At 37.5% G+C, this 144179-nt stretch overlaps 1 protein-coding gene across 2 annotated transcripts; it reads left to right on the top strand.

Annotated features, from left to right (window-relative positions):
* Positions 1-45254: 45254 nt before the first annotated feature.
* Positions 45255-141607, top strand: cdh8 (cadherin 8). Of its 2 annotated transcripts, none has more exons than XM_051899867.1 (12): positions 45255-45747; positions 47323-47808; positions 92088-92382; positions 117597-117716; positions 120935-121102; positions 121605-121792; positions 127762-128009; positions 131989-132125; positions 133745-133866; positions 134460-134571; positions 139001-139252; positions 139414-141607. In XM_051899867.1, exons 2-12 carry the CDS (start codon positions 47551-47553, stop codon positions 139905-139907), a joined length of 2394 nt encoding a protein of 797 aa, XP_051755827.1. In that variant the 5' UTR covers positions 45255-45747; positions 47323-47550; the 3' UTR covers positions 139908-141607. The 2 variants fall into 2 exon arrangements, with proteins under 2 accessions (XP_051755827.1, XP_051755828.1); XM_051899868.1 differs by lacking the exon at positions 45255-45747 and adding an exon at positions 53933-53972 and having other exon boundaries at positions 47716-47808.
* Positions 141608-144179: the final 2572 nt, after the last annotated feature.

Genomic DNA, 144179 nt, shown 5'->3' with positions numbered 1-144179 from the left:
TAGTGTGAGCCAGTTTTAAATGCGTAATCAGATATTAGTTTAATCATAGCTACATTATTCAAGAATAACAGTAATAAAGTGCATTTTATGTGGTTTATTCCTGTGCTCAAAGAATGAGTCAACAACATCAGCTGTTTAAGTTCCAATTTAAGTGAGACCTTATGAATGGCTCTTGCAACTGTACCCTGTTTTTAGCAGTTGCCATTTATCAGTTTTGAAGGGCCACACATCCAAATAATGGGCCTTAAAAGTGATTAATCATCTATTGAGTAAGAATGAGAGAGGATTTGAGATGTTAGCCCCATAGCAATAAATCACCCTCATAGTACTTAAAATATTTAAATAGTGACACCAATAAAACAATACATCTCTTCCTCTCTGACCTAGCATGACAAATGTATAATCATTATCAACTTCCATTTTGCTATGAAAGAAGGAAAGATTCAGCTGTCAGAAATTCTGAAGGATATCAGGATGTCAGTGATGCTGACTGATCAATTACTTCCTACTGTTTATAACACACAAAGGGGAATGACAGGGCAAGGTTAACCGTTTATCACATAATTTATCACAGTGCACATATTTAGGGTATTTCAAGAGCTCCTATATCCATTAAAACACTCTTTACGTGAACATTAGAAAAAGATTGGGAAAGCTTGGACTATTATTAAATACTTTTTAAGGATCCTTACTCTTATGATCAGTGCTGGTCCTCCCTATACACAAACTACACAAGGCGCTTAGGGCCCACGAAAGAATATTTGCTCTCAAAGAATATTTAAAGGCACAGTATGTAAGTTACGCCACTAGAGATAGCTTATTAAAAACAATAACAAAGGCGTAGCTTGATGAAATAGCCCATTAACGGTCATACCAATTACTTTGTGCGGAGCCCGAGCCTGCGCAGTAGTGATCCTGAGGCAGTCCAGACTCATTTGCAAGCACAGCTGTCAATCATGATGTTACATCCTGTTTTTTATGACATCAAAAATTAATTAAAACCAAACTTATTGTGAAAACAAACACTTGAACATAGGTCTGCGTGATAAGAACTACCTAAAATGACCATTTTTGGAAAAAAAAAATAAAAATAAAAAATTCTACTACCTCTGGAAGTGGTCGAAAGAGGACAAGCTCAAAATGTTTTAAACCCCGTTTACACCTGTATTCAGTGTCATCCACTTGTGATCGGATCGACCAAAACACATCTTATTACCAGGTCTAAACAGGGCCTTAGAAAACAATGCCCATTAGTCTAGAGTAATGCTGCCTTCATATGCTCTCGGAATTATCATAATATGAGTTTCTTAAATAAAAATTGCACATGAGAGCCCTCCCATTTCGAAAGTTGAATGTGATGAGCTCGTAATCACAACTTCAGAAGTGGGAATTGTCAAATATCCGATAGCACGTGAAGGCAGCATTAGTACTTTTGAGGATTATTGATTTATTTTCATATGTTTACTGAAACATTCTTGGGTGTATTTATCATGCTTTAGTTTTGCTAGTAAATCATGCATTTGAAAAAAATATTGCAGCTGTGTGTTATAGTTTTTCTGACAGCTAGATGGTGTCAGAGCGATACTTTCATAAAGCATTTTTTTTTAGCTGTCAAATTTTATTGCATTTAATTTTACTTGTTTTACTGGCAGTTTAATGTGCTTTTAAAGGGTTTATTTCTTGTGTAATAAACCCTAAAAGTGTCATTTCTTGCGCCTTGCATACAGAAGACCATTGTCATTAATACTAATGTTTATTGAAATTCAACTCACTGTATGTTGTTTGTTGACGGTGAAACTGCTCTGAAAGAACAGATTGGGGTTTCTTTTGTTGGTGCAGCTCTCTTTCATTCTGACTAAACACCTAATGTCTTTACTCATTATAAATGCATTTACTGTTAACCTGTCATTTGCCATATTCCACCCATATGTCTGATCTTGCTTTGCAAGGCACTACTACTCTAAGTGTAGTGCAAATCAAGGCTCACAGTAACTATCAGGAATCATTTTAAGGCATTCCAGTGTGGCTTTCTTACTGTGTAAACACTATAAACATTAACTGAGATGCGAACCTTATAATTACTTTTAAATACTTAAGCAAAACAGTTTGTTTTGATCTGATGGAGTTCAGTTTGCATTGGGAGAAAGCTAACTGCCTAATTTTTCTCAGAGGTTTTATATGAGGTTCCATCTTGTAAAGAGAACATCAATTGCTGAACTGCCAAGCAAGCTATCTCATCCATCACTCTCATCCATCAAGCGGTGGAGGCTTGAGTAGTTTATTAATATACCACATTATGCATATGAGATGTTTGCCTCTTTTTCTCTTTCTATCTTTCACACACTCTTTCTCTTTCACTTTTTTTAAATTTATTAATTAATTATTATTTATTTATTTATTATTTTACTTTTCTTACATCATTCTTACAGTTCATCTTACCTTCGACATTGAAGGGGTACTATCTCTGTGCTTTTTTATGACACAATGCTAGAACTGGCGCTAATCTTAATCGATGACACTGTTACTCATCTGCTAAAAGCTACCTAAATTTATCCACTAGCAGAGCATACTCAGACTAATAGCGATTGCTTTCTGACACTCGTCCTTGGGAGGATGCCGGGAATGCAGCGAGAGGGCAGGAAGTATCATCTTAATGCCTTAAAGCTGCACTATATATCTCTGTGAAGAGTACACACGCCCCATAGGCATTAGTGCAGCTGTATACATGCTCGCACACAAGCGAGACTCTTCACATCTGCATCAAACATAGACCGCAATGTTTAAAAAGAGCTCCTTGAGTTTTAAAGCAGGGTCTGCGTGAAGATGTACACTTTAATATAAATACATGATTTCTGTGTTTGAGACTTAAGTATGGAAATATGTTTTTTGTGGTACTTCACACACTGTAAGAATTGACAGATTTGCTTTTTATATTCCAAGCATTAAGTGCCAGAAATGGTTAGGCCTGAACTCCTGCTGAAAAGGCTAGCTTAGACTCGTTTATTAAAGACCAGGCTGGTTTATGCTAGTTTGGTGGTGTTAAAGTCTGAAACTTTCTTCCATATCATGACATCTTGATAGTAGAGATTATTAAGGGGGCTACTATTGAACGAGCGCCGATCGTTATCAACTGATAATAGCTTTATAAAGTTTGACTGGTGGTCTCTTTAAAGGTCAATCAGAAGAGCCAATCAATGACTCAAAACTCATGAGATATATTTTCTATGCACAGCTAAAATTGCTTCACTGCATTAACCGTCTGGCAGTTTTACCAGGTGTCTGAAAAGGACAATAAATTTGCAACGTCTTTGCGGAGACATTGCAACGACAGCAGCCCCCTACAGCAATGACAGCAAGAAACTAGGTCTGTGCTATTTTAGTGCATTTCTTTTCTTCACAGAGGTTCATTTTCGTTCCTCCCTAAAAGCCAAAACTTAACGCCCAAATCAGCTAGATCTGTGATTGTTGTAAAATATAGTTCACTGATGCTAAACTGCAGGACTTGCTCGATAATAATGAGTTATTAAAACTGCATTAAGCCGCGAAGAGATACTGTTACTCCAAGCGGCTTTCTGTGTGCATGGCTGCGCGCTCTGAGAGGAAGTTGGAATAAGCACTTTGGGATTCAGGTTTGCGCCTAAAGGTCCTTATATACTTCAAGTGAAATCGAAGAACAAACTGATGGGACGTCATTTCGAACAAAATCAGGTCGAAGCGAAGTTCGGTTGGAGTTCATTTTGGGAGTTCGGAACAGCTTGCAAAAGCGAACTTTCTAGAAAAAGTTTGCTACAGCTGGTAAACACCTTTGTACTACCATTGGTCCATGATCCGTACATTTGATTACTTTCTGTTGATGGATCTCTACCTGTCGCGATAATATAAAACTCCCCTAATATTAGAATAACCATTACAGAAGAATAAAATAAATCATTTTGAGCAGATGTTTAATGCCATCATCACTGTCCTCATCAGAACTCATTTCCCAGTACATTCAGCAAATGATAGTTTTGAGGATATGTTTGAGATCACGAATATGAGCCCATTCGTGATCTCAAACATTTTCTCAAAACTATCATTAACATCTTCAGAATCAATATTTTGATCGCTGATAGCTTCTCCAGATCATCCATCAAGTGACTGTGACACTCATATTTGATTGCATTCAGTACTTGCTTTGCAGTAAATTGCAGAGCCATTTCATGTTTTGCCTATTCTTTCATTTTCTGAATGAAATGTAACTTCATTGTGTATCAGACATTGCCACCTTGTGGAATAAAGGCGAATTGTGCTTATTCCGTCATCAAATTTCAATTATTGTTGTGCAGAAAAAAAATATACGTACACTGATACACACCTCGGGTCGTTAGCAACCCTATACAATTTTTACAAACAATGACTAGGAAAATAGGCATTCTTTTTATAATTTTCTGATTTTTTTTTTCCTGTTATATTCTTTATAATGAATTGATTGAGGAATGCTAAGAAGGTTGATGTCTAACTTTGAAAAAATAATTGAGAATGAGGGTAGCAAATGACGTCCCGGGTCGATAAAGACCCGAGGTATGCATTTAAAATACATTGTTGTTAAGAATAGCTAAATAGCCCCAGTGGTTCTATTTGAAGGCTTCTATTCATCATGTAGTATTATTTATTTCGGTGATCGGTATCGGCCAATACTGCTTCCAGTAATCATGAACAGCCCCAAAAATTTTGCTCGGAGCACCCTTACAGATTATTGAAAAATAATAAAATGTAGGCCTATAGGAATGTGGGTGTTGCACCCATGTGTGGGTCTGGGTGTTGCACCCAAAAAGGACTGTGACAAAGTCCCTTTAAGACAAGTCATTTCACTTGGCGGCCATCTTTGAAACGCCTCTCGGGCAACTATTTCAGTTATGCAAGTGCAGCTCTCTTTGAATGGGGAAACATCAAATTCTCCAAAGCTGTTCACCAAGCTTACGATGAAAAGTCAGACAACAGTTGTCTCATAATTTTTTTCTTGTTTCTTGTGTTCAAAAATAGCATTAAAAAGCTTATTTTTCAGGCTGGACAGCCAATGCGCATGTGCAATCCTAAGCACGTGTCTCAGAACAGTTTCTATAGTAAACTCTTTGATTCCTGGAATCAAATTATGAAGATCAAATTATGACATTCTGGTAAAAAACAACAAAAATAAAATAATTAAATACATGGATGAAACTTTCACAATAAGATAACATGCATTTACAAAATAGACTGAATTTTCACTTCAGGCTGACTGTAAATCTGATCGACAAGCATGGCTTTGTTAAACTTTGTCCATCTTTACGCTTTAATGATATTAAAGGTGAAATATCTAGCACATGTTCTTGCTAGCACAATAAAGATAATTAGAACAAACTCAGTTCCACCATGTGAGCGTCACAGTGATTGACAGCACTTGCCTCTGTGTACTCCTCCCACGCTGTAATTGACTTGGCTGGGGCAGCTGTGTGTCTGTGTGAGTGTCTTCCTTAAATGGCTATTAATTAGCATTAGAGAGCGCAGTCTGCTCGCACCTCGCCTCTCTTAATCCTTAGCGTGTGGCTTTTCGTGAATCCATTAGCCACAGCGTGGAAGTCGCTTCTGCGCCAGAGTCAATTACTTTATTCATGCCGCTTTGCTGTTTTGGAGACTCAGCTTTGACATTGTCAGCAGCCAGACTGAAACAAAAGCATAAAAACGAACCAGCCACTTTCACATTTCAGACCTCGTTTGATTGATTTCACATTTGCTTTTCATATTATTTGTCATTGGCCATTAGCCTCTTCATTCTCATTAGATATAGTGCTTTACACACACTATTTACAGTTTACAAACATTTTTTTTTTTTTTTTTTTTTGGTGCATTTAATACATTTTTTCCTGTCTTAAGTATCTGTAAATATGCTTTGCCTCGACTCATGGTAGAACGTTCATGTGGTGGATTTTCAAGCATTAATTTAAGAGTGAGCAGGTTACATTCTTTTGTCACATGTTTGGTGTTGCTACTAAAAGGCACGTCTTGCAGCTTTTGGCTGAGCTCCCAAATCCAAACCCCATTAAGAAGTACATCTGAAAGCTTTCAGATTGCCAGTGAGGGGAAGCCCATCCCCTCGGTATGAAATTAGATTGTACTGTGAGGAAACACGTGTTTCTTCATTCCCAGGAGGAGCTGTCACTTTCCGGACGCGATGCTTTGCCATGTGGGACCTGTGGCTGTTTATGTTGTCTGTAGCTGTTTGTAGGGCAATATTTCCTACTTTACCACCAACCTTCCATTTATTAGTGACAAAGCTCGCTGCAATAGTCTGTTCTGACCTATTCGTGACTGGCACTGGCATTTAAGAAATACCAACAAGAAGGCAGTGCAAACTGACAGGGTGGACTGGAGGAGTGGCGCGTAGCATTTTAAACGGCAAATGTTGGAGAGGACATGCTGTCACACTGTTCCTTCCCCTCAGGCCTTCAACCCAAAGGGTTAGCGGGGCTCATCGGTAGATGATGAGAGACACGGGAGGTCACCTGCACTGTTGATATCGCTCACCGGTAGGTTTTGGAATTTTCCTCTGGCCAGTCGTCTGGCTTCCTCGTGAGGACTAAAGGAAAATTGGAACTAGAGAAGGTTGGATGTTCGTGCTTGGAATAGCTCCATCTACATTAAAACTTATCAGTCACATATGAACTAATTAACACTACTGTGCATGGCTTTTACCATGGGGTTACCATGTTTGATAGCTTTAAAACTAATAGGTAGAAAGTGGCCTACAGGCGAGGCTCAGTTTTGGGTGGGGTGGGAGTTGACTGTGTGGTTTATATTGATGGAACTCAGTGGGTGAGGAGGGGGTAGAGCGGATTTAGGGGAAAAGGCTCTAGTGGCAGGCCGGAAGATGATGGAGGGGCTATAGGTGGCATGCTCATAATGCTGGCTGGATGCTCCATGTGCACTGATACCCCTATGAGAGGCATAAGATTCTCATTCTGGACTCTGGGCTTTAAGATCAATAGGATTATAGGACTTGAGCTAAAAGCTTGTCTTAGTTCTTAGTTGCGCTTTCATGTCAACTTCACTTCTTCACGAACATCATCTCTGACTCACCGCAGAGGATCATAGAGCATGTGGTCCATAAGTACTGTCACTATATTTGACTTCTCTAGCATATTGAGCATCACTTTTCTTGTATATGCCAATAAATAAGAAGTGTTAAAACTTTTGAACATACTGGGAAATGTTGAGGCAGTAAACAACTGAAGATCATAAAAATAAATGGTCAAATGAATACACCAAAATGAAATATTAATACAGTATTCATTATTATTATTATTATTATTATTATTATTAGAGTTTAAAGGTATGATAATAATAATAATAATAATAATAATAATAATAATCCTTTTTACCTAATCAAAATCTAGAACAATGATATTATTGATGCTGTTGTTCTGTAAAGTGCACACCACAAAGTAGGCATGCCATCTACAGAAACATGACTGATTGTTTGTTCAAGTGACTGTTTCTGTTTGAGATTTTTCTGTTTGGATTGTGGAGGGAAAAAAGGGGGAAAGGGTTAAAGTCAAATCTGCCAAGATCAGTCATTTTATCATGAGTGCTAAAACAAAACCCTATTTAAGTTTTATTAAATTTATTAAAAATAATATGCTAGGAAAATGATGATAATAAAACAAACAAAACTGCACTTTCTAACCTTTAAGGATGTTAATGAACATCTGGGTACTGGTCCACCTTGCAGTATTCTCTCAAAATTTTGTCCAAAATATTTATCCTAGTCTTAAAGGGATAGTTCACCCAAAAATTGTCATTAATTACTCACACTCATGTCGTTCCAAACCTGTAAGACTTCAGTTCATCTTCAGAACACAAATGAAGATCTTTTTTGATGAAATCTGAGAGCTTTCTGTCCCTCCATAGACAGCTATGTAACTACCACTTTGAAGCTACAAAAATTCATAAAGAGATCGCAAAACTAATCCATATGATTTGAACGATTTAGTCCAAATATTCTGAAGAGACACGATGGACGGACAGAAATCTCTCAGATTTCATAAAAAAGATTTAAATTTGCTTTCCGAAGATGAATGAAAGTCTTACATGTTTGGAACTAGGGTGAGTAATTAATGACAGAATTTTCATTTTGGGTGAACTAACCCTTTAAAATATTGGTATATCTCAGTAAGGCTGGGTTGGGTTTAATGGTATTACATATCATAAATCATGTTTCTTAAAGAATTTAGACCTACACCTATTTACCCACACAAAGACCTCTCCTAGTCCCAGTGGTCCCCTCCCAATGGGTTTACTACCATCCATTTCCTAAGGATTGCTACACTTTAAAGGCTGATATGTGGAACCCTTCGTTGTCACCTAGCCATAACAATGCTGGTCAAAACATCCAGCCAAATAATAAATAAATAAATAAATAAAAAAGAATACGTGAGGGAACAAAACTGTCTTGTAACAATGAAAAATGTTGGTAAAATTGTGTGTGTGTGTGTGTGTGTGTTTGTGTGTGTGTGTGTGTGTGTGTGTGTGTGGAGAGAGAGAGAGAGAGGAGGGACTCTTGTTGCATTGGTGAGATGTTTGAGGCCAGATTCAAAGAGAACTTGTGCATTATGATTCTGTGAATGTTGTGTGTTGTACACTTCAAAGATCTTATTACAACACAAATTAGTATTCATGTGCCATTTAAAATGCAAGTCCAACACCTGCATTGCTAACAGGGTGCTAGAAAATGACAAAACACACTGACAAAACGCACAAAATGAGAAACTGCAGCCAGAGTCAATGCTTTCTGCAGTCATTCAGTTTGACCGTCTTATTCAGTGTATAGCAGCAGTTGCAAACATAAGCGCACTGAAAGAAGGAAATAAGTCAGTGGTACCAGATTTAACAGTCTTGTGTTGTGTTGGACTTGCAAAATTATCAAGGTCTTGTGGAACATACAAGTTTGGGGTTGGTGAGTTTTTTTTTTTTTTTGGATGATTGCATGGTGATGCTCCAGAGCATTGTCTTTGAAAATCTGCTGAGAAATATAATTAATGAATAATAATATAAAATACTTATTATTATATTATAATAAATACATCTCTACTGTGAAGCATGGAGAAAAAGATGTCATTGTGTGGGGAGCCTTTTTAGCTGCTGGTATTGGTGAGCTATTCACTATGAAAAGTCATTTAATGCTTTTGAGTACAGGAGAATATTGCAGAATGACTTGCTTCACACAACTAAGAAGTTATTATCTAAAGAGGAATGATCAGATGTGATTATTTTTTCAACAAGACAATGCTCCTGTCCAAATTGCAAAGACAAGACACAAAAGTGGCTCGAGAATAAGTCCATCAGGCTCATGTTTTGGCTGTGGTCAGAGTCCATATTTAAACCCTATAGTGAATATTTGGTCTCATATTAAACGCAAACGAACTGGGAGGCATTTTTCAACTACTCATGAACTGTTTGAAGCCATGAACATTGAGTGAAACAACACTGACTCTTCTTCCTGATAAGCTGTTTGCAAGCTCAGGAAGGATGTTCTGTGCAAAGTTACTTTATCTACATTGTTTGTGCAATTCTTGCTAATTTTCTGACCACTAAAAGACCACTAAATAGTTTGCCAATTTTGGCTTGGCCCTTTATTTATTTATTTGTTTGTTTGTTTGTCTTGCCCAGGGGCCTTGTGTATAAAACTTTCCATAGATTTCATCCTAAAATTGTGCGTACGTACAAAAGCTAGATTTGCATACACACAAACGTTTTCAGATTTATAAAAAAACCGCCAGAACCTGCACAAAATTCCCTTTATAAAACCCAGTCAGCGGGAGATTGTGCGTACATGCATGACCACCCTGTCTCCTCTCCGAAATAACCATATATGGAGCTTACAATGCCTAGTTTTACTATGCATAACATCATTTGCGTATTATTTCCATGCATATTCTTATTCACCTGATACCATGTTTAACGGTACAAGACATTAGGAAAATATGAGATACGGACTATGTGCTGCCACATTACATTGCTAAAAATCATTCAGTATCCTTGCCTTGTTTTATAATAAATAAATCAAAATTGTATAAAATACATGGTAACGCTTTACAATAAGGTTCATTAGTTAACATTAGCAGACCTGCTAACATGTACGCATTTTGCGTAGCGGGTACGCATTTTGACCTCAAAGTACGCTAGTACGATTTGTCACTCTAAACTACGCAAAAACCTGGTGACTCCTCTGTGCACGCATAGTACTCAAATCAAGCAAAAGAAAAAGAGTTCGACCAATCATAGCGCTGGGTTCATTTCCCCAAATAGCAAGAGAGGATGATTGACAAATGCGTACGGCCTATCATTAAAAAGAGACTGCAAATAGACAGCAACACAAAATCCCGCTCGATCTCCCTTCCGCTCCCGCCGTCTCAGTGATTGAATTCTCAAGCGAGGACAGTACAGTAGTCACGCACTTTTAACTCCTTAAGGTAAACGGGTATAAAATGCACAAGTAATGTTGAACAACAAATCTAAATAAAATTGAAATCGCTATATGGCTTAGTGATTATGAAAGTGCTGTGATTTGTGGATGACTGACAAGCGCGAGTCTGGGGAAACAGGCGTTTATTTATTTATTCTCAGTGTTGAGAAACGTAGGCTAAAAGTGTTGCATTATTGTGTTAATAATAATTAAAGTACCTAATTATGTTACATTGCCTACTTACTTTGTATGAAAACTAGCACATTAGTTACTTATGCATTTAAAAGTACCATTGTCTCATTGCTGCGCGAGCTCTCTCATAAACACAAACGTGCATGCACAGAGAGAGGGAAGATCATTGTAATATGTAAATGTAGCCTACTTGAAATTTCAAACAAAATAATTTTAGTTCATATTAAATAATTGAATGCGATTCACTTGTGGTTGTCAGTTTGTATAAGCACACGTAATGCAATATTAATCATGAATTTAAAAAAATGTTTCTGAGCAGGTGTAGTGACATTTTTGAATTGGATCAAATTCAAAAATCTTTAACAGTCAAAATTAGATTTACGAAGATAGGTGTGTGTGTGTTTGTGTGTATTGCATTCTCAAAAAAAAAAAAAATGAATAAAAATATATGTTTTCTGTTCTGTGTGGGAGGATGGAGCTGGGCCGAAGTCAAGTTCATGGCCCCTTTAAAAAACGCTGATATTTCCCTTTACTTCTGTTTTCCTCCATGTCGCAAAAGCTATTTGATGTGCGTCAAGCATTGAGCTTGTAGTAAACGCTGTGGACATGTATAAGGTTGAAATTCTTCTCTAAATCTGGGCGTGGGCCTGAGGGTGGGAGACATATCAGAGCTCTATGGTATCCAGGGTAATGTCTGCATACCACTACGTAGGATGAACCACATCCAACAGGAGTAACTGTTGATGCAAGAAGAAACTGTCAGAAAGGGATATGTACTAACCCGGATTGTATCCAAAAAACATAAAACCACAGCTGCCCAACTCGCTGCTGAATTAAATGCGCACCTTGACTCTCCTGTTTCCACCAAAACTGTTTGTCGGGAGCTCCACAGAGTCTATATTTATGGTCGGACTGCTATAGCCAAACCTTTAGTCACTCGTGCCAATGCCAAATGTTGGTTTCATTGGTGCCAACAGTCCAAATCTTTGGCTGTGAACAATGTGAAACATGTATTGTTCGTCCACCTTCACTGTCTTTCCCACATCCATGGGAGAAGCCTCAAGAGGGCTCAACACCCAGACTGTTGGTTGGCCAGAGTGAAGCACAGGGGTGGATCAGTGATGGCTTGTGCTGCAATATCACGGCATTCCCTAATGTGCTTGATGGGCGCATCACTGCCAAGGACTACCGAAACATTCTGGAGGACCATGTGCACCTAATTGTTCAAACATTATACCCTGATGGGGGTGCCATGTATCAGAATGATAATACACCAATACACACAGCAAGACAGAATAACAGAATGGTTTGATAAACATGAATGTGAAGTTGAAAATCTTCCATGGCCTGAACATTCACCAGATCTGAATATTATTGAGCCTCTTTGGAGGAGCAAGTCAGAAAACATTTTCTTCCACCAGCATCACAGAGTGACATGGCCACTGTTCTGAAAGAGGAATGGCTCAAAATCCCTCTGGCCCCTGTGCAGGACTTGTATCTGTCATTCCCAAGACAAATTGATCCACAAAAGGAGGCCCTACACAATACTAATAAATTATTGTGGTCTAAAACCACGTGTTTCAGTTTCATTGTCCAACCCCTGTATGTATGTATGTATGTATGTATGTATGTGTGTGTGTATATGTATATATGTATATATATGTATATATGTATATATATATAATATTTACTGTAAAAATTTTTACTCTATTGTAAAGCTGTACTTGCAAAAGAAAAGGGGGGAAAAAAATCTGTCCAAAAATACACACTGTATGCACAAATGAGCTTGGCAGTCCATATAAATCTTGCTGGGTTGTCCCCAGTGTGGTGAAGTCTGGGTTGTTGGCCTGTTATCAGCTTGTTTACATTAAACTGCATTATAAGCCCTTTGGGATGTATAGTGACAAATACAATGGTGTCATGATCAGACACCTCATTTGTCTGCAGATCTTTCTCCTCATTTGGAGACTTTTGGGACTTTTCCCTCTGTGTCTTCATGAATTCTTAAACATAGGCATGATATTTTTAAAATAATGTTTTATTGTGGTGATACAGAAGTGCTGGTGTGTTTTCTCTTGCTAACTTTTATGGCATGATGCAAAAATATTCCAAATGTTGCATGTAAATCAAAGAGCCAAATGTGGCACTATGTACATCAGATGTACATAGTGCTTGGGTGAAAACTAAACAGAATATAGTTATTTCCCTGTTTCATTAGACTAAAAGTAGTATTTCCCTTAAATGTACTTTTTTTGTATTTTTTTTTTTTTTTTTTTTACTGATAAATCAACTGTGACAAAACTGACAGCTTAAGTTGTACTACATCTTGCTGATTCGATTCCTTGATTAATTGGTGAGAGACCAGAGAACTGTGTTAGGAAACAGTGAAGTTGCTTTTTGTTAGTGTTGCCTCTGAGTTTGCATTTCCTGTTGATCCTTTTTTTTCCATCCAGTTTATTAATACAATAATAAAGTGTTGTTTTGTATTACATGTTGATTGTCCAATTAGTGTATAAAAACTGATCATTTCAAATTAGTCTCAGTGTTCCTTCCAAGCTGTGTACTTCTGCAGTCATGCAGTTCTGATGTTGTTCCATCACAGACAGAACAACAATCAGCACAGAAGGCAAATTCAAAAAAATGTATGAAAAAAGAAGGGGTTAGATGTTGTCTTTTAGTCAGAATTTGTGTGCTAAGTGCTAAATTCTACCTGCAACCTTGTTTACCTGACTTTGTTTCTAGGAAACCTGTTAATTTTCCCTTTTTTTTTTTCATTCGTTACTTCATGCACAGTCTGTAGACCTTTCAATCTGGTTGGCACTTAAAATGTATAATTTCCTTCCTTTACTCACTTATAATGGTATTGTTGCTCATCTGCTGGAAAAACACATTGTCTCCTGTTGCTGCTACATTCGTTTTACGTTTTATATAGTGACACTAATGTTAACAATAAGCAAAATAAATGTAGAATGTCTAATGTTTTCAAATGGAGAAAATAAATTAAAGACAGGAGTCATATCAACTTTGCAGAAATGTAATACTTCATTTTAAACTACAGTTTTAGTAGCCTAGATTTATAAGCTGTTTAATAGGCTAAAGAGTGAAAAATAATTCGCTGTATAATGTTAATATTCTCTGGAATATTGGAATATAACAAACAAAACATCGTATTTTATTGCATTTCTCAACTGGTATGTTATATCAGAATTATTAATAATGTTTTTGTCGTTCTAGATTATGAAATATCTGCTGACAAAGCGCTGTTTATCTCTGCATTAACACAGAACTATACTCAAACTGCGATCGCTCGTGGAGATAATAAATAATTAATTTCAATAGAGTTGTGTTTACTTGGATGTTTATTAGCGAATTAATGGTTATATAGTAAATGTTTAAGTAAGTGTTTTAAACAAGTAAATCTTGTTAAAAGTGTCTCTTGTCTCTATTTCTTAGAGACAAGCTGCATAAACTAGCTACATTTCAGGCATTTAACAATCTAATTTGTGCATTAATGGCTGTTATGTTAAATAAAGTTTACTAATTACAGCAAAGCAGGTAAGTATACTTTACCTGAGCATGCCATTGTCTTGTCTCCCCTCAGATGCGCTGTAATTGCGATCCTGTGCGCAATTCTCAAAACACCCACAAGATGGCGGCGCTTATCTGTAAATCCGATATTACAAAACCGATATCCGATTATGGTAAAATGCTTAAATATCGGGGAAAATATCGGTAAATCGATATATCGGTCGATCTCTAGTTTTATATTCCTTTTAAATGCAACATTGACTGAATTGCACTAACTTGTACCGATCAGACCAGGGGACTTGTAGTTTAAGTTTCTTCATACCATAATTAACACTTTGAGTGTGTAGATTATGCAAACAGCTTAGGGCGGGTATGAATGGATGGGTATGAATGTGCAAGGGACATTTTAAGAATGTGAAAAAGAATTTGAAATCATGCGGGAATATGCTTAATTTCATTTCCAAAAGAACACAGCTGTTCGAAGATCTTATTGGTTGGTAAATGGCTGCGTCAGAGCGTGCAGCAAAAGTCAAAACTTTTGGTTGCTTGATGGGTCATCATTATTTTCAGACCCTTGGATTTTTCCTCTAGGCATTTTGAAATGGATTTGCATTGTTTTCTGACAGTGTGTAAATTTATGTGTAGTCCTTTATGTGGGGAAAAAAGAGAATTTTCCATTTTTCCATTCTCAAGACAGCAAGACAACATACTGTTTTGGAAGTTTGTGGACCCTATCATTCTATTCACTGTGCAACCTTGTGACACTACTACATTAGGGCTAATAGAAATATGCATACTTCATTTTACAAAAATGAAGGAAGGTAAAATACTGTGGAAAAATATATGTATAATTCATTTTTTATGTATTAGTTGTTTTATTGCTGGTTTTATGTTTTCTTATCCAGTTGATGCTTTATTCACATATCAATGTACATACATTTACAGACGTTTTAATACTCTTTTGCTCTTTATACGCTAATTAGTCAGTTCTTCATACAGCCTCTGATGCTCAAACTTGGACACATCATCAGATGCTAAGTGATCAGCTGTGTCCTGTTGTATTAATTGTTCAGACATTAAAAGCAGGGAATGTGTCGTATCCGTGATGTTCATTGTTTCTGCATTCTGAGTCTTGTTTGGTGACGATACACACAAGCCAGGATAAAGAAGAGGGAGGTGACTTTGAGAGAAAGCCAAACAATTTGGATGCTAAAAGAAAAGAATAACTCAATTAGAGCTATGGCTCAAACATTGGGCATAACCAAATCAGCAGTTTGGAATGTTCTGAAAAAGAAGGAAACCACTGGCGACTCCAGCAACCAACAACGACGAGGTCGGCAGATAAAAACAACAGCAGTTAATGACAGACAAATCATAAAAGCTGTGAAAAAGAACCTTGAAAAAAGTGTGAAATCACCAACAACCTCCAGAAAGCTGGGGTGATGGTCTCACAATCCACTGTTCGCAGGAGACAGCAGAATTACAGAGGCTACACAGCAAGATGCAAACCTCTGATCAGCATGAAAAATAGAAAAGTCAGATTAGAGTTTGCAAAAAAGCACAGAGATGAGCCAGTAGAGTTGTGGAACAGAGTTTTATGGAGAGATGAGACAAAGATTAACCTTTATCAAAGTGATGGGAAAGCAAAAGTGTGGAGAAAAAAAAAGAACTGCAGATGATTCTAAGCATTCAACCTCATCTGTATAGCATGGTGGAGGTAGTGTCATGGCATGGACATGCATGCCCAGGTGAAAAAAGTACACTTCCATAATGTACTTAAAGTGCTCTATTTTCACGCAATAATTTTGTACTTAATATACAAACAATTCTTCTTTAGTACTTCTTAAAATAATCTTAAGAACATCTAAGTGTACTCAACTGTGCTATTTTGAGACACCATAAATATGAACTAAAGTGTGCTTTTAACATACTATCTCTGTATTAAAAAAAATTTATTAAGTTACCACTTGAAGTACAAGAAAGATGGGTTCAAGTGTACTACAAGTTGTAACTAAATACATTTTTTTTTTTTTTTTAATATAGAGATAGTATGTTAAAAGCAGATTTTAGTTCATATTCATGGTGTCTCAAAATAGCACACTTGAGTACACTTAGATCTTCTTAAGATTATTTTAAGACATACTAAAGAAGAAATTTGTAGTATATTAAGTACAAAAATATTGTGTGAACATAGAGCACTTTAAGTACATTATGGAAGTGTACTTTTTTTTTCACCTGGGTACCTGCCTGTGAAACAAGCTTACTTATCTTTATTGATGACTTAATGTATGATGGTGGCAGCAGAATTAATTCTGAAGTGTACAAAACCATATTGGCTACCAATGTTGAAGAAAATGCCACCAGACTTATAGAGAAGTGCTTGATATTGCAGCAGGACAATGACCCATAACACACTGCCAACTCAATCAAAGAGTTTATCAGGGGAAAGAAATGGAAGGTCTTAGATTGGCCAAGTCTATCTCCATATTTAAATCCCATTGCACATGCATTTCACCCACTGAAGAGGAGACTAAAGGCAAAAAGCCCCCAAAACAAGCAACAATTGAAAATGGCTGCATTAAAGGCTTGGAAAAGCATTTCAAAAGATGAAATCAAGAGTCTGGTGATGTCCATGAGTCGCAGTCTCGCTGCAATGATTGCATGCAAATTGTCAGAATACTTATGCTCGCATTAGATAGAGGGATGAAACACTAAAAGTGCTGTTGTTGTTAGTTGGTAAAACATTTATATGTTGAAACAGCTAATGATAAAACAGTACTTTCTGTACTTTTGTCTCATATTCATCTTTTAATTATATTTCCAGATTTCTTGACTCCACAGCAAAGAGAGCAATTTTGTCTTTACTGCCCCATACATACATACATACTGTATTTTAACATAGCAAATCTGCACAGTTGAAAAAGACTGAAAGAGCAGATTGTCTTTTTACAGTCCCCAGATAAACGTTAGCGTAGCTGCCGCCTTCCCTTGGTATTTGCAATTAGGTTTCCATTCTAACACTGACTCTTGAAGTTGTGAAACATGGAAGTCACATTTGCCTTTTGTTCTTTTATAATTTTAGGATGACATTTTATATTAATTCATTTATGGTACTATGATTATATGATATGTTTAAATTTGTGTGCCACAGCAGAACTATAAAGTACAATAATCCAGACAAAATAGTCTTTTACGTGAAATGTTACGCATCAGGCATTTACATTAGTAAGTGGAAAAAAACAGTGTGAGTTTTAAGTATTTCAGCTCCCTATTTCACTTTTTTCTTATTTCAGGTTCTTTCTTCCTTATTTTTGGGCTTAAAATTAGGGATACAATTGGACTACATTGTAACATGCTTTTAAGAGAGAGTTGAAAGTCAGCGTGTGGTTAGTGTTCGCTCTGGGAATGCAGAAACAATAAAGGCTCCTCAAATCGTACACTGCTACAGCAACTAAAGGTTTGTGGTTTTCCGTTTCTTGATATGCAGTTTCACCACAGACTGCACATCTGACTTTGATGGGCTTATAAAAAAAGTATAAACTCAGGGCACGTCCTGGGGAACTCTGAGACATTTAATCTGTGGTGGAACTGATCGCAGTTGACCAAATAATCTGCCAATTCCCTTCACCGGACTGCAAAGGCAACAGAGGCTAAGTCCCTGGCCCTCTCATCCCAGAGAGCTTGCTCAGCACTATAAAGAAGTATTAAATCCCAAGAAGAGAAAATGAGAGGTTTCAAAGTAAGAAGATGATGAGTGGACATATAGGTTGAGGCAAGGTTTTCATACTATCTGTATGAATTATAGCTGTCACAACTTTTTCCCAATCTCTCTGGGAGGATATTTGGCAGTTTTAGGTTATGTATTTGACATTTGAGCTCTTCCGCCCACACTAGGCTAGTAAGATTGTGATGATGATGATAAGAAATACATTGGAGGTTGTATTGGGAAATGTACATACCATCTACAGCTGGTGCAGCTACAGTAAAACACTTGTTACATGCCAGACTGTTGCCAGGTCAGAGAGGAAGTTGTATATCCTACTGAATAATAGGCATGAGTACTGCTGCTCACATCATAATATGGATATTATCTCCCGGTTTCACAGACAAGGATTAAGCTAGTCCCAGGCTAAAATGTATGTTTGAGCAACTTGCACTGACATACCTTAAAATATGTCAGTGCCATTGTTTTGTCTCAAGATGCACACCGGTAATTTTTTCTTCTAAGGTACGTTTATAAAAGCTACCTAAATGCCCTAATTGAACCAAGGCCAAATCCCAGTTTAGTCTAAGCCCTGTCTGTGAAACCGGGCCTAAGTTTACTTTAATCAGTGACTTTTCTAATTAGAGTGAAAATGAAAGCATATCAACATCAGAAGTGAAATAGAACAGCATCTATAAATACTGTAGTTGTGGAGTTATTTCTCCTTCCTCTTCTTTCTCCTCTCTCTGCTCATTTTAATATGTACATATATATTTAAAATGCAAATATTCACAGGCAGCGCACACTCACAAGCCACATTTATAGTGAGACGTTCTTGCCAGAAGCAATGACAATAGGAGGGGGGGAGGGTCCATATGGAGTTATTTCACTCTGCTAAATAATGACCAATCTAAATGTGATATTTATTTTAATAGATTTATGAGTATTATGTTTGTTTAAAGGATCTATATCATGCATTATTTATATGAAGTATACGTAACTGCTTAGGATAAACAAGGGACTCGTGAAAAACTATCACAAAAAAGTTGTGTATGTAAACTTGAACAGGGTCATTTATATCAATGCAGCGATTATTTTGTTTTGTAGGCTATATGTAAAGATCTGTTGTGTGAAATAACTCAGTAATAAATAATTCAGGACAGTAGGAGATTTAAAAAAAAAAAAAAAAATATGATTCCTCTTATTTTGTTAAAATTATTAACATTCTGCCAATTCTGCAAGGAGTTTGTAAATTTATGACCGCAGCTGTGTGTGTGTGTGTGTGTTATAAATATAGTTGTAAGTTGTCTCTCAAGATCATATATACAGTATATTTACTTGACCTTCATGCGCTTAAAACTATACATAGCTTTGCTTTTTTGTCTCCTTCTCTGCCTGCTTCATTAATTGGTACTCAAATTGTGCAGCTACATGTATGAAATTGACAGAACAAAGACTACCCACTCAGCTGCCTACCGCAGTGTAAGTCATTCAATCCAAAACAGAGAAATTATGTTTCCTTCATTTTTGTTGTCATTACACACATGTTCTAGAGGTAGCTGTACCGGTTTCTCTGAGACTTTGTCACTTCTCCTCTCTTACCTGTGCTGGCAGTTTGAGTGGGACAGCAGGCACAAGCTGGGAATCATTCCAGGAACCTTTCTCAAGCTGAATATTCATCTTCATTAGGGCATCATCACCCCACCACACTCCAGTGCTGATTCCTTTTAACACTGAGCGAATGTGCAAAACGGGTGCTGGGGGAGGTGACATGACAGGGATGAGGTTTAGAAAAAGGTGGAATATTGAATGAGTGACAGAGCTGGGGAGGACATGGTGAGCTTGAACAAGATTATGAAGGACACGCTGATCTCATTGCTCTGCTTAAGCAATGTGCCCCTTGTAGTGATACTGCTGAACACAAAGTACTGAAAAAATCATTAGCAAAATAACTTTCTTTGATATGTTTTATCTTTTCTCAGTGTTCAGCTCCTAGATTAATGAATGAGCTGATCATTTATAGGATTTCTGGACACAGATTAATGTGCACCTCAAAGTGAGTTACTATAGAAAAAAACATCTTACAGTTTATTTATTTATTAATTTAAATGCAAAATCTTCTGTTTTGATGTTCATTTGGTCAGACTTTTTTTTTTTTTTTTTTGTCCTGCATTTTTTTTTCCCTGGCCTTCAAAGAAGTCAAGTAATCATTTATGAGAAACATGGCTTGAGGCAAAATGATTCAATATTGTAGCTCATGTGTTTTACATTAACTGATAAATATTAATAATACTAATGATGCTTTATCATCTACCTCATTCGTTCAAAGCTGATCGTGTTTACTCTATCGGTAATAAGGAGTTTCCTCACTGGTGAATTGGCGTGAATTTTCTAGATGTTTAAAATAAGATTCCATTTACAAACTGAGTGAAAGTGATCTCCTTTACTCAGAATTTGTGCTCTGCATTTCACCCATACAAGTGCACCCACACAGCAGTGAATATTGAACACACTCAGAGCAGTGGGCAGACGTTTTTTGCTGCGGTGCCCGGGGAGCGATTGGGGGGTCGGGTGCCTTGCTCAAAGGCACCTCAGTTGTGGGTAATGAGAGTGGAAGAGAACGCTGTTCATTCACTCCCCCCACATACATATCCTGCCAGTACTGAGACCTGTGACCTTCGAGTTACCACCTCTAGTGGAGCTTCAACCTCCATACACTGACCTCAAGATGTATGCTTCATACACATCAATGTTCCATTTTACGTAATTTCTAATTTATGCTTTCTGGGTTTCCACTTAAATTGATGTATAGGACAGAGCAAGATCTACACTAAACACACAGATTTATCTGTTGGTAATGCTGACCTAGGTGGAGGATGTAGATTTAACTTATTTCTTTCATGCTTCAGAGACATTCTATGGAGTTATTAGTGGAGCTTTTTGAGACAGAGCTCGAAGTGAATAAAAAACAAACAAACAAACAAACAAACAAAACAGATAATCTGGGACACTGGGTATTAAAAATCACTATTACCAGCCAGTTACAGCAGTACATTATGGCTTGTGGGTATTGGTATTCCATGCTGTAATCATTGATGCCTGTCAGATCCTGTCTTAATATGATAGAAAACCTTCCAGCAGGGTATTGAAATATACATTAAAGTTTGTTTATAGTTTGCTTCTCCTGCATTTGCTACTAAATATCCTGTATGTGTCCTGAGACATGTTGTATTAATATAACATGGAGACATTTAATATTCAGCAATATTATTCATCTGACTGTACTGACGCTGTTGTATAAGATCTGAACTGAGCTGGATGTTGACATCACTGTTTTCTGCAGAACTGCTTATAGATTAAATTAACTAATTTAATAATTGATTATCTTTACAATAGAACTGAATCAACACTGAACTGACGCATTCTGAACAACAGCTGAAATGCATCATTTTCTTGTTATCACTGTAAATCTGCTTTGAAACAATCTCTATTGTATAAAGCGCAATGTAAATAAAGGTGACTTGACTATTAATGTGGACAAAACTTAAGAGTATTTGGAGAGGAAAATGGGATAGTATGAATTACCCATAGATAATTTGATTCTGACATGAACAGTGGTACACCTCTACATTAATGCTTTTGCTGCCATGCATTTTCCATAACTACTACTCTTGGGTTATGTGGTCCAAATTTCAATTGCTATCCTGATATCCTATTGCTAGGTAGGCCATAACTGCCTGAGGTAGGCTGCAGAAATATTTGAGCAGAGCTCATGATCATGAAATAGGGGAGACTGAATGGTAGTATGTGTCTTTGAAAGAAGTCTCTTATGCTTACCAAGGCTGTATTTATTTGATTAAAAAAAAAAAAAAAAAAAAAAAAAGTTCTATTACAATTAAAAGTAATTTATTTATATTTAAATATATTTTAAATTGTAATTTATTCTTGTAATGGCAATGTCACATTTGGTTTTGGTTAAAGTTTATGTTTTCATGTCTTATTTTGAAGTTTTCATAGTCATGGTTCCTGTTTGTCATGTGATTCCCTCATCCCATCATGTGATCTTGCCACGTGCTTCCCTTGTCTATAGCTGTGTTCGACATCAGGGGCACGTTCAAGCTCAAACCGGTGCGCAACGTTTTGCTACGGTTTCTGGGTTGAACGACATGTTTCCTGGAAACGGTGTGCAACGGGTTTGAGATTCGTTTTCTCTTGTTTGGTGGGTGTGTCAAAAATGTCAGCCCAATCAGCATCAACATGCATATAAACCACGCGGTATTAAAGAAACAGCTCGTAAATGTAATTAACATCAAAATAAATTCACAAGAGCACCTGTCGATATGAAAAATAACATTGAACTTAAACACTATTATCACTTAATATTGTTTACACATGTTTATTTACATTAATGGCAAAATAACTTAAATAATATGAAGAGCACAAGTATCTGGAACTTCTTTATGTCTGTCTAAATATCATTTAGTAATTGCAATGTCTTCTGGTCCATATCCTTTCCTTAGGAAGGTGTGCTAGACACTGATTAATGTAACAAAAATACTATACTTATATATTTTGCTATTGTATTGTGGAGTGATACTTTCATAAACATTCATAAACATAAATGTTGGATTACAATAATTAGGAACCACAGTTTCCACAAATCCCTTCACTCGATTGGGATGTTCTCTTTTATTCCGGACGGCAAGGGCAGTGACTGTAACATCGAGCGTATTTTGCAGTATTAAACACGTATTTATACCGACTTCATCAGGCTCCGAAAATTCTTCAAAAAGAACACAAAGAATGGCCTTCTCAGCTGCCATAGTTGCAACTCTATGTTCAACGCACCACTGTTTCTGTTTAAAAAACGTTTTGCAACGTTTTGTCGACTGCGTTCAGCCCTGCCAAAACATTGCAAAGCGTGTGACAGGTGTAAAACATGGTTTTTGGTGCTATGATAATATCGGATTCAGTGCTATGATAAAATGGATAGCTACTTGAAGAAATCCAGCTCCAGAAATTCATGCCCTGATGAGAGGAACTGCTTATCACAGCTTCATGGCCTGACTGGACTGGTGATATATGCCCACAATGATGGAGTGATATTAAACACAAGGGAGGTAGACAAAGTGGCCCTCATGTTTCCATTGTCTCTTGTCTAGCTTTGTTCCCTGTACCACTGTTGGTGAGTTTATGTAGTCAAGCCAAGTCTTTGTTTATTGTTTATCTGTTCACTTTTGGTTTTAATAAAACTGCATTTGGGTTCAGTTTGCTTACTTTCAGTGGGCTGCCTTGTTACAGGCAAAGCTCTGTTTGAGGTTTTTGTCACATGTCACATGATCCTTCGGAAATATGCTTATTTGGTGCTCAAGAAACATTTGTTATTATGAAAGTTGAAAACAGTTGTGCAAATTAACATTTTTAGTGGAAACCATGAATGAAAATGAAATGTTATAACATTATAAATGCCTTTCTGATCAATGTAATGTGTCGTTGGTGAATAACAGTATTAATTTCTTTAAAAAAAAAAAAATAAAAAAAAAAATAGATATATCTTTTGAATGGTAGTGTATGATAGTAATTTCATCTGCATATAGCTCCTTTCTAATTGTTAAACTGATGGTGTTACAACCCTGCCTGCTCCTCCCTAGAGTTTCTAATGTTCAGCCTGCAAAAATCACTTATAGTTATCCACAATAAGCAGGGGAAGAAATAAGCATTTTAACATCGAAAAATAACATCACCTTTAACATTTATCGAGAGGAATGTGTATACAGAACTGAAACAAACTGATCCTGCAATGCATTTATTTTAAAAGCCAACACCATTATGAAGTCAGGAAGAGTTCAGGCAGCACCTTCTGTCACTCCCTCTGTTTGTCTACCTCCCTTGTGTTTAATATCACTCCATCACTGTGGGCATATATCACCAGTCCAGTCAGGCCATGAAGCTGTGATAAGCAGTTCCTCTCATCAGGGCATGAATTTCTGGAGCTGGATTTCTTCAAGTAGCTATCCATTTTATCATAGCACTGAATACGATATTATCATAGCACCAAAAGCCATGTTTTACACCTGTCACACGCCATCAATGTGATGTTGCCACTGGCTGAAGCAAATCCTATCCTGTTGAATTCAGTTCATGGTACACCTCTCGTATAGTGCAGTTTGAAATGAGGGTCATAATTTGAAATGATAAACATCAGTCAGAAGAAATATTCCAGTCAATCTTTGTCTATGACAGAGTCATGGGATTCTCATGAGCTCCAGTCAGGTGGTGTTTTATGGGTTGTGGGAACCCTCAGGGAATACTTAATAAACAGCCATAAAAATGACCAATAAACATGCTTGACTAGTCTCCCAATAGGCCAGTGTCATTCCTGTCATAAGGGGGGGATACTTGAGGGGATGATGTTGTAAAGCTTTTCTGATTTCAAAACAAGAGGAGAAAATAAAAAAACTGAAATAATGCTTTATGGCCATGCTTTCATTTTATGACGGATGGTTGGAGATATTATGCACTCAGCTGTAGGATAATATAAATTTTGTGCGTGTTACACAGACTGCTGGCTACAGTGTTTCATAAACCTCCCCTGAAATCATTTGCAAGTCAGTAATGTTTGGACACCATGCTCTCTTTCTCAATTTGTTGCTGTTGTGTCCAGTGTTTGTGGTTCTGCTTTAGCTGCCAGAATTCATTATCTGCCTTGCTAAAAATATTACAGATCTGTCCGGAGAACGGTGTCAGAGGGGCAGAGAATGGCCAAGGAAAAAAAAAAAACTGCCCAGGCAAAATTAATAACCCCATTCCCAGATTATCCCTATGTTTTAGTCAACTGAAAAGGAGTAAGGGCTTGATAAAGAACTCTCTGTCCACAGGCTCACTGCTTGCATTGATGTGATGCAAACTATCAGGTTTGTTTGAAGTTGCAACAAACTTCTCACTGTATGAAAATATGTAGGCTCACTAAAATGTGCCTCTACCTTAATTTTTGCAAAACTCACACTACATGGTAATACAACAACTTGAATTCTTTTTCACAGAGATTATGTTTACAGAGGCAGATTATCAATTAATACAGACTTATTTTCACATGGTTCTTTGCATAATATAGTATGCTATGACCTCAAAACACAGCATTGCGATACGGTGACGCAAGCTAGATTTGCGTCAGCAAATGCGTTTTTATCTTATGCTTGCTTTTGTTACCTATTGGTTAGGTTTAGAGTAGGTTTAGTGTGGGTGGTACATTATTTTCAAACATGATGAGAGCATTAACCTTTCATTTCTGAACCAACATAATAAAACAGATTCACGTTCATCTGTTGCGGATAAAACTGAAAGGGCTTTTACTGCCACTCACTGGATATTTCTCTTTTAAAGTTTCAGAAAACATGGAAGCAGCAAGATAATATTGTATAATGTTTCTTTACCTGTATGTATTGAGGTAAGAAATGCAAGTCATGCTGACCTGGATCTCAACAGGGATTTTAAAAAGGTAGGAGGTCATAATGAGGCATAAGTTGTGGTTGTTAGATATGTTATGCCCAATCAGAGAATATGGCCTCGAGAGCAAATCCTCCCCAGGCACTCTCCCCCACTTCTGACAGATCGCCACAGCCTCAGATACTCTTCTCATTTACAATTAAAGATTAATGGGAGAAAGGGATTTCAGATCACAGAGATTAATTGCATCCTTTTTTCTTTCGTTTTTTTTTTTTTTTTTTTCAACTCTCTCCCATCATTTCACACCACAACATAAAGCTAGTGGTGATTTTCGTCAACATGAACACTGAGAAATTAATAGACCATTTAGTTAGATTCCTGCGGGATCCTGCTACAGTATTCCGTGTAGTTGAAAGGAGACAAGGTTAGGCTGAGTTGGGCTACTTTATCATTCACACCTTTTTTCTTCTTACATTTGCCTGCTTTACTCTATTCTTTTCACTTCTTTTTAACTTTGTAGCCTGGCAAAAGTCTCTCGTCGACTAAATAGGTCGGTTCCTTGTACTGATGAGAGAATTATCTGGCCACTAAAGCTTGAAACATTGTGTACCTTCTTGTATAAATTAATCAATATATACACTATAGATCCTTCAGGAATCATTCTAATATATATACAGATGTGGTGCTCAATAAACATTTATTATCAAAGTTGAAAACTTGTGCTGCTTAATTTTTTATTTTATTTATTTATTTATTTTTTGATGATGGTACTTTTTTCAGGATTCTTTGATAAATAGAAAGTTTAAAAAAACAGCATTTATTTAGAACTTTTGTAACCTTATAGGTCTTTAGGCTTATTTTATTGTGTAAGATACAAACACCTGAGTACAGCTCATGCCCTTGATTTAATAGTTTCACAAATTAAATAATTCTAATATAATTCACTTCATGACCTCATATAGTACCAGTTTTACAGCAGCTTCATTAACCAAGTCTTGAAACGTCATTTATACTTTCAGGCCACTTTCTAATAATGTAAAGTGCAAGGCAATAGTAAGAGGCTTCAGTTCATCATCTCTTGCGCGGCAGTGTTTTTTTTTTCTTTTTTCTAACCATCAGCCACTGTAATCATTAAGTTGAAAAGGAAATAATATTTTGAATCGTGTTCTGCAAGAGTCTTGAATTCACAGTAGCATTTAAAGGGTTTTAAACCTTTCTGCTGTTTTTGATACCTTATGATATCAAGGACTTGCTCTGTGTGGCAAGCTGTTGTTTGAGTAAGGAGTTATACTGTAGGTTGTATAGGCTTTGTATTGCTTATTGTATAGGTATTATTATGTGTATTCAACTGTAAAAACTAGGTTGGCGCACATATATTAAAAAAATCCTCAATGGTGATGGAATAATCCAGCCTGATCTTTTTGAGGTTTGTAGGTATTTGCATGTGACATTTTGATAAATGCTGAGAGGTAAAATTTGAATATATTGACAAACTATGTAAAAATATTTATGAACTCCTTCAGAAAAGTACAAATCTTAATGAATCCAAGCTCAGGGCATCAAAACGGAAATGGAGCAATTCTAAAGATGCTGTTGAGTATGTATCAGTCTCTGCCAACTTTGCCTGCCAACGCTGCATCATGACAAGATCAACGTGACTTTGAACTCACGCTACCTGTTCAAGACACCCACTTCTCTGCTCTGCCCTCCCTCACTACCACCACCTTACTGACTGTTGAGAACTATCAAACAGCAGCCACATTTCACACATTCACAAATGTTATAAATGTCTCCAAACTCCTTTTCTTTAACTCCAAATCCACTTCTAAAAGGCGACTGTCCTCTTTGCAATCGCACAAAGCATCAACACATCACTTGTCACTGGCATCTTTCCCAGCACATTGAAGCAGGCTCGGCTAACCTTACTGCTCAAAAGCAGCCTTAACTCTCCACAAGTAAAACATTACAGATCAGCTTCTCTCGTTTTTGTCCAAAAAAAAAAAAAAAAAACTTTGAACGATATTTAGTCAGGTCTCTCCTTTTTTTTCTTAGAACAACCTGCTGGATGACAAAATTGCCCATTTCGTAGTAGGGGTGTTGAAATTCATCAACATTTATAACACTAAGTATTATATTATATACCTTTGCATCATATTACAAAAAATGCTGGTTAACGCTGCTGTCAGGGTGTTTCTAATAAAGCTGCTATGGGAGTGATGGTAAAAATGGGAGTGATGGTAAAAATGACACATTTCTCTCTTCTGATTGCCGTTATCAATCGCTCTCTATTTTTTCCTCTATATCTGAAAGTTGTTAAAACACTATTGTATTGAAAACATTACTGTAAATGTGAAAAGGGTCTATCATTTGTAGCCGTTATAGCCTACTGATGTTTCTCTGACGTCATTCATCACACATGCACTTGTCTCGCTACCGTAAAATGGAGGGAAAAAAAGAAAGGAAAAAAGTGTAGCGTGAAATGGCGGAGGGAGGCGAAACACACACAAAAAAAAAAGCGTACAACAATATAAAATGCACCCACTATTTTAACATTTACAGTAGGGCTCCATGATTTATCGCACGATATGAAAAATAACATTGAACTTAAACACTATTATCACTTAAACTTGATTCTTACTGCGATTATGAAATCACAAAGATTTTTTTTATTTTTTTATTTATTTATTTTTTTATGTGCAGCTTGTCAATAAAGTATGGCTCCAAATGCTAATCCATCTGAAAGCACTGCGAGTTTGAGTTACTTATAATGTACAATTGAAAAAGCAATTGTCAAACATCTTTCCAGACATGAGTAGCATTTATTAACATCTTGTCCATTTATTAACATCTTGTCCAACAAAAGACAACATTTAGTAACGTGTTTTTACTCCATAACGACAGTTGAGCATCCTTCTGTGAGATGATGTGGCTTCTTACACACAATAAGGTTATCTACTTACACACGTGTTATCTACTTCTGCGGCAAGACATATTTAGAGTTTCTGCGCTAGAGCACCCTCTGGCTTTCAGATGGAGAAGCATTTACTACTGATCACAGAGCCATACAGCTCTGACAAGCTGCGCATAAAATAATCGCAGCCTTTGCCAAATCGAGTGCGATTTAATCACGTTAAATCGTGCAGCCGTAATTTACAGTGTGTGTGTGTGTGTGTGTGTGTGTGTGTGCATGTTCGTGCATGTGTGCGAGCGTTATTGTAACTTAAGTACACTACTTGACAGTTTCATGCACTTTTAGTATTTACTAATGTTTATTAGGTCTAAGCTCCTGTCGTCTGCTGTGTTTAGACTAAAGTTTTGTTTGACTTCATTCAGGAAGTGTACCTTCTTGGAGCAGATAAAATAAATATATCTGACTGCTTGTATTCATTGATGAAAATGTAGCCATGTGCAGTAATATTTCAATGCATCGTGATGCATCATGATATCGAAACAAATTGTAATCGAATTAAATCATGAGACCAGTGACGATTCACACTCCTTTATTTTATAGAGACCAGCTCTTGGTTGCTGAAACCCTTTGAGTGATGAGAACTGCTCCCAAATCATCTGTCCACATTCAGCTGGACCTGTGTGCCACCTGAGCAGTATGCATCAAAATGACTCCATCTATTGTCTCTGCATTGGATATCACAGGAACTGCATTTGCTGGTTTGAGACCTATACCTCAGAGGTAGATCCTTCCAAGATAACTTGACCAAAGGGCTTTTGTTTCAGAGCCTGGTGCGTTTTCTCCCTTGGTTTGGTTCATTTAGGCATATATAAACGCAGCAATCGTGCTCGGATCTGCACCAAACCAATCGTCCTGAGATCGCCTGAACAAGGTGGTCTCGGCCCGATTGAAAATGAACTCTAAAGTGGTTCGGTTGAGGTGAGAAAGCCATCTGACCCTACGGACCAATCATACAAATGGTATTCATAACGGTAAATGTGTTCTATAAAATGTGTTATATGCAGCAGTGTCTGATTCTATGAGGGAGTACATTAGTTATTGCAGCCGATAACTAAAGAAGAGTGCCACTTCATCTGTTGTGTAATTGCTCATCTCTGTGCATTGCAAGAATGCTGTCCCGATGAAACCTTCATTCCTGCTCTAACTGCATATATATATAATTAAATATAGAGTGGAAATGACGGCTACATTCACATGAGTGTTTTTACTTGTGTCTTGGCAGTTACACTATAAGCTCACGGAGCAAACTTGTCAATCCATCTTGATGGATGACGCAGAGGAAACTCTGACCAATAAGAGGACAGTTTTACTCACATGTGACTTGCATAAACACATTTTGGGAACCTTTTAAATGTTGCCTTGTGAAAGCGAACCGAACCAAGAAGAAAATGCAACATTGTAACAAATAAAGTCTCTGTTTCGGAACAAAGCAAATGATCTACAGGTCTGAAAACATCATTAAGTCACATCTTCTAACCACTTTAGCATTTTGCCTCCTTCTCTCAATGCATTCAACCATTTAGACACACTGATTTTCCCTGCCACCTCTAGGCTGATGACATGTAGACCTACCTGTCATTTCAGTCTGACAACCACATTATACAAACTTAAGAGATGCAGAGTCACAGCTCTCTTTGTCTTGCTCCAATGGATTCCAGTAACTGCCTGCATCAGTTTCAGAACATTGTGCTTGTGTACAGCCACAGAATGTGTACACTACACTTGCTGAAGCTGATGGGAAGGAGAGTTTCCTCCAGTTCCCTTTCCTCTTCATTTTCTTACAGTGGTAGAACTTTCCTTTAAAAGTCCTTCATAATTTTCAAGAAATAACTGAAAACAGTTCTGTATGCGCTTGATCTGGAATCACTTTTTTTTTTTTTTTTTTTAACACTTTAGTGATGCTTTGTCACACAGTATATTCTGTACTTTTTTAAAAAAAAAAATAAAAAAAAAATTCTAGTTCTTCTAAGTTAGTCTCTTCAGGGTGAAATACTTGTGTTCTGCCTTTGTCAGCTGCTTTGGATAAAGGCATCTGCTAAAAGGATAAATTTAAAAGATTATAAGGGTTGCATAGGGTTAAAGGCTTATAAGGGTTGACAAAAAATGCAGTGACTCTTTTCACGATTTAGTATTTGCAACTTGATTAACAATGATGAAAATAATGCAGAAAATCTCCACCTTGAACCTCAGAAAATGATTTATATGTACTAAAAAGAGTTAAAGAGACTAAAGAAACTGATATTTTGGCATTTGAAACCCCACGATGAGATACATTATGTTTTTATTTATTTATTTATTTATTTTCATTTATAACTAGCAGAAAAAAAAGATTATATGTGAAACATTGACAAAAAAAACATTGTCAAACTATCAGCTAAACAAGAGTCATTGACACTTACAAAATTGATTAAAGGGTTAGTTCACCCAAAAATGAGATTTCTGTCATTAATTACACACCCTAATGTCATTCCACACCCGTAAGACCTTCATTCATCTTCGGAACACAAATTAAGATTTTACGTCAGAACGGAGTCTCAGTATTGGCCGACGCTGTTCACTTGAGCAGCAAGTCGCATGTGTGTGATAATGAATATGTAATGACCAATAATGAGTCGACGTTCTGATGTAGAACCTGGAAGTGCTGAATGTAAACAGCGTAGGAGAATGACTGTGGAGAGAAGATATTGTTAAATAAAGTCGTAATTTTTGTTTTGATTTTGCGCACAAAATTATTCTTGTCACTTCATAAAATTAAGGTTGAACCACTGCAGTTATGTCGACTTTTTTAACAATGTCTTTAGTAGCTTTCTGGACCTTGAAAGTGGTGGTTATATTGCTGTCTATGGACGAGTTGTTACATTCACGCCTTCCCGGACTCCAGTTCCCAGAATCCTCCTGTTCCGCACTCCTGTTTGCACTTCCCTCATCAGTCTTCCCGCCATCTCCCCGGATTCCCAGCACCTGTTGTCCTCGTCAGCACTCCCTTTAAGTTGGACTCACTCCCTGCACTCCTTGTCCGTTATCTTGTTTGTTATATGTGTTCATGATGTTTCTTAGTTCCTGGATTATTCAATAAAGCCCATATTATTGTGGATTTCCGTATTCGCCTCATCTATACAGCACAGCACGTAACACGAGTCAGATACCTCTCGGATTTCATCAAAAATATCTTAATTTGTGTTCCGAAGATGAGCGAAGGTCTTACGAGTGTGGAACGTAACAGAATAACGGACCGGAACAGCCTGGAAATCTACAAGGAAGATGGGTTTATTCTTCATTTCCGAGGTCCCCGCTTCTCCTGTGCCTCCCACGCCAGCTTCTGCCGCGGACCGCCTCATTGGGCTCCTGCAGGATGGTCGTTCGCTGGAGAGGTATGTGGAGGAGTTTGTCGAGTTGGCTTATCTGACGAATTGGTCAGATGCCTGTTTAAACGCCCTTTTTCTGGAGGGGCTGGACGAGAGCACGATCCGTTTTAAAGAACCTGCCGGTTATTTTTCCCTAGTCGATACAATTAATCTGATTTTGTTTCTAAATTGTTCTAAGTTTGTTGTCGCAGAGGTTCTTGATAAATCGTGTGATTCTCGTCCAGTTCCCCCAGAAACACGGGCGGCCTGGCCGGTTCATCAATCTCCATCTTCCTCCTCCTGCCTCTCCAGTGAGCTTTTCCCCGGTGTCCTGCTGGGCCCAAACGGCTAAAGAGGAAAAGGAAGAAGGCCGCCAAGCAACCTCAGTCTCCTGAGTTTTCTGCCTCTGTGCAGCCCCAGTCTCCTGAGTTTTCTGCCTCCGTGCAGCCCCAGTCTCCTGAGTTGTCTGCCTCCGTGCAACCCCAGATTCCTGAGTTTTCTGCTTCCAAGCAGCCCAAGTCTCCTGAGTTTTCTGCCTCTGCGCAGCCAGTTCCAGTGTCAGTGGGTCTTTTGGTGGAGTATGAGGGGATGGACTGGACCCCGTTTTCAGACCCCTCGCCAGCCCTCGCCGAGCACGCTCCAGCCCCGGCTGCCAACGAGTCCGCCCCGGCTGCCAACGAGTCCGCCCCGGCTTCCAACGAGTCCGCTCGACGTGTTCCCGAGTCCGCTCGAGCAGCCCTAGATGCCGCTCGAGCAGCCCCAGAGCCCGCTCCAGCAGCCCCAGATGCCGCTCGAGCAGCCCCAGAGCCCGCTCCAGCAGCCCCAGATGCCGCTCCAGCCTCCGCCGGTCCAGATCCAGCCTGTCACGAGCCCGCTCCAGCCGCCGCCGCCGAGCCCGCTCCAGCTCCAGCCGCCGCCGCCGAGCCCGCTCCAGCTTCAGCCGCCGCCACCGAGCCCGCTCCAAACGCCGCTGAACCCACTCCAGTAGCCCACGAGCCCTTCGAATCCCTGAGTCTCCCAAAGAATTTTTTTTGGGGGGGAAGGGTACCAGTGGGTGGGAAAGATGGGGGTGGGCTCAGAAACCCGCCATGGCCGCCTACGGCCCCTGACCCGCCATGGCCGTCCTCAGCTCCAGACCTGCCATGGCCGCTTACGGCACCTGACCCGCCATGGCCGCCCTCAGCTCCAGACCCGCCATGGCCGCCTACGGCCCCTGACCCGCCATGGCCGCCCTCAGCTCCAGACCCGCCATGGCCGCCTACGGCCCCTGACCCGCCATGGCCGCCCTCAGCTCCAGACCCGCCATGGCCGCCTATGGCCCCTGACCCGCCATGGCCGCCCTCAGCTCCAGACCCGCCGTGGCCATCCCTGGCTCCAGACCCGCCGTGGCGGCCGAGGACCTAGTACCGCCCTGGAGACCTCCGCACTCGCCTGCACCCCCCGCACCTGCCTGTAGGTCTCCAGGGCGCCCACCCCCCCTTCCTGCTGTTTCATCTGAGGCGTGAGGACACGCCTTCCGGGGAGGGGGAGGTAATGTTACATTCATGCCTTCCCGGACTCCAGTTCCCAGAATCCTCCTGTTCCGCACTCCTGTTTGTACTTCCCTCATCAGTCTTCCCGCCATCTCCCCGGATTCCCAGCACCTGTTGTCCTCGTCAGCACTCCCTTTAAGTTGGACTCACTCCCTGCACTCCTTGTCCGTTATCTTGTTTGATATATGTGTTCATGCTGTTTCTTAGTTCCTGGATTGTTCAATAAAGCCCATATTATTGTGGATTTCCGTATTCGCCTCATCTATACAGCACAGCACGTAACACGAGTCAGATACCTCTCGGATTTCATCAAAAATATCTTAATTTGTGTTCCGAAGATGAGCGAAGGTCTTACGAGTGTGGAACGACATGAGGGTGAGTAATTGACAGAATTTTAATTTTTGGGTGAACTAACCCTTTAAGTCTTTTTCAAGGACCTAAATGGAGGTATGAAGGGGGAAACTTTATGAACTATAAACAAATTTAGAAGGAATAACAGTGATGGGCATGCTATATAACTAATAACTGGGCTAATCTGACTAGTGGTGTTTCTCATGCCCTCTGACATAAATCAAACTTTCCCTTATTTTAGCATCAGCCTCTCATCTTGTTATGTGGCCTTTTACACAAATTGTTGCACTGTGTTTGAATGTCAAGGGTTGTTGCAGGCATTTTGAATCTGGACTGATGGATATTGGCAAACAGCTTGCTTTTGTGAGTAAGGATAACCTTCCATTTGATCAATCTTGCACCTGTCACAAAGACTATTCCCCCCAATAAATCAATAACTCACATTTGTTTGTCCTATGCTTTATATTCCTCTTTCACCCTTTTTCTGCTTATCTGTCTTTCTTTCTCTCTCCCTTATTCTCTTGCTCTCACTTTGTCTAGTGATAATTCACAGCATATACACTTTTATTATACATTTATACATTTTATTATGTAATTGGGGCTGTCACTGAGGCTGAGAGAAACAAGTCCATTTTGATGGTTAGCACACGGTAATTATTACTTCTTCATTATCCTTATAAAATGAAGGGGTGAATTAACACAATAACTGTTTTCATGCAGCCTAATAATCTAGACAGATTTTCTGATGACTTTCACAGATTTAGAAACACCTGGCATATTATGATGTGTTTCTTTGGAGAATAAATAAATGAATGCAAAGGCATATAAACCAAATGCCACATCCATTAGTAAGAGAAGCTCTTAATGTATTTGTTGTATTTTTCTTGGTTTTCTTACTTGAGATACTATTTTCTTGCATAAAACCTCAGGACACACAACCAAACGTGTGTCATTCTAAAACGTCCCTTTCCAAATCCATGAATTCCTGCAGGATTTTTTTGCCACAAACTCTGTGCTCATTCAGAGATGTTTAGTTATTGGAGGGGAAAGGTACAAGATATGCTGATTATAATTCTCACCTTTTTAAAGACAGTTTCTCTTATAGGCCAAACAAGACAGTTGCTAACATTTAATGTTGTTCTTTGCATGCACTGAAATTGTGTTCAGAATGTATGTGATGCACATATAAACTGTTTTCGTCTGATTGCGTAATTTAGGGAACACATAAATGGTGCTTTTAGAATCTGCAAATGGATTGAATTTATTCAGATGGAAGAAAATCTGTGTAAGAAATTGTACATCAAAAATAGAAATGTATCACACTTCTGAATGTTCATCCCACGTAGTGTATAAAGGAAATTGGTTGTCTCTGCAGAACGGCCTACACTGTCCTTAAGAGAGAAGGTTTATGAAATCTCCCTATGGATGGTGGCGCTGAATATATCTGGAGTATCTAGATGCGGTGAACTATGTCTGACAATGTAGACCAATGGGAGTTTTAATCACCAAACAATTGCAATGAACTTCAAAGCTGAGCAGGACTCCTTGCTTGACAATAATATTGTTCCATTAAGATTATCTCAGCTCATAGAAAAGTTCTTTCCTTTTAATTTCATGTTCAAACTGAGTCATTATGTTGTAATACTCACAGGAACAAGACTGTAGATTGTGCAATTAAATTTCTAGAACAAAACGCTTTTGGTGCAGTGGTGCATTCCCAGAGGCGTTCTGAGATCCTTGGTTGCAATGTTAGAAGGGGCTGTTCTAACGTCTTTTGTATCAATCTTATTGGGTGTATAGACCATATAAACCACTTATTAATTAGAAGATAGGAATCCCACTGTGGACTTTTCTCAGTGAACATGTGAGGAGCCTCAATCCCCATATGCATGGGAACGTCCTGCTTAAAGCTTTGTGTAAGCACAGCAAGTGATCTCCGCACATGGCTGAATCCTCAGTATGGGGGGTTCACAGGGTAATATTCTCAGGGTGACTGTCATAGAGGATTAGATGTTCAAAATGGTGGCACTGCAGTGTTTCCGAGGTAGTCGTTTGTTCTCTGCAAATCTGCAGTCCTACAGAGCGTCTCAATGTTTTTTCCGTTTTTTTTTTTTTCCCTTAGCTGGAATGCTTATAAATGCCTGTGCTGTCCAGCAGAGTTGATCTAAATATGTTAATATTCAGCACAGAGAAAGATTGATAGATCCACTTCAGTCTCCGTTTCAAAACAACAACTCATAGTCTGTGTCTGTCAAAAATAAAACTTCTTCCAAAAAAACAAAAACAAAGAGACACGAGCAGGAGGCGACAACACTGTTTACACTGTCAGATGAATAACTGTCTTTGAGCGTGTAAGCTTGACGTGTTTGTGGCTTCAGCCAAACAATGACATTTTATAAAAAAATGTGCTTGTGCTAAAATAAACTAAGTGCCAAGGCTTTTACACTTGCAATAGTAATTATTATCCAGGTCTCTATACTTAGGTATTATGAAATACTGTCAATCCACTGTATATACATAAAAATGCTAATACTTTAAGGTTCATTTTAACATTAGCTAATGCATTAGGTATTATGAACTAATAATGAGCAATATTTTAATTTTGTTTGTCTGTACATCTGGTAAAATGTTATTGTTAAAGTAATGTTCACTGAAGTCAATTAATAAATTCTTATATAATATACAAACCCGATTCCAAAAAAGTTGGGACACTGTACAAATTGTGAATGCAATGATGTGGAAGTTTCAAATTTCAATATTTTATTGATAATACAACATAGATGACATATCAAATGTTTAAACTGAGAAAATGTATCATTTTAAGGGAAAAATAAGTTGATTTTTAATTTCATGGCATCAACACATCTCAAAAAAGTTGGGACAAGGCCATGTTTACCACTGTGTGGCATCCCCTCTTCTTTTTATAACAGTCTGCAAACACCTGGGGACTGAGGAGAGAAGTTCCTAGTTTAGGAATAGGAATGTTGTCCCATTCTTGTCTAATACAGGCTTCTAGTTGCTCAACTGTCTTAGGTCTTCTTTGTCGCATCTTCCTCTTTATGATGCGCCAAATGTTTTTTATGGGTGAAAGATCTGGACTGCAGGCTGGCCATTTCAGTACCCGGATCCTTCTTCTATGCAGCCATGATGTTGTAATTGATGCAGTATGTGGTCTGGCATTGTCATGTTGGAAATGCAAGGTCTTCCCTGAAAGAGACGACGTCTGGATGGGAGCATATGTTGTTCTAGAACTTGGATATACCTTTCAGCAATGATGGTGCCTTTCCAGATGTGTAAGCTGCCCCGTGCCATTCACACCGTGTGTTCACCGACAATGTTTTCTGGAAGTATTTCTGAGCCCATGTTGTGATTTCCATTACATTAGCATTCCTGTATGTGATGCAGTGCCGTCTAAGGGCCCGAAGATCATGGGCATCCAGTATGGTTTTCTGGCCTTGACCCTTACGCACAGAGATTGTTCCAGATTCTCTGAATCTTTGGATGATATTATGCACTGTAAATGATGATAACTTCCAACTCTTTGCAATTTTTCTCTGAGAAACTCCATTCTGATATTGCTCCACTATTTTTCGCCGCAGCATTGGGGGAATTGGTGATTCTCTGCCCATCTTGACTTCTGAGAGACACTGCCACTCTGAGAGGCTCTTTTTATACCCAATCATGTTGCCAATTGACCTAATAAGTTGCATATTGGTCCTCCAGCTGTTCCTTATATGTACATTTAACTTTTCCGGCCTCTTATTGCTACCTGTCCCAACTTTTTTGGAATGTGTTAGCTCTCATGAAATCCAAAATGAGCCAATATTTGGCATGACATTTCAAAATGTCTCACTTTCAACATTTGATATGTTATCTATATTCTATTGTGAATAAAATATAAGTTTATGAGATTTGTAAATTATTGCATTCCTTTTTTATTCACAATTTGTACAGTGTCCCAACTTTTTTGGAATCGGGTTTGTATATAATGACAAAATCTACACTGTAAAACCTGGTAAGATCAGGATACTCAAAATTATTGTAGACTCAGATTACGCCCGGTTTCACAGACAGGGCTTAGCCTAAACCAGGATTAGGCCTTAGTTCAGTTAGGGCATTTAAGTAGCTTTTATAAATGTACATTAGAAAAATACATTGCTGGTGTGTATCTTGAGACAAAACAATGGCACTGACATATTTTAAGATATGTCAGTACAAGTTACTTTCAGTTAGATCAGCTCAAACATGCATATTAGTCTAGAACTAGAACCTTGTCTGTGAAACCAGGGGGCCACACAAAAATAAAACTAAACTCCTCATTCAGAAAATGTAATTGTTTTAAGTTGCATCAATGATTTAACAGACTTTAATTGCAGTGTACGCAATTTTTATAAGTTAGTAGTACTGTTTACAGTGTATTAATGGACTTTTTGGATCTAATTTCATCTAAGGAGAAGTGGATATTTCATAAAGCTTGCCATTTTTAATGACACACACACATCAATGAATGTCTGATCTAAAAATAATCTCTGCTAATGCCTATTGCTATAGGCATTGCATAAACCTAGGTCATAATTTCATGTTTATTCCTTCGTTTTAACAAATGCCACTGCAATTGTTTTGTTAGTTACGTCTTGCAATACTTGCCCAAACAAACACAAATGTGCACACACACACACACACACACACATACACACACACTTTATTCTGAGTTGTGCATGCGGAGCGATCATAATGAGCCTCCTCTCATCTCCTCCCAAATGGAGAAGGTGTCAGTCTTAATGAGCGCTATTAAAGGTAACTTGTGCCATTATCACGCCACCTCTGTTATTTATGGCAACCATCAGCGCCTACTTTTAGAAGCCCAGCTCAGATTGGATCATGTTAAACGGTTTTTCATGTCCAGTTGCTTCCTCTCGTGATGGGAGGTCTGCTACTGTATCCTGTTCTAATCAACTTGTACAACTTATTAAGACAGGTAGACGGAGCAGCTTTGCCCCGAGGAGCGCTTCATTCAGCCGCATGACAGTTTATGAATCTCGGTGCCAAAGAATGAGCACTTGGCTCATGGCTAAATGTGAGTGAGCCTTGTGGCCCAGCAGATGCTCATACTAATTCCGTTCACATCATACCTTCTTAGTGAAAAAAGTTCACTGCCAAGATATTATCATGTGCAAAATGCACATTTGTACCTGGTATTCCCAGCAACCTTTTTGACACAGCTGAATTTGTGTGCTTTTAATCCTTGGAATTATCGGAGAACAATAATTACTGCAATTGGGGAATACGCTCAGTACATTTAAGTGGATGTAAATAAATAAATAAGTTAAGTGTAATTAATATGGGGGGCAATATAAAACCCATGATAATCAAATCTGGTGTGTTTTTCAATTTGCATGATTAAGATCTTAGTTGTGTTGTTCATTTAGAATCCAGGTTGTTCATTCTCAAAATGTCAACATATCAAAATTCTGAACACTGCACTTAATTATCTGCAGAGCTTTAAAATCATCAACATAAAAACCAATTAACTTTAATTTGCTACCAATTAAAATTTGACTTTTAGGAGTGTTAATATGCTAATCATGGCACTAAACCTATGCTGGAAACTGTTTACACATCGCAGGCCCCTGAGGCCATAAATGGAAGCATGTGTGTGTTTGTGTGTATCAGCTCAGAAAGATGGGGAAACGATGGTGGGAAGTCTTGTCATAAATTTGTAAATCATTATTCATGCATTTGGTGTGAACTTTTTTTTTTTTTTAATTCCTTTGCTCCATTAATGAGCGACCTTTGGAATTCTGGCGAGCAGCTGTTATGAGTGCACACTTGATGGCTGTATGACTAGATTTTCCAAAATAACATGGAGATGTGAACAGTCAACATATTGTGGGACTTTTATAACAGTGAGTATGTAAATGATTACAGTTCTTGCAATGCATTGCAATGCACTTGCAGTGCAATATTTCTCTGATGTTGTGTTGAGCCCAAACCACTTAAAATATTGACTGCATTTAAACTCTTTTGTAGATAATGTCAACTTAGAGTGCTATCTATTTTATTATTTATTTTTTGTACACTTTATTTAAAAAAGAGGAAGGATTATAGAGTATGCTTGAAAACTACCTATTAACTTAGATTTTTAAAGCTGAACATGTTATAAATGTAAGGTATGGCCATACTTTGTCTTACATAGAGACAAAGTATAGACTGATGGCAGAAGGTCTGGACTCCAGAGCAGCTTTCATTGGCTAAGGACCGCCATGTAAAGCAACCAATCACAGTTTGGTTTGTTCAGCGTCATGTTTAGGGGCATGAACATGTAACATCAATATCCCTTGGATGTATTTTAAAGAGTCTATGCTGTGAACTTCACATACTTCACATTTATTTTGAAAACCAGCATTTAGTTGATCCTGATATGTGCTCATTGTCACAGTTGTAAACACAATAGCTATGTTTACATGGACACTTTTTGCGTCAGTCTGAATGAATTTGTTCCGATTGATGAATCCGAACGTAGTGTTTACATGAACGCTAAATAAAGTGATCGGGTTGATGTGCGCGTTTGTATGTCACAAGCTTCTGATCGGATTTAATCTTTTGACATGCGCACACTGCACAAATATACAGAGTTGCATACTAACCATTCTCCTTTTCTTTGTTTTAAAAAGCAGACTTAATATTTATCTGTTTCGGGTCCTAATTAGGCACATGAACTGTTGAGTCGTGCTGCTTGTATTTATCAAGCAGTAAAAGCGCCCCTTCCCAAGCCCAAAACGTTGTCCTGCTCCACTTCATAGACGATGAGTGGAAAAAGAATTTCAGAATGACAGGACACTTATTTATGACACTTTATTCGACGGGAAGAACAGCTCATTACGCGCATCATACGTCATTGCGCTATTTCTGCGTCACTGCACATGCGCAGTACTCTCCAGTTTCGTTTTTCAGTCCAATCAAGTGTTTGCATGTCAGATTACATAAGCAATAAGGTAGGAGAGGCTGTGCTGTATCGTGAATAAGTCATGGCTGAAGGACGTCGCCTGCAACCCCTTCAGCTGTGACTTATTGACAATACAGCACTAGCCTCGAGTAACTTATTACTTTTATAAAACAGTTACCACACAATACAAATATTAAAGCCAAAAATACATGTACAACAATCAATACGCCTATATAGGTCGTTTGTCACTTCCCCGAAATACGACCCATAGGAGCATTTACTAAAGTTGCGCCCCTATTGACAACAGGACACTTTCATTTTAATGCATTGTTCCCTTTTATCTGCATCATATTTCAGGTTTCACGTAGCTCAATTTGCAGAGCATTGCAATATATAACTATGCAATCATGTGATCATGCGATCGTGGGTTCGATCCCAGGGAACGCATGTGCTCATAAAGTGTATATGCACTATAAATAACTGAGGGTGGGGTGGGGTGGGGTAGGTGTAGTCATTAATAAAAAAATGAGTTTTGCTAAATGGAAATAGGACAAATGGTGTAAAAAGTCCACACATTGCATTTAAATGAACACGCATTTTGATTGGTAACGACAGTCATACGTCATTTCATGACGACAGACGTAACACGACACTGTCATTATTTTTACACCAGCTAGAAGGCGCATGACTTTAAAACATAAATATAGGTTGTAAAAAGGTGCTTGAAAAACGACCTATACAGTCGTTTTTTTTTTTGTTTTTGTTTTTGTTTTTTTGGAGGACAGTCTGCAAAAATATGTATCAATGCACATTTCATGAAGTAAACTTTCACTAAAAGCCTTCCTTCCGCCAGAAAAAAATAGTCCCTGATCGTGAACAGCAACATAATTACGTTATTACATCTTTATGAGTGTGTCAGTCAGTAGCGAAGACTTTTACATTGAAAAGACTGAATTGTTGTGAACACGGAACAAGACGCAACTGACAAATGCTTTGACTAGCGCTGTCAGTCACGGGAAAACCCCTTAACTGTTAAAAGGACAAGATAATACATTGGACATTTAAAGAGATTTTTTATTATGAACATAGGACTGACCTGAAGGAAAATGCTAAATCTGAATGCAGGTAATAAACTCGTTCAATCGATCTCTTTCTCACAATACTCTTCTACATAATACAGTAAGTTTCAGTGAACAATATCAATTGAGAACAAACAGTTTACCTTGCTAAGAGTGGTTGCTAAGGGTGTTGTGTAGTAATACACAGAACCATTGGGTGAAGCTGTCATAGCCGTGTTTTATTGTGAATAAAATGCAGCTATTGACCAATCAGAATCAAGGACAGGAACTAACCGTTTTATTAATAAGGAATAAACCAACCTTTACAATCCGAATTAAATTTTAATCAGATTTGGCCAATTCATTCCGATTGACGTGGTTACATGTGACGTTTTTATTCTGATTGTTTATATCCTTTGTTTCCAGGTGGACCGTTAAAGAACGAGACACTTTTGGAAATCCTGTAGAATTCAATAAATCAGATGACGACTTGGAAACTCCTGAAATGTTTCCAATTTTGTGTGCCATATTCATCAGACAATCAGCCAACAGTCTGTTGGTGTGATGTCTGAGGCTGAGACTAGGTCATACTTGACTTTTTTCCCATTGATTTGAACGAAACATAAGCACATATGAAGAAGTTCTGTTTCGGTGTGAACTGACCTACAAATTTGCATAGCTAAAGGACACTTGACCAATAGAGATTTTAAACATCACAGATGACGTAATGAGCAATTTTGCATGTTCTAAAGCCTAATTAGCTGTACCTTCACTGACAGTGATGACATCACTGTAAAATTTGCATATGCTTATGGTTAACTATTTAAACCTGCCATTACGAGGCACAGTTAAAGAGTAGATTCTTGTGCACAGCTGATTGAAAAAAAAGATCTTTGCTTAGTGCCATGACAACGAAAAAACAAGCTCTGATGTGGCATTTCATTTACATAAAATCGTTTACACAGAGCCAAAGCCAATGAAATCTAATCTTACCTAAAACTTGAACACTAATCTTTTGCTGCTTTGCAAGCTCTTGCATTTCTTTCAGGAAATTGAAATCTAGTTTTACTCATCCCCTTACAGAAGTTAGGATAGAGATGGAAAGAAGTTGCTGTAGGTTCTTTCTAGTGTCAGACGGCATAACTTTATTTGTTATTTGTGTCACAGAGATTCTATTACGCTGAATGAACACTCACTTTGCAGGGATGGAGAGTCATCCTACTGAAACCATTATTATACAGTTGAGACTGCTCTTTAAAGAACTGTGTTTCTTTCTTGTTTTGGTTGAGGTGAAATCGATAAACACAGTCCATTATCTTCTTGTCTTGTAGGATTGTGTTTTGAATGGAGAGTCCAATGGTGATGCTTTTTTTTTTTTTTTTCTCTTTGAAGAGTAACTATAAATTGCAGGACTATATGCCATATTGGAAAAAGTATGAGGGTACACAATATTGAGGCATGCCAACACTATGATTTATGAATCACAAGAGATTAGAATGCATGGCAGGCACAAGTCTTCAGTGAGAAAGACAATTGTTTTAGACATAGCCTCACATCTATGTGAAACAGCTGGGAAAATCCCCAAGTAATTGCCTCTCTAAATGATTTGATGTAAATGCAGAGACAAATGAATAAATCACAGCTTGTTTCCTGTTTGTTTGCCGAGGCTGTTGTCGCCATTTGCAAATGACAGGGTTGAGGTGTGTGGAGAAGGGTGCCAGCAGTTCACGGCGCACCAGGCCTGTGATTAATTCCACTGACAATGTAGTAACCAATGATCGATTGAGGAAGCTTGGGCTGTAAAGACCGTTTCCCCTTCACTTACTTTGCCTTTTTCAGAAGACGTCTGATATTTTGATCACCGGTAAAGGCTGTGTCAGTGGAATTAATCAATGACAGAGAGAAAGAACCACTGGAGAGCGGCTTGACAAACTGCGCAGCAGAACTGAAATAGAGTTAAAGAGGATGTTGGGCAGGATGCAAAATGTGAGCAGTTTTATACCCATGATCATTTTGTGAAATGACAACCACGAGTAAACTATATATATTAATAAAAAAAAATAAGGGATATAAATGACATTGTTAGGATTGTGATTGATAATAGTGATATTATGGTAGTCATTGTGACTTTGTCATTCATGTAAAGGTGAGGATAAATGTATATAAAAACTAAAATGTTGTAGCAAAGCAGCCCTTTTCAAGCATTAAATTGTGATGGTTGAGAAAATGTAGTATTATTTATGTAGATGTTTGGTTGTCAAGTATTATCCTCGCCATCTTCATCATCGAATTATTACGAACAATATCTTGTTTTAACTATATGAAGGCTGCTGTGAATGGCAGGTGTTGTACGATGGGTGCTGTTATTTTTATTTATTTATTATTAATATTACTTTTAATACATAGGTCTCAATATCTTGCAGTGAGGCTAAGAATTTATTGGACCTCTGTATCTGCAAGATTTAATCTCCAAGGTTTAACTGACCACAGTCCAGAAAACTCCTGATGCCTGCTTGATGTTTGGCCGCTAGAGGGAGCCAGTTGAATCGGAGCTTTGTCTGTATTTCTACCTGAAGAGTCTTCAATTCATGTGGACAAGAGTCAAGATAAATATCGTGTGCACTAATGAATGCTGAGCAGATGGTGGGTTTATTTCAATGAATGTTCTCTTTTAGAGAAGTAGAGTACATGGGCTGAGTGTTTGCAAATGATGCATTCAGTTTATAAGGAGATGATATTGAACATTTTAGCTCCTCACAGCATCAGTTCAGGTTCTCACGTTAAGACACTAGAACAGCAGATTATTGTTTATTTAAAATCCAGTGTGGTCAGAACATTTATTTGTACAGCTGAAGGTTTAAGCATGAAATCGTCAGATTGGGCGCCTAATGCCAAAATCCTGGAGTCTTTTGTTTTAGATTAGTCGACTCATTTTTTTATTTATTTTTTTATACTTTTAGAGATCAGTTCGATACACTCTGATTCATGTTCTGTGCCAAAGAGTTTTGAATTTCATCCCTCGTCGCCACAGTGAGTCTCAAAGTCTCGCAAATTATAAAATGATAGAACAGCTCAGTCAAGACTTTTGAAAAACAACTGCTCTGACTTAAAGCATGAATGAATGTATAGGCTACTTTTCATACAAATAGACATATATAGGTTTTAATCACGTTTTCAAACGTTTCATTATTGAAGTTAGGGAGTAAAAGAAAAATGAAAAAAATACACAAGTTATTAGCTAAAGTTCGAAGTCGAGTTCGCTTGCGGTTACCATAACAACACCGCTCACATGCTTTGTTATGGTCACTTTCTGGTGGGACGTCAATCGAGCGTGACATTATGTTTTTGCAGATTTACATCCCACATTTATAGCCAAAAAAAGCTTTTTTTTTAGTGTTTTAAAGACGTCGTATAGGCCTAATTGACTGTAGTGGTGCCGAATTACAATATTAGCGTTGCGTAATATTTGCATCACATAAACATGTGCAATCACGTAGCCTACATTTAAATGTGCATTTAATAATATGCCATATATTTAAAATTATTGTACAGTGCGACTTTAAATTGGAAATTGTTCAATTCGCTTACCTGACCAAAATTAAGTGTGGCGCTGAGATGCTTAAACAACACTATGCAGCCTATAGACTTGGCGTCCTAGTCGTGTAAAATCTCATTCCATTCCATGCACGAGCCGGAATGAGACGGAAAACCTGAGGACCGTCGCACAAGTGTCAAGATGCTTCGTTAGCAGAAAGCGTTTGATAAAGGTAGGGAAAAACACCAACGTACTGACATAAAAGTTCAGTATTCCCAGGGTAGGGCACGTGCATTCATTGCCAGGGCTGAGGACCTGCCTCTTTATCAGCCCAATGAGCGCGACAAAGGGGAGGCTCTTCCCACCAAACACCTCTCGTCCATCTCTCCTCACTCCTCCACTCAGCGAGCGGGCTTGCCGGAGCTCACCGACACCCTGTCAACGCCAAGCCACTAAACTGTAGGCTACGGATCCTAATTGTTCCCAACCGCATCTGTCAACTTATTCTCCTTATTTATTTATTTTTTCTTGTCCATATTCAGTTGACAGAAAATTGACAAGTGCCAGCATTATTGCGAAACAAGTCACGTCTTTTTTTTTCCTTCTCTGATATTTTCTATCTTCTGTGAATGACATGGAACGGACGTCCGGATGATAAACAGTAAGTATTAAAGACTTATTAACATGCGCAGGAGAGGTATCACACAATATATGTCGTTTGGCGGGATGCGCGTGCATTTTTGCTCGACTGAAATACTGGATGTTTCGTTTGATGCTGTTTGCGCTACAGTGATTGATCCGAGAGCGAGACAGATTGACAGCCTGCAGACCAGACCATAAATACCCGTTGTCCATCATTTGTTTTGCATCGTTCAGGAATGTCGTACATCGAATTAATTGTTCACTTTGCAGAAGAACGTGGTCTGTGAACGTCATGGTTTATCAACTTGGTCAACTCGCCGTGCCATGTATGTTTTGCAGTGCTCTACTGCTTCTAGAGTATATTTTCTGCTTTTCAGTATCGAAATCCTGCTGTTCTTACTTATTCGAAAGAGCCAGAAATGGACCATAAATAATAAGCGACTTTTTTTTTTTTTTTTTGGCGAGGAGCTGTCCACTTATGGTGGTGCTGAAATTTGCCAGTGGTTCAAGCATCGCCTTTGCTCGCCGAGTCTCTATATGATGTTAGAGTGCAATAAAGCTTTACTGCTCGCTGAAGTTGCACTGTGGAAGGAAGACTAAGCGGTGCATGTTTCAAATGTGTGGCTTGCTTAGTAGCTAACAGAGTAATTATTTAAATTAATTGTGTGCACAACTCTTTTAGAAAAAAACATACTTGTCTGTTGTGTACTGCATTAAAAGACTGGCTTTCTCTTAACCTCCTTACTGCTGCCTATTGATGCCTGGGAACATATGAAATAATAGATAACAGAGTTCTCCAGAGGGTGCTGCTTGAAACCATTCAGCTAAATAATCCGGTTTAGTGAAATGCAGATTATGATTTTTGTATGGTCAACGAGGAAAAAAAAAAAAAAAAAAATGGGCTTGCTGTTTGTATTTGAATTGGAATCAAGTGCATGAAAAAAAAAAAAATGTAAGTACAGGCTCTCTTATAAGAAAATAAAACAGTTATATCATCTCTGTTGTATTTTCAGATATATAAATCCTATTTTATAATCATTCTGCAAACTCTAAATTATACTGTAATGTGGTAATATGTCAAGGGCATTGAAAGCAATTGGTTCAGGGAAATGAACGCAGCTCTTGAGCGTGAGTAGATACTGTTTTTCTTCTCTACTTTGTGATTTTCAAGTTTACTGCAGTTGTACTTTATGCTGCAGTCGTACGTCATTTTTTTTAAATTCTACTTTCGTGCCTCAAAATTGCTGTAGGATGACTGTCTTCTATTTTTTTATAATATTACATTTTTTTTTAATATATAATTAAATGTTAAAATGTATATTGGTGTTCGTAAATACTTTCATTTGCAAGGAACGTGGGCACAACGAGCATTGTGATCTGAAAGGCTTGATTTTAATGTCCTTAAACATTTCTGATAGCTTAGAGAGTAAAAACATATTTTTGTGCTGTACTACAGTATATATAGTCTTATAGAAGACAGATGTGCTCTGACTTGTTTATTTAGCTTTCTGATATCATATCAAACCGACCTTGAAGCTTGTCAGTTTTATTTACATGCACTTCCTGTAAGTCTGCATTTGTCTCTCCCCTCTAGATCTCTTACATTGATGAACCAACTAATGGATGTCACATTTTGCAGCGCGCCTTCCTTCTCTGCGTTCTGGAGACAGATCAGAGTGCATTCGTGACCATCCTCACAACATGAACTCAAGCTGGGGGATACGTAGAACAAAAGAGTAACCATTCAGCTGTCTGTCAGCTGGTCAACCCCTGACTTTTGGAGGGGAAGCAAAAAAAAAGGCAAAGAGAAAATATTACAAAAATGCTAAAACGAGGAGAGGAGATGCAGCGAGATCTATGGACTTCTCTCCTGCTAGTCTGGATTACTTGTGTGCCGTGCTCTTCCATGGCTCCGTTAAACAATCAGTCACAAAGTTTACAAACGGCATCAGCCATGATCCCGCGAAACCGGCCAAGCGAAGGACAAAGAATCCTCAGTCGTGCCAAGAGAGGATGGGTTTGGAATCAAATGTTTGTGTTGGAGGAGTTCTCTGGACCCGATCCAATTCTGGTTGGCAGGGTGAGTAGTCTAATTGTCGGCTGAATATTAAGCTTACTTATCATGTGGAAACATTAATTCTGCTGCCTCAATGCCTTTTCGTTTGACATTTTGTGAAGGAGCAATAATTGTCGTGAAGAAGAGAGCAAGGTTGGCATCGCTGACTCTCGCACAGTTTCCATCTTTAACAGTTCAATTAGGCCAAGGAAAAATAAGGCTCTTGATGCTAATTTATGCATTGTGTTGTATTTCACAGACTCTGAGAAAGTTCTGCAACACATATAGTATGAAGGGAGCCCCAAATAGAATTTTACAGGTGTAATGTGCAATATGCTGCATGCGTATGTGTGAATGCAGACAGGTGAGGTGGTATGGAGATAATTACGGGAGAAGAGAGTGACCTGGCACCGGACCTGTGCAGAGAGCTCTGGGTCCTGAGAGGACTATAGTATGAGCAGGCCAAAGCAGCTTGTTCACAGATCACTGCAAGCGTGAACCTCGGGAGCCCAACCTGGCACTATGCTTGTCCAACCACTAGCACTTTACCATAGCCAACAAGACAATGTTCGTTCCTCAAAATATATATTTTTTTCTTCAACCAAGATGAATCTTTCACTTTTTTTGTGAGTATATAGTATATTACAACCTTTTCTGAACAACACTTTTTTATAAGGTCGACCTTTCTTAGTAATTAGCTGCTAATAGAAAAATCTCTTAAGACGTATATCTGAATATATATATATATATATATATATATATATATATATATATGTATATGTGTGAGAGTGTGTGTTTTCTTAAGAGATTTAATATATATATATATATATATATATACAGTCAAACCAAGAATTATTCAGACATTTTTGGTATTTTTGGTATATTTTTACTAGTGGGTACAGGACACTATAGTTAATTTATGTAAGTGAGGATAGCAAAGTAAAGTAAACTGACATATTATACCCAAAAATTATTCAGACATTTTGACCTGACCATGTTTTGCTTAAGTGTTATCTGACATATTTAAGATAATTTTTTTTTTCTGACACAGTTTAACTATGAGATCTTGTCATATTTTATTACCTTTTTTTTTTTTTTTAACTTGAATAAACTTGAATAAACAGTAATAATGAATGAAATGTTCAAGGTGCCTGAATAAATTTTGGTTTGACTGTGTATATATATATATATTACACACACACAAATAAGTTCAGTTGTATCAATAGTATATATTTGTTGTACATAATATATGTACTTGTTGTTATTTTTATTTTTTTTTATTTTTTTTTCTAATTAAAAAAAAAAAGTGTAACTAAAAAAAGTTTTCTGTAAGGTTGCATTAGCTTCACTGCACCAATTAAACACCATCCCCACCATCAGTGAGGTGGAAAATGCCATCCTTTGTGTGTCCAAAATTTGGCAGGACCTCAGCTAATTACGGCCTCTCACTTGAATTCTCTACTGTTTCTGCTTGCCCCCTCCTGTCACTCAGACATGTGAATAAAACATGCGCTCTCATGTGGCCTTTACACCTGTGTTTTCCCAATATTGGCGTGACACAAAAAAGTCCTTAAGAGGAGCATCAATTTTTCAAGAGCTGCAATTAAACAGCCTTTGTTGGATTCTGCTGTAGCTTTTGATCAGCAGAAATGCATAAACAAACACAGCAAATGGGCTTCCTGTGATGATCTCCAAGGTATAAGGGCAAATGAATATGACGCTTTCAAGGCTGACACATCCACAATGCTATAGGGCTCTCTGTGCGTGATGGAGACAGCTGGGAGCGATGACGATGACTTGCCGTTCTGCTCTTCTCTAATGTGTTGTGCTGTATTTAACATCATGAAGCATTTGTGCCGGGGATCAGAATGATTGTCTGTAGGAGGACAGTGCATGGAGAGTGGTGGTGAATGGTTGGACATAAGGAGTTCAGACTGTACTAGGCTTCCTTGGTTGGGCCAGTATTGATTGAGCCTCATTTTTAGTGCAGCTTTTTTTAACAAAGCGCAAGGTTAAGTGCTCATGAGAATGGCTTGCAGAGCTCAGATAAGTTCCATGTTGCAGTGAGATAGGAAGCCATGCTGTTGGAAGAGATTGAACACCACTCCTCTCTCTTTCACCGTCTCACTCCATCACCTAAGATCTGCAGTCCTCCCTCACTTCTGTCTCTCTAATTAAAAAATGAATCAAATAAAGAGTGGGAGGTGTGTGATTCAAATGGGTCATTCAAATCAGCATGTTTTTTTTTTCTTTTTTTCTCTTCCCTTTTCCTGCCATCTCTGCCAGGCATGTGGTTGTGGGCTGATTATCGAGGAACCTCAGGCCGAGATTACACTCATTTCATCTTTTAGCTTTTATTACGTGCTGGTCTGATGTTTAATTATACACCCGGCTCCTGTCTTGTCAGCGCCCGAACTCCCCTTGAGCACCAGCTGCCAGTCGGAGGAGACGATTAGCATACGTGCAGAAGTGGGCATGGCAGGGCTAAGAGAGACAGCAGAGTGACCGAGGAAGGGAGAGGAAGAGTTAGCTACGGTACATGACAGCATGCTTCTCAGTGTTTCACGAGGCCTCATGGTCTCAGTGGTCGCAGTGGTCTGACTCACTGGCTGGCAGCTCACTCCTTGTTCGATAAATGTTTTGATTTCTTTCCAAGAAAAAACAAAAAAAAACAAACTTACTGACCCCAAACTGTACCTAGTGTAAGAGCCCGTCCACACGGAGACGCGTTTAGCGGTGTACGCAAAAATATAAGCGTTTCGTCCAGCATTTTGGGAGCCTGAAACCGCTATTTTTTTAAACCGGGTCCCAGAGTAGATAAATCTGAAAATGACACCCTTGCGTTTTCGTGTGTACAGCTAATCCGTATATTTTGTGAAATGATGATGTCATCACCCCACCTTTCGACCCTAGTCAGACACCGCTATGTCACGTAACAGCAACAACAACAACAATAGCGGACTACATGCTTGTGTTGGTGCCGCAGAAGCTAGTAAGTAAAGTAAAACTTTATTTCTAAGCTTTACTAAAGTTTGTATACAGCGCGCAAGGATTATGTGCATGCTCCAAGTCTTATTCTCTGTTTTTAGTGTATCTCTGTGCCAGAATTACAGTGCCACATACTGATCTGGCATGTATATTACATTGTTTTGAGATGTTTTCAGTGGTTTTGTGCGTACGCAGATATTTCTTGAGATGAGGAAAAAAAAGATTGGATAGGGAAAGCTCTGGCTTTATGTGGATGTGGCCTAAATTTGGTATACATTGCGTAGTACACATCAGTACACTACACAAGGTTAGTTTTCACAACCTGCAATTAAACAGCCTATTATAGACTTTTCAGCAACATTAAAGTTAAATGTAATAACAAATGTAAAAGATAATGTATTTGAAATCAAAAATAATTTCCAAAATTTGTAACATTTAAAACACATTTATTTGTATGAAATTTGGTTTGTAGGATAAAATTTGCAAAAATGAACTGTTATCTATTTTGTGTATCTATTTTGGACTATTCAGTCAAAACCTAAATGAGAAATAACACTGCAACCAAGTGTATCAACTTATACAACAGATATTTTTGCTAAGGCTTTTGCATTCATTAGCTTTTACCACAAATAAATGATTTCGGACTTGAAACAAAATAACCGCTATATTATTTAAATGCTTGACATTTTATATATAAAGTAACATTGATGGGCAGAACAGAACAAATTGCAGTCTTTGCGCAACAAAGAACGATGTGGATGTGTTTACTTAAAGTATTGTCAGTTTTATTACAGCATATGTCAGTTAGATGCTGTCTCGCATAAGGCTTTGTTTCCCCTCTTTTGGCTGGAGCGTGTTTTGATGGCTAATCACAATGGACATCATAATTTTCTTTGGAGTGCAGATGTACTCTACACAAATTAATAGCACTGTTGTGTGATGTCTTTTCTTACCATAATGTGCTCTTATCTGTGATGGGATTATGTGTGTTTGTAGCATAAAGAGAATAGATAATATGCGATTCGTATTTAGCAATCTGAGCTAAAGAACAAGATTACTGGGAATGAATACAAGATAATGGCATTGATTATTTATTCACAAAAGAAAATGGATATGTGTCTGTGGACATTTGTTTGCTTTACAGGGGGCATGACAACACTAGATAGATAGTGTGCATCAGCCAGACTGTGGACGTTTCCCTGTTACTTTTATTATTGAAACAGTTTATATATATGAGAAATTGTGTTTTGCTCAAGCAAACACCAGTTGATTTGACATATGTCTTCTTTATGCTGATGTCCAGTGTACTGTGAAGCTGATTTCAGCATTAAAGCCAGAATAACTGCTCATTCTATGCTTTTGGAACATATTTATTTAAGGGGGAGGGGAGGAAATTAAAGGGACATTTACCAGCACAGATTTGGCCTACATAAAGGCATGACTCCATTTTGGGTTTAAACCCATATCATTATCTATCTCCTTTTTTTTCCCCCATTCAACACTAATTAACTAATAATGCATCCATGTAAATAAGTGTGTGAGCTCAGTATTATTAACCAATGCTTCATTAAATGCGGGCCTACAACTTAACCTTGAAATATTCATTATGTTATTATTAATTACATTACAATATTAAATATGAATAACTTCACTATCAAATATTAATTAGTAGCGCTCTGTCATTTTGTAATGAAAGCCAGAGTGGATTAGTTTCACTGAGCACAATGACTGGAGCTGAGAAGGGATATAAATCTAATGTCGGCCCACGTTAACGCTACACTTCTCCAATTCCAAAATAAAATAGCCGTTTTATAGTCGAGGAATGTCGTAGAAATGCTGGTTTCTAAAAACGCTTTAGTGGCATTTGGAAGTGTGCCTTATAGCTAAGGGGAAAAGAAAAATATTGTGACAGTTTGAATGTAAGGAGCAGTGAATCCCTGAAACGGACAATCGATTCATGTTCTCTGTGCTGCCTGTGATGGGATTTGCTGTTAACTGCCACTTTGTTTCTTTGCTACCATGACACATTGCTGAGAATCCACTGAAACTGTCCCAACTGTTATACAGAGAAAGCAAAAACTCCTTATTTTTCGAGGAGAGAGTATCTCTGTGGAAAACAATATCTCAATGATTGTTTCAGAAGATTTCTAGATGAAACTATGGTTGATCGGAAAAAGTACGACCTTTTATATTGCTACAACCTTAATATATGCACACAATGAGCAGTTCTCTGGTTCAGTTGCTCCTGGTCACAGTCTGTACTGAGTGGTGCAAGTTAGACCACAGAGCAGTACTTGCCCTGTTCAACCTTCTTGACACCTCATGAATTATCTATATTCCTCCCACTGATCCACTCTGGAGAGTTACAGCTCTAACTCTCAGCTGTTTTGCTCCATGTTTCTGGTGCTCTGAAAAATGCTACAGCTTCTCACTTTTAGGTAACTAAACCTGTTTACCAGTCGCCTAGCCTCAGACTGCTTGCCTACGAACCGCCCACAGACTGTGCATTTTCCGTCTGATGCATATTGCATACAAACCTGGAAAGCACTTTATCAATCTATTAATTTCTAACCCGATTGGATGATTTTACACTTGTGAGAGTAAGGTCACAGAGATTTGTGTGTGCGTGTGTGTGTGTTTTAATCAGTTCTTTTGGAAACAAATGCATACAAATATAGTGAGTGCTTTTGATGATGAAATAATAATGAATTTGTTTGTTTTGTGTTTCATGTGAGGCAATTAAAATAGATATTTACACTTGAAACTATATATTCTGGTTAGTTTTCAGATGTAGTATGAGGAATAGTCTAGTAATTTTCAGTAGACTCAAATTTTGCACATGCTAGTCTAGTTGATTATAGATGTTAGATGTCTGTTTACTCCTTTTTGGCTCTTTGTGGTACTTTTTTTTTTTTTTTTTTTTTTTTAATTATTGAAGGGATCGTTCACCCAAAAATGAAAACTGTCATCATTTGCACATCTTCATATCATTTTAAACCTGTATGACTTTCTATTTTCTGTGGAACACAGAAGATATTTTGAAAAATTGAAGAATAATTTTGGTTACCATTGACTTCCATTGTATGGACAAAAACAGCAACAAAAAAACAAACAAACACTGAGACATTTTTTCAAAATTGTGTTCTTTTATGTTCCACAGAAAAGAAAAGAAAGTCATACAGGTTTGGAACGACATGAGGGTGAGTAAATTATGACACCATTTTAATTTCAGTGTTTGTACTGACCTGAAATAGGTCTTTAGCTTCTCTCTTTAATGTCTGATTCAAGTGATTATGTGTGTTACAAGCAGTGAATAATTGTCGGATCAAAAACAGCAATTAAAGATGCTTTGACCAAAACTGACCATACAACTTCAGTTTTTCCGAAACCTACAATGACGTCACTAAATGGTGATGACACAACTATGAGAGCATCATTCATAGGTTTCTGCACAACTCTAACTACATGTATATAGCTACATTGAAACCAAATATTATTCGGTTGATCAGTAACCAATGAGAGTGATTCAAAGCTGATTGGTCAAAAAAAAAAGATATGCTGAGGACCAATAGCAAAACATAACCTCCAAATACATCTGCATTAACCCGCACTCGCTCTGTCTCACTCCATCTCTCACACGCACTGTAATGCACTTGTTAATTCCGGATTGCTTAAAAACAAACACCGGAACGCCAAAATCTAAAATCTGACATTTTCTGGAACAGCATCCTGCAGGATCCGGCTCAAATTAAGCACTGGTTACAAGATCATAACCAGCGGGTCCAGGATACTGCTGTGACGTACCGTATGATCCTTCAACGGTCCTTCAATTCCATCACATGCTTATGGTTCATCACACAAGTTCATTCCTTGCTGCTATCAGACAAGGGGCTTTTTAGCATATCAAAGGTCCACCTCCTGATCCCCTCACGATTTACCCCTGCCAACGCACATTCTGATCTGAGGTGGTCTTGTGCATTAATCTGCATTTGCTTAGGTTAGGAAGGAGGCGGTGCAGGTTCTAATGGATATCGAGCAGCTGCGTGTGATTGAAGGGCCGGCGAGTGGGCACTAACTAGGGTATTAGTGGACTGATAACTGAAGTAATGAGATGCTGATCATCACCAGTGGTCACTGCATCCATCTGAAGCTCCTGATCTGACCTGTGATTGGAATTGTGTCATTGGTGATGCAGAAGGAGAGATGAATGAACTGTCTTCTTTTTTGAACTTTGTACCACTTTTATGGATAGCTCCAGGTAATGACAATGTGATCTCAGTATTCACAGGTATGTTTGCATAGACACTGAAATGTAAATAATAGCATTTTGACAGAATGAAAAATGTTAACATTTTATGTATAATTTATGTATACATTTTTACAAATAATTTTATTTTCATAGAATATTGAATTTATAGAATTAATAGGTTCATTATTATTATTATATTATATGATCATAATACACAAACTAAAACTTTAATATAATGAAATATTATTACAATTTAATTTTACAAATTATTTCAAGTTATCTATTTTAATATATTTTATTCTTTTAATGGCAAACCTTAAATGTTACCTTTTTACAAACCTTTTTCGCAGCCATTACTCCAGTCTTCAGTGTCACATGATCCTACAGAAATCATTCTAATATTGGCAGTTGTGGCCCAGTGGTTAGAGAGACGGACATGGGTTCGAGTCTCAGTACTAGCAGGAAATGTAGGTGGGGAGTGAATGAACAGCTCTCTTCCATTCTTTACCCACAACTGAGGTGCCCTTGAGCAAGGTACCTAACCCCCAATCACTCCCCGGGTGCAAAAAATGTCTGCCCACTTCTCCGGGTGTGTTTGCGGTGTGTGTGTGTGTTCAACACTCACTGCTGTGTGCGCGCACTTGGACGGGTAAAATGCAGAGCACAAATTCCGAGTATGGGACATACATGTCACGTCAATTTCACTTTTTCACATTTCACTTTCAGTATGCTGATTTGGTGCTCAAGAAACATTTATTATTAGTGTCAGTGTTGAAAACAGTTGTGTTACTTAATTTTGTGGAAACAGTAGTACTTTTTTCAGGATTCTTTGATGAATAGAAAGTTAAAAAAACAAAAAAAAACAGCATTTATTTTGAACTAGAAATCTATTGTAACATTATTTTAAAAAAATGTACTGATGTACTGACGGTAGTGTGAAATAAAATATTTTTATACATAAATACTCATAGATGCAGTCAATATGGCCAGTATTTCAGTGTATACCCAAATGTATAAACTTGTGTAAATAGTGTATACAAATACTAAAAAAATAAAATCAGATCAAGCTTGAAATAATGAGGGCATCAGGATTGGACAATGATGAAATGAAAGCCTAGACACGAATGAATGAAAGCCTGTGCGTGAGCTTAACCACTGACCCATGGCTTCAACTCCTGCTCTGTTCTACTGTTATTAAAATTAATATCTTGAAGTGGTTTACATATCACTGCAAGATTATCAGTAAACATCCAAGAATCCTAAGGCACAATTCAGTGCTCCTCTCATTCTCATTGCTTCACCATTATATTCAGCACCTTTTGTTCTGTTCTTTCTATTTCATGCCTCCTATTCAGTGTGTTATTTCACCCAAGAGCTGTGGGTCCTGCAGGCCTTTAAAGCCATTATATCATTGCTAGGTGAGCACAGTCTGTTGTCTCTCGGTCTGTCCCAGTGTCTCTCTCTCCCTCCGCACAGTGCTGTAATAAAACACCAGGACCCTGCACAGCATCCAGCTGAGCTCTGGGATCACATTAACACCTCTCGGACCAGCCCGACAGCTTGTCTATAGCTCTGTGTTGTTGTCTTCGTCCACATTAACAAGGTCTGCTTGTAGATGGGTGGTGTGTGTGTGTGTGTGATTGCTACATGTGTGTGAAGTGTCTTAACTTGACAGAAGAGCATTTCTTGAGCTGAGCATATTTCCATTACAACACCGAGGTCACCGTATAGCCGCAATTACAGACAAAAGGGCTTCTCCATGTGCCTTTTATCAGGTGCTCTTGAATCATTAAATATGTATACTGCTCAGCATTTAAATAAATAACTGCTGGCATTTTATTTCTCTCTCCGATTGCCATGTCTTAATACCCCTCGCAGCATTTCTGCTCTCATTCTCATTCTCTCTCCCTCTCTCTCTCTCACTCTCTCTCTCACACACACACACACACACACACACACACATACATATGATATACAGCTCCAGGAGGTGTAATGAGCCAGTATGGCAGAGGTGTGACAACAGCAGAGCACCTTTGCAGTGACTTATAGGGTCTGGTCGCGGCAAGAGTTGTTTGAGGTGTAAATCCCACATCCCTCAGTGGTAACAAGAACACAAACAAACATAGGCACACTTTGTCCCTCTGCTCTGAATCCTCTGCCGAAGTGACGCCGGGGCTTGGGATGAGGAATCTGCATGCCGTCCTCATCTGTCCTCCTCGGAACATTGTGGGAATCCACAATGAACGCTGTGTAAACGTTTTTTCATGCAGAGTGGAAGAGGCAGGAGCAAGCACGGTCCTGTAGTCACGCCGGTGAGGAAGAGTGAGATTACATGGGTGGAAAAAAGCCAGATTCAGCCAACTGTACTTCGAGACAATTTCATTCACGCTGTCAGGTAATGGCAGCGCGTAGTACTGAATATCCATAGCCATCTTTTCTGCTTATCTCTGTTCATTAAGTGAAAAGATATCATCTGTACAAAGGCCGCCCTCCTCGGTTCTTACAGGCGAGGAAGAAAATCCATACATCGACAAACCTTTTATAACCGTCTTTCTCTGTGGGCCAGATTGTCACATGCTTTTTGATGCTTTGCTTTAACCTCAGAGGCTGTGGTGGATTCTATCTCGTTTCTGCTGTTTGATTAAATTTGCGCATGCTCAAGTTTGAAGAAAACATCTTAGGTCAAGTATTATAGCCTCCTTTAGAAGACATATGAGATGCTGATTGTGATCTGGCTTTGAACAGGATGGTGCAGACAGCCTATACCCACCTGGGTACTTTACATACCTGATGTTACCTTTGTTTGCCAGCAGTCTCTAGGTTTTGGCTGTTGAAAGAACTTGTGGAGGTGGTGCATGTAGCTGCTAAATGAAGGCTTTTGGCAGAAAGCCTTGAACTCTGTGTGGACTAATCACTGGAATTAAGTAGTTAACCTTTACTGTGTCGCCTGGGCTCAATCTTTCACTGCTAAAGCGTGTTATACGGCCCTTTCACTCAGTGCTGCGAGAACCTCTGCATCATACTGTGTTTACTGTAGTCAACTCGCTATACAAACCATGACCGAAGGTAACACGAGTGATTATTTATTTACTTTGTTCTTCTTATTTATTTATTTCTCTATGTACAGTGAGAACTCATTGCTGGAATGAGCATTTTGAATGTGTGAATTTTTTACAGCATATTTTGAATTATGGCATGGCAGCAGTTTGGTCAGCTATAGTGACACACAGGAGCTGGAGTCAATGTTAATCTGGGGGCTATTCCAGAAAGCAAGGTTAACTTACCGTCACATATACCCTGAACTCTCAGTTGATTAACCCAAACCTTGCTTACTTGAGGTATGCTGGTTCCAGAAATGCATCCTGGAGTAAGTTCAGCCAACCCAGAGTATGTTCCCAGTTAAAGGTTAGTTCACTTTGAAATGAAAATTAGCCCAAGCTTTTCTCACCCTCAAGCCATCCTAGGTGTATATGACTTTCTCCTTTCTGATGAACATAATTGCAGAAATATTAATAAATATCCTGACGCATCCGAGCTTTATAATGGCAGTGATAGGGTTCAATGAGTATGAGCTGAACAAAGTGCTTCCATCCACATGCAACCATCATAAATATGTGCTCCACACGGCTCCAGAGGGTTATTAAAGGCCTTCTGAAGCAAAACGATGCATTTGTGTAAAAAAAAAAAAAAAAAAAAAAAAAAATCCATATTTAACAAGTTATGAAGTCAAACATCGAGCTACCGCCAGACCGCCTTCCGTATACAGGTTACGAAGAAAGTGTAAACTGGCGTCGTGTCAATTACACTTTTTCTGTAAGTTTAATATGGAAGGCGCATGATGTAGCGTAAGCTTTGTGAACTGAAAGAGGTTTACACTTTCTGCATACGTTGAATATGGAAGGTGGTCTGGCGGAAGCTTGATACTTGACTTAAATTATGGATATTTTTTTACACCAGTGCATCGCTTCGCTTCAGAAGGCCGGAGCACATATGATGGATGTATGTGGATTGAAGCTTTTTCTTTAGCTCATACTCATTGAACCCTATCACTGGCATTATAAAGCCAGGATGCGTCAGGATATTTATTATTATTTCTGCAATTATGTTCATCAGGAACAAGAAAGTCATATACACCTAGGATGGCTTGAGGGTGAGTAAAGCTTGGGCTAATTTTCATTTGAATGTGAACTAATCCTTTAACACATTCTCAACAGAGCGAAGAATCAATGATTCACCATGGAAACAGACGCCAAGAAAAAGTGTGCCATTCTACCAAAGCCACTGGAAGGCAAGCCTGCAACCTTTAGCCAAAAAAGCGAAACGGCTAATGCTAACGCTCCGGCTGCAGCGGTACACAGGGAAGGAGACCAGAGGCCATTACACGATAGGCTGAGAGGTGCCGCACGTGATTAAGTTAGCCATTATGCTTTCTCCAATGGTAAGAGATACAGACCCTCTCATCTCCCTATAATAATACAATCTCTGATTCTACTTCTTCTTCTTCTTTTGTTTAATGGCGATTTACATAACCTACTTAGTGCACATCGCCACCTATTTGGTGGTTGTGCAATCATTTTTTTTTTTTTTCAATCTTTTCATTTAATAAGTAATCTTTATTTACTATTTACTATGGCTACTTACATATCCTGAAAGTTACCTCCGTTTTTGGAACCGAAAGTTGACGTTATCCACTTATCCACTTAATAAGCGCACATGCTTAATTTGGCACATGAAGAGTATTCTCGTCACTTCATAACATTAAGGTTGAACCACTGTACTCACATGAACTGTTTTAAATACGTCTTTAGTAGTTTTCTGGGAATCTGAAAGTGTTAATTATCTTGCTGGCAACGCAGGCCTCACTGAGCCATCGGATTTTATCAAAAATATCTTAATTTGTGTTCCGAAGATGAACAAAGGTCTTATGGGTGTAGAACGACATGAGGGTGAGTAATTAATGACAGAATTTTAATTTTTGGGTGAACTAACCCTTTAAGTGTCACATGATCCTCTCAAGAAATCAATGTTTTCAATATTGAAAATTATTATTTGTTATTAATGTTCAATGCTGCTACTTAATATTTTTGTAGAAACTGATACGTTTTTGTTCAGGATTCTTTGATGAATAGAACGTTCAATAGAACAGCATTTATTTGAAATAGACATCTTTTGTAACATTATACATGTTTGTCACTTTTGATTAATGCATCATTGCTGAATAAAAGCATCCATTGAACGTCATTGTACACTTAATATGTTTTCATTTCAGCAACACTTATAGGCTGCATTTTATGTTGATATATCTTTAGTATATTTTATATATCATTTAAATGTCTATACATTTAAAAAAAAAATGCCAACTTTGATCTGTTACAGAACATTATTGCCTGCTAAAATGTTATTTTCATAGACTAAAATTATATGTAATATCTGTCAGAATAAAATGGACTATAATTAATGAATAACACTTGAAGAAATAATGACTACATTTTAAGAGACTACATTTTCATTAAGACAGAGGGAAAAAATGACAAAAAAAACAACAAAAAACACTAGTTATAGCTCTGCTTTAATTCAATGAGAATGTCACAAAATGCTTCATCATATATATATATATATATTTTCCTTCAGTTCTGGTGGATTATATCTGACCAGAACAAATCCAAACTGCACTTACTGCACTCTTGCTGAGAGACTTCAAGCAAAATCATGTGGTTTAGTTTAAGCTCTGGCAGCTAAGCTAATTTCTTCATCATTTTGGATTGCAATTATTCAATCCTGATTACTTAAACACTTGATTATAATTATTTAAACCTTCTAATTGCTTACTGGTATAGTCATTGTGGGCTGCTAAGTCATCATCCAGTGAGTCAGTGGATGCTTGGCAGGGCTAAGCAGCTCGCTTCTGCAGACGGCACCCTGCGTCAGGGGAACTGCAGGCAGAAGGGCTTATCCCAGGCTCCCTCAGCCCATGAAAGCCTAGGAGCCAAACTAGGAAGATAGAGTAATCTTGTTGAGAATGGATGTCGCTATTGTGCTTTTTGATGTGTAGTTGGCTGCGTGGTTAACTGGGAGCAAACGTGGGTAGGCGAGGTGTAGACAATGGGAGCGGGTGGGAGGAAAGGCCTATTTCGAGATCTTTAAAAACAGCCACCATTCACTGCTGCCTGCTCGAGCTCCAAAATAACAACAAAAGAGGAAGTAAACCCCTTCTTCCGGTGCATTCTGCCATTGTCTGACCTCCTGTTGTTGGTGTCAGTTACTGCTTGCCAGCCGTTTTGAGAAGAACAAAAAGTAACCATGGAGAATTGATTGTCCCCGGTTGTCTCAGTGACACACCTGCGAGAGCCAGTGAAGTGTGGCACTGACCTTTATTGCAAATGAACTATTTTTGTTTAATTATACTGCTTGAGAGAGCTAGAAAATAACCCAGAGAGTGAGCAAAGACCTTGTGTGACATGCTTGTGCACATGAATCAATAATCAACTTTCTAGCATGTGATATATTGTTTCACGCCATTGTGATTCTGTGTAAATTAGGCCACCTTTGTGCAGCATTTAAAAGTTTGTATAAACAGTATATTTTTCTGCTTTTATGCAGATTATACAGTATGTACATCAGCGTTTCCCAACCAGGGGTCCGGGGCCCACTAGGGGACCTTAGCAACTTTCAAGTGCGCCTCAAGATGACTTAAAATGATTTCAAATAAGATAATGCTTACTTAATAAAATCTTAAAATGTCATGTTCATTTTTATCATTATTACACGTTTTACTATTTATGCAAAGCTCTATATTAATTTAAAATTGTGAGTAAAAACATTTTTAAAAGTCCTTATTGTTAATCTGTATCTACTTAATTGTGAGTGACTGAAAGAGTCATGTAAATTAATTGGTTAAGAAGAGTGGGAACCCTGAAGAACATGCAGCATTTAAATAAATGTAATTATTTTAATGTTGTTAATTATAATTATTTTATTTATTTATTTAATTTACAGAAACTAGGCCCATTAATTAATATGTTTTGAAATCAAAACTCGTGCTAGGGAGTCATTGAATATTGTGTTGGGCAGTGGGTGTTCTTGGACTCATAAAGTTTGAGAACCACTGACGTACAGTAAATTCTACCTAAATGGTTTGGTTACCAACATTCATCAAAATATCTTCTTTTGTGTTCCGCAAAAGAAAAAAAAATGCATGTAGGTTTGTATTAACATGAGGATGAGTAAATAATTCAATATTTTCATTTTTTGGGTAGACCATCCCTTTTACCATAAAATAGTCTCGTAACGCTGCATATAATCAGGCCATATGCCATTATGCACACACACACACGCACTCGCTCACACACATATCAGTCGCAAATGACTTTTCTCACATCTCCATCCTGACAATGTCCAAACATGATCCATTCTGGTCCAGCTATCCTAAAAATACTGATTACATCCAACAAAACGAAGCAAATCTTGTCACAGGTCTTGTTGTAATAGTACAAGGTTTTAACATGCTAATGTGCTGGGTGAGTTTTGCAGACAACATTTCATCTAATTTCAATTCCTCTTCTCCTCTTGGCATTGAGGGGTTGCATGAAAAATTCAAGCCGTTATAATATGAGATCCAGATGAATCATGAATCCTTAATGGCTATCAGGCCTGTATAGGCTGGCCTCTGGAATTACACTCAAAGAATGATGACTTTCTTTGTACTGGGTCAGTTGCCTGTGTGTGTGTGTGTGTGTGTGTGTGTGTGTATATGTATGTATGTATGTATATATATATATATATGCACACAGTGCTCAGCGTAAATGAGTACACCCCCTTTGAAAAGTAACATTTTAAACAATATCTCAATGAACACAAAAACAATTTCCAAAATGTTGACAAGACTAAGTTTAATATAACATCTGTTTAACTTATAACATGAAAGTAAGGTTAATAATATAACTTAGATTACACATTGTTCAGTTTTACTCAAATTAGGGTGATGCAAAAATGAGTATACCTCACAACAAAAACTACTACATCTAGTAGTTTGTATGGCCTCCATGATTTTTAATGACAGCACCAAGTCTTCTAGGCATGGAATGAACAAGTTGGCAACATTTTGCAACATCTATCTTTTTCCATTCTTCAAGAATAAACTCTTTTAGAGACTGGATGCTGGATGGAGAGTGATGCTCAACTTGTCTCTTCAGAATTCCCCATAGGTGTTCGATTAGGTTCAGATCAGGAGCCACTGAATCACTTTCACCCTGTTGTTCTTCAGAAATCCAACAGTGGCCTTAGATGTGTGTTTAGGATCATTGTGATGCTGGATAAGTGCACGATGACCAAGGGCACGGAGGGATGGTAGCATCTTCTCTTTCAGCATAGAGCAGTACATCTGTGAATTCATGATGCCATCAATGAAATGCAGCTCCCCGTCACCAGCAGCACTCTTGCAGCCCCACATAAGGACACTGCCACCACCATGTTTCACTGTAGGCACCATGCATTTTTCTTTGTATTCCTCACCTTTGCGACGCCATACAGTTTTGAAGCCATCAGTTCCAAAAACCTTTATCTTGGTCTCATCACTCCAGAGTATAGAGTCCCAGTAGTCTTCATCTTTGTCAGCATGGGCCCTGGCAAACTCTAGGCGGGCTTTTTTGTGCTTGGGCTTTAGGAGAGGCTTCTTTCGTGGACGGCACCACAGTTTGGCTTTCTACTTCTTTAGATAACTGCAGTGAACTTGCATGCCGATTTTCTTCAACCCTTCTCATCAGAGGACACTCCTGTCAAGGTGTTAACTTCCGTGGACAACCTGGACGTCTCTGTGGCCACGTACACACTGCAGCTAAATTCGGTTGTCAGTTCACCTTTTAGTGCTTAATCGCGTTCTGTACACATACAGTTCAGAAAAATATGTGAGTGACAACCGCATTCCACAACTGAATTAACTCCCGAAAAATACACGTAGTGACAACCGCATTTACAGAAATTTTATGCAGTGTATACAGAACCGAACTGAACAACTAGTTGTTAATGATGTTTTTAACCTTCATCTGAGATGTGTCTCTCTTCTGTATGTGCGGTGAATCACAGGGAAAGCACAAGCCTTTTCTCATTTGAGTTGCCAGATCTTACTAGAAAAATCAGCGAACAAGAATAAGCCCATAATAAACCTAAATAAATCCAAATGCTTTATGCTGAAAATAAGACCAAAATATCGCGATTCATGTCTGCTCACTTTAATAACTCAATAAACCCATTCACTTTACGAGACGAGCTTAAACAACAAGCCCAAAAACACTTATAATGAGTGATCATGGCAACACACGAAGAGCGCGCTGTGTGAAACAGGCTGTACACGCATAAAGAAAACATGACGCCTCCATCGGCCGTGTTAGTGTGTTTAGTTAAATTGCTGAAAATATCGAGTATTTTGTCACTGTAATATTACTTTGGTCACAATAACGGATACCAAGCATGAGAGATGCCAGAACGTCGCTATGGTTTCCAAGCTATCAATCATCGCATTATCGAGAGTGAGTCGTGTTCCGTACACACATGTACCAATAATTTAGGGGATTCACTCCCGCATTTAAATGCGGTTGTCACTCCTGAAACTTACAGTGTACGTGGCCTGTGAGATGGTTGCAGTTCCATCTTTTTTAAATTTTTGTACCACTTTTGCTACAGTATTCTGACTGATAAGTAAAGCTTTGCTGATCTCGTTGTAGCATTCACCTTTCTGGTGTAAAGAAATTGACATTTCTCTTCCATGAGGTGCCATTGCTGACAGCATGAAATGGGAAGGGGTTTTAATACCCTTTTATAGTCATCTGTCTGCTGGACACTTGTGTAATGAATAATTAGACTCACCTGTGGTTGAATTCTTGTTAAATTAAACATTTGTAGTGTAAAATTTAGCTTTGCTCCAGAGACTTTCAGTGGGGTGTACTCATTTTTGCATCACCCTAATTTGAGTAAAACTGAAAATTTTGTTCTCTAAGTAATATTATTAACCTTACTTTCATGTTGTAAGTTAAACAGATGTTAAAACTTAGTCTTGTCAACATTTTGGAAATTGTTTTTGTGTTCATTGAGATATTGTTTAAAATGTTACTTTTCAAAGGGGGTGTACTCATTTATGCTGAGCACTATATATATATATATATATATATATATATATATATATATATATATATATATATACACAGTACTGTGCAAAAGTCTTAGGCACGTTAGTATTTTCACCCCAAAAAAAGAGTTTTAAGCCAGCTATTTATACCTTTGGCTGTGTCAGTAGGAAATGTCAGTTTACATTTCAAAACATTCATTTTGCTATTAATTGTAACAATCCAGTGATATTTTTGTATGCACAAGTAGTCTGACAACAGCTGGTGCTCCACACAGAGATCTGATCTCACCATCGTTGAATACGTCTGGGATAGAAGTTAATTATAAATAAAATCCATTTATGACATTATTTTTGAAAGCATCCTCTCTTTAAAGCATTTTTACACAAGAGCCTAAAACTTCTCACAGAAGTTTTAGGTAGTTTTGTTTTAGGTAGTTTTAAGTTTTAGGTAGTCCTGTAGTTTTGCAGGTCGGATTCTTCAAGTGTCTTGGAGGCACGGCCACAGTTCTTCTGGATTTAGTTTGTCTCAGTTTCATCTGTTTCTTCATGTAATCACAGACAGATTCTGATGTTGAGATCAGATCTCCGTGTGGAGAACCGGCTGTTGTCAGACTGTTTGTGCATATAGCAATATCACTGGGTTATTAAAATTAATGGCTTAAAACCATTCTTTGGGGTGAAAATACTAACGTGCCTAAGACTTTTGCACAGTAGTGTGTATGTGTGGGTGTGGGTGAGGAGTATTGTAGTGTAAGGAACAGAACAAGGGCCTCTCTAGTGCCTCTCATGCAGATGTGAGTTAACACCTGCATGGTACAGCGATGATGGAAAAAGAGACAGAGAAAAGGATTGGAGACACACTTCTCCACATGTATCAGTTCTTGTCTTAAAGTTCATTAGCTTGTGCTGCTGGAGTGGATGTGTATGATGGTGTGAAAAGATGTATAAAGGAAGTGTGTTCTTTCTCTCTCTCTCTCTCTCTCTCTCTCTCTCTCTCTCTCTCTCTCTCTCTCTCTCTCTCTCTCACCTCCTACATTAATGTGTCAAAAAAGAAAGATGTCAAAATCATTAGTATTTTTAATTACTATTATTTAGGACTTTCCAAGAATCACATTTTCTACTGAGTTGCCAAATTGATTGGTTACAACATGTAACAAAACTGGTTTCCTGAAGGAACACACACACACACACACACACACACACACACACACACACACACGGTGTTGAGACACATTGTGCAATTTCTCCAGATGGTGTATGATTTCCTCAGTGTTAGAGAGCTATCGGCATTTTCAAAATGATATCGGGTATCTGTTGTATGTCCTTGCTACAGGAAATTCATATGTGTTTAGAGTGCAAATGTTTAAATTCTCATGTTCTATTACTGCCTTTTTATTATAGCATGCTCTCAGGCAAACACATACGTAAAGCCTGACGTGCAATCACACAGAAACATGAACACATAAGTGGAGACAGACTGTGCGCCGGAAATTCTTGGCCAATAACACATCTGTGATGTCATGCCAAACATTACAGGTGCACACATTACAAATGCAGGGTCACTGTCATGCTGCTGCTGTGTATTTTTATCTGTGTGGAAAAAGCTGAAAACATGTCATGTAGTCTTTCTCGTGCTCGGCTAGCTTTATGGCTCAATATTTTCACAAATTCTGAAACAAAAAACACTTAGTCAAAGGGGATGACCAGGCTAGCCAATTGCGCTCCTGCAGATCGATGCAATCTCACATTGCCATGTTTCAGCCCATTTGTCTGTGTCTCCAAGATACTTTTTTACGTTCCAGGGCATGTTTCTCCAGTTCAAGAAGGCATTCTGGTGTCAGTGTGTGTTGTTTTTCCTCTAAACCTTAGCTGCGGACTGCAGTGAAATGGGAATACAAGTTTTGCTTATCAGTCGGGTGTGGACGTGTGCCGTGTCTGCTGCCAGAAATCTATCTCAGAGACGGCCCGCCCGTGCATGTGACCTTTTTCTTTTGTTAACGCGTAGTGTTTTCATAAATACCGTGCTGATATTGCAGGCTTGATAATTACTGCGCTCCTGCACATTCGGCCTCTTTATTAGTTTCCTGACAATAGGCTGTCTCGTCAGCTACACCGCTGCAGGGCCAAGAAAACTCACTCTCTGCTGCCTCATCTTTGTGACCTGAAATAAATCAGATGATCGCTGATGCCCCACTGACATCTGAATATTGGTAATAAAGCTAAAAACACGATTGAAAATATCACTCTCAGAGCTTAGTTTAAAAAAATCATCCTTTTAAGCACTACAGACATTGGGTCTCATACACTTATGTAATACACACATGTATTTTTGTGCAAATCCCCACAAAGATAGCAATATCTAAAATCCTTGTGCTTGTAGGGACATTTTTTTTGGTCCCCATGAGGAAAACAGCTTATAAATCATAATAAATGCAGAAAGTGATGGGTAGGGGTAGTGGATAGAATATACAATTTGTACAGTATAAAAGTCATTCTCCATAATGCATGAACAGTCAACACAAATTTTGAGGACACAATTGTATTCCATTCATTATTAATTACATATGTTCTTACGTTTTCAGATAAAAAAAAAAAAAAAAAGTTTTGGATGGTGTAACGCAGAGTTGAAATGTTGTTGCCCAGAAAAACAAATGTGTAGAGCTCGAGGAAATGATGCACGTGAGGCGAGAGCTGGCGTGTATTTTCCCCGGGTTTAATAAAATGACTTGTACATCGTCACACTCGTCCGCATACATGGGGATGAGTGAGAGAAAAGGATCCAAATAAACATTCAACTTAGGTCACAAATAGAAAAAGGAAAATAAAAGGGAAAAGAGTACAAAGTCGATAGAGCGGTTATCTCTTCTCCTGCTCACCGTTCACGTTCTCTTACAGACGCACACACTCAATGCACATGCGCAGTTCACAATCTACCACAAATTATTGTAAATGCTCTAAGTGACCGTTACAATGGATGGATTCAAAAGTGCACATGTAATGTTTTTTTTCCGTGCACAATTGTTTGTAAATTACGGAGAACCAGATGACCATGACATCCAGGAAAAAAAAAAAAGTAGGCTACATCGTGCGTACAATTTACTAATTTGTTCCCTCGATTTACTAAATCGTGCGCACGATGTACTATTTTGTTCCCTCGATTTATAAACCATGCGCATGATTTACTGTAAATCAAGGGAACAAATTAGTAATTTATGGTTTACTGTAATCAAGGGATTACAGTATTCAAGGGAACAAATTAGTAAATCCATCGCACAATTAAAAAAAAAAAAATCTTGCATGTCATGTGCGGGGCTCCGTAGTAAATCTTGTGTCCACAGGTAGTAAAACATAATAAATAATAATATATTTTTATACAAATACAATGTAGATAATTTATATTATTCTGCAATAAGATGTAGATTATTATATTATTCTGCAATAAGATGTAGATTAACTTACTTCAGTTTTTAAATGTTTACTACAGTTCAAAAGTTTAGGATCAGTAAGATGTTTTAAGTATTTATGTTTTTTTATGGGACATTCCATAGACATAACTAGAGTTAGCTCTGAATGTGCAGACTTATTAATATACTTTTCATTCGGAAATGGCAAAATGTAAAAGTATGTTGTTTAGAAAAAGGAAAGACATTTTTTTAGAAACATTTTGTTGATTCCCTTTTGACCTTTGTCTCTTTATCGGACATCCCTGCAGCATCTTTCTATCTGCTCTGTCCTTGCCTATAGGCTTGAATGTGTAATAAGCCTATCAGGTGAATATGATGGAGAAATGACAAGGAAGAAAAGGAGATTACAATAGTGATGCTAAGGCTGTTGGAAGGGCCTGTACACATGTTATTGAATTTTTTGGGATCCCTTGCCAGGAGTTTTGTCCTTGTCAATACAGATCACACTCTATAGGTCAAACTCTGGGGAATAGGTCACTGTGGTTTGATCTGAAAGAAGTGAGGGAGGGAAAGCAGAGAGAGAGAGAGAGAGTCTTAGAAATATAGTCATATTGCTTTACTGCTTCTCTCAGTATATTATATCGCTGTGCTTTATAATGGAAAGCTAACTTTTATTTTATCATATGTGTGAGTGACAGCAGTGCTTGGTGATAAGGACACATCCTGTGTGCAGGAGTAAAACCTGGATCTGGATGGCGATGGGAAGTAACTACTTACGAGTTTGAGGGGCTGGGCTGGATGTGTCTGTTAGGAAACATAATTACTACTAATGACCATTAGGAGTTCAGTTTTCACCCTCCAGGGATTGGTGAAAGGGCTTTCGCCTTATCAGTTGATTAGTGCAAATCGAGGAGGCCGGATCCAGCATGTTAAGTAAACGGGACTGAGAAGTGTAGCATTATCTGGGGAAGACTAATGGAGCAGCGCAGAGTTCATCCTGAGCTAATGTGAGCCCGCATATACGGAACCACTTACAGAAATCAGATAATGATATCAAAAATTGAACCACCTCCCCATCCAGCCCCAAACACCACACATCCTCACATCCACCACACATCACTTTCCTCATAATGCTGCTTGTGTTGCTTTTCCGCTAGCTCTGCTTATTTGCATATGCAAATTAACCATATATATGTGGATTTTTCTTCTTGGACTTGGCCTCTTGTGAAGGAAATTACAGCCAAAGCAATTAGTTGTTGACGAGCAGTATCACCGAAATGATCACATGAGGTAGACACAAGGCCACGTTTGATGTGTTCAGATTAATCCATAATTGGACAAGGGCTGGGAGGGATAAGACCATGTCATACATGCCTGGACATGTTCTCTCGCCTCTGGTATGCTAATGGCATAGGTTTAGCATAAACCATATAATCTTGTTTACCGGGTAAACTCACATTCAATTTCAGGCCGAGCGGAATGAAGGCGATTGAGAGATGAAAGTGGGTGAATGATGAATAATCTTGAGCGCCACATGCACGGCAGATAACTTATCAGACATTTATTGATTATTCAATATTTGTACTCATCAATCCTTATTTTTGAATTATTATATTGTTAAAAAGACAGAACGCAATAATCAGTTTCATAGTGATTGCCATATAAACCAAGATGAGAAATACTGTTGAACAAACATTGTATATTAGCTGAGAGTCCTTGTTAAACAAATGTCTCAGATTGGCTTATAGATATACACAAACCCTATAATTACTCATGGAAAAGACAAATTGAGCAGACCCATATGATGAAGCATCTTCTGCTGTACATGTGCGAATAATAAACCAGCAGATGTATTGTAAATATGTAGCCTTGTACTGAATGAAAAGACAGCAGGCGGTTTATTGCGCTACATCTTTATGTCTGTGCTCTCAACCATGCGTTGGATACAAACATGCCAGAAAATGTTAAAATGAATGCCTCTGTAGTACTTCAGATATATTGGGAGTGCTATTTTGAATTAGTCTTTGGAATACAGCCTCATTATTATGAAGTAATACAGACGGTGTTTTGAGTTATGAGTTAGCACATTGATCCTTCATCCTCCATATACAGTAGTGGCCAAAAATGATGTCTGGAGGGGATTTCTTTTATGACCATATATGTTTGATTAAACAATCAAAATATGAGGAAAATGTTTTAGATTTTTGAAATATTTTAAATGTGAAGAAAAAACAAACACTAAATTGATTGAGGTATTTATCTGACAAAAATATTACTGCTACAGGTTTTATTTTACTATGCAAAAAAATAAATACATAAATAAAAAAGCATACATTGACTACAACATAATCAGTTTATTGATATTTCATTGGATTTCTCAAGCACAACTATATACGTACAAAATCTTTAACAAATTTTTAATAATATTTAATTAAAGGGTGAAGATGTCCATTCTCCTAGGCTGGACATTATTGTTGGCCACTACTGTGCATAATGTGACATTCTTTACCCCTTCTGGACTAGGAAACCATGTGTATCATCATGCCCAAATCATAATCGGAGAGCAACAAAGAAAGGAAACACAAAATGAGTGTGGGCATAACCCCTTGCTTTGAATGGGATGAATGGGATTGTTCACCCAAAATGAAAGTAATGTCAGCATTTACTCAACCTCATACCTTTCCAAGCATCAGAAAAAGAGCAGATTCTGCTATAAATAACTCCTCTTGTATCTCATGAAAGAAAGGAAGTCATACATCAAGTTAAGTAAATGATGCCAGAACTTTCATTATGGGGGAACTGTTACTTTAACTTGATTCCATGACTCTGTCCTGTAGACTCTACCCCCTCCAAATGGCCCTCGCTGATCTCATTTTAATCCCTTATTATATGGTATTTCTTTTGAAACAGTCTCAAGTGAAACAAATTATATATATTTCCTTGGAATTTGAATTCTCTCTCTCTCCCTCTCTCTCTCTCTCTCTCTCTCTCTCTCTCTCTCCTTTTTTTTTTTTCTCTTCTTCAGTTGGAGAATCCCCCAAATGTAGAAAGAAAATAAGAGAGGAAGAAAGAGATGAAAAAGAAATAAAAGTTGTGTTGCAGCATTTTTGCCTGTGCGGTGGAATCCCTTGAAGGGATTTAATTTTTCTTCATCTCCCTGGGACCACAGGACCTTTAAAGAGAGCCACGCGCTGAAAGAAGAACACAATTATAATTTCGATAGTCTTGTACAGTAAATGTAAACAGATAGCAGCCTGCCTCTCTGCCCTCCCCTGTCTCCCAAAAGGCAAGTAATGAGGTAGAATAGATGTAATCGTCTTGAGCAGTGGCTTTTTACCTCAGTGCTTCTTTTTTCTCAAATTGAAAAGTATTGGCTGGTCTACAACTGCGAGGCAGAGAGATGGACTTAAAAAATTTATGGGAGCACTGAGATTTCACCGTAAGCATTAAAGTGATTTGTAAACAGTATAATATATGACTGCTTATAAATGGTGGTGTTTTTTTTTTTTCTTTTTTTTTCTTTTCATCCTAACAAAGGAGGAATATCTTCATTTCCATACAATAGAGCTGTGTTTTGTCGCCAGCTTAATTTCAGGGTGGTTTTTTAAGTGCCAGGCTCAAAGGGAGAGATAAACAAACACGGTCCCCCCAGATGTCTGCACAAGAGCAAAATGGTGGCAAACTTTGATTTGATGCCTTTTGTGAAATCTGGAACTCTCCAGGAAAGACCCCATCCCCCCCACAAAAATAAATAAATAAATAAATAGTATTATTATTATTATTATTTTACAGAATATTTTGAGTTGCATATTGTCTTGGGGCAACATTTGCCTTTTTTGTGTGTGTTTCAAAGCTTCTAGTGAGCAGAAACACTTGTGATATGCTTATCAATCTATTTTGGGCAGCAATCTTAAATGTATTATTGATCTTTTGCATTATTAATAGCATATGGTATTGAGATTTTTGCTCCTTCACCTAATTTCTCTCACAAACTGGCTCGCAACTTCAAAATGCAATTTGTTAGAGTGCATTTTGAATGGACTCGAGTCCTTTTTCTATGAGCTCTCGGACTGATGTATCTCAATGGTTTGGCATCAGGCTTATTCATTAACAGACCATCCTTTCACCTACTTTTTTCATTAGGCCTTTTGTGTGTGTGTGTGTGTGTGTGTGTGTGTGTGTGTGTGTGTGTGTGTGTGTGTTGCACTAAACCACAACACTGTTCATTTTAATGTCACCATGAAATCAAAATTGACAGTTCTTATTTTCATGGAATATTGCAATGATTACTGTTTTTGATATATCCATGCACATCATTATTTATGTTTTGCATTCATGTGCACTTGTAATCTTTAATGTATGTGTCTATATATATATATATATATATATATATATATATATATATATATATATATATATATATATATATATATATACAGTATAAACTGGTAATTTGATACCCAATACGAGCTCCCATCCTACAGAGCCTTGAACTCATTCCCTGTATTTTTTTTCTTTGCATGACATGCCATGAATGACTTGACTGACAGCTCAGAGTCAACACCTTCCACTCCATAGATTTTACACTGTCTGTGCAACACTAAGCGTGTGGAGGATTGCGGGATGGCTAGAATAAGGGAAAAGTTAACCCCCTCCTCAGAAAAAATGGAAAAACGCTGGTTTTGCATTCCGAATCCTTGCCTGAGGATAAATTTTACAGCATCAGTGTCACAACAGACGGATGACTTGCTACGGAGTGTCTTCCCAATCTTTTTAGACAGTGAAGACAGACTCTGACTGTGACTTCCCTTCACGGCTCCCTCGCTGATTTACGTGTGGTGGGGGCGGGCCATCTGGGATCACCACATTTACTGCCTGCCCGGGCTGGCCCCCACTAAATGACTAACTCCATGAGATTGAATTTGTATGCTAAAGGTCAGAGTAGTAGATCATGACTGCATATGGGTAGAGAAATAAATTCTGGAACTTAAGTAAATGGATAAACTTGCTGTGCTTCTAGGGGTGCTTACAACATTTTGTGTTTTAGCCTCGTTGAGAGTTCTGTTTTAAGTGCTATGAGGAGATGCTTGTAGAAAATTGGCGCTTACATATTTTACTGGGCTTTTATGCGTGTGTGGTCTAGGCAGATGCACCAGTCCTCAAGCAAAGCACATTTGAACTGCTGTACATGTCATTCCAAGTGACCGGTTTTGTGCTCTATAGATGTCCAAGATTATCCCCAATGCTTCTCTGAAAGTATAATGCGTTTTAACATTTGCCCTTGTAATTTTGCTCACTATTTTCCATAATTTCCATTCAAGCAAAGAAATGTGAAATTTCATTCAGATAATGATGCGTTTAATGATATTAAATGCCTGAACACGCTTCACAAAAGTACAAATCAAATGTATGGTGAAGTCCATTAATACTAATCTTACTGCAAGATGACAGTCCATGTGAAGATACTTTTTCTTTCTTTTTGGATTGTCCTCTTTTTTCAGTCAGATATTCCAAGACAGCCATTTTGCTTGAATATATGTGACAATTTTTTCTTTCCTTGTGTTGCGTTGTTAGAAGAAGATTATATGTTTGAGACTACTCCAATGGCGAGGTTTGAGGTCTATTTAGTGACCCACTTTTCAAGACGGGGGGTTGCTATCAGAGCTTTTCTAAGCTATTTTAATAAGGCTTGGTGAATGTAGATGTAAGTTTGCTGGGTTACAGTGACACTAATCAAAAGCATCACAGTGTGAGTGACAGAATCAAAGTGAACGCGTACAGAGGGGAATTTGCTGACAACCTGTTTTTCTGTAATTAAATATGTGTGGGAAAATACATGATATGATTTTCCATTCTGGCAGAGAACAGAGACGCAAGGAGAAAAAAGAAAGGAAAAAAAATGTAAAAACAGATCTGCATCATCCCTTGGGTACATTATTTTTCTTATGAAAGAGAGGACAAATTATGAGGGATGGAGAGCGAGAAAATACATCTCATGATATTTTTATCTTTTCATAGCCTGATAGTAGATCAGTACCATGGAACGTGTAATACAAACAACAGAAGTTGTTTGTAATTTTTTTTTTCTTGGATATTACTCTTTCATTTTCACTTTCCTATTTGCTCCTCCATGTTACTCAGGTCAATGGATTAGTGCCCTGGTTATGTGGATGGAAGCATTTTTCCTCATGTTGTGACTAAATTGTTATTGGGACCTGTAAGAGCAAAGGCAGGAGTACAGGGCAAAAGTGAGATTGATGAGTGTTTGGGCACTTTCCTCGAGACCCCTTCGCATCTGGCAAGAACAAAGGCAGGCGAGTGTGACAGCCGGCATCAATCTCCCAGTCAGGAGCAACATGAAGGGGCCGTGCATACAGGGACACCCCCAACCGCTCTCCATCCAGTTGGCCTGCAATGGCAGGAAGGGCCCCATGTGTTTGAGTGGCCTTCACTGTTAGTCCCTTTGATAAGAGCAGGGGTTTCCAATCCTGTTCCTGGAGGGCCAATGTCCTGCAAAGTTTAGCTGCAGCCTGCCCAAACACACTTGCCTGTAATAGATCTATCTATCTATCTATCTATCTATCTATCTATCTATCTGTCTGTCTGTCTGTCTGTCATTCTGTCTATCGTTCTGTTGTTCTATCATTGCATTATTCTGTTGTTCTATCTATCATTGTTTCGTTCTGACATTATATCTGTGTAACTAAAGCTTATAAACCTTTAAACTTGCTTGAAAGTTTTGAAAAAAGTGGTAACACTTTACAATATGGTTTCATTAGTTAACGATTTTAGTTAACATGAACTAAGAATGAACAATACTTCAACAGCATTAGTTAATGTTAATTTCAACATTTAATACATTATTCAAATCAAATGTTGTATTTGTTGCCATTAGTGAAAGAGATAGTTCACCCAAAAATGAAAATTCTGTCATCATTTACTCACCCACAAGTTGTTCTGCTGAACACAAAGAAAGATATTTGGAAGAATGTCAGTAACCAAGCAGATCTCGAATAATAAAATAAATACTATGGAAGTCAATGGGGGTCGAGATCTGCCTGGTTACTGACATTCTTCCAAATATCTTTCTTTGTGTTTAGCAGAAAAAAAAAAAAAAAGGAAAAAAGGCTGGTGCACACTGTGCGATTTTGGCCACAATTTGGTCGTTGTTTGACATGTTCACTGACAGCCGATTAATGACTGTTGCGATCAAATTTTACCTCCGACGAACTTCTGGCAGAAAATTTGGCACACAGTCCTGCAGTGTGACTTCTCATACGACAAACATCAAATTGTCTTCTTTTTTCAAAATAATCTGTGATAAAAATTAACGCCAAAGATTTGTTTGTTAACCATCATTTCAGTCCCGCGTGTAATGCAGCTCACTGTCACCAAATGTGTGTGGGTTGATGATGTAAAACTCCGGACAAGTTTTCAAGCGCACATCCGTTTTTAACGCGTCTTGACTGTCGTACAGTCTGACATATAGGACAGCTGAGATCCCACAGTGTGACATGAGGATCATGTTCGTACAGTCTGACAAGCAACAATCGTAAAGGACTATTATAAATCGCACAGTGTGCACCTAGCTTAAGGGTGAGTAAATGATGACAGAATTTTCATTTTTGAGTGAACTATCATGAACAAACAATGAACGGCTGTATTTTTAATTTACTAACATTAACAAAGACTAATAAATACTGTAACAAATGTATTGCTCATTGTTAGTTCATAATACATTAATGTTAACAAATAAGACCTTATTGTAAAGTGTTTCTAAAAAATCTTTACAAAGCTTTGTCAAGCCAGCATTCAAAGGTAGTCTTGGCTAACTTTGCTTTTCTAGTTAAACATAACAGTTATATAAGTTTGAATTTAATTTATTTCTACTCAGTTACTTTAGTGAATCATTTCAAAAGAGTCCGCACACTCCACCAAAGATCAACATCAGATGCAAGACAAAAAACAAAACTTTACTGAAAAAAAAAAAAAAGTCACATGTGACCTTTGTCAATGCCAAACTTGTAAGTGTCTCGGATTTGATGTTTTTTCATCTTCGGTGGAGTGTGCGGACTCTTTTGAAATGATTCACTATTTGGATATTTTTGCACCTCATTTGGACTTGTTTCAAGGCGCGGTGAGTTCCTGACTACTCTTCAATTACTCAGTTACTTTTTTACTTTTTTGAAATTTGACTTAATTCAAATTTCAATGTAAGGAAGTTATTATTCATCCTGTTTGCCTCCATTAAAATTCATTTCAAATTTGGGAATCGAATTGGAATTGAAAGGACATTCTATATTCAGTTTTGAATGCTGCACAACTATGCTGATAGTGCACCCAGTATAAGAAAAGCCATTGAAGAGAGATTTTAAATTCTTTCATTTACAGAGAAATTCAGGATTCTTTTTTTTTTTTTTTCATTAATTTCTATATAGCTTGAATGATGTCTCTTTTTCGAACCTTGGCACAGTGGACAAAGGGATTTTTTTCGGGTTTCACTGCTGCAAAGAAATCAATAATCGCACTTTGGTGGGACACTAAGGCAGACATCTCAAGACTGTGGTTACTGAATATGCAACAAATAGTTACGATGGAATGCTCCTTAGCTAGATTTAATAAAGCTAAACCAAGAATGGTACAGGCCTGGCAAAGAGCTGTAAAATCTATTGGTGACCTGTTAATTAGGTAGTGAGATGTAGATGTATCTCCTTAGAACTGTGAAGTATCCATATCTAGGGTATTACTATGTCATCTAAAGTATTCATCTTCTATGCAAGCAGTGCTGACAGAATTTGTATCTCTGTTTTGTTCAGTTTTGATTGATTTTTATTTATTCTTTTTTTTTTTTTTTTTTTTTTTTTTGTATGTGGGTGTTCTTTTGAAAATCTAATAAAAAGTAAATCAAAAAAAAATAAATAAATAAAATAAATAAATAAATAAATAAATAATTTTTCTATAGCTTACAAACAACAAAGACTCGAATCCACCCCACTGTTTTTTCATTGAATCTGGGGCTTTTAAATGGTCAACCTGACTTGTATTCATGGTTCTGGCCCTAAAAGCAGGAAGGCAGTGAATGCACCTCACAGTAGTGAGTGGATTAGACGTTGTTAGAGTGTTCAGTCAGACCAGCCCATTCACCAGTACCCCAAATCTCACTATGCATGCGCTCTGATGTAAATTGCAGGTAAGGGGAGAAAGCTGCTGTCGGCTGATGTGCCTGCAGTGCAGCGTGAAATCGCTGTTGACACTACCGATGGGCATTTCAGATTGATGCATAATTTGACCATGCTTATTTTGAAGGGTCCATTTTTAAGGTTTTTTTTTTTTTTTTTTGGCTTCTCTCCATCAACAAGCACTATATTTTGTCAAGAGGTCCAGCTGAAGTGATTTTTTTTTACACTACATCGATTGTGAAAAGAGAGAATTCCTAAGATGTTAAACAATCTCTTAATTTCTGCTTGGGTTTAGTAAATTCTTCAGACTGAACAGATTTTCTCAGTGTTTTTTATTTTTTATTTTTAAAAACACCTTAAAAACAGAAAATAATGATGGGTTCAAAAGTAATTCAAAAGATAGAGATGACCTCTATATTTGTCTTCCCAAAGAGAGAAGATGAAAGTAAAATAAATATCTGCTGTGGGAATTTATTTGCTGGGTAAACTGCTCGTTTTGCCCTCGGCACATAACAAAAAAAGAAATGCTAGAAATACAGGTGCTAAAACAGTGCAGCAAAACAATGATGTTTTGGGACCTGTGAAATTTGTAAGATGCTTTCATCACTCAGTATGGCTTTCATGAATTGTACAGTACACCTTAAGGGGAAAACAAGAAAGGATGCTCACCCTTTGTATTCTTGTGTATGAAACACTACCCCTTGCCTCTTGCCTGCTGGTTTCTAAACTCAAGACTTCTGAGCCGCATAGTCGCACATAAGCATGTGTGCACGCACACACAACAGGCACACACACACATTTGGTTTGCATGCAGTCTTCAGTCTGTGAGACAAAGGAACTGCTTGTTGCCACATCTACTCTGCCATGATGTGACATGTTAAAACAGAGTTCTCTGTAATTCTACATTAGAACAGACAGCGAGCATAGATAGTACTGCCTGAGCACTGAACCCCCCTCTGTCCCTGAAGCCTTTTGCGGGGACAGCCAATAGAGACTTCAAAGAAAAGAACATGATAATTGCAGCTCCTATCAGTCCATTGGTCTCTGCCAAGGAGAGATGGATGAGTTATTTGCATGTCTAATGGCACTGTAACTTCATGGCCTTAGGGAACCACTGGAAAAAAAAAAAAAAAAAAAGAATATGACATAGTGGCATGTCATTTTTCAGGTCAGTGTGATGCTTACCAAGGCTGCATTTAATTAATCAAAAATACAATTTAAACTTCATGTCTCCAGTGTCACATGATCCTTCAGAAATCATTTTATGTGAAAAAAAAAAAAAAAAAACTTTTGTAACATTGTCTTCACTGTCACTTTTGATGTCAAATTAATGTGTCCTTATTAAATAATACAATTGTGGACTTTTTTTTATAATTATTTATTTCTTATTTTAAATTATTTTTATTTTATTTTATTTTTTTGTATAAATGTATATTAATATTAGACTTGTTAAATTAAATTCAGTAATTTTAATGATTCTAAATTTTTTAAAAATACAAGCCAATAAAATAAAATACATACCACACTTTTATTGAAAGTAATTGGATGGAAAATATATTAATATTAAATATCAATAAATTATTCTTCATTCAGTTCTATGCAACAGAATATTTTTTAACCAATTATCTAAATAATAGTATAGTCCTAGAAAATTATTATTGTTAGAGCATGTGAACAGAGCGTAGCAGATCAGTGAACAAGAGGTTAACGTCATTTTAGCAGCGTTGCCCAGCCCGGCTGTACCACACCATGTTACAGTACAGTAGGACTATTGCAAACTGAAACAAGTATACTACATAGAAATTTCATATTGGCACGTTATTTGAGCGGACTTTGCTTTTCCGTGGAGCGTTTGCATGCACTTGATAACAGTGATAAAGCGCCACTTATTTTCTGCTCACATTTTCTGCCTTTTTTCTCTTTGAGCCAATAATTTTTGGTGGCAGAAATTTCAGTGCATCCCTAATTATTATTATTATTATTATTATTAGATACATTAGATTAAACAATAGATACCGTTTTGTGGCTCTTTAATGTGTCGTGACAGATCACTGTAGCGCCTCAGTTCAAGCGACTTGTGAACTGATCATCTCTTCCTACTAGTTAATAGCATCAAATAAACATGAAAGAACATCAGAAAGAATGTTGTTTCAACCACGGAAAGATGTCAGTACACACCATTTTTCAGGTTCAAGTCCACCCGACGTTAATCTACTAACTCCCCTGACTGCTTTGTCGGACATAATGGCGGATTCGGCATTATGATTGGTTAGATCGCCTGTCAATCAAACTCCCTGCGAAGGGTCAGTTCTGAGTCTGAGGACGTGAACAGCTCCGGTTAGAACGTCACAGGTTGCCACCTCTTAATTAGAGTAGTTATGGAGTGAACGCAGCATAGGCTCATTGTTTTGATTCGGTAGAAACTATAAACAGTGGCTTCTGTTTGTTTACTGTGCTCCATGACTGAGGTCTGTCTGTATAAACGCATAGCATGAAACATGCTGATAACGTATGATGTCTGCGCAATCAGGGTACGTTGACGGGCAGGTCATTGTTTTTATTTCATTCGGACCGAATATAATGAACATTTTATAGTCCTATGCCTTCTACAGAAGGTATATATTTATAAAAATACATTTAGACCGTTTAACATAGTGATTGCTATCAGGATATTAGAAGACTTTCAACCAGTATAACAAAAAATGTTTCTGTAGAGAATCATGTATTGCACCTTTAAATTATTTATTTGATCTGATTACTATGTACTGTGGATGTCTACAAGATGTACAGTACCACCAATTCTCCTGTTAAAACATACACTTTTATTATTATTATTTTTAGTTGTGCTAATGTTAGTGGTTTCTAGGTTGTCAGATCTTTGGATATCAGATTATCATATATAGTTTTTAGCACACCAGAAGTTCAGAGTCACAGCCAGTCTTAAACAGGAGCTGTCCCGGGCCAGACCTGACGTGTTGCTTGTGATGGTGTTACTTGTGTGAAATCAATGCATGTTTTAACAGGAGAATTGGTAATCACATCCTGTAGCAGTCCACAGTCCATTCAGTCACTCAGTAAATGAAGCAGGGGGAAAGAACAAACTACACTGAAATATGAAATTAGAATCTCAATCTCTATTATCCGGACACAGATAAAGCTCCTTTATAACAGAGTCTTGTTTTTTGATCTGTAGCTGGATCTTCTTCATGCAATTCTATCTGTTTTTGATTTGATTACATTTGCTTTGTGTAGCAATAACAATTGCTCTGTTTGGTTCCTTCTCAGCACAGTAGGAATAAATCAGGAGCACAGGAAGGCTAATCATGTACCTGGGAAGGTTACAGAGAAAGCCACTCCATTCAAGGCACCGTGTGGTATTCATTAGTCAAGCATGCGTTCTTACTCTCATTGTTTTGCATCAGGGCATGTTTAATTTTCTTTGAAGGTAGGAATATTGTTTTATTGAATGCATTCAGTATCAAATGTAAAAATAACAGACATTACTTTATATACACTCAATTGATTGCATATATAACATTTTCAGTTGCACATTGTGTTTGGTGGAATCATGAAACAGTATTTATTGGCAGAAGAGTAAAGGTGACATCTCTTTTGATCAAAAACAATTCTCAGTGGGTACTGCAAGAATTTAAGAATAGACTTATCAGGCAGCATGCAAGCTTTTTGTTAAGGAAAGTATTTAGATTTAGGTATCATTCATTCATTATGTGAATATCTACTAGGGCTGGGTAAAAAATATTGATTTCTCGATTTTAATCGATTATCATTTTTAAGAACCGATATCGATTCTTAAATCCCAAGAATCGATTAGTCTAGTCTGTTTTCAGTTGATGAATGAACAGAACGTGTAGCGTGCCTCCCATCCAATAAATCGCAATAATCTTTGTGTTTTATTACTTTTGATATGAAGCAAAGTCTCAGATTTCAAATGACGTCCATCTTATTATGAGATTCAAAAAATAAATACAGTTTTGGCGCTGTTTAATGTGACGTGACAGATCGCTTTAGCGCCTCAGTAAAAGAGAAGCAGCAGCACGGAGCGCATGTGAACATCCTCTCCTCCGCTTTAATACTAGTTACAGCGCGAAATAAACATGACTAAACATCTGAAGGTATGTTAGAATACACAGTACAACTTACCGAAATCCGTATCATGTCTCTTGTAACAGCTTAATCAGTGTTTCAACCTCGGAAAGACGTCAATAAAACAGCTTGTAAACAATGTCACGTAACGTCACATTTACCTCAGAAAAAAATATTTAGTGCACTCATTAGTTAGCTAGAAAAGTGAACTCTAGAAAGCAGCATTCTGATTTCTATACACGTTACATATTCATTATAATGTTCTTCAATATTTAATGCATGTTTGAATAAATCAGTTATGACAGCCACGATTTAAATGTTTATATTTCAAAAAATGAATTGGAATAGAAATATGATTATGTAATTCTAAACTTTATTTATAAAAAAAAAAAAAAAACATCATTGAGTGTAATTTAAGTGTTTGTATATAAATAAGTTAATTTAACCTTCAATATTATTATAGTAGTGCCAACTGACTCCCACGGGTAGTTTACAGCATTAGTTGAGAGATTTTTTTCCTCTAGAAAATTTGCTATGTACTGTAACTGATATACTACATCCAAAATAATCGGTATCGGATCGAAACGAATCAAAATTGTAATCGAATCGCAAGAATGTGAATAGTAATCGAATCGTGAAAATTGTGTCGATACTCAGCCCTAATATCTACACTTAGTTTTTTCCATAATGCCCATTTTTAATGTCTGAAACAGAATAAATTATATATGAGAAGGAGAAGCAAATTGTATGCATAAATCATATGCATAAATAATGATAAATAAACAGATATATTAACAGGTTTGGAATGACTTATGTAATACACTTTAATAATAATAATAATAATAAAAGCCATAATTAATAAATAAAGAATAGTGTTGTTGAATCATATAATATTCTTGCAGTTATTAGTAGTTTCAGTTTGTGAAATTACATAGCAGATGGTGAAAGTAGAGAGTTGAGAAATAATAGGGGAGGAGGGAAATGAGTATTGGACGCGACACATGACTAGATTTGAACCTACATCTCCCACATGAGCACCACGTGCCAAACACAAGGGCTGAAACTTCATTAGGATAGGCAAAATTGAAAGATAATATAGTAGGGAAGGCATGCTGTACTACATATTGCATATATAGCATAGACATGAATTATAGTGATGCTGATAATGAGGAGAAGTAAGTTAATGTCATTAGTGGCTGTTAAAATATAGATGGCATCACTTCTGAAATCCATTACGCAAATTTGCTCTTGCAACATGCATGTCCACGAACCCTTTTAGTAGGCACTATGCACAAACTGTGGTGCACATGGTCAAATTCACAGTTCACTTAGCCCTATACTTAAACCATGCCTAATTGACCGTTGAGATGGTCCTTGGTTTGGGGCTCCGCTGACATTTTTGAAGCAGAGTGACAGAGTGATATCTCTGTAGGTGATGTGAATCTTCTCTTCTCCACTCACGTCCTCTCTGCCACTTGCCCTGACAGGAGACAAAATCATTAATTTGCAATGTCCGGCTTAACGCTGTACTTTAGTGTGCAGCCGGTAGGCGTAAGGGGATTGAGGTGTCGTCATTATGGAGCCGCTGATTGTTCCTCAGGCTACTGTAAAGGTTCATCTCCAGCAGTCAGTGACATATTTTCTCCTGAACTGACAATAAAAGCTCTACTCCACGGCAGTGGTACAGGGAGAGATGGGTGTAAAACCTACTGTTGTTTCTCTTCGGCTCCAGTCGGGCAGCTCTGAATGCTAATCCAGAATGTGCTGCCAGATTTAAGACTGCCCAGGATTTTACATATCCCACTGTTGCCATTATTCTTTAGCTACATATTTTTTCAGTGTCATACTCAAAGTTTTCAATCAAATCTCTTTTGAGTTCAATGTAACATTGTGATTTTGTTGTTTTCTTTGGCCTTCTTTCACCTTTTTAGCTTTAATGGAATGATCAGGAACTTTTTCTTCATGTAAATGGGAGTATTTAAACAAAGCTATGCACAAAAACATTACCAGACCCCTTTACATTATACTGTATGTGTGTTAAAAGATTTTGGAAAAAAATATGGATGCCGTCAGATGTTAGAGCACCGGAGTTGCCCTGGCAACCCGGATAAGGACTGACTGCTTCCCCTCTGCAGCCGTACTTTCAGTCGATTGTTTGCACATTGAGATTAAGCGATCACTCGTCAGAATGGGACTGGTGTGAGCACAAGCTTGAAATGTTGTCTGTATACATAGGGCATAGGGGTGAACAAATGGAGGAAGTGAAGTTTGCAGCTGTGACATTTTGTTAATTGCAAAGTCCATAGTAATAATAAAAATTATATATATATATATATATATATATATATATATATATATATATATATATATCATTCATTTTATCAAATGTATAAAGTGAGAATCACTGGAAGGAAAAAAAAAAGTTTCCCTTCAGAAAAAGCACATCATTAATTTGGGCTCATTTAGGGGTTTTCGTAGAGTGAGGACTGTTGTGAAGCTGATGTGTTAATGAGATAGATATTTCATGTGGAATGATAGGACAATTAGGAGAACAAAAGTGCAAGGTGTGACAATTTAAGTGTGTGTGCTTTGTCAGTGTCTGGAAACGGCACCGCTGAGACAACATATGCATAAAACCATAGTTATTAAGCAGTTGCCTTTTTTTTTTTTTTTTTGTGTGTGTGTCATGAAGTCTGCATTTCAAAGCTCATGCTCTCCTTGTTACTGCAGTATCAAGTGTACTTCCACCTCACACCAGGCTGTATATATTACCGCCTCAATGAAATTGAACTAAAGTTGCCATATGTAGCTACAGTATTGATGTAATTTTTGGGAGAAAAAAAAATGTTAAGGCCATGGTTCACCCAAAATGAAAATTATCTCATTATTTACTCACCCTCATGTCATTCTGAACCCATATATTTTAAAATCCCCGTGTAGTCAATAATTTTATCCTTTAAAACTAATCTTTGATCATCAAAATCATTCCTGTGGAGAAAAAAAAAATAAAAAATTCTTCATGGCTTAAAATAGCTTAAATGTAACTCCTATACCCTTGCTTCATTTAGTATACACAGATCTATTAACATGCTAATTAGCCCCACCTCCACTCACTCGCACGAGCTCAGAGATCCACTCGGCCAATTTTTTGAGGTAAACGCTGCACAATGGTATTGCTTTTTACATGTCGTTCGGACACATAATAGTAGTTAATATGATTAGCCTTTTGCTAGACTACATTATCAAACAGCTAGTAATGTGTTGCTAATGTTACATAAACCATGTTCCTGTTCACCATCTCAGTCTGCCATCTAAAAATCAGCATTCTTAGAAATGTTTTGACTTAGACTTAACAACTTAGAGCATCAGTGGAGAAAGGCATATAGTTCATCATATACATCATATACACATATACATCATATTCATCGTAATATACATCATACACCCACTATATTGCTAAATATACCTGATTTTCATATCAACAGAAAAATGTACGGGGATAACCTGGTTTCTCGAGACTCCCCCACTTCAGAGCGGTCATAGTTAATGATATGCTAAAAGCCCGCCGCACGTTGATGCGATTGGTTGCAAGGTAGTTTGTGAAGTCAGAAACAATTTCAATTTTCTTTTTTTTTTTTTTTTTTTTTTTTTTTTTTTAGATCACTGCAGTTTTAAAGAGAAAATACTCAGCAATGGTGTTGACTTATGAATTTAAACATGGTTTGTCTTAAAGCATATTGAAATCACCACATAGACATATAAACAACATTTAAAACTTGATGAAAATTTCATCACAGGGGGACTTTAATTATTATTTGTGGAATACAAAAGAAGATCATTTGAAGACTATTCAAAAGTTTGGCTAAGATTTTTTTTTTTTTTTTTTTTGAAAGAAGTCTCTTACGCCCACCAGGTTTGCCGTTATTGGATCAAAAACACAGTAAAACAACAATATTGTGAAATATTATTAAAGGGTTAGTTCACCCAAAAATGAAATTTCTGTCATTAATTACTCACCCTCATGTTGTTCCACACCTGTAAGATCTTCTTTCATCTTCAGAACACAAATTAAGATATTTTTATGAAATCCGAGAGGTTTTTTTATCCACATGTAATGTCTAGAAAAGTAGTAAAAACATCATTAAAGTAGTCGACGTGACTGCAGTGGTTCAACCTTAATGTTATGAAGTGACGAGAATACTTTTTGTGCGTAAAAAAAAAAAAAAAAAAAAATTATTCAACAAATTCGTCTCTCCCCTCTCATTCTGCTATGTTATTTTCGTTACAGCTCTTCCAGGTTCTACGTCCGAACAGCGGCTCAGTATTGGCCAACGCCTGTTCACATGAGCAGCACGAGGCATGCGTGTGTTGCTGACACAGGAGCCGGCCAATAATGAGCCGGAGTTTGGACGTAAACACGGAAACGCAGCACTGCTCCAGCTGCGTAACAGAATGACACAAAAGAGAAAAAATTGTTGAATAAAGTTGTTATTTTTGTTTTGTTTTTGCGCACAAAAAGTATTCTCGTCGCTTCATAACATTATTGAAACACTGCAGTCACATTGACTGTCTTAACATTGAATGTGGTCATTTTGTTGCTTTCAATGAAGGATAAAAAAAACCTCTCGGATTTCATCAAAATATCTTAATTTGTGTTCAGAAGATGAACAGAGGTCTTACAGGTGTGGAACTACATGAGGGTGAGTAATTAATGACAGAAAATACATTTTTTGGTGAACTAACCCTTTAAACTGTACAAAAAGGTTGATCTAACTTGAAAAAATAAGGCAACCATTCAGTCTTGTTAAGTTAACTCAACTAATTCGCTCCAGTTAAAGTCAGCTTAAATACTTCTGTTCCACTAATGAGTAACAGGCAGTCATTTGAATTTAAAAATTATTGTCAAGGAAACTATAGATTGTTTAGCATTTATCAATGCAAGGGGCTACAATCCTTGTACTTTCATCTCCATGTTTGATTTAAAAAACTAACTACATGATATAAACATTATTTGCCCCTTAAAACTAAAGGCAAACATTTCACCCTGATTGGCAAATATATTAAAAGTTGCAATGAGATGCACATATACTTCAACACACAAATCTGAAACATACTGATGATCAACAAAACTTATGACAGCTAAATAACAGTGACCACAACAGCAGCAGCATAAAATGACAGTAAATGCAAAGCAATGATCTTTTTTTTTTTTTTTTTTTTTCAATAATAATAATAATAATAGTTACCACATCATTTTTTTCAAGCTGCAGTGCATGCTGCGAACTGTCAAAACATTGTTTAATATAAAATTGTTTGCTCAGATAACTCGATTTGAAAAGTTGGGACAACATTTGGACAAGTTTTTAACAAATACTTGAGAATCTAAGTAAGGTCAACAAAACTTTTGTTAGCAAAATGTTTAGAGTATTCTTGTATAGTTCACTTAAGATAATAAACTGACTGTTAAACATTACGTATTGCATTAGCTTGAAGCTTAAAATAAATAATAATTCTCATGTTTTGGGCAGCTTGGATCAGGTACCTTTCCCGCAGCAGCTCACTGTTTCCTTCACTATTTTTAGATGAATTTTGTCCATAGAAATGCATTATTCAGTGCTGTAATTTGACATGACTGGCAGAAATTTTCCGTGCACGATGGGCAGATGTGACTAATCCATAATGACATTCGTTGTCGATGATTTCATTAACGATTATTATCGATTAGTTGTTGCAGCCCTATAGAAGAACAATGGTACATTTAATAACAGTAGAATTTAAATTTTCCCTATAAAAATAGGGTTTTTGCACATTAATATTAATAAAAGTTAATTTCATCTGCATCTCAACTCAAGCTCAGCGCTTTACTGTCAAATGTGCATTTCCAAGAAATAAACTTGTAATATTATTAGTAGGGCTGCCCTCGACTAAAGATTTTTCTGGTCGACTCGTTCATTTTGAGCGATTAGTCGACTAATCACACATTTATTAATAAATCATTTAAATCATAATAAAGAGCCTTCCCTTACGGAACAAAAATATATGGGAATATACTGCAAAATATAATGCGATATATTACATAATACATTTCCATATATGGGAAACTAGTGCTTATATTTTTCAATATACTGCAATATATGCATTGACCATGTATGGCTATATATTGATACATATAAAATATTTATAAATGAAGACAAAAATAGCATTACATTCATAAAGTCTTATCCTTTATTGTGTACATATATTGCACATACATGTTCCCATATAAATGTGAATGTATTGTACACAGATATATACACACATCCATGGAATTTGTTACAATCAGTGGTTACAACAGACTTCTAGTTCCCAGCATGCTTTGCTTCTGACTGTTAAAAGAGAGTAAATGTTAAAATTGAGTGCTATTTCCTGTGTTTTGCTCAATATTGATATAGGGGGAGATCTGTTAGTGTTTAAAGTTGTATTATTTTGGAAGTTTTTCTGGTATGTGTGAGTTATTGGGGTTACCATTGTGCTGAAGAGTAGAGCCTATGGTTAGGTTGATGATTGGTTGAACACCATTAAGACTATAATAACTTTATTTAAAAAGTAACGGCTGTGCACTCTATAGCACAGTGATCGTCTCTTTGGTAGAAGTTTTAGTACATGCAGGTGTGCTTTTGTTAACTAACTTGAAAATACGGAACATTTAAAATGTAAATTATTATAAAATATAAGAAATGTGTTACATTATATACTGTACTATATACAGGTGCTGGTCATATAATTAGAATATCATCAAAAAGTTGATTTATTTCACTAATTCCATTCAAAAAGTGAAACTTGTATATTATATTCATTCATTACACACAGACTGATATATTTCAAATGTTTATTTCTTTTAATTTTGATGATTATAACTGACAACTAAGGAAAATCCCAAATTCAGTATCTCAGAAAATTAGAATATTACTAATGACCAATACAAAGAAAGTATTTTTAGAAATCTTGGCCAACTGAAAAGTATGAACATGAAAAGTATGAGCATGTACAGCACTCATTACTTAGTTGGGGCTCCTTTTGCCTGAATTACTGCAGCAATGCGGCGTGGCATGGAGTCGATCAGTCTGTGGCACTGCTCAGGTGTTATTAGAGCCCAGGTTGCTCTGATAGTGGCCTTCAGCTCTTCTGCATTGTTGGGTCTGGCATATCGCATCTTCCTCTTCACAATACCCCATAGATTTTCTATGGGGTTAAGGTCAGGTGAGTTTGCTGGCCAATTAAGAACAGGGATACCATGGTCCTTAAACCAGGTACTGGTAGCTTTGGCACTGTGTGCAGGTGCCAAGTCCTGTTGGAAAATGAAATCTGCATCTCCATAAAGTTGGTCAGCAGCAGGAAGCATGAAGTGCTCTAAAACTTCCTGGTATACGGCTACGTTGACCTTGGACCTCAGAAAACACAGTGGACCAACACCAGCAGATGACATGGCACCCCAAACCATCACTGACCGTGGAAACTTTACACTAGACCTCAAGCAATGTGGATTGTGTGCCTCTCCTCTCTTCCTCCAGACTCTGGGACCTTGATTTCCAAAGGAAATGCAAAATTTACTTTCATCAGAGAACATAACTTTGGACCACTCAGCAGCAGTCCAGTCCTTTTTGTCTTTATCCCAGGCGAGACGCTTCTGACGCTGTCTGTTGTTCAAGAGTGGCTTGACACGACAGCTGAAACCCATGTCTTGCATACGTCTGTGCGTAGTGGTTCTTGAAGCACTGACTCCAGCTGCAGTCCACTCTTTGTGAATCTCCCCCACATTTTTGAATGGGTTTTGTTTCACAATCCTTTCCAGGGTGCGGTTATCCCTATTGCTTGTACACTTTTTTCTACCACATCTTTTCCTTCCCTTCGCCTCTCTATTAATGTGCTTGGACACAGAGCTCTGTGAACAGCCAGCCTCTTTTGCAATGACCTTTTGTGTCTTGCCCTCCTTGTGCAAGGTGTCAATGGTCGTCTTTTGGACAACTGTCAAGTCAGCAGTCTTCCCCATGATTGTGTAGCCTACAGAACTAGACTGAGAGACCATTTAAAGGCCTTTGCAGGTGTTTTGAGTTAATTAGCTGATTAGAGTGTGGCAACAGGTGTCTTCAAAGTTGAACCTTTTCACAATATTCTAATTTTCTGAGATACTGAATTTGGGATTTTCCTTAGTTGTCAGTTATAATCATCAAAATTAAAAGAAATAAACATTTGAAATATATCAGTCTGTGTGTAATGAATGAATATAATATACAAGTTTCACTTTTTGAATGGAATTAGTGAAATAAATCAACTTTTTGATGATATTCTAATTATATGACCAGCACCTGTATGTGTTTATACTGCATGAGTAAATATATCTGCAATATATTACGCATGCAGTACCATATCTGATCACATATAAATCTATATATTATGAAGTATATTACTGAATATACAATTACATACATTATGATATATTAGTAAGTATATTATCACATATTTTTCAATATATGAAAAGCGGCAATTCCTTATGTATTATTCAATATATTATAATATATTGTAATATAATATATTTACGATATATTTTCAAATATACTGGTAAGTCATGTAATATATTGATCATTCATATATAGGGAAATATATTTTCTTTCCATAAGGGTTTAATGCCTACATATGCTAATCAGTGCGCAAGCGCACACATAAAGCTTGCCACAGCGCACCGGTCGAAGTAATGATTATGAATGTGTCGGGGAAAAACAGCAAGGAGATTGCTTTAACATTTTAATAATTAATTGATAAACTAGTGTTTTCTGTATTTTCGGCTGCAGTGATGAAGTTGAAGCCTATGCCCCCGTTTCATACTGATTACATAACCTGAAAATATTTGTTTTCCATTTGAATTGGTTAATTTAAAAGTATACATTTCACTTTCTATAGATAATATTTTTCATGTCTGTGAGGCAAGTTTTCTTTTTTCAGTCTTCACATATTCAAAAGACCTATTACTCTTATCTGTATGACCAAAAATGCAAGTGATTGCACCGGCACCTCCATGTTAGCTGTCATACAGTAAGCACACTACTATTTAGCTTAAATTCACGCTCCGCACAAACACTTCAATAGCCCACATTTTTTCTAGGTTAACATTAAAGCGAGGGGCCATGTAAAGTTGCTAGTACTTACATGTTTCAGATGATAAGTGTGCTGCAAGATTTGTCAGTGCAAGTTGCTTTCGGTTAAAGCAGCTCAAACATGCATTTAAATCTGGGACTAGGCTTAAGCCTTGCCTGTGAAACCAGAGTTTTTTTTGTTTGTTTGTTTTTTTACTTTCCTGTTTGAAATAGAAATCTTGTGTAACGTTATAAATGTCTGTAACTTTTGATCAATTTTAGGCATCCTTGCTGAAAAAAATTATTAAATTCACTCTTTAAAAAAAATAGTTGTATAGTAATAGTAATAGTAGTGAATTTTATACATTTCACACTTCTCCAGATTTTCAACATAACAATTTCATACTTGATGCAATGCAAACGAAAGTGCAATACCTGAATCGAACATAAACAGATAAGATTTGTGAACTGCAGATGATCGGTGATTCAACTCATTTCACTGTTGTTCCAGTTCCCAACTGCCTTTCACTGATACCTGTTTTTAGTGTCATTCATTATTAAAATAGAAAAAATGCTCAATGAATGCATTGTAAGGGAAAAATACTACAAACCCAGGAAAGCTAAAAAAAAAAATAAAAAATAATAATAATAATAAAAAAGAAAAAAAAAGAAAAGTGAGCTAAAAATAAAAGTGGGAATTTTTTTAAAGCTTCTTTCCTTTTTGCTTGGCAGATACACACACACTTTTTTTTTTTTTTTTTTTTTTTTTTTTTTGCACAGCCCAATTGCCTTCTCATTCTGGAACTGTGACCTGATGACTGGTTTCAAGTTTGTAACAGGGCCCTGAGGCAGGTGTGAGCAGAACGCTTTGACCTCCACCCTCTACTAGCGATGTATGAAGAAGTGAATGACAGATAGATGGGATACACAACCCAAGCATTACCTGGAAATCCAGGACTTAGCCTGCCTTTTTTTTTTTTTTTTTGACTGTGAGATTTCACATTTCGAAGAGACTATGCAGCTCTGCACTTGGCGGTGGGCTTTAATTCTTTTATGTGATTGATTACAGGCATTGATCTGGTCCTGCTCGAGTGGTATTAGCTACGTCTGAAAGTAGCCTCAAACCTCCTCTTCTGTTTCTCTTTTTAGCTCCATACAGATTTGGACGTGGGGAATAAGAACATCAAGTATGTGCTGGCAGGGGAAGGGGCGGGCACCATCTTTGCCATCAACGAGAGGACGGGGGACATTCACGCCATGAAAAGGCTAGACCGAGAGGAGAAGGCCGAGTACACGCTCACGGCACAGGTCATCGACAGAGACTCCGACCAACCTCTGGAACCACCGTCAGAGTTCATCATCAAAGTGCAAGACATCAATGACAACCCCCCACAGTTCATTGAGGGGCCTTACAAAGGTTCAGTGCCAGAGATGTCCCAAGTGGGTGAGTGATCTCCTTTCATCATCTCCAGTTGTCTCAGCTGCACAATGACATGAGGCCCTTTATCTCACAATGAAATGAGGCAGACAAAAGCTCTGACAAAATATACAAGCAACAGAAATAGAGATGTCATGATCTAAGTATAGACAAAAAGAAATATGAAATGACAGAAATTTCTCATTATTGTGTCTGGAGAATGATACAACAATATATAATGTGTATGCTGGTGTCCATAGTCATATTGTAACCTCACAAACCAGGGAACACAGTTCAAAATTGAAGCATAATGTGGTCCACCACTGAGATTGTCCAGTATCGTTCGTTTTTTTTTTTTTTTTTCTTTTCTTTTATACAGCTACACACTGTAATGTATTCATAAGTTCTCGAGCATTTGTAGCCATGCATTCTAATGAATGTCTCCTTAAGACTTGCTTTAAATAGAGCTCATGCTCAGTTGACAAAGCATGTGTGAGATTTCTCCGTACTATCCCGAGCCTGACCTTGAGATGGATCTTGAATATGAGTAAGGCGGTGAAGGGAATCTCATAATAGTGACACTTTAGGGATTCGTTATAACCCCCATGACTTTTCGAAAGCCGTGTGGTGCTGCAATTGTGACTGAATGTTGTGTTACACAAAGGAATGACTGTTTAAACCATCTAAACTCATGATGTGTTTTGTTTTTGCGGTTGATGGTTTATACACAACATGAAGTAATGTAATGCAGAGAGGATAACTATATCCATTAATAGATTGTGGATGAGAGAACTTGGAGTTACAGGAAGTGCCATTAAAAAAATGATCAATGTCAATTTGTCCAGGAAAACAGGACTAAGGCCCTTTCCGAAATGGCACACTTCTATGCACTTTTGGTCTTGTGGACTTACTATGGCTGCCGCGTGCGCGTGTCCGTTAAGTCCACAAGACCGTAGGGTGTCCCATTTGTCAATTTTAGGCTTCAGAAGGGTGCTCGCGAGCGCCCCCTTTGCGGCCGATATGTGCCCTCGATGTGCACTTTTGCTGAGCCCGCACTGGTGCGAGCTCCGCGGCAGACTTCTTCCCGACAGTCAAAGCGACGTTACGTCACGAAAGTGCGGACTCGTAGGAAGGCCATGAGTGTTTAGGGTGCCATTTGGGACAGGGCCTAAATCTGCCCTGTGCTTCAAGTGTTTACAACTCCTGACCAAAGGCTTACTTTTGAAGTGTAGAATGCATTTGGGGGAATATTGCTCTTCTTCAGGTACATTATAACCCAGTCATGTGTAACACAGAGCTTCCTTGTTTCCTTTAAAACCTTGACTTCTTCATATGGGCATTTTCTCCTCTGCGTTTGTTCTTTGTTATATTTTCTGAGCACTTAGAGCATTCAGAATTGGAGCTATAGGTAAGAGTCTTCCTCTCTGTTCTGCTTTCAGACTAATGCACTCAATTGAAATCCTCATTGTAGTTTTCTGAGGGATTTGACAGTGAAGTGTGGGATACAGCAGACGGTGAGGGTGAAAATCACAGTGGTGGAGGAGGGCAGGAAGGGGAATACAGCAAAAGATGCCTGAAGTTGAATTCTTTCACGATTGTTCTTTCCTTTTGTCACAGCTGATCAATTAAACATTAGCTGATGTTCTCTTGTTTGCTTGAAAGGCATTCTCAATGACTTGTTTTGGTCTTATAAAGTATTTATGTTGTGGGAGACACTCATAGAGAGAATCAAAAGCTCTTTGGCTGGGAGAGAAAAACAACAAACAGACAAATAAGGAAGCCTCTTTTATTTCCTGTCTCATGTACACAAATCACAGAAGTTTACCTCTCACGCTGATGTCACATGTTTTGTTTTCTAATAAAGGTCTGACAATAAGTTTTTTGAAGAAGTTGTGAAGTTCGTTTGGGTTCCTGAAGTTCAGTTGAGGAAGCCAAACTAAATTGTGTTAATTTATTTGTGTTCTAGCTCATAGTATTTGGCTATAATGATGTGTATGTTATAGTGTTGTCAGAATGTTGATATTTCAATGAATATTTGGCTTCAGTATTCAATACTCATTTTCTGTGTTGGGGAAAGTTACTTTTAAAAGTAATGCATACAATATTGTGTTACTCTAAAAGTAATGTTACATTATTTTTGTATTTATTTTTCTCTCTTTGGCTGGTCTTGCTTGTTTGTTTTTAATAGCAAAAACACAAAAGTTCTAGTTTTAGCAAATGTAAAGGCCCTTTTATACCAAAAGTGAAAGGAATAAGCCTCAGGCTGAAGGAAGAGCAAATTCACATCTGTACAGTAGAGGGCGCAACTCAAACAAGCCTTTCAGCTGTGCTGTCATTCTGGTCAGCAGAAGAATATGACGCAGGAGAAGCAAGTTCAACACTCTTACTTCAGCAGTAAAATAAAAATAAAAATCACTTGTTAGTGTGGTTGAATTGGATCATCAAAGGTCAGCAGCAAAATGACACTGGTTAATAAAGTGAGATCAAATACATATTACACAAAGTATATTTGTGTAATTTAACATATTTAATTATTGCATGTTTGCGCAATATTCAAAGTTTGCATTTCACTGTTTTTATTCATTTTGAGGAATACTGAATCTGTTTTTGTGCAAGTGATGAGTAAATGCATGCTCACATTTAGTCTAGTACAATAACCATCATGTTTACACAGCGCACATGCTTCGGCACTTACCCTCAATTTCTCTCAACATGTGGACAGGTGTCAGCCAATAAAAGGGAAAACAAAGTAACTTGCGATACTTATTTTTTTGAGTTACTTCTAACTCAGATATTTTGTTGTAAATTTAAAAGTAATGTGTTATTTTACTAGTTAAATGATAAAAGTAATCTGATTATGTAACTTGCGTTACTTGTAATGTGTTACCCCCAACATTGCTCATTTTCCACTGTATTGATACTTTCTCGAACAGTTTCTGTAGATAAGAAAAATATTTGACTGGTCAAAAGTAAATTAACTTGCTGTGGTATCGGGTATTGAATATATTACTATGTAATACTATATAATAATATTGAATATTCATATTTTTTCAAGGTAATGTATTAAAGCTAAAAAAAAAATGGCAGTGTTGTGACAACACTAGTTTATAATAGTGTTTTTATAATGAAAAATAAACCCACTTGAAGAGAAATAGAAACCAATGGTAACATAATTAACTATGGTTAGTTGGGTAGTAAATGTATATATAAAATAATGCAATATAATACAATATAATACATATAATACAAATCATTCTCTACTACTGGACTTTGTGCAATGTTGTCAGCAATCTCTAAGATCCTTAGATCATCAAAGCCACAAGAGACCAAAGAATAAATGAGTCGAAAGGCCATGTGAGGCGAGACAAAATTCTTCACCTTCTCAACTTTAAACATTTCATGAAAGCTCATGGATGATAGTTTTCCCTCTAAAATACTGTATGTATATTCATGAGATTATCTCATTTTTCAATTTAACTTATTAAGACTATTACTTGCTGACGTCGGTCTGTCCACAATGGACAATGAGAACTAATTTGCATGGATTGGACAAATCTCATTGGATTACAGAGTCTGTTTTTTCACTAATGGGGTCTTTGACTCTAAGGCCAGTACAAGCAGGCGAATTCCCTCATCAGGTCTTCAAACCATATGCTGGCATTACAAAGCTCCCTGCCTTCTGCTGCTGACAAGAGGATTGTTACATTGTTGAAATTAGCAAGTCTACTTGAAGTGACTATTGGGGTAATTAACATTGAGTCGTCCATACTGCCTCCCTTTCACGGAAGAAGGTGTGAATGACAATAATTGCTACAAGGAAAAATAAAGCCGGAAAAGTTGTTTTTGCCATCTGAAAGTCGAGTGTGTGTGAGGCCTCGGCGACGGGGGCTTCATTATGGAGTCGGGTAATAAAGTCGGGAATAGACAGATGGCACATGGCTCCTCCGCCCTGCTTGCTGTGTGCCCGCTCTCTCCTGGCAAAATGAACCCGTGTACGGAGACACAGTGCGCAGGAATGTGTCAGGATCTGCTAAATTGGAGTGCTGATATAAAATTGAAGTGACGTTAATAGATTACCCAGAGTTCATTTGCATTTTCAGAGTTATTACGAGCTCCGGTAACAGGGCTAACAGGCGAGGGGTCTGTTCTTCTAATAACATTTCTGATTATGCACGCCATATTCCTGGCAGGTAAAAAATAAATAAGGTCTTGTCAGGGGGATTTTTGACAATGATTTGGAAGCTATTTTCTGAGACATATTTATGGAAATAGATAACACATATCCAGCATACTGCTCACACATTTTAAGCTATCAGCCCATGTACATTTACAGTCTGCACACTGCCTTAAATATGCTAAAACTTATTGGAATCATTTTAAATGGGCTTATTTTACATTTATGTATTCCTGTGCATGTTTGTCAAAAGTCCAAGGTATTTTTTTTTTTTTTTTTTTCAAATGGCTCCATAATAAACATGTCCTCTGATTAATAATAAATACTTACGTAGGAACGTACAATGGAAGTTAAAGTGGCCAATTTTTGCAAGTTTTAAAAGCAGAAATATAAAGTTTACCATTTAAAAACACATTACTTCTGCTAGAAGTCTATTATTTAAACTATAAGTTGTCATTATCATTGTTTTATGGTTATGCTGTCAGTGAAATTGAAAAATTGCATATAACTTTACACATCATGTCAATGCACACATCTTGTGGCTATGCAATGAAACGTCTGAGTTACTTGTGTAAGTCCCGTTCCCTGAAGGAGGGAACAGAGACAATATGTTAGAATGACTGACGAATTGGGATCTCACCTGAGAGTCCAATCTCCTTTGATTCTAAACAACACAATCCAATGGACATTAATAAGCGAGATTTGCATTGCAAACTGCGCCCAGCAAAGCGGTTATATAAGGAAGCGCGCTGCACTCGCTCAGTTAAGTTTTGCGCTAAGGAGCCGAGATGGTGTGTCCCGGCCGTTCAGTGGTGGTACAACAATCGTGGCGACGGGACATGTCAGGGCTTTAACGCAGAGAGTGTCAGTCAATCACTGCTGTTCCCTCTTACCCACGCAGTGAGGCGCAGATGGCAGTTTGCAACACCCCCTGCCCACCCGTGGAGCCAGGTAAGTGTTGCACTGCACACTCAGTCCCCACTCCAGGACACTGTGCCTTCCAGGTCGGGCCCCTGTGCACAAACCACACTGCCCCACTGCGAGTACACCTATAGTCTCTCTGGTTCTGCTTGTACATCCTGGCTAGCGCTTCCCAGCCCATCTTGCTGGTTCATTTGGACTATCAGACTCAGCTATGCGATTTAGTATGCTCTGCTTCCCCACAGGTTCAAGGGTGTCCGGTTCACCTCAGTGGCGAGCAAGGATGCTCCTGTCCTGCGTGTAGAGATCACAGTCCTACTGCCGAAGGACGCGATAGAACTGGTCCCTCCAGCCAGTATGAAGAGCATATCAGTACAAAGTCCTCCCCTTCCGGCTGTCCCTGTCGCCTTGTGTCTTCACGAAAGTCACAGAGGTGGCCCTTGGTCCTCTCTGGGGACCTGGTGCTCAGGCACCTCAGCCATCTGTGGCTTCTGGTCAACTAGTAAAAGAGCAAACTCTCCCCTGTGCAGAGAATCTCTTTTCTCAGTTTTGAGCAACATGACAGCACGTCTCACACATGAACGTGCTCAGTCGGTGCTGAACTGCCTGAAATCGTTTAGAGGCAGGATGGCGGTTTTACTGCAACTGTTTCAGAGGTTCCTGGGGCATATGGTATCCGCAGCCACAGTCATGCCGCTCGGGTTGCTTCATACGAGGCCACTTCAGCACTGGCTACATGACCGAGTCCCGAGATTGGCATGGCAACGTGGCACACACTGGGTGACTGTCACCGGCCTGTCGCTGACAGACATTTGTAGGGCTGCGGGCTGGGCAACACCTTACACATTTGCAAGGTTTTACAATCTTGGAGTAGAGCCTGTGTCCACCCGTGTATTCACCGCAAGTAGCCAGTGAGCACAAGGACCAGCTCGGTGACTCGATTGCAGTGCCGTTCCCCTTCTAGGATGGGATACGGGCCTTATGAGTTCCCCAACTGATGAACCCTACGTGGAGTTCCTCCAGCACCCTTGGCAGTCAGACGTGGCAGAGGCGTCAGATGCTAGGTCTAGCACTCGTGTGTATGCCCAGAAGGTCAGCTTGTGATCCTCATTCAGGTGATCCCACATGTGTATTCTTCCATGATATGGCTTCCTTGTTGGCGAGCCTGTGTCTTTCCCTTGGAAGAGCCCGCTCTTCCGTCTCTGCCGGTATTGACTCCACCCTAGCAACACTGGATCTACCACAGATACCTTCCATATGTAGCACTGCCTAATGATCAGTCCATATGTGTAAACTCCACATGTTACCTCCCTACTGGCAGGATGTGGCCTCCGTAACATTCCTTTACACTTGGAAAAGGCACGCTTTCCCAGTGTTATTGACACCTGGCACCACAATTGCTGCTCATCAGCGCAAAACTTAACTGAGCCAGTGCAGTGAGCTTTCTTATACTTCGCGGGCCACGGTTCGCAATGCAAATCTCGCTCACCAATGTCCATTGGCTTGCTTTGTTTACACTCAAAGGTGATTAGGCTGTCAGGCAAGATCCCAATTCGTCAGTCATTCTGACATAATGCCGAACATGACTGACTGATAGGGACCATGTATATTTTAATGATTGCAGATTGGCCTCATTCACCTCCATTATAAGTGCCTCACTGTAACAGTTTTTTGCTTTTTCTTTTTTGCGGTAAGTGCTGTGAATGAAAGCCTAACTTGTATTAAACCTGTAATATTCCTTTAATTCTTAACTCTTGTTCAGTACTTGGAAGTACATATTTTAATGGATGAAGCTCATGATTTAAACATATACATTTTGAATTACTTTCACCCCTGCATCTGACAAATTAGTGCCTTCAGAGCAGACGTCCTCAGCTGCCAACCCAGGAGCAAGCAGACATTATGTCTGGCTTAAAAGTTTATAGATATGCTTAAATCTCTCCAAGAAATATAGCTGTAGCATTAGTTGAGCCATGATGTGAATTGGACATAAAGTGTATGCTCACATAAAGTTTAACAAACAACTGGGAAAAAAAAAAAAAAGGTTTGCTATCGGAAATGTACAGGGCAACCTGTCAGGGGCTTACTTTATTAAAACTGCTTCCAAGTTTACCCTGCTTTAATAGTTTAAACATTCTGCAGATAAACTCCTCTCCTTTTGTAGCCTCTCTTTAACACTCTTGGGCATTTTGAGTTGTGATCTAATTACACTGAGGTATGTGTTTACATTCAGTATCACGTCTAATATTAGAGACTGCTTTTACATGAAATTGTCGGAGCCATAGGCAGTATACAATTACCAGCTTCTTAATAATTCTATTTTGTTGTCAGTATCTCTAATGACTTCATTCCTGTCAAGACCATGAAAATACTTGATTTCTTATGATGAACATCTCTGATGGTAATTTCTTAATTATTGTCAGAAAATCTTATGCATTCACTGAGAGAGAGAAAACTACTGTACACTACACTGGAGAAAAGTTTCTTCCTATTTATTTATTTATTTATTTATTTATTTTACCCAAAACTGTGTGTTGTGAGCATTAGTTAGTACACACGTAATGTACTGTCTGTTTCAGTAATACTCGTAACTGGTGGGTGCTGAAAGTCCACAAGTGAAACTCATAGAAGTAATAAATCTTATGACTTTCCAGGAAATCTCTTATATGAACAAAAGCATCTAGCTATCGCTGTACCATATTAAAAGATAGACACGTTTTGACTGATGAAACATTAAGACAATAAACATATAATTGCAACAATATATGGTTTATCGTTCTTCTAGACAGCTTGTGTATTTTTATTAGAATAAAGTATATTTATAATGCAATGCTAATCAACATAGCCTTTATCACTGTATAGAATACTCTAAGATAATATCATTCTGCCTCATTCTGTGATGTGAAGCCACGTCAGATCACAAAAGGAAGTTATTTCAAACACTCAGTTAAATGTTCTCTTTTGTTGGTTTGTAAACGCTTCACATTATAAGTTTCGAAAGATGTTTGGCACCTGTTGCTTGTTCAAATGCCCATTATAAGAGACTCAAACTCAGAGTGCCTGCAGAGATAGAGCAGTATTTACATTGATCCACTCTGATCACAGTGCTGCGATTCACCATGAAACACGCTGCACATATATTTATTCATATAAAAATCGCAGCCTTTGTGATTTCATAATCACACTAAGCCAAATTGCGATTTTGGTTTAATTTCGGTTAATCGTGCAGCCCTAGATTAACCTCACACACTAACAAGCACAAAACAAACTTTCACTTCACAGAAACAAGATGCAACAACATGCAAAACTGTAAATCTCATGCGTGCTACTGTGGTAAATTTATTCATCGCACAGAACGATTTTTTCGTAGCAGTACAGCCCTGGGTAAAGGCCAGTAACATTCGCATAACCCAAAAATATTTAAAGAACTGGATGTTTTGAACGTTCAGAGAACAGAAATAACATTCACATAGCTTAATGGGAATGCTAGCAAAACGTTGTTAGAACATATTTTGTGAGCTGTGATATTTCTCTGGTAGTTTCCGAAGGTTTACTGTTTCGTACTTGAACATGTAATCTGGTTTGTGGCGGTGGAAGATGGAAGAGGAAGTAGGGGGTGCTGGGCCTTTAACATGGTGTGCAGCTGGGCCACTGCGGAAGCACATCTGCTGCTCAGACTCCACGCTGAGGTTTGCCCATGGCCTCAGCTGGGTTTGAGGGTCAGTGAGTTAACCTACTGCAGCCAAACCACGTCCAGCGATCTTCAGAAAAGACCAGGAGGTAGTGGTCAGCAGAAATGTGTACTGCTTCTACTTTGAAACTGTGTATGTGTGTGTGTGTGTGTGTGTCTGTATATATATATTGATCCTTTCTCTGTAAAAATATCTCACTCCCTTCCCTTTCGTCTCGTTTCATAGTATATTCAGAAACAAGCCATTGCAATTACAACAAGCTGGACTTCTTATTGCATCCTTTTGCATATAAAGCCCGACTGTCTTCCACAGTTACTATTAGATTTATATTACTGACTTATAAATCCCCAGAGGTTTTGCAACAGGTGTGAGTGAAATGGATTTTCAGTTGAAATGGCCTTGGTGAATAAGATGTAAGCAATTTGTGCTATAAATGTGCTACTGTAGTACTGGTTTCAGCACGTTTTCTTTGAAACCACTTCTCCCTCTGCATGGACATCAGTGCCATACATAAAATGTGAATCACAAAGAAAGAGCTTACAAAATGATCCTACTCCACTCCACTGACTCTGCCCCTTATCCTACTGCAGTCATGTTCAACTGCTCATGAAAAGAGATGAAAGTACAATAGACAGTTTAATCCATTTCCATTTTTTTTTTTCTCTCTCCCTTTTTTTTTTTTTTTTTGATGAATATCAGGTCTAGATGAAAAGCTAACTTCATCTATGTCTTTCCATTTTTAACCATACATATCATAATTCACTGTAATTTCTGCTATCATTTACATTTGTAATAGTGCTAAAATAATAAGACCTAATGATATGTCTTTATTAAGATTTAAAGTGAATTGAGCTATTAGCATCTAACTTTCTACCTATCGAGGATTGACTAAAACCAGTGCAGTATTCCTGTACTAGAGCTAAACACAATACATCACAATGTATTTTCAAAAACTCTCTCATACACAGGAAACGATGCTACTCTTGTTTTCAGCATAAAAGCGAATTTAATGATTATGTCAGAGAATAATGGAAAATATATATATATTTTTAATACAGTATGCTTTTCAAACAAGAAAAAAGGAATAGAGGTGGAAATGGACAACAAGCGATGAAAGAGAGAGGAGAGAATGTTTTTGCAGTTGGGTGATGAAGAGAGCCCATAAATAGCCCAGGCCAGCACTAATGGGCCCAGGGGGGTATTGTGTTGGCTTAGAGAGTGACACTGATGCCATATGACAGGGTAATCAGCGCTGAGGTGGACACTGACATTATCTGTCTCTCATGATAAGGGAAAGCATGGAGGTGAAGCTAACCTCACATCACTCAGACCTATCTCCCTCATCCTAAACGTGAGCTGAATGATAGATACATGCCATTATTCAATGCTCCAATGTGAGATGGAGTAGTCGTTGCAGTTTCAGTAGGCCTAATTGACCTGATTTACTGCAGATTGGAAATTATCTCGGAACAAAAGCCATGAAATGCAGCCAAGAACCTTCAAAAACTGTTGAAGCTTAACATATTTGCAGTAGTTTCTATTCAGTTGTTGAATTGCTTGGACTATACAATGAAATATTGAACTGAGTAGTGCAAACACATTCATGGCATGTCTTAAGAAATATGTATGGTCCATATTTGTGAGCCCCGACTATGTTTTGCAGTTTTTACATTTTTAAATTTTATTTTAAAAAGATTGTATTTGGAGGCAGTGGTCAGCAGAAAAGTTTACCACTTCCCAGAGGGCAACCGTCATGGATATATATATATATATATATATATATATATATATATATATTGCCAAAAGTTTTGGGATGCCTGCCTTTACTTCCACATGAACTTTAATGACATCCTATTCTTAATCCGTAGGGTTTAATATGGAGTTGGCCCACCCTTTGCAGCTAAAACAGCTTCAACTCTTCTGGGAAGGCTTTCCACAAGGTTTAGGAGTGTGTTTATGGGAATTTTTGACCATTCTTCTAGAAGCGCATTTGTGAGGTCAGGCAGTAATGTTGGCGAGAAGGCCTGGCTCGCAGTCTCCGCTCTAATTCATACCAAAGGTGTTCTGTCGGGTGGAGGTCAGGACTCTGTGCAGGCCAGTCAAGTCCCTCCACACCAAACTCACTCATCCATGTCTTTATGGACCTTGCTTTGTGCACTGGTGTGCAGTCATGTTGGAACAGGAAGGGGCCATCCTGTCAATTTATGAACAGGAATTCATAAATTGACAATAAACAGATAAATCTTTTTGAGGAAATAAACTTAAAATATGCCTAATTTGTGTTGTGATGTGTAGACACCCATTTTCTCCACATTAGAATGTTTCTACCTATCCTATTCGGCTTTGTGAATGGTGGTCCAGCTATGAAATAGGTCACGTGTCAACTGATTTTATTCTAGCTGCCATTGCCCCCTTTTTTTTTATATATTAAGCTTTATTTGAGAAAACAGTCATTTTGCAGAATTACTGGTCAATCTGTAAATTTACCAACATAGCGACCATTATGCACATTTTCTGTAATTCTGCATAATAGTTACATTTTTCCCAAATAAACCATAAGTTTATTACAGTATGTTACATTCATTTAATCGGCTACTGTGAAAATGCCACGATTGCTGTTGACTGTCTAAGATGAAGAAGTATCTGTTGCTAATTTGCTTTGGACTGAGTGCTGTCATGATGTGTCAGCTTGTTGGTTTTGTGTGTCATACATTTTGCAACCTGGCCAGTTGTCACCATATTCTGCTGAAATGTACACACCAATTGAGGATTTGAGGAGAATGAGGATTTATTTATTTATTTATTTAGGTGACAAATCTCAGCACTCACTGTGCTGATTGCTTGTTGCATTTCTTGCCAAAACTAACTTAGGCAGTACTATAGAACAGGGCACAGTATGCTAGGCTGATTTTAGGCTCAGCTTACTTTTTTCCTGACAAGAGAAGGGGGTGATAGGGCCAAGGTTTAAGAGTCACGGTTTGCTACTGCTACTTCCATTCTGAAATTATCTCTATATGTATTTGTAACGTGTGTTTGTGTGTTTCCTTGAACACAAGCATTTAATATGACTGAGATAACTACAACAGGTTACACTGACGATCAGGAAGAAATAGCTATTTACACTATATAAAAGTATTTTAACAAATGCAGTTGAACATGTGTGGATGGATGGATGATAGATAGATCCACAGTGCATTAACTAATGTTAACAATCACAACTCTTGATTTTAATAATGTATTAGTAAATGTTGAAATTAACATTAACAAAGATTAATAAATGCTGTAGAAGTCCAGTTCATTATTAGTTCATGTTAACTATTATAGTTAACTAATGTTAATTAATGAACCTTATTGTAAAGTGTTACCATTGTATTTGAATAATCTGTGTTAAATTATATTATAATATAATGTTATTTTATTAGATTGATATATTTCTTATTTTACATCATGCTGTTCATATATTTAAACAATTTAAAATTTGTATAATTTGTCTGTGGATTTTATGTACCTCTTTAGATCAGATTGCCTTACATGAGCAGCATTCGGTAGAGGACAGCTGAGATTTTGGTGAATGCTTGAGTGTTCTAATCTACACTCTTGCCGTTGGCACTGCTTATTTATATCTGATATGACGCCTGGCCGCTTTCTCACAGACGGCCCTCTGTTCAAAATCTCCTTCATCTATTAATTATGCAAGAGACACAGTGTGGATATTTAATGTTGCGTCAAGGCTTTCTCTTTCACTCCTCACCCTAGGACCTTATTTCATTGTGCTCCTATTTCTACTTTTCTCTGTATTTTGCTCTTAATTTCCATCATCTTCCTAGTACAGCGATAAATCCACAGTCTCTCTCTCTCTCTCTCTCTCTCTCTCTCTCTTTATGAACGTTATTAAGCAATGGCATAGCAGCAGTATGTACTCCCCATAGGCATTCAGCGTTGCCCTCCCAAATTAAAAGCGCTGATTACATCCTGTGGGCAATGTGTTTTTATTTGCTCTTTATAGTCCTTTTATTAGTCTATATTCTGATGAGCAGCAGCATTCAGAGTAAATGCACAACCACAGAGAAGCATGTGATCAAGTTCTCTCATTGTGCCATAACACATAGACTTTTCAAGCGAAGGACACCCAGAGCTTAAACGCCTTTGTGTTGCTTGGGCTAACCGGGATGATGTGTGCGGGAAAAAAGGTGTTTGAGGAAAGGTCTTCATAAAAGGTCTTCTTGCAGGGGTCGCACCACAGAAGATTCATTGGTGGCTGTCTGGGTTGGGGGGGGACATAAATGTGAGGGAAATGCATTCATCACACAGCACAGATCTAAGCTTAGAGGAGCATCCAATCATGGCTCAGAATAAAAGGCTGGGCATAAAAGTCTGCACCGCAAGGTCATTTGAAAAAGAAACAGATAAGATGGAGAGATCAAACGGTAAATCTCTGCTGCATGAAGTCTTTGTGGTTCTCACAGGGGACTGGCCCATTAAAGCAGGCCTGTGCTCCACTGAATATCCCCTCCACGTATGATAAACTGTATCATCTCCCCCCTCCTGTCCCAAATAGCTACACTCAAACATTTAAAAACAAGTTTTGGTGGTTAAACCTGTTGCGTCATTCAGTTTTGTTGAAGAATTCTTAAATTTTTATAGGTCTATTGCAGTCCAAGCATCTTTGACATCACTTATGTTTGGCTCTTACAAGAGCTACGGTGTCAAATCAGGTCTTCTGGCTAATTGGAAGCACCTTTGGTGAAGAGAAACCTTTTTTTAAATGCCACACTTGATCAGATACTTAAGAAAGCCAATTTATTTTCTTTCTGTTTTTCCTTGCTTTTTATCCATCATTTATTTTAACAAATCCCTGTAGGTATATGCATGTGCAGGTGTGTATACTGGTGTATATGAGAGTATGTGTGTTCCTTTTGATGGATTGCTTGTCAGAAGCCACCAGGAGCGCTTCCTATGGCTGACTGAAACATTTACTCACCAGTCACGTTCGCTGGGTTTGGTCTTACCTTTGAGAAGCTCTCAGCAAATGTGTTAACCCTTCTCACCCAGACCATTTTGTCTGAGGCCAAAGGTTTGGTTGTGTGATTCCCTTTTCCCTCATACTACCAGTCAAAGTGTAGCCGAAGCCATCACTGCTTCCATATCGTGTGCAATTGTCATGTCAGAGGTGGTGCCGTTACTGTGGCAGGGAGATCAATGCCTCCGTCCACTCCCACGTCCTCCCAACTCCTTTGACCGTGATGCTTTTCATCGATGTCTGACTGCTCTGTGCACACAAGTGATAGTTATATGTCAACTTTGATGGTCCCATCATGCTTACAGGAAGTCAGGCACAGCGTTAGCTCATTGTCTCACCTTTACATCACACACACAGACACATACACACTTCCACCTGCTCAGTGCTGCCATTTATCACCTATCATTTCCTCTTTTCACTTTTTCTGGTGAGGGGGAGCAGACTTGGCCGGCGTGCTTTGTGATAATCACAATCACTTCAATGTGTCATTTATTCTCCTGAGTGTTTCAATACTTATCTCAGTTTAGATTCAGCCAAAAACTGAGCTGGAATACATCTAGTATGTCAAGCCAACTGGTGGGCCAGAAATATTCCCTTTGACCACATTAATGGCATGGTTTATGACATTGCCACAAAAAGTAAATAAATAAAATTAAATATATAAAATTACGGAGTGTCTATTTACACTAAGTGTAATTTGTTGGCAAAGGCTATTTACACTAACTCCGCCCACCTATGTCTGGTTGGGCCACAGAACATTATAAAAGACACACGCGCCACTCAATGTCTTCAGTGACGTAAGCCGTAGGGAGACATGGAAGTAGCATTTGACACGATCGACCCAAATTCAAATCCGCCTTTTGCCAAACTCACTCTTCTCCCTTTTCCCACTGCTACTTTTATATAGTGTAAATAGAATATATTGCTATTTTCACTTTGTGTAAATAGAATATTGCTAAGAAAATGCTGCTATTGTCACTTAGTGTAAATAGAATCTATTGTTATTTAAACTTAGTGTAAATAGCATAAAAAGTTTGGGGTCTGTAAGATTTTTTTTAAATGTTTTTGAAAGTCTCTTATGCTCACCAAGGCTGTGTTTATTTGATCAAACATACAGAAAAACTGCAATATTGTGAAATATTATTACAATTTTATGTTGTCAATGTTAATACATTATAAAATGTAATTTAATCTTTTTATTGCAAAGCTTATATAGCAAGCAACCATTACTCCAGTCTTCAGTGTCACATGATCCTTCAGAAATCATGTGAATTGTGAATTGTTTACTTGCCTTTCTGTCATTTGCTTTTTTCTAAGTGAGAATGAAACAGAAGAGAGCAGAACTCCAGGCAGATCATCTCTGGTGGTATTTTTCTGGTTTGACAGCACATGCCACCATTCTGACAGGCCTCATGTCTCACTTGTTATATATTTTCAATGCAACTAGATCAACTTTATTTTTATTTGACTTGTTTATTACAAACAACACTTGGAATGTGAGAAAAATACCCACCTTCACCATGTCCTTTTGACTTATTGTCCCTCTCTATGTAACTTATAACTTACTCTGTCTTGTTTAATTTTGTTCTGACTATCTAGGGGACAATTAAATATGTGAAGTGTAGCAATTTGTCTAGAAATTACTTGACAGCATCCTCCAAAAATCCCGCACATATTTCCTAAGAACTAATTAAAATGAATCAATGACATGCCACTTCAAAATGGCGGCATATGTCAAAGCCATCAGCAGCAAGCAAAGGACACTCTTAATTGTTTTGTTCCTGTGGTTCTTGTAAACAGCTTGTCAAGGACTGCACTCAAGCATCCATGTTACACAAGTCTTTTTTTTTTTTTTTCTACTCTGCCTCAAATGCCTTTCACAAACACATATTTTACAACCCATGCTGCCCTGCTGCCACATTAACTCACCCCAGGCTGGTAGCATGTTGTGTTAAGTGTCGGTTGTCTTGCTGTCTCATCAAAGGCCATTAATTGTGGCATCAAAGCGATGGTCACTTACACTACATGAGCCTGAGGCCTCTTTTCCATGCAGATTTCAAAACATTGACAACCGTAAGTAGAGTCTCTCATGTCTTCTTCGCTGGCTGTTTAAGCAACTAGCCAATCCTTTAGCTGGCAATGCCTGTCATACGATAAACAAAACGCAATATTTGGTTAAATCAGATGTGCCAATCCCCTTTACAAAATCCAATGTTTTGAGCGTGAATGTGAATGAACAGCCGTTATAAGAACAGATCAGGTGGACAGAGTGCTAGATGAGACTATTTTATTATTTATAGTCTCCCTCACTAAGCCTCTCAGCAACATTAATGTCCCTTGATAAACAACAGAGAGGAAACACCCTTTTCAATTATACCTCCAGCTGTAAATCATGCAGGAATGAGTGGCGGCCTGAAAATTACACCCTTCCATATGACAGGCGGGGGAGCACACACCTTGATATCCTTCTCCTGCTGATAGCTTTTAGCATTTGTCGTAAATGTCCACCTGTATCGACAACAAGACAAGCATTGCTGTTATGAGCGTAAATTGGCCTCAGTCCAGCATGTTTCAGCGGACTCTAGTGGACATTTTGACTCACCTCCTGTACCGTGATTCACAGTTCCTGAGCAAGCCAGGGCTATTATCCTTGCCAGATGGTTTAGGTCGCAATTTGAGAAGAATGATGGCTTGATGAGAGCCTTCAAGACTGGTAATACATGTTGACCAATGCATTTCAATCACGAGGGTCAACTTGACTCCAATCATTCTAGCTGCTAGCATGGGTCTGTTATTGTAACCCTCAAATTGTATTGCATGTCAAACTGACTCTTTGGCTCTTTATAATCTATTCCCAGAATTATGTCCTGTTAAAATTGTATATTAAAATCAAAATAATTAAATAATAATTAACAGGGCTCCAGATTAACACTGGTCCCCCATGTTCTACACAGATGGTGGCACCAGCAGGGGGGCCATTAAAATGAAAAATTATAGGAAACCAGTAATAACGGTCGCATTGTTATTGTTTTGCAAATGCAATTAAAAAATAATATTGCATATTTTGTACTCACAGAAATGCATATTTTATTATTATATATTAGTACATGGATGTTGATTGGTCAGTGCTGCATTCCAGCTGTGTTATATTCTGTGATATAGTAACATTTTTGACCTGTTTAACACATTGTTTTTTGTTTTTGTTGTTTTTTGTTTTCAACATTATTATATAGTATGTAATGTTATACAAGTCCCTTTGGTGCCGAATTCTGAAGCTATTTTTGTTCTGAAAGTTCCAATTGTGATCCCATTCCAGATGCCATGGATTCGGCAGATGACATGAGTAAATAGCTTTCAGCAGGAAGCTGAGTGGTACCATGATGGGATACCCATTTTTCCAGCCATGGATCCTGACTAGCTCAGCTGCACACCCAAAACAAGCCCATTTAAGCCATAGAACCACTCATTATCCCAGATCTCTCTGCCTGACATTGCTTTGAAATGATAGAAACTGTGAAGAATTTCTGTGAAAATGGGAAGTGCAACATGAAACATATGCCATTAAAATTTTTAAAGGGCTATGACTCTGTTTATTGATTGGAATCTAGATATTGACCAGAGGTCCCTATGTTGGTGTGTGACCACATTCTGAGTGCTTAAGTCAAAGACCAGAAACCTCTTAAGACCTGCGTGGGCTCTTGCCAGCTTCATCACATTCAGTCACTGCACTGATAATATCAGCCTCAGACAGCCTGACTAGGACCTCCAACAGTACTTTAAATGACTGTCTGATGCACACAAAACTGGCAAGCTCTAATCTGATTGGCTGACTTTTCTGTATTTGCTGGAGTAAAGACAAGCAGGTGTTCTTTGTTGTTGTTTTCCTTCTTTCTTCCCCCCACCTGGAAACAAAGTCATGTTTACAAGGTACCAAGTTGACACAACAAGTGTTTGAAGTTATTACTTGATCTGCCAAATTTTGTCAGATGCCAGTAGATCTTTGAAAGATATTTAGTTAACTGGATGAGCAGACTGTTATTATTCTGCTTTGTTTTCTGACACGAAACTCCAGAACGCACGGATTCCTACTAAAATAACTGTAGCTCATCTGTAAAATTTCTCTGAGTAATTGTAAATATGACTGCACCTTAAGTGAACATTTTTAGAAAAGCAAGGCTGCACTGATGGTTCTTGCTCTTTTGCATTGTATTGTTAGTTATTAATACAAAACCAACTCAAATTGTAATTATTTTGTTTATGAATATTGTTTTATAGCTATTTTTATTTGAAGACATTAACATAAAAGAATTAGTGACTATTGTCATACACATTTTATTGAAATTTTATTTATTTATTTTTTTGCTTTGTTATTCTTTGTCAGTAATTGATTGTCAGTAATTGATATCATGATTTTTTTATTTTTATTTTTTTTTTTTATTATTATTATTATTATTTTATGTTTTGAGATGATTTTGAATATTACTGAAAGTCTGGATCAGACCCCAGTTTCTTAAAGGAATAGTTCACCCAAAAATGAAAATTGTCATAATTTACTCACCCTCATTTTGTTCCAAACCTGTGTGAATTTTCTTTCTGTGCATAATTAAAATGATTTTAATGCACAATGTGAAGGCAAAGAACCACCTGTTGTGAAGATAACAATGAAGCTGTGAGTTTAATTACTTCAAAAACAGCGGTGTTACCACCTTGTTTATGAGAAATGTAATGTAGTGATTCAGTATCGAAGGTATTTTATTAATAGCAGTGTTGATAACAGGTTTCTGTTATCCTTAATGTTTCAGTGTGTGCAGCACAATCTCTGATCTATGTGTGTAAGTGATGTGTGTGTGCTTCAATAAGATCAGCACATTCATACAGAAGGGTGATTAAACTGGCTGGAACTACCTGTTCATTAAATGGTTTTAAAGGGTTAGTTCACCCAAAAATGAAAAATCTGTCATTAATTACTCACCGTCGTGTCGTTCCACACCCGTAAAACCTTCATTCATCTTCAGAACACTAATTAAGATATTTTTGATAAAATCTGATGGCTCAGTGAGGCCTGCATTGACAGCAAGATAATTGACACTTTCAAACACCCAGAAAGGTACTAAAGACGTATTTAAAACAGTTAATGTGACTACAGTGGTTCAACCTTAATGTTATGAAGCGACGAGAATACTTTTTGTGCGCAGAAAAAAAAAAATAATAACGACTTTATTCAACAATATCTAGTGATGGGCGATTTCAAAACACTGCTTCATGAAGCTTCAAAGCTTTACAAATCTTTTGTTTCGAATAAGTGGTTCGGAGCACCAGTCACGTTATTTCAGTAAACGAGGCTTCGGTACATCATAAGTGTTTTGAAATTTCAATGGTTCACCAGACTTTGGCCGTTTGATACATGCTCCGAGCCACTGATTCAAAACAAAAGATTCACAATGCTTCGAAGCTTCATGAAGCAGTGTTTTGAAATCGGCCATCACTAGGTATTGTTGAATAAAGTTATTTTGTTTTTTTTGGCGCACAAAAAGTATTCTCGTTTTTTTCATAACATTAAGGTTGAACTACTGTAGTCACATGAACTGTTTTAAATTTGTCTTTAGTACCTTTCTGGGCATTTGAATGTGTTAATTATCTTGCTGGCAATGCAGGCCTCACTGAGTCACGGATTTGATCAAAAATATCTTAATTTGTGTTCTGAAGATGAACGAAGGTCTTATGGGTGTGGAACGACATGAGGGTGAGTAATTAATGACAGAAATTTCATGTTTGGGTGAACTAACCCTTTAATGCATGCCTTCCAGCCAATTAGAATCAATTACTCAGACAGACCATGGTATAAAAAAAGAAGATGAAAAAGAGATATTTTACAATTGGATACAATCAAAGTAAGTGGTCTCCAATGTTTTTTTGTTTTTTTTGTTGTTGTTTCCAATCCAAACATTGTTCAAAATGTCCTCTTGAGTTCCACAGAATAAATAAAGTCATATTGGTTTGGAACGACATAAAGGTGAGTAAATGATGACAGAATTTTCATTTTTGGGTGAACAATTCCAATAAGCAGTGAATAACAGTGAAAACAGTTTGAATAATTTCCATATGCTGATTTTGTCATACAAACACCTGAAAAATAGTGAATATTATTTAGCATTAGCAATACAGCTACAGCAGTGCATGTATATATCTCTTATCATTTAATATTCAGATCATTCAGTCGCAGCTAAAGCCCAGAAAGTGATATATCTGTGCTTTGAACTATATCATGTAGAGACCACAACATTTAAAGACCTTTCCTCAATAGAATGAAATGATCTGACAAGTATAATATAATTTTTCTTCTTCGAATTGATTCACACCATTCGGTAACTGGCACAGAGTGTGATCGTGCTAAAACTACTGTGGATATGCCAGCGGATAATGATGCCACCGCAAACAGAACCACAGAGAGGCATAGCATGGCCTAGGGCTATAGGAGCAAAAGCACTGAGATGTAAACAGCTTGGAAGTGGCCTGGCCCGGGGACATGCGGTGGCCTGCTCAGGGTGATGCTTCCCCCATATTCCTCAGTGGCTTCATGAATATACATGAAACCCCAGTCATGCAGGGAAGGGAAGTTCATGATGCATGGACACCTATCTAACAGAGAAGATTCTGCTCTCCCAAATCTCTGCCATAGTACAGCTGACAATACCGCACATCAGTGTTTATCCACCGCCCACCCAAAGCCCAGTTCATAAGGAGGTTTGGTATTGATTTTCTTTCACGGCATCCATGTATGCAGTAAGTACAAAGAGCAGTTTCCCTTTATTTTTTCATTAGGCCCAATGCCCCGGTGCAGTGTTTCAAGCATGCAGTTGACATTTCTCCAGACACAAATACGATTTTTATGGCTGTTCTGTTTGAGATCCCCAAACAGCTTCGATGGCTGGAAAAGCAATGAAGCACCCTTGATTTCCCAAATGCGATGGAAGAAATGTCATAATATTTAGATTAATATGCGGCAGAATTGCATCAAGCAAGCTAAGTATCATCTCCGACTGGGTCAGTGCGATCACAACTCTTTGTAAGGTTTGTCAGTGACCCTTATAAAGTTTTGTTCTTAAAAAAAAAAAAAAAAAATCGCTTATTGTCACTGGTCTTTTTTTTTTAGAAAATGCAGATAATGTCTCGAAATCAAGTTTCTGCAATTGCCCACCACCTAAGGGTGTCACTGACCCATACCCATGAGTCTTGGACTTTGCGGTGCAATACATTGCAAGGACAGGTTAATCTGGACTGATTTGGAGCTCAGCCAGTGGAAGGCTCCTCTAATCCCTCATTCTTTTTATCAGAGGAGGAGAGGCAAATTTCACTTCTGCACAAGAGGGGGAAAGGAGCTATTTCATGCCTCACTGACTCCACTGTTTTTTTAGAATGGTTGTCTTCTCTTTTTTTAGGCCTTATTTTACATGCTGCATAGCGGCATTTTGGAAAACTTGCTGTATGTGTACTTTTTTCTAGGGGTGGGGAGATACTGGAAAGACACCTTGGCCAATTAGCACATTGGCCCTTAGTTGTCCTGTGTTAACACCATTGCTCTTTCCTAGAAAAAGGAAGTCGTTAAACTTATTAATGCAGCATTCATCCTTTTATATGCATTGCAAAGTAAAGACATTCATTACAAAATTCCATTACATTGTTTTCAGCTGGCCTCCCACTCGTAGCAAAACAGAGTGTGGGCCGGCCCACCGCTCTGCAGTAGTAAAAGCGATTAAAGATTGTTATGTACCTGTTCGGATGGTGCGCTTGATATTCCTACTTTGAGTTTTTCAACAGCTGTCCGCTACACAGTAGAAAGAGGAAGAGACAACTGCGGTATCAAGCAGCTTTCAGCACTCCACGAGTCAACAGTAATGTCTTTATTAATCTCTCTGCCTCTAAGGCAGCTTTGAGAGGAAACATGGAGTAAATAAAGAGAAATATTCCAGTCCTAGATAAAGATAAAGGGATTGCTTTTATCTAAACATGAATCAGCTGTCTTACGCAAAGGGAGTCATAGAGTACCTCCCCAGGGCCAAGCGGAGAAAAAGATCATATACTGTTAGCGGTGTTTGGGACTGAGATAAGGAGACTATTGTGCCATCAACATACACATGCATTCTGATATGTGTATATAGAACACAAACACTGATATTCGTGGGTAATGTAATTAAAGCATTTGATAACACAGTGCAGTATGTCAGGATCCTACTGAGTGAAAGGAAGTAGTGCATGACAAGTAACAGACATCCTGTGGGTTGAATCGCTCATATTTCCCTGATCATGTTTCACCCGTACTGTATCATTCGCATACATATACGCAACTCAGGGATTTGAACTAGCAGTCATCAGTCATTGAGAAATGCTCAAAAATGCTTAATGTGTCTAACACAAACTTTCTGACACACATGATACATCTCAGTCTACTGGCAGCACTTGTCACGTGTAGCAAACAAAGTATTTATTTTAGTTTGAGTGTTGATTTCAGTTATCTTCCATAACATGAAAAGATTTATATTATTGAGTGCTGCAGTGCTGATAACGTATTTTTCTAGGCCAAAACCTGGAAACGAGTTAGCATTTTAGCACTTCTGGAACCATCGTCTTGAAGTCAGTGGGTTTTTTGAATGGGCTTTTGGTTAAATGCCTGAAATAAGGTCTGTGGTGAACACAAGCTCAATATATTTTCATGTGTTATTCAAAGACATAAAATACAGCAGTCTCTTGTTTTTTTACTTGTCTTGTAAAAGGTGGTTGCTAACAAGTGGTTAAATGGGACTGCAGAGGTTGTCGGGGAAATACAGTAGATATATATATATACATAGATGCTTCATTAGTGTCTGTTTCTATGGGATGCTATAAGTAAGCCGTCCACCATATTGGAACAGTTAAATTTGGTCTGTGATTTGAGCAAGTTGACTGTGCATCTGCAACCTAGTTATTCACATGTATGAATATCTATATTTGCAATAGACATTACAAGATGATTTTCACAGCATTTAGTTTATCGTTAATGTAATAATCCTGCATATGGATATTGCATATTGAGTTATAAAAACACAAACCAGCACAGGATATTCCATTTTGTCCAGAATTTATAGCTCTGTGGTTTTTATAGCCATATGGCTGCACAATGCTGTGACATTTTCGATGAAAATTAATTGATTTGTTAGTGAGTGATGAACAGCGTCATGTTAACCATTCCAAGATGGCGGATGCATCGACGTGTCTGGATTGGTCAAATGTGTAATCTGTGTACATGGTTTGGGATATTAAATGTCATCATCCAACCAGGTAAATTCATAAACTCACTAGTCCTCTTTCACAGCTCTGTGTTTATAATTACGCTCTTGCAAACTATTTTAACTCAAACTTTCAGGGAAAATGTTTTTAAACAAAGACTGAAAGACTTCTCGGAAGATGGTGAAGCATGGTGTAGTTCGTTTATAGCCTACATTTAGCTTTTGACTACTGTGATTGTATTTATGCTTCAAAATTCATAAAAGTTGTGTCCATTTGTGAAGATTATCATGATGAATAAAATGTGTAGAATCATAAGCTGTTGTTATCCACGGACCTTATTTTCTGCAGTAATCCAAAAGCCAATGGAAAAATCCCATTGGGTTTTGTCGAGGGAACCGGAGTGATTAAAACTTCTTGGTTGGCCTACAAAAATACATCATCACTGCAGCACTCTCATATACCATTGACATTCAGCAAATACACATTTATATAATTTAAACAAGTCTTTGAATATTAAAAAAAAATAATAATTAATAATTTCACAAACCTTGGTGAATCCAGTTGTCCTTGATTTCAAACTATGCTGAGCTAGTTTGCCACTATAACATATTCATGTCATATTATCTGTGGATTGAATGTAAAATTAGTGTCTTTATTTGAGAAAATATGATTCCCAGTGCACATGAATTTACCAGATTACTGTAGATTACAATGTTTACTTCCTTTTTTGTCATGTTTTTACGGAGCCCTTAAAGGGACATGGTGAAGAAAGAAAAAATTATTTGTCAATGCCTTTGCGTTCCCTCGCAAATGTTTTGTGTTCCCCCGAGAAACTTAGTGTTCCCTCGCAAAACTTTTGCGTTCTGCCGAGAAACTTTGTGTTCACTCGCAAAGAGCTCAAAAGGTTTTGAGAGCGAATGCAAAGTTTCTCGGGGGAACGCAAAACATTTGCGAGAGAACCCAAAAGCATTGACTTATTATTTTTCCTCCCTCATATTTTTTTTTCCATCACCATGTCCCTTTAGGGGCTCTGTATGTTTTTAACAATCTGTGAAAAAAAAAAAAAAACTATAATAGGATGCAAGGAATTGCTATCTCTTTATTTTACAGTTATTTTACAATTTCATTATCAAGTTCAAATGATTTTTTTCATATTGATTCATTTTAAAGTTGTTTCAATTTTAGTGAATATTATGTGAAATAAATACAAATCTCATTGCATTATGTGGTACAATCTTTAAATTAAATAGTGTGATGTGATGTATCTGCCATCGGCCACCCTGCACTCTTAAGATATCAGCATCTGCCATAAAAAAATCCTTATTGATCCACCCCTAGTCATTTCATCCCTAGTGTTTTTTTTGTTTGTTTGTTTGTTTGTTTTAACATAAAAGGACTGTTGCAGTACCTCATATTCCTCATGGAATCAGTACATAGGGGCTTCACTTGTGTTGCTCCAGGGAGACGTGGAGATGCACCTTTACTTAGGCCTAAATCAAGCCGTGCACACTGCAGTCCTCACAGTGGACATTTTTTCTTCTGCTTCCGACAGCTCCAGATACCTGTAGCTGTAGCACAGGCACGCTTGCTGGTCAGACGCTTACCAAGCTGTCAGAGTGCTGTGGAACATGCTTTACAAACAATTACCACACCATCTGCACTGTCAGTGAGCTGTTTAGCATTAGCGTCTCAGTTTCTCTCACACTCTCACTCTCTTTTGTGTGTCTTTCTCTCTTTGTGCTTCTTATTTTTCCTCTTTCTTCTCAATTCATCCAAGCCATGAGTTAATGAAGAGGAGGTTAGGAGAGCAGCTTGGATTGTTTGTTTGTCTGACTTTCTTCGTTTTGATCTTGTTAAGGCCTGAAGCTGTGATGTTTTTTCATCATGGAAGTCTCACAGCATGAGCGAGCGCTTGTGCACATCTGAAAAACAAAACACACTTTTATGAGTTTATTCCAGAGAAGCTCTTATACAGTGACCAGAGGTATTATTGAAACATCTGTCAGGAGAGAGAAAAAAAAAATATATATATATATATATATTTGCTCTCAAAGAAAACAAGTTCACAGTGTGGACACAGCGGTGCAGTAAATGGAAATAATTCATTTATTTGTTCATTGCAAGTCATTTTTGTTTATTGAAGATGATTGTTTTCTCTTTTGCTTCACAGGTACATCAGTTACGAGAGTAACTGCAACGGATGCGGATGATCCGGTGTATGGAAACAGTGCCAAACTGGTCTACAGCATTCTGGAAGGCCAACCTTATTTCTCCATCGACCAAACCACTGGTAAGTGCGCTACATTAAATCAAAAAAGTCGACCCACAATGTCCAGATGGTCATGAATCATTCAAATTATTCAACATCCTTATTATTATGCTTATGAATAGCTTAGAAATAGGTGTAAGATGAATGTCCCTTTGTTTACCAAGACGAGTTTTAGGTGTTAGATCATTTATTATTATTATAATCATTGTTATTATGATCATCATTATGGGAGACGGGAAAGAAATATTAGAGAAAGTCTAAATAAACAAGATCATTTTACCTGAAGAACACATGCAGATGCTGATTTTGTTCTGTAATAGCGCACAAAGCAATTTGCAGCTTCTGATTTAAATGACAGGGCTATCTTTGAATTCCATCTGCATTCTGGTTCCTTTTCAACCTTGACTTTGTTTTTTCCCTAATTGCATTTTCAGCTGACTTGTTAACAGTGTGTCTGTAAGCAACATGATTAAATAATGGTGAAATTACATTAATAAGCAATGAGATGGAAATGAACAGCTCGTAATTTGGAAAAACAACAGACAATAAACAAGTCCTGTATCTGTCTAAATTGTATGTGCATATTAAATGAACAGACTTTAAATATCAATACTTTTTTTTTTTCTTATGAGAACACCTTGTCCGCTTCATAACCCCATGCATTTCAATCACTCACTGTCAGCTTTGTCTAAGAATGCAAATGGTCGAGAGAAGGTGTAAAAGCCCAAATTGAGGTGCCGTGTGCTCAGTAACGTGTGATTACTGAACACATGCAGATGGCTTATTCAAGTGAGCCAGATGTTTTAATGAATGTTAATGAAAAATAAGAGGTAAAGGGAAAACAACCATTAGAAACCATTTGACACTTCCAACACCTCGTAGGAAATGAGACACACTTGATAAATAAGTACACATCATGCACCAATCCATTACTTGGTTAATGGCTTGCAAAAAGAAAAAAAAAAAATGATATTAATAAATGAAAGGAAAGTAAACCTCCAAATACCTATGGAAATTAATGTTTGTGTTGCCTCGCTTCTGTGATCATCAGGAATTCATTTGAATAGATAATGATAAATCAGGATGACAATTGAATGAGTATTACAGTGTGTAACAGCATCAGATTCATTCAGTGTTGCACCGCACACGTCGCATACACAGCTGAATCCAGCACTCTGGGCAGTCTGCAATTCCATATTCCTTTCGACAATCAGAGCACTTCTCTTTTAAAAATGCACATCCTTAGTTCACTGAAATTATTGTGGTCTGTTGGTCTCCATGACAGAACAAGAAACAAAGACATGTAAGTGCAGCATGAAAAGTCTAGCAGACAATGCATGCGTGCTGTGAATTATTCATGCGTAATGGAACTGGAGCTGGCCCTACTTACCCCACTTACCTTTCTTCCTGCAGAATGCCTTTGTTTCCTTAGTTCTTTACTTCTATTATTTGCCAATCTCTTTAATGTAGTTCCTTCTTATTATAGCATTTCTCTTTCTTTACACAAAATCCTGATTGATTGTGTAAAATTGAATGTCTATGAAGATTCTCAGTCATCCAGAAATGTCTCACAGAACTTATTGCATAGCATATTTTTTCTAGTTTTTGAAGATGTTTTGTCACTTCCCCAAGTGACTTCATCAGAGTCATAGTGATTTAAGCTCATCACACAACACAACATCATAAGACTCGCAAATTGCTGTGGGAGTCTCCTCCACAATGGTAAAAATCGTGATCACAGTGTGAATTGGGGCAAAACATCTGTAAAGATTAAAGGATAGTGTTAAATGTTGGGAATCTCAATCTGCAACCAATGAAGTCATGCGAATGAATGGCAAAACACCTATAATAAATGGGGGAAAAAATATATCTAGAAGATTTCAGATTTATTAACATAAATACTAAGAAAATGTGTACAAAACATTTGTTTAATACAGAGGGCTTTCATTTTATGATACTGTGGGGTTTATTGTTTGAGTAGGTTACCTGTTGGTGTTTTGGGGATTTATTTTATTTTATTTTTTTTTTTTTTAGGCAATGATAGTGCATACAATATCAAGGATTATAAGATACAGACAGCATAAACCACATTCAGTCAGAATATAAATGACTCCAGGTGCTGGGACAAGTCCTCAGCAAACAAACAAGCTAATTTGCAATGCCAAATGAAAGCAGCACAGGCAATGCATGGCGCACACTAAGCTGGTCGGGGTGTCAAGGACAGGGGAAGAGCTAACAGATTTGGCAGGCTGCAAACCTCAGAATGTGCAGTGACTTGTTCATCTTGTTCATCCTGTTCAGTATGAAGATGTGGTATATTCTTTTTTTTCTTTTTTTTTCTTTTTTTTCTTTCTTTTCATATCTAAAAGAATTATAAAGGGTTAGTTCACCCAAAAATGAATTGCTCACCCTCAAGTCGTTCCACACCCATAAGAACTTTGTTTATCTTCGGAAGACAAATTAAGATATTTTTGATCAAATACGATGGCTTCATTGCCAGCAAGATAATTAACACTTTCAGATGCCCAGAAAGCTACTAAAGATATATTTAAAACAGTTCATGTGACTACAGGTTCAACCTTAATGTTATGAAGTGACAAAAATACTTTTTGTGCACCAAAAAAACAAAATCTAGTGATGGCCGATTTCAAAACACTGCTTCATTAAGCTTCTAAGCTTTACAAATCTATTGTTTCGAATCAGTGGTTCGGAGTATGTATCAAACTGCCAAAGTCACGCCCCCCAGTGGTGAACCTTTGAAATTTCAAAACACTTATGACATAACGAAGCCTCGTTTACTGAAATCATATGACTTTGGCCGTTTGATATACACTCTGAACCACAGATTCGAAACAAAAGATTTGTAAAGCTTCGAAGCTTCATGAAGCAGTGTTTTGAAATCGCCCATCACTAGATATTGTTGAATAAAGTTGTTATTTTGTTGTTGTTGTTGGTGGTGTTGTTGTTGTTGTTTTTTTTTGTTTGTTTTTTTTTTGTTGCACAAAAAGTATTCTCGTTGCTTCGTAACATTAAGGTTGAACCACTGTAGTCACATGAACTGATTAAATATGTCTTTAGTAGCTTACCGGAATGACATGAGGGTAAGTAATTAATGACAGAATTTTCATTTTTGGGTGAACTAACCTTTTAAGAGATTTTCTTGATGCTTTTCTTGTAATTTTGTTCTTTATAATGTAATTTAGTTATATCAATTCATATATTTATTGTGATTGTTATAGCAATCATTAGGGTGGCTCTGGCAGGGATGGATCGTGAGATGAGGGAAGAGTATCTTGTTGTCATTCAAGCAAAAGATATGGGAGGTCACATGGGTGGGTTGTCAGGAACCACCACTGTGACAGTCACTCTTACCGATATCAACGATAACCCACCAAAGTTCACAAAGGGTAAGAGGGACCATCATTTATAAACTACACCTACACTACCATGCAAAAGTTTTTTAATACTTTTTTCGACAAGGATTCTGTAGATTGATCAAAACTAAAAACTTTTACATGTTGCCAAAAATTGATATTTCAAATAAGTGCTGTTCTTGAAACCTTCTTGGAGTTTTGCATTACATTAATAAATTACATTTTAAAATATATTAAAATAGAAAACAATTTTTAAATTATAATATCTTGTACTATTTCAAAACATTACTGTTTTTACTATATTTTTGATCAAATAAATGCGGTCATTGTGAGCGTGAGGAACTTGTTTCATAAGTTTCAAAACCTTATCGACCCCAAACTAACGATCGGTAATATACACTGTATACTATATACATATGTAAAAGAAATGTTTAGTACTTTTTGCCTAGAATTTTAGTTGTTTTATTGTTTCTCTGAGTGCTATTTGTCACCTGACAGACCAGATCTTCTACTTTCTTGTACCTCATCTTTAAAGGCTCTTATGAGTTCAATATTCCTGAGGATCTTGGCATCGGGAAACCTGGAGGAAGAGTAAAAGCGAATGACAGAGACATCGGGGAAAATGCTAAATCAACTTACACCATCATAGGTGGAGACGAGAGGGATGTCTTTGAGATTGTCACTGATGCTCAGACTCAGGAGGGAATCCTCAGACTCAAGAAGGTAAGACCAGAAAAGTAGGCTTAATGTGCCATAGGGACTCTTTAACAGTTGTAAACTGTCTGTTACAGAATTGTCACGGAGCTGCATATTGTGAAAAATATGAAAAGTGGCTCATTACTGATGACAAACGACTGCTAATATTGTAGAGACAGAACCTCTCAGTGTGTATCGCAGGAGTCGGAAACCTATTTGACATGGCGTGCCATTTTAAATGTAATTTTAAACACTGTGCCATACCCTCCAAAAAGAAAGAATTAATCATGCAAATTAATTAATTATGCAAATTACTGCCTTAGTGTTTAGTGTTTTACTTTTTTTAAGGTTTGCGGCATTATTTTCACTGGCTGGTGTTGTTGTTGTGTTAGTTGTTCCCTATGAGTTATGTGTCATGTTGTGATAAGTTGAGTCCTTTTCTATAATTATATAGTTGTTAGTTGGCGTCATTGTGGTTTGTGTGTGTGGAATGGGAAGGATTGTGTATGTCTGGTTGTTAAAAGCAGTAACTTCTTAATTATAGCAAGTATTTTTCTGAAACCAATAAGCAACAAATACAACAGAACAAACTGTGGCCTATCATCTGATCAAATAGTAAAGAAAATAGTGTTTAAATTCCCATTCAGCTCATAACTTAATAATACAGGCTACGTGACTGTGATGAGGACTACTGCAAAAGTTAGAGTGGCATGCAGGTGCAAGAGATATCAATATTTCCAAAATGCGCACCTAACATAAAATGCCTAAGGTGTCTAACCCCTGCTGGTTTGTATGTACTCTTTTTCTACAGGAACTAGATTTTCTTAGAGATACTTACTTTTAGTTTAACACTGCTGAAAATCCACAGTCCCTGGAGTGTGTATGCCTAAAATTGGTAGTAAAAATGCAGTCCAGGTGTTCTGAGGTTTGAGAACTACTGTAACTCTGAACCCCTTGACTTTCTATGTTCAATTCTCAGCCCTTTTGTACCAGCGTATATTTGCATATGGAATGGCCATTGTATGCAAATAAGAACTCTTCACAGTGGATGAGAGGACAATGAAGCCCTTTTATCTTACAGGAACATCTACAGTGCAACTGTGCAGCAACAATGCTGCACAAACAATGTGATAAAAATACGGAAAAATGTACACAATAAATTTCTCACACTACATATTTGAAGCTGCATATTGTGAACAACATGATGAGTATGTCATGTGGGAATTAGTTTGGAGGACATGGTCACGATCTATATTAATACAAAGAATTATACCAGAGTTAAACGAATTGTGTGCTTTAAATAACCTGCATTATTCAACAGCTTGATACATCATCCTCAACTCTAGTTCTCCATAATCAATTTGTGTGCAATCAGATTGTCTTTTATTTTGCACAGCACCTTGAGAAGCAGCATTTAAAGCCAATACTAAAAAAAGGTAACACTTTATTTTAAGGTGACATAGCTACATGTTACATGTGCATTAGGGGTGTAACGGTGCATGTATTCTTCCCAAACCGTCACGGTACAGACGTCACGGTTCGGTTCATGCAGTTACAACCAAATATAGTCAGTCGCAGGCAATCCACACTACAATCCAGAAGGGGGTGCGCACAGTAAGCCTAACCCCTTTTAACCAGCATTAACCACCAATAATCGCAATAAGTTCTGTGTTTTGTTACTTTGGATAAGAAACAAAGTGCCATCTTTCAAATTCTGTCAATTTTATCAGGAAATTCAAACAATAAATGGTGTTTTGATGCTTTTTGATGTTGCGTGACAGATCGCTGAATAGGCAGCGCGGAGCGCGAGTGAACGCGATCATCTCTTCCTCTTTAATACTATAGAATGAAAATGAATGAACATCTGAAGGTACGTTGAAAGATACAGTATAACTTACTGAAACGTATCACATCTCGTGTAATCGCTCAAAGTAAAACAGCCGCAGAAAGATGTCAGTAATACAGTTTGTAAACAATATGTCACGTAGTATTACATTTACCTCAGAAAAGCCATTCAGTGTCAACAGCTTGTTAGCTCGCTAGAGAAATGAACTATTTTGTTTTATATATGTGCACTATATTAGCCTATATATTAATTATATTTTACTTAACCTGTTAGTTAATGTAAGGCCTAAATAAATCCATCATGAAAACAAGTTATGACAGCCTCTGTGTAAATGATTATATTTCAACAACGAATTGGAAAAACAGAAGTTAATGCAAAAACTGCCTTGTGTAATTTACATGTCTAAAATACGAACATTTTTTATTATTATTATTATTTGAGTGTTGATGATTATATCTAAAAATAAATAGCAACTGAATTTAATAATTTGGGCTCTGTTGTTAATTGTAACATTTATTATAGTAATGTGCAAGTAAGGGCTCCCTAATAGTTTACAGCATTAGCAGAGACAGATTTTTTTATCCTTAAGAAAATGTTAATTATAACTGAATACATTTAAAGACACAGTTGGTTCAGTAAAACATTATTTAATAAAAAAAGAGAAAAAATTATTGTTTTCTCACCCTGCTGTACCGAACCCATACCGAACCGTGACTTCAAATCCGAGGTACATTCTGAACTGTAATTTTTGTGTATTGTTACACCCCTAATATGCATATTATAGTACTAAAAGTAAATTATGCATAAATAACTAACCCTATACTAAGTACATGTGTTTATTTAATATTACTCAGTACTTATTTGTTGAAGTGTAATTACACTGTAACAATGTCACCTAAATAAGGAGTAATAATAATAATACAATTATTTAGAAAGTGTAATGGCCTCTTTAATATTATAATCATAAAACAAAAGAAAGAAAAAAGCCTGGAGAAAAAGCGAGAAATAAAAAAAGTAATTTGGTTTGTCCCAGGTCTCTCACAGCTGAATGTGTAATGGCATGCCTGTTTTTCCTCGTCTTCTCATCCCATAGCACTTGGCCTGGAATCTGTTGTCTGCATTACTAATAGCATGATGGATGGCATTGCATGAGAAAAACAGGCAATCAACAGCCCACTCCCTGCTAACCTCTATACCTCCAGACGGTGCTGGAGTTCAGGAGAGCAGAACATGCTTGTAAAGCACACAACCCTTATTTTTCCTCACTTTTTTGCACCTGCCACTGCGCGCAGACACACATTTTCCCCAGGCGCTGGGGCTGAGCCAGTGTGCGCCAAATATCATCTGCAGCGGTTCGACCGATGCAGCCCTCACCAACAATTAAAATTTGGTTTTACTTCTGCTAAATATTGAATGGGCATGAGCCTTTGTAGCAAGGTTAAACATATTGATCTGAGTGATATGCCACAGGCTCAGACAGTCAAGATACTGCTTTGTTGTAAAGGGATGCACGCTTTCATCTCCTCTCTGCCCCCCTTAGGCTTTCGTGGTGATGGTGGTGGTGGAGAGGGATGCTGTATTTCTCCCGCTGCTGATCTTTGATGCTTCTAAATGCCCCTGTAAACACACAGTCTCAAACCATGCTGGGAGTTTTTTGAGAGTCAGCTAGGTGCTCTAAAACAGGCATGTATGTACGTGGTGAAAGTCAATCGCAGCCAGGCGGTTCAGTATGTGTTCAGTGGACACATAAAAGTCTGAATTGCATCATCTGGAAACGATGGAGGTCAAGTGACAGCCATAGTCATATTCAGACCTTTCTGCACAATGAGTGCCAAAATGGAGACCCAGAGGGATGCAAAAGTGCCAATTTCACTGTAGAGAGTAAAATGGCATGCATGACTATCAAAAGAATGAGGTGTTGGCATGATATTTTTAGATGGAACAGATTTGCAGTGTCTGAGATAAGAGGAGCTTGTTTCAGTCTTGCCAATATGCAAAGCTGCATTTGAATCACGTCCTCAAAAAAACCTCAACTATAATTAACTGGTAACATTTCTAGCATGTTGCTTGGTGAAAGAGAGGAGTTTTTCTATCTTTCTTTCTTTATTTCTTTCTTTCTTTGTCTTTCGTTCTTTTGTTCGTTTTTTCTTTCTTTCTTTCTTTGTACCTCTGCAGATGTTGTCTCTTCATTTTTTTTTTTTTTTTTTTTTTTTTTTTTTTTTTTTTTTTTAACGTTTAAGACATAAAACTCTATGAACTGTCACAAAAATTCAATAGACTTGAACAGCACTGACCTTTTCCAAAGCAAGCAAGGTGCCAGCCTGCAGCTTGTTCTGAATTTTACATCATAGGGAAACTTCTGCTTGTAAAGTCTTTCTGGAAGGTGCTCTGTTATTCTCAGCCCTAAACAATTTTCTCATTTTACAGAGTTCAGATGTTACACAGAAATGTAGTTCTATGTTATTTCTTTATTTATCAGCACTGGAAACTTTATTTTATTTAGATGATTTAAAACCTTTTATTAGATAGAAATAGCACTGAAAAAGACTGGAAACTATTGGGAAGAGAGAGGACAAATAGGAAGAGGTCATGGTGTCTTGAAATGCTTATCACTCAAAACTGAGTGGCTACTTTGAACTTTGAAGGAGATACAGAGTAGAGAATTGAGTAAAAGTACACCAGTCAACCATACCAAGAGCTCTGTTTTATACTGTAATATATGGGAAGGTATAAAAATAAAAATAAAATGCTGTTCCTCTGAACATTCTGTTGATTAAAGAAAACTGAGGAAAATTATGCATCACAGTTTCCACAAAAATGTTAATAGTTTCAACACTGATAATAATAAGAAATATTTCTTGAGCACCAAATTAGATTATTAACTTGATTTCTGAAGGATTATGTGACTCTGAAGACTGGACTAATGCTGAAAATTCAGCTTTGCCATCACAGATATAAATTACATTTCAAAATATATATTAAACTAGAAAACCTTTTTAAAACAGTAATAATATTTCACGGTATTAGTGTTTTTACTGTAATGGCCTCTTGTGTTTTCTTATCCTTCTTGGCATGATGGTAGTAGCAAGGGATGGGTGAAAATAAAATGAAATAAAATCCTCCCAAAAGCTTTGTGGACTGCAGCAGACAGAGGTACATGGGCTGTTCTTTTCCACATGCCCTGCTGTCAGCCGCACTGACTTCAAAGTGTGCTGATAGAGGAACTCCAGCTGCTCTCCTCTCCCAGCTGGGGCTGCTCTCGGCCCGGCTCCAGTGTCCGCCTGACCTCCCCTGTGGGACAGAGGCTTTTTTTGACAACATAAGCAAATTCTTCATTCTACCTCTTCTCCTAATTCATAGAGCCTGTTTCTTTTTCATGTGTACGTCAGCGGTCAGGTCTAGTTTAGTTTTTTGTCAATAAAAGAGCAAAGGGAGGGATTTGAGCCCTTTATTCAAGTTAAACTGAGATAGAGATGTGATTCAGAATACTGTGGTATCAGTACGGTACAGTCATTGGGAGAGTAAAATCTGTGACATTTTTACTGGATGATAATGGCGTTCTCTTCACTGTAGCTTGTACTTACACAGGTGGGGTGAACACAAGGTCTTTCCTCATACACTGAAATCACAAATATTTATCCTGGAGTACAAATAATTCCCAAATTGTATTTTATCTTCTACTTCAATAATATCTCACCATTGGATAATTGCCTCAGAGAATACATTAACAACGTTAGCGTCATGGTATTGTGGGCAAGGATTAATTTTGTTTTCAGACAACACAAACATACAAATTGTATTTTTTATGATTTCTTAACAATTTGCAATGCAGTCCTTGTGTTTCCATTAGATTAACCTTATTTGCAGCCTCATTTAAATCCCAAACACATGCTGTCTCTGCCACAAATTAATAACACATCCCACGCTCCAGGTGAAAGTGTGGTTATTGCTACTAAATATTATTTTTGTTCACACTGCAATTGGGCTCACAGCAGCTTAAATCTTAGCCACTGCAAGGTGGGAGGAAGTCTGTGCAATTACAGCCAGACCTGCAAGCCCAGCAAACTGAGTCCGCTAAAACCAGGAAACCGTTTGTCTTTGTTTTTGTGCCCATTAATAATAAACATCTCTCTTTCTCTCTGTTTTCCAGCCTCTGGACTTTGAGTCAAAACATTTCTACAACCTAACAGTGGTTGCGACCAACATACGTGCCGATTCGATTACTGGTGGGCCCTACATGGACCAGGCCACGATCAAAATCGTTGTTGAGGATGCAGATGAACCCCCTGTCTTCACGAAGTCCACTTATCTCTTCGATGTGCACGAAAACGCTGCAATCAACACAGTCATAGGAGCGGTAGTGGCGACAGACCAGGATGCCCCACACAGCCAAGTCAGGTAAAGGCAATCATTTCTAGCCAATGTGTTCTTGACAGAAGAGGTCTGGTGCTCTGTTGTCCTCGTTAGCGAAATTAGGGCAAAAACTTCTTCATTAAACCATGAGAAGATCAAGCTTGAGCTTCTACATCAATCTAATATCCAAGTACTCCATCACCGCTGCATCCTACCAGCCATTAAATGCTGCTGATGAAATTGCCTGTAGAGGTGCATTTGCATTCAGCCTAAATGGATCTCTCACCTCCACAGAATTGGTTGTACTGGGAATGAGAGAGAGGGGGGATAAGAGATAGGACAATGACACAATAAGATTCCGCCCCTTCCTCCCACCGATGTATTTCACTTCTGTGACTTCCTTCTTGAAAAATTACAAGGGCACCTTCAGTATAGGTTATACAGCCAATTTCTCTCAGTCCAACCTAGCATTCCATTAATTCTCCAGTGACTTGCGATGTTTCCGGGACAACACGCAACAGGTTGTGTAATTACACGGAGAACTGGGAGCAGGGGAGAAATGAGAGATTGGGTTTCAGTGGTGCAATGGAGTTTACACCAAATGAACGTTCTCTCGTGTGTTATATATTTAATCTAGGGCTTCACATTATATAGAAATAAAATCAAAATTGTGAAATGTGATTATTACGTCACAAAGGCTGCGATTAAAGTTAACACTTTATTTCGATGGTCCTCCACTTTAGACATACTATAAGTAACTTTGCAACATGTCAAATAACACTTATTAGAGTAGACTGTAGTAGACTGTTAAGTTATTGTTAGGTGTTAGAGTTCAGGTAAGTAGAATAAGTTGTAGTAACATGTAGTTGCAAAGTTACTTATAGTCAATAGTTTTAAAGTGAAGCGTGTTCTTTTATACTGTGTTCTAATTTATTAATTCAAAGAAATCCAGTGTCCATGTCTTCAAGTGTTGATGTCTCCCTGTTGAACAAGAAATGTTTATTTTCTATGTATTTCATAGTTATTTTCTTTGGCTGTTGCTTCAAAATATGAGATATAATAATTTCTGTGTGATTTAAGCATTCCAGCACTGACATCTGTGCATAGTGATTGGAGTTAAAGACTGCATTATTAGGAAGAAAATCTGTTGCATTTGCTGTTGCCAAGGTGGGGTTTTGTTGTTTCTTTTTTCTTTCTTTCTTTCTTTTTATTTTTTCATTCGCCTTCCTGGGTTGGAATTAATTTTCCTTGCTGTCATTTGTGCACCCATTGGTCTGACATTCAGGCTTTTTGTATTGATGCGTTTGTGTTGTTTGGAAGATGAATTACTTCTATCCTGAGGCCATCGAGTAGATTGTGTTAAGCTATACATGACAAGGTCCACTTAAGCATTAAAAGATGAATTGTCTTTTGTAGTGTGATCAAATGATTTTTGTTGTTGACTTGAACCATAAACTGGTAAAGTTGCATGTCTTACCATGTGGAAAGAAGAGTTAAAGTCATTTTAAAAGGTAAAAGCTACTTTGTAAATAGAAAATCAGATGAAAAAGGATGACTGACTTTATCTACCAAATAGCCCATGCTGAATTTCATAGAGAAATATGATAACTATACCTTACTTCAAATGACAATTTCTGCTTGAATACAGCTAATTGTGCACATTGCTGTGGATATCACATCAATAGGAGAAGCAATCAAGGTGAAACGAGCAAGAATTAAAAAAAAAAAAAAAAAAAAAAAATGGTGTAATGGTGGCTTTTAAAGGATTTTGGTAAAATGAAAATGTCAGTTTTAATCACAGCTCGGCATAGAAACAGTCATTCACAGAAACATTGTTCCTCATCAGTCTGACCTCTCAGACCACCACTACCTTCCCCATCTCTCTCTCTCTCTCTCTCAATCTCTCTCTCTCTCTCTCTCTCTCTCTCTCTTCTTATAACATTGCAGGATTTCTCTTGCTATTGTGAAACTGACATGCATCAAATGGTGCCAAGCTGTGTCCAACTTCAAATTAGCCCTGTTATAAATATTGTCTATCTGTCAAAAGAAGTGTGGGTGTAATCAGTGGGGATATTTTAACCTTCTCTGACAGAAGTCCCTCTGGCTCCAGATCTTGTTGTGGCACCTGATATCTAGCATATGCTAACACATGGTGTGACTGCTCTTGATGGCAATTGTGTTATATTGATGTTGTATGCTTTACTTAAAAAGAGGAAGCAGAGTCATTTGATTTGGTTACTACCCATTTACAGAGTGCAGCTTACTGAAAAACATTTGGTACAGTAGAATAAATTGTGCTTCTTTGAAAGTCCCCTTAATTACCCTTTTACACAACAATAATAACTAAAAGGCGTAGAGAACATGTTCTATCATGTGTTTTTTGGTAAAAAGGAATAGATATTTAGTTTTTAATATAAAAGTTTATTAGTTTATACGGTAACACTTTAGTATAGGGAACACATATAAACTATTAACTACAACTTTTCCCTCAATAAACTAATTTACTGCTTATTAATTGTTAGTAAGGTAGTTAAGTTTAGGTATTGGGTCGGATTAAGAATGTAGAATAAGGTCATGCAGAATAAGGCATTAATATGTGCTTAATAAATACTAATAAATAGCCAATATTCTAGTAATATGCATGCTAATAAGCAACTAGTTAAAATACCCTAAAAGTCTTTTTCTTTCTTTCTTTCTTTCTTTCTTTCTTTCTTTCTTTCTTTCTTTCTTTCTTTCTTTCTTTTTTCTTTCTTTCTTTTGCCATTTTCATTTGCGTAATGTAATAAAATGGTCACACTTTACATTAGAGTGGCCAGTATAGCTGCAGTATAATTACATAAGCAAGTAGGGCTCCTGAGTAATACTAATCAACAACATGCACTTCATATGTAATTATTTTGTGGAGTGACTTGTGATTAAATGCTGTTTTTGCTACCATAATTAATTATATTAACGTGTAATATGTACTTTGGCTCTTAGGGTGATAAAAGAAGGTGGTAATGTTTATGTTGTTAACCATGTGTGTAAAGCATATCATGTAAAATGATTTAAAAAAAAAAAAAAGCTTAATTGTAGTAATGTCTTAACTGATTTTACTCAAAACAAAAATATTATTTAATAAATAAATACTAATTTATATTAATTAAGTGGAGAAATAACTCCTTAGATTAAAAAAACAAGATATTTTGATCAGACTGTAAAACCTTTTTTACATGTGAGGAGCTGTCTCACATTGAACTCATAAGTATCCTAAGTATCTGATACTTAACCTAAAGAAATGTTTATTTTTACTTTTTTCTTTACACCCTAAAAAAGAAGGGGGGTGGGGGGGTGATAATTAATTAAAAATTGTATTGTTTATTTTCTTTTTTTTTTCTCCCACTCCATTCCCCACTGTAACTTTTGTCAGTTTGATTGACACATAGCAGAACATTTCAGGGTCTGTCTCTTGGTGGTACGTGGAGCTGTCAGAGCCTGACTGAAATCCACTCAGCCTCCTGGAGACTGATCCCATGTGGGAATCCTGTCTGGCTGCCTGCACAGCAGTAGAGCACTCCTCCTGGACTTCCAACCTCAGTCTCAGGATCTTTACCGTGCCTGAACATTTTCCTCACGTTCACTATCTAGACCAATGAATTATTTTTATTATTTATTTTACAACCAACTCTTCATCCACTTGGGCCTTTTTGACAGTTATACCTCACACACAGCTTGTTTTTGAGACAATGCCCAAACAGACTTTACCTTGATAATTCAAAGATTTGTAAATTATAGGTGCATATGAACTGGGTTGAAAATATGCCATATATTTTATGTTTAGTCTCTGATTTTTTATTTTTTTATTTTCTTTTTGACCTATGACAAAATTGATTTGTGATAATCATGACATTTAAAACATGATGCTAAAAATGTTATTTTAATATGATATTTTGTGTGAATCTTTATATATTATATGGGATATATATATTATGGGATCATTTTACCTCATATACTAAGGGATGCTCTCTCTGTTTTCCTTCTACAGGTATTTTATTGATAGGCACACAGATTTAGAGAGGCAGTTTAACATTAACGTTGATGACGGGAAGATCACATTAGCTAAACCTCTGGATAGAGAGACGGATATGTGGCACAATATTACCGTGACAGCCACTGAAATTCGTAAGTACAATTTCCCTTTTTTCATCTTCTTGATTGAAACATTAAATGTTTTGTGTTTCAGAATGATTGTATAACAATATCAGAGATCATTACAGTAATGTGCACAGAGATCATTAAAATCTGTGTAGAGGCACTTCAGACCAATAAAAGTTTTACATCACAATTAACATCTCTTCTTAATTATCTCATAGGATTTACAATAGAGAAACAAATGCAGGTATATATTTAACATCTCAAAAGGCACTAAGATAAAAAAGTCAAAACCTGGGTGCTAACTTTAAATGAACCATAACAGCCAATGTAAAACAACGCATTATCTACTGTAACACCTCCGGTATTAATTTACCTTTGACAGATTTTAAGGTTTTTAAAGTTTCCTCTCAGAAACTGAAGACACTGAGATTTTACTGAATTAAACAGCTCAGCAGTCAATTCATGGACATCTAATGAGTAATTTCTACTCACGCCAGAGCTGTTTGCTGTACATAACAGATAAAAGAACATCTGTTGACTGGATAAAGAACTTATTAAACACAAGCTGTGGACCAGAAATAAACACTGCACAAGCCATCCATAAACCTCGAGATTCATTTTGATTGGCAAGTACAGCTACATTATTCGGATATGGGAGCCAAAATATTTTCACTGGAGGAGGAAAAAAATACTGATGTTGTCATATACAATTAACATAAGATGTCTTAGAGCTCAAAGAACAGAATAAACTGAATTATTTAAGGGCTTCTCACATAGCAACATTGTATGTGTGCAAAATGTTCATCTTTTTCAGTGTTTTGAACATGATGACCAACAAAATCAGCATTTTTTTTTTTCTTCTTTTTTTGGCTGATGACTTTGCATGGCAAAACATAATATCTGTTCAACATTGTGTACAGCATGGCTATGAATATGAGTCTGTGCTATTGCATTATGTTTAAATGTCTGGTCTAGGCTCATAAACTTCTTTTTTTTTTTTTTTCTTCCTATAAGGGCGATCAATAAGGGGAATTAATTGACAGGTCAAATGCATTTCAAATGCTGTTTGCTGTTCTAAGTGTCACACATAACAATTGCCATGTTCTAAAGCCAAACGAATAGATAATTGCTTTAAAAGTCAGCGGTTGCAACCCTAATTAAATATAATCATTTACATGGGTCCTCAAAAGGGACTGTAAATTACCGCCAATGAATAATTCCAATGAAAAGTTAATCTAATTAAATTGCCCTTTATTGTCTTCTAGACTTCAGCTGCCACCGTTTTATTAATATTCATTTTTTTAACCTTCATGTATAAAACATGCACCTGTACAGGGGATTTCAAAAGCACTTTGAATGTGTTTTTTTTTTTCTCCACCGTAATCCTGTTTTGCATACTTGATAATGTCTAAAGCTCAAATGGATGCTGCGTCTCATCTGTCTCTCCATCAACCCAGAGGATGGGGGGGGGGGAGAGAGAGAGAGAGAGGGACAGAGAGAGAGAGAAAGAAATGGGTGTGAGGCAGAAAGAGAAAAGAAATAACTGGGTCATTTTATTTACCTGGGATTTGCAATAGCTCCCATCTATATTTGGCCGCTGTACTTCTGTTCTCAGTGCTTTAATAGCTTGTCTCTTTTTGTATTAGGAAACCACAGCCAGATTTCCAGAGCCATAGTTGCAATTAAAGTGCTGGACATAAATGACAACGCCCCTGAGTTCGCCACCGAATATGAAGCTTTTCTCTGTGAGAATGGCAAACCTGGACAGGTAAGAGGGCATCAATCAGGCTCACCAGCAGCATTTCCCTCTCACAGCACCTCCGTAACGATCAGCCACGGTAAATTATAGCCTATTGATTTAAGAGAGAGAAGTAAGAGACACCTAGGTGGGCCTTTTTAGCTACTCTCCCCCGCTCCCTTTGCAAAAAATGAAAACAATCAGATCCATTCAGGCCCAGTGAGAGCCTGCATCGCTCTAGCCGACATGCAGTGTCTGTGACTAACAGTGTCAGTATGTACTTCCTCATCCTCCGCCCTCTAACACACTCACCGTGAGAACATTCTCTATCCATGTGGGGAAAAGAATGACCGGAATGATGATGGCGGGGTCCCGCTTTTCAGGGAGCTGTTAATCATGAAGAAAAAGAACTTGTCTTGAACGGGGGTGGCAGATATATAGATGGACTTGGCATAGAAAAGTGGGCTGCCAAAGCCGTGCCCCTTAGCTTAGGGTCTCTACTTTTATGAGTGAATGAGACAGATTTTTCATCCCGTGTTGTCTGCTGTCAGTGTCTGGCCTCATATGATGTCAAAAGTGGAGTAATGGATGACCGCTCCTTCTGTTCGTGTCTGTGTCCACAGGTGATTCAGACCATCAGCGCTGTGGACAAAGACAATCCTTCCCAGGGACACACTTTCCACTACAGCCTAGAGGTGCTTAATAATCCCAATTTCACCATCAAAAACAATTTAGGTAAGACAACATGACTGTAATTGATGAATTGTGCAATATCGACATTGAACCAACCTATGCTCATTGTAAAACAAAAAAAACATTTTTGAAAAATGCCAAAAAAACACCTATATATACACAATTCACTGCAGTTTCCAACTGAAATGAACACTAGTGGCAGTAAAACACCAACAACATTTATTCCTTTTCACATAAATTATGATTACAGTGGCAAAATATTTCACAGGGTTCCTTGCACGATGTTGTGACTTCAAAACACTTTTACTATAGTATTTGATTTATAAAGTAATAACATTTTGACGTTTATATCACTTAACCAGCTCCATATGTTTGTCTTTTCTAATGTAGTAAACTTGCTTTGTAGCTCACATGGTACAACATTGCACTTGTAATACAGCTTTTAGCGCCACTCATTGGACTTTTTACTTTTAAAGTGTTGCAAATGGACAAGAAGCAATGTATTATTATGCACAAATGTCACCACAGGCACGTTTTTCCATTGAGCCTTAGTTAGAATTAACACTGAACTGACTTAAGCTGAATAATGACACTATTGTCTTTGTAGAGCTGCTTTACAGCAAAATTAAAATTTGTTTCATTTTTGGTGAAGTTTGCATCATTGATTCTGTTATTTTAATTTTTATTACTGTGAAGCTGCTTTGAAGCAATTTTATTGTATAAAGTGCTTTATAAATTAAGGTGACTTGACTTGAAAGAGAGCAGGTTAATAATAATGAGATGAACAGAGAGAGAGAGGCATCTGCAAGAGCAAACATTGTGTGTCAAGCGCAGTCCGGAGGCGTGCGTTTGAAGGGGAAATCTGGCGGAATTAGTGTACCCAAAAGTTAGCAGATGCACAATTGTCTGGTCATCAGCTATTTTGTACTCCCCAGTGCATTTTGAAAGAAAGCAAATGAACAGAATCCAAGCCGAGGTTTAGCGATGCAACTCAATGTAGGGTGACTTACTCAAAGTTGAGGCTGTGCAGCAGATGGTTCTAAATTTGTTTGCTAAATACACTGATTTTTTTCTTTCTTTTTTGTATAACCTATCCGACCTTCCTTTTCACGCTGTGCTCCTGCTGTTCTCACTGCACAACCTAGTATTGCACTATGCTTTCGAAGACTTGAGGGAGAACTGTATTGATCTAGTTCCATTTGGCATGTGGTCTTATGGCTGACCGTTGAAGGAGCTGTTGTTTTGGCTGCTCACCAAAAAGAGGAAACGTGATATTTCTGAACCAGACGGATCAGACGTTACATCAAAAGAGCTTTGCCTTCCAAGGGACAGTCATGTTTTGAGTTAATATGAAAGTAAGGAAGAGTGTGAAAAGGAAAGAAATTGTGGATCTCTCTGTAAAGCACTTCAAGTGAAGTGACAAGAAAAAAAAACTATATAAATATACATAAAGATCTAAAATTATTGATTGATTGATTGATTGATATGTTTGTTTGTTTGTTTGTGTAGGTCTCAATTGTATAAAACCAACCTAAAGAGACAAAGTATAAAAAATAATATTAAACAATTTTATACTTAAAACTATGGTTTCTTATTGTTTTTCAAAGGAACGGGGTAGTTTCAGGTATAAAATTGAAATTTTAGAATTTAAGAACAGCACATCACAGAACCAGTAGAACGAGGCTTGTTTTCTGTTTCAATTTTGTTAGAGAAATTGTGATTTATAATGAGTGTATATTAATATACAAAGCAGATTATTTTATGGTAACATTTAGATATTTATTCTGCTGTTTATGTGCTGTGATACAATGTATATAGACAACAGAGTTTTAAAAATAGACTCATGCTATATAGAAATAATAATTATTATTATTAATAGTAATTTTGGTAACGCTCTTTGGTGAGTTAGCATATAAATAAAGATTGTAGTATCGTTTTAATCATTAATTAAATTAAATATATTTGCATTATAATATATTATAATTATATTTTTATAATGCATTATAGTAAATACATTTACAAATTAACAATTTAGCAGACTCATTTATACAAAGCAACTTACAAATGAGGAGAGCAATAGAAGCATTCAGACTAACTGAACTAATAGGACACAATATGTAAGTGCTGTGAATAGTCCCAGTTTGTCTAGCACAGTACACATAGCAAGTTTTTATGAAAAATAAATAAATCGATATACAGAATAGATTAGTAAGTGTTAGTATTAATGGGTCACGTGTTGATGAAAAAGATGCGTCTTTCGTCGTTTCTTGAAAATGGCTAAAGATTCAGCTGTCTTTATTATATTTTACATCTGTTATTAGAATGAACAAGGAACCCACAGAGAGGATCGGTAATAAAAATGTTTCAAAGAAAAAATAAAAAAGAAAGATGAAACAACACTGATAGGAAAAGAACTGAACAATGGACTACTAAGACAAAGCCAGACCTTGAGAATTGTAAGATGAAGCAGACAGGCGGAATGTCATTAGTGACAATCTCAGTGATATCTTGAGAGGCAGCATGTATTATGAGTCAGCCTGAGTGAGTTCAGGTTAAAGATGGCCACTCCATCACAGAGACAGGAGAAAGCTCTGTAAGGACACCAGGCTTTGATGCACAGCCTGAGGCGTCTGGTGCACTAAGGCCGCTTTCTCATCTCTTCTGCTGTGCGCATATGTGAGTGTATGAGTGTGCATTTGTGTTTGATCGCGCTTGGCATCAAAACTTGTGCAGAAATTTGACAGCATGTCCAAATTTTTGCTATATCCTATTTCTTTTCATCACAGGATATGTTGTTACTTGTGATTCATGATTAAAAAGCACAATGTTGTGTATTGGTTGAGTCCCTTAAAAGGATAGTTCACTCAAAAATGAAAATTTTGTCATCATTTACTCACCCTCTTGTCACACCAAACCTGTATGCCTTTCTTTTTTTGAACAATGTTTCAAAGACTTGTCCATATAATAAAAATTCCAAAACAGCACTGATTTTATGCCATACACACTAGCTATGCATACTACATACCTTCTGAGGTAAAGTCTAGACTTAACATACTTGGATTAAGTCACATTCTGTTCTAGTCATAACATTATAAATCATATTTTCCCCATGTTCAGGAAATGTACCATATAATTATGGGTGGAATTTTTTTTAGTAGCAGTTAATTGCATGATTATCCATCCTGAAGTCTCGTCTCAAAGATCATGTGCAATAATGATCTAGATAATGCACGTCACGGAGGCACACATGCAGTCTGTGATGGTTCCCACATGCAGGTTGTCTGAAGCAGACCTCTGGAGCTGAGCTGGGGTGGTTTGTTTGTGATGATAACTGTAATTGCAGTGGATGGTGACATGGAGAGGCTGATGTGAGCTGGGAACTACCAGGACCACCTCAGCTATCGTGACCTTAAAAGTTGTGCTTCGGGGTATTGTGCCCTGAAAAAAAAAAAAGAGATTGAAGACTGAAGCACAACATAATAGCTCCCATATACTGTCAGAATATTATATTAGTCTTCATTTTGCTGTAAATGTGACTAGTATGAAATGCTCAAATGCACTCAAACCTAGGAATATTTAATTTGACCATAACTGTGCGTTGGCACATTGAAATATAGTCAGATAATCATAGCAACTAATAAGGAATTATTAATTTCCTTTTAATATCAGTGAATATTCTTTGGTGAAATAAGATACATTAGTTCAGGACAATGTTCTTCACACATAATGACACATAAAAAAAATGAACTTTAATTACATTGATAAATCATCTTGCAGCATTTGCAGATAATTGCTTTGTGATCTCAGGGAAACAAAAAGAAAGCCATATTTACATTTTTCATTAGCATGTTTATGAGCGGAAATTAAATTCCGACCCTGTTCAGTTTACCATATTTGTTCCAGTGAGCTCCTGTGATGTCCTTTCATTCTGTAGTTTTAAATGATGTACTTCCAGTTGTTCGCCCTCATGAGAAGCAATAAATAAATACATACATTAACGTTGCCCTGGTTGCTCCTAAGCTTTTTCCATAACATGGTTATCGTGTTGCATCCGTCTGAGGTGTTATCTAAACCTTTTACTCAGTAACTGATTTTATTTTCTTTCTTGAAATAAAAATTGAAGGCTTTTACGGAGATATTGTTCAGCATATCAAGTGAAGGAGCTCCTTGAGACACTGGAGAGTTTCAACATATGCTTTGAGGTATGAGGGGGCAGATAATGAAGTTACAACTTCTGGAAAGAAGCACCAGTGGAGGCTCCAGTACTTTGCTCGGTTTCTTTGTCTGCCTTCCTGAGACACTTTACAAGAGATTGACAGCAGAGATGAAGCTATTTATACCCATCTGTTTATTTATTGCTGGAATAGACGTTGTCTTGTCGTAAATTTAATAGTGTGTCGTTTCCCTACCATTTACTTGCATGAATTGCCTTTGATTTCATACATCACAGCCAAACTTTATCTCTCCCTAGATAACTCAATCAGCGTTCTTGCCAAGCATGATTCCTTTCGGCGTCAGAAACAAGAGATGTACCTCCTGCCCATCGTTGTGACTGACGACGGAGAGCCTCCGATGAGCAGCACGAACACTTTAACTATCCGTGTGTGCGGCTGCAGCAGGGAAGGCACTGTGCAGTCGTGTAACGTGGAGGCTTTTGTTCTACCCATTGGTCTCAGCATGGGAGCTCTGATTGCTATTCTAGCTTGTATAATTCTACTCCTCGGTAGGTCACTTTAGCTGCCTCTTTTAGTCTTTTAGTCCACATTGTGATTTGCATGTAAAATCTGAATCTAAAAAGCACTCGGTAAAAGAATGAAATCAAAATCTCAGAACTGCACAAGGCAAAAGCAGAGATCACTAAGTGGATGTTCTTGTGCCTTTCAGTGATCGTGGTCTTGTTTGTGACATTGAGGAGACACAAGAACGAGCCTCTAATCATCAAAGACGACGAGGACGTGAGGGAGAACATCATCCGTTACGATGACGAGGGAGGCGGGGAGGAGGACACGGAGGCCTTTGACATCGCCACCCTGCAGAACCCAGATGGCATCAACGGCTATCTGCCCAGGAAGGACATCAAGCCTGACCTGCAGTTCATGCCCAGACAAGGTCAGCACTCGGGTCCGAACGGAGTAGACGTAGATGAATTCATCAACGTACGGCTTCACGAGGCAGACAACGACCCCACGGCTCCACCATATGACTCCATTCAAATCTACGGCTACGAGGGCAGGGGCTCCATTGCGGGCTCCCTGAGTTCCCTCGAAACGACCTCCTCGGACTCGGACCAGAACTATGATTACCTAAGAGAGTGGGGTCCGCGCTTCAGAAGACTGGGCGAGCTTTATTCCGTGGGCGAGAGCGACAAAGAGACTTGACCTCCAATCACTACGGACCTTTTGCTTTTGTCCACGTGACTTGTGTATTATGCTACGGGGATGTTAGACACTGCTGTTAAAATGGGGGGGGACGCCTTTTTTTGTTTAAACTTCTTAGAGAGACCTAATAGCATTAGTCATCTACCACATCAGAGTGCATCGTAACGTCAGAACTTAACAGTGTCTATAGTAGGAGGTCAATGATTCTTGTGGAGTGTGAGTTTAGATTACCGTCACTGAGTGTCTAGCAGTATTTGGGTATTTGTTGTTCACTGTGACCACCAGAGGCATCAGAACTTTGATTCTTGGTAGTCGCTTGAAAAGACTGGATGGAAAGAGGACATTTGGGACACCTTGTAGCCCGCTGGGGCAGGAGAAACAGGACTGCAGAGGCCTCAACATGACACCGCTCCCCAGCGACAACAGATCTCTTGCCGTCATTCAGCCAATCAGATAAAGGAACATTTAAAAGAAGGTAAACTAAATAGCAATATATTGTCTACGTTACTTATGAATGTATGTGTGATTTAACAAATGCGAGCGCAATGAAAATACATCACACTGGCTTTAGGATCTGCCTGCTGAGATAAGATTCGACCCTTTGATACTACGTGGCCAGATTTCTGGAGTAAACTGAAAAAGCCTCGAGGCTTGCTTTATACAACCCTTTGTATCCATATGCTTTAAGTGTGATTCACACTCAAAGATGATTAGAGTGTGTAAGACTGAGTTGAGGACAACAAGAGAATTGTGGAAACAATGAGGCCTTCGTTTTACAAAAGCAAGCATTAAATACAGTCGTATTCTAATGTTTTTTGGAACATTGATGTGTTTCTTCATTATTGTGTATGTTTTATATAAATATAAAAATATTCATCGCCAGTCGTCTGTTTTGTGCTGCAGGTTTGAGTATATTTGTACTTTTTATTTTTTTATTTATTTATTTATTTTAGTGAAACTGTTATTTTTATTAACTTTTTAATTTAAAGTTTCAAGCTTTTCCTCTTCAGCTTTATTTCATTCTGCTGCATCACTGTTTTTTAAAAGCTGAACTGAATTTCTGTGCTGAAATTCACACGGTGAGATTCGTTAACTACACCGAACTGTGAAATCCACAGAGGATTTGTTCTTGACCGGGAAAGATAAGTCAATATTTTATTGACAGTGTGTGTGTGTATATATATTCACATACTATATACAGTGATATCAGTGATCATTCTAAGCACAATAGCTGAAAGCATCTAGTTCATGTTTATATTTGACCCCTGCCATTTTTAAAATCAAAAGTCAGAAACCATCGAGTAAAGAAATACAGAAACAGACATGCGTAATGTGCTGCACTGTATGATATTAGAGCAAAAAAAAAAAAAAAAACGAAAAGAAAAAAAGACAAATATGTACATAGAGTCATTGCTGATTCTCTTAGCTTTTCTTTGAAGTGATGGGTTTTGTCTATGCACGTTAGCTATTGCACATGGAGATCTGGCACTGGAGCTGCGTGCATATTCTGTTTGTATCGATGCGATATATGGCGATTCTCTTGGACGGACAGTATATATAAAATAGTCTTTCATGCAAATCATATTTTCTACTGTGCTTTAATGCTCATACACTTGTATGTTTAATTAGCTACTCTCTGTATTGTAATCTAAGATATCCATGTATTGTTTCCTACTTTGTGAAATATATTTTTATAAATACTTGTGGGTGTAACTTTTCTTAAGCCAAGTCACGGGTCCTGATACCCGTACATGTGATCTCTTTCTTGCTTTTATGTTTTAATGAAAATTATTCTCGCATTTGGTATAAAACTAGGTCTGTTTATTAAGAATAGAACCTAAATTGATTACACAAGATGCTTATTTACTCTTTCATGCATGAATTATGACAACCTCAGTCAAGGATTTGAACTTTTTTTTTTTTTTTTTTTACAAATATTTTCAAAGATATTTTCAGATTGTCCAAGATATTTTCATACCGTCCACTTGAGTGGACAGTATGCGGTTTTGTAATGCATTCAAGTAACGTACATTATGTAATCACATTACTTTTTTGATGTAACTGGAAATTACATTCTAATAACACAAATATGTTATTTTTACAGCCAAAACAATTTACTGCAGATAAAGTATTTTCTAGAACAACAGTCACAGTAATAGTATGAATTGTAGCTGAAATATAGCACATGATGCACGATGTCCAATTTAGTGGACAGATAATTAATCAGAATTTCCTCTCAATCTAAAATCAATGGAAAATTTAACAATGATATGACTCCTTAGATGTTACTTGATGCTACAACTTTTTTTTTATTTTTTTTTTAAAATATACCTATGAGAGTCTCCTACAGGATAGAAGAAACGGATTGATATTCTGGAGCAACTTGGCATTTCTGACTGGCCGTCAGCCATCTTGGTTTTGAGAAAAATCCACATACAACAGCTTGCCATTTGGTGGCAGAGTATAGAATGATGCACTAGTGTCCACTGTAGAGGATGATGTGCAATTTTTGCCATCAAAACCCATGCAAGAAAATGCTTTTTAAATAGCCGTCCACTGTAGTGACCTCTATGTATGAAAGGATTAATCAAATGAATCGCATCCATATATTTTTTTTTTTTCTGTGAAAAGATTAAGTAAATGAAATTGTTAAAATTAAAATAAATAATCAAAATAAAACATTTACTAAAAAAGATTTTAAAAAAATTATTTGTTTACCTGCATGTCATGTGACCATTAATCGACATCAGAGAACCATGAACTTAATTTTATTATTATTATTATTGACTTAATTTTATTATTAATCTAACTTCCAAAGTAAAATCTCGAGGGATATTTTCAGTAAATATAGTAGGTCAGAAAAAATTTCAGCTGACAAAAATAAAAAGTTGGGGAATCCATGCATTACGTGTAAGTAAGAAATGTCGTGAATTTGTACATTTTAATGTGTTTGAAAGACAAAAGCCTTCCAAATACAGTAATACATGATTAAATGACCCACCGAGTGATGATTCAAATATTGAAGAAAAAAATTCTTAAAGTGAAATGATGTCTGTAAATCCAGTGAACAAATGCTTTGTGGGTCTCAGTTTTCAGTGATCGGCTGGTCTGTGTGTGCAATTCCACACACCTGGAAGACCTTCTGAACATATAAGCAGTAGATGTTTTTAGAAAGGTAAATTTAAAAAAATAAAAAAAAGTAGTAGGGAGAATCAATGAACCGATTATGAATATTTTACTGCAATTGTGAGAATAACATGTAATCATGACATCACATCACAAAACATGACTTTAGAAGTCAATATTGTTTGTTGGATTTCTATTTTATTGAACATAATCCCATGACTGGCCAACAGCCAGCGGTAATCCATTATGCAGTTGAGTTTGTCAGTCGTGTCCAAGGTAAACTTAGAAATCCATTCAGGATATATTTTTTCTGTTCCATCTGCATTATTGTAAAATTGTTGGTCTTTGAAAACATGCATTAGATGGACTTCTTTGGCCATTCTTGATGGGTTATTTTTAGCATCTCACGCCATGAGCTGCGTGTTTTTAAGAGACTGTGTCAAGTTAAAAACTTAAGGTCTCTCCAGGTGTTTCTTTCCTGTGCACTCCGTTTAGCCGTTTTCTAAGACAACGGCACGTCCTATGTGACCGGCTTCTCACTCGTTTTGTCCTGTCTTCTCTTGGTAAGTGTGTTTTGGCAAGGCATGCTGCATCTAGTAGGCTACATCTATTTTATAAATAATACATTGTAAAAAAATGAATATGTTATATTGACAGTGCTTAATTATACAAATGTGCAAAAGCTTTTTACCAGGGTTAGAAATATTTTGCTAAGAATTTATGCATTTATTGCCTTGTGGGCTTGATCAAGTTGCTTTGTCAGGTGTATATATATAATATATATATATATATATATATATACACACACATATATACATATATATATAGCTTTGTCAGACTGAAATTCTTTGTGAGAGATGCTGATGCTGATAGATTTTAATTATCTGTCCCCAACAGTGTTTTCCAACAAAGTGGAGGTTTATGAGTCATAATCTGCTCCAGCGTTCCCTTTGAAAGATTTGAATTTATCCTCTAACCTATCAGATATTATATTGTTTTCATGAATAACAAAAGCTCATGATCTTGTCAATTACTGTGCTGGAGTGGATTTGTCATTTGCTACACTGAAACTAAAAACAGCAAAAAAAAAAACCAAAAAAAGAAAAAAGAAAAAAAGAAAACATGCATCCTTACAAGATTACTGTG

The sequence above is a fragment of the Ctenopharyngodon idella genome, chromosome 7 (assembly GCF_019924925.1).
Source record: "Ctenopharyngodon idella isolate HZGC_01 chromosome 7, HZGC01, whole genome shotgun sequence".
Lineage (NCBI taxonomy): Eukaryota > Metazoa > Chordata > Actinopteri > Cypriniformes > Xenocyprididae > Ctenopharyngodon > Ctenopharyngodon idella.
The sequence above is the reverse complement of the archived record's forward strand: the minus strand, read 5'-3'. Positions and strand labels throughout refer to the sequence as shown.

Excerpts from the sequence above, each read along its gene's own strand:
- cdh8 (XM_051899867.1), top strand. The coding sequence starts at position 47,551 with ATGCTAAAACGAGGAGAGGAGATGCAGCGAGATCTATGGACTTCTCTC. Across the intron at positions 47,809-92,087 it reads ATCCAATTCTGGTTGGCAGG|CTCCATACAGATTTGGACGT; the intron begins GTGAGTAGTCTA and ends TTCTCTTTTTAG. Across the intron at positions 132,126-133,744 it reads CGTGACAGCCACTGAAATTC|GAAACCACAGCCAGATTTCC; the intron begins GTAAGTACAATT and ends TTTTTGTATTAG.